This window comes from Coregonus lavaretus, assembly GCF_964263955.1.
Source record: "Coregonus lavaretus genome assembly, chromosome: 1".
Taxonomy (NCBI): Eukaryota; Metazoa; Chordata; class Actinopteri; order Salmoniformes; family Salmonidae; genus Coregonus; species Coregonus lavaretus.
In genome coordinates this window covers 58751773-58861589 of record NC_139988.1, presented here as the reverse complement: position 1 = coordinate 58861589, position 109817 = coordinate 58751773, and the positions used below count along the sequence as shown (strand labels likewise).

At 43.2% G+C, this 109817-nt stretch overlaps 2 protein-coding genes across 2 annotated transcripts; both read right to left on the bottom strand.

Annotated features, from left to right (window-relative positions):
* Positions 1-28756: 28756 nt before the first annotated feature.
* Positions 28757-83793, bottom strand: LOC311136904 (peroxisome proliferator-activated receptor gamma coactivator-related protein 1-like). The gene is made up of 14 exons (XM_084171218.1): positions 83691-83793; positions 72754-72891; positions 72410-72562; positions 67317-67397; positions 64899-67047; positions 64686-64739; positions 39662-39722; positions 39341-39408; positions 38151-38877; positions 37244-37435; positions 35577-35655; positions 35072-35193; positions 32489-32640; positions 28757-31057 (listed from the first exon to the last, which is right to left on the bottom strand). The coding sequence occupies exons 1-14, from the start codon at positions 83769-83771 to the stop codon at positions 30966-30968; spliced, it is 4149 nt and encodes a 1382-aa protein (XP_084027344.1). The 5' UTR covers positions 83772-83793; the 3' UTR covers positions 28757-30965.
* Positions 83794-84232: 439 nt separating this feature from the next.
* Positions 84233-87221, bottom strand: LOC311133610 (inhibitor of nuclear factor kappa-B kinase subunit alpha-like; the record flags this gene model as incomplete). Its single annotated transcript, XM_084167129.1, has 5 exons — positions 87130-87221; positions 85292-85407; positions 84588-84697; positions 84458-84483; positions 84233-84312 (listed from the first exon to the last, which is right to left on the bottom strand). The coding sequence occupies exons 1-5, from the start codon at positions 87203-87205 to the stop codon at positions 84233-84235; spliced, it is 408 nt and encodes a 135-aa protein (XP_084023255.1). The 5' UTR covers positions 87206-87221.
* Positions 87222-109817: the final 22596 nt, after the last annotated feature.

Here is a 109817-nt window from a genome sequence, read left to right as displayed (position 1 = left end):
AAACATTAATTTGTGTTCTAGGCTTCCACCCTTTGTATTGTTTTGGAACTGCACTGTGCGCACAGCATGACGAGCTCACATTAGTTAGCAGTAATGTGACCAACATCAACATGAGGCTTTTTTTTTTTATTGCCAATCAAATATTGGACATGGTTTATAAAAACATTGCAACAAAATATAGAAAAAATAATTTTCCCAACAATTTTTCTAAATGGAAAATTATGATATAGTTATGCACTTGTCATGGGCACCCCCACAGTTTCCACACACAACTTTCTCCACTAACACTACACATTCCTTCTTTTCATGCCCTCCTGCACACTTCTCACATCTAGGAATCTCTCTCCTACACACTGCTGCAACATGACCATAAGCTTGGCACCTAAAACACTGTAGTATTTTCGGAAAACAAAAGCTCTCACGGGATAACTAGCACATCTTAACTTGACCTTGTTGGGAAAAGACTGCATCAAAACTCAGCAGGACAGACAATGTCTTCTCCGTTTCACCACTCTCTCCACCGGGTCTGCGTCGCACCAAACGGTGGGCGTCACAGACACCAGGAATCTTCCATTTCAGCTGATCCTCCTCCACATTTAATGCCACCCCTGTTAACACTCCTTTCAACAGCGCCCTGCTCCAAAGAGGAAAGCAAGTCACATTTATTGTCCCTAGTCGTGTGGTCCGGAGCGCCCGCTTCCTCTGGATGGAAGAAACACAATGAATCATCACAAGTCCACTTCAAGTTACTTTCACCAACTCAACAGTCCCCAACCTCTTCTCCACCCAACATCACATATGGATCAGCCAGAATACAAGGATCCATTCTCTCCACAAATCTCACTCCCACTGGGCCAGAATAATCTCTGTCATCATCGGAACGAGGCTCGAACTCGGCAGTCATCCTCACTCTCGTCAGGTTCCATCTCTGAGTTACTGGAGCACTTATCCCTCTTTTTGCACTTGACGCCAACCTTCCTCACCACACCACTTCCCTCTACACTCCACATTTAATTAATCCTCACTCTCGTCAAGTTTAATTTCCTTCTGTAGCTCTTCCAAATATTCTGTCATTCTCTATTCCATATTCACTCAAAACATATTCCACTCTTTTTCTTGTTTGCTATATTCTCTTTCATCAGATCTTCCAGCAGGCTTGTGAAATCCACTCCATATTTACTCAAATGTTCCACTTTCCTTTTTTTCCTGTCCACCATGTTACAGGCCATGTGTCAAACCACATTTTTTATTCTCAACAGTTCAACTGATCAACTAGAAACTGAATCTATTGAACACTTATTTTGTAATTGTTTACATAGTCAGGTGTTCTGGACTGACGTTCAACTATATCTTTGCAACAAAATGCATACAACCATTGAAATATCTAAGTTTGACATATTACATTGCTCAAAAAAATAAAGGGAACACTAAAATAACACATCCTAGATCTGAATGAATGAAATAATCTTATTAAATACTTCTTTCTTTACATAGTTGAATGTGCTGACAACAAAATCACACAAAAATTATCAATGGAAATCAAATTTATCAACCCATGGAGGTCTGGATTTGGAGTCACCCTCAAAATTAAAGTGGAAAACCACACTACAGGCTGATCCAACTTTGATGTAATGTCCTTAAAACAAGTCAAAATGAGGCTCAGTAGTGTGTGTGGCCTCCACGTGCCTGTATGACCTCCCTACAATGCCTGGGCATGCTCCTGATGAGGTGGCGGATGGTCTCCTGAGGGATCTCCTCCCAGACCTGGACTAAAGCATCCGCCAACTCCTGGACAGTCTGTGGTGCAACGTGGCGTTGGTGGATGGAGCGAGACATGATTTCCCAGATGTGCTCAATTGGATTCAATTGGACCCATACCACCCTCATGGAGTCTGTTTCTGACCGTTTGAGCAGACATATGCACATTTGTGGCCTGCTGGAGGTCATTTTGCAGGGCTCTGGCAGTGCTCCTCCTGCTCCTCCTTGCACAAAGGCGGAGGTAGCAGTCCTGCTGCTGGGTTGTTGCCCTCCTACGGCCTCCTCCATGTCTCCTGATGTACTGGCCTGTCTCCTGGTAGCGCCTCCATGCTCTGGACACTACGCTGACAGACACAGCAAACCTTCTTGCCACAGCTCGCATTGATGTGCCATCCTGGATGAGCTGCACTACCTGAGTCACTTGTGTGGGTTGTAGACTCCGTCTCATGCTACCACTAGAGTGAAAGCACCGCCAGCATTCAAAAGTGACCAAAACATCAGCCAGGAAGCATAGGAACTGAGAAGTGGTCTGTGGTCACCACCTGCAAAACCAGTCCTTTATTGGGGGTGTCTTGCTATAATTGCCTATAATTTCCACCTGTTGTCTATTCCATTTGCACAACAGCATGTTCAATCAGTGTTGCTTCCTAAGTGGACAGTTTGATTTCACAGAAGTGTGATTGACTTGGAGTTACATTGTGTTGTTTAAGTGTTCCCTTTATTTCTTTGAGCAGTGTATTTTACTACACTGATTCCACAATTGAATGTCAGTATGTCATAAATCTCTTTATTTTATTAGGAAAATATTTCATACACAAATCAAAATTTATGAAGGAAAAAGCCAATTTTCTATTAAAAAAAAATCAGATTTGGAAAACTATTTAGCACTATTAAAACGTATACAAAACAAAATGTCAAAAAATGTATTCGTTACATGTCTGTATTTGATTTGATATAATGTGGATTTGTGTTATTTTTTTATATATATTTTTTTCTCTAATTTTTTTTGAGTAATCCCTCTGGCTGTTCTGTTTTTTGTGTTTTACATGTTACTGTTAAATAAAATTTAAAATTTAAAAAGTTCAACTGATCAACAGTTTCTTAACATGATTCAGGCCACACAATGTTTTTTATTAATGAAAGATCATTAATAAAAAACAGGTAGCTTAGTGGTTAAGAGCGTTGTGCCAGTAACCGAAAGGTCGCTGGTTCTAATCCCCGAGCCAACTAGGTGAAAAATCTGTCGATGTGCCCTTGAGCAAGGCACTTAACCCTAATTGCTCATGTAAGTCGCTCTGGATAAGAGCGTCTGCTAAATGACTAAAATGTAAATGATACAAAAAACTCAATTAACACAAAACAAATTTCAGCCCTCATTAAGTACCACAGTGTGAGTCATAATACCCATAAAATCTAGCGGTAAAACCAGGAAATGGTTCCAATCGTTTTTTCACCATTCATTTTTCCTTTGGGGATTTTAGAATTACTTCATATAAGGTCTGTGTTTCGTGAAGGCTTACCCTGGTGTAACGTTTTTATAACCGCGCAATTCTCTCTCGGACAAGGTAACTTTTATCAATATATTTGTCTTTAACTACCCACCTAAAAGTAAATGCTAATTAGCCACTAATGTGGCTATCATTCAGAACTACACATCCTGTCGCAAGCTTTGACGTCATCCCTCAACTCACATTTCTCCATGCAAACTCTCATCGACAAGTAGCAAGTAACCTAGCAAATAGATGTTATAGCATTTTTAGTTTCTCAAATAATTGTTAATACCCTCTGGCCTTTGTAGTGAACTAGCTAACCTTAGGGCTCTCCGTCGATCAGAAGCAACGATGGTTCTGTGCTATGTAACCACTACTCCGATAAGCACACGTGTATTTTATCGTTTTCCAACCTCTGTAATCGAGAGGCATCGCTGGAGCCGTGTGATAAGGTAAGCCCTGTTTGCTAGCTGCTAACAAGCTATTTTGGTTAGGTCAAAGATCTGTGGTTAGCTAGGTGCATTGAAAGTTAGCTAAACCACCAACTGTAGTTATGTGTACTACAACATGTTGCCTTCCTTACAAGTAAAAGGAAAACCAACATAGGCTAGCATAATGACTTGTGACTGTTTTATTGACAAGTCTTTAATGAGTTAGCCAGCTAGTTAACGTTAGCTCACGGTTTGTGTAGTCATACCTTTTCACGTGGTGACATGCTAGCTAGCGTTAGCCCATCAGGGAAGGGATATTTAGCTAGCTAGTTAACGTTAACTCACCGTTCGTGTAGTCAGACTTGCTAGCTAACGTTAGGCCGGCACCATTTACATTTACATTTTAGTCATTTAGCAGACGCTCTCATCCAGAGCGACTTACAGTTAAGTGAGTGCATACATTTTCATACTGGCCCCCTGTGGGAAACGGGAAATTCTCTAAAGCAAAGTTGGAGGCGACCTTATGGTAGATAAATGAACATTCAATTATCTGGCAACAGCTCTGGTGGACATTCCTGCAGTCAGCATGCCAATTGCACGCTCCCTCAAAACTTGAGACATCTGTGGCATTGTGTTGTGTGACGAAACATTTTTTGTGGCCTTTTATTGTCCCCAGCACAAGGTGCACCTGTGTAATGATCATGCTGTTTAATCAGCTTCTTGTTATGCCACACCTGTGAGGTGGATGGAGTACCTTGGCAAAGGACAAATGCTCATTAACAGGGACGTAAACACATTTGTGCACAACATTTGAGAGAAATAAGCTTTTTGTGTGTATGGAACATTTTGGGGATATTTTATTAGTAATCAACTTAGCTAGCTAGTAAAAGTAACTTTTTTGTCATTCAGATGGGTGGACCGGAAACCCAGTGACAACACTCTGGTCTTTAGCTGCCATTTTCCGGTGGGAAAGAGATGGCCCTGTATTTACCAGAAAAAGTAGCTCATCCACCATGGCAGAAGAGGAAGATCAATACTTGATTGGGAAACAAGAACAAACAATAAGGCATGAGGATTGGGTGTTGAGGGTCCACTTGTCACATTGCGCAAGCGTCCAGTTGTAGAGACTAAAGCAGATCGAGCCTGAGGACGGAAAGGTCAGTAACTCATCAAATGTGATACAACAATTAATTTGTAGATATATCTGCGCAGTATGTTTGTGTATGGTTCTCATTACTTAAGATTGGCTGTTGAGGGACCACTTCTCACATTGCCCAAGGTGTGTTTGTGTTGTCATAACACAATTTTGACTTTGTCCCCTTTTCCCCATGTTTTAGACGTGATATGCGGAACATCAGGCTCACCTCACGAGAAGCCGTGCACGGTCAATGCCACCCTCAGCAAGGAGATCTTCTGGATGTGATGAACTCTCTCACTCTGGAGGTAAGACATCATTTAAACATCAGATATAAATTCCCACTGTGCCCATGATAAAATGCAATGTGAATTGTTGTACTACTGAATGAAACTGAGGAGATGCACTCAAACCAGCCATTGTGATTGAACTTAAGTTAACTAAATTACTTTATTTGGCTGCTTTGAGCAAAACTTTAATGTAATATAACCTATTCTAGGAGCCTATTGTTTGTGTATGATCTTTATTCATTGTTCACTTGTTTTTCAACGATGTCAGGTACAGTCAGGAATGACTGGGGCCTTCAGTAAGTAAGACATGGGGTAAGAAATCATTTGAACATCACATATAAAAAATTCCCACTGTGCCCATTATAAAGTTAACTACATTACTTTATTTGGCTGCTTTGAGCAAAACTTGTATGTAATATAACCTATTCTGGGAGCCTAGTGTGTGTGTGTGTGTGTGTGTGTGTGAGAGAGAATACTTTTGGGACATTGGCTTCCCTGAACAGGTACTGACAGGAGGAGCAATATGAGTCTGTCAGAGGTCATCACGCTGGATGGGGATGGTGAGGCTTTGGTGGTCCACACAACAAAGATGCAGGTGTCCCTTCCAGTGATGTGGAGCTGACCTGGTGCCAGTAAGGACGGTCTTCACGGAGGCTGTAAGACCCTCCCTCCTTGATATAGAAATCCTTAGACTTCACTGCCTCTTTAATGGTAAGGTCCCTTGCACCATAGGGACTCTGCCACTGCCACCAGACCATCCGGTGAGGCACCCAGGGTCCCAGACCCAGTGACCCAAAGACTCCTGCACATCCATCCCTGTAGCCATTTTGAATGCCTTGATGCCCTCCTCTTCATTATCTGTGCCCCACTTTACAGACAACACCCCATCCAACGACTGATCTAAGGACCCTTTTTAGCAATGACGGAGTAACGCGCTTGGCCCTAACCACTGCTCCATAATTGCTGGCCGTCATCCTCCCTCTCCTCATCGTGTGCCAGTTGGGGTTGGTGTGCTGTCAAGCTGTTGCCTGCCGTATAGCCTCGTGCTGCTCCACCGACAGCGCCATGCCAGTCAGAATGCCTGCATGCCCCAGGTGCCCTTGTTTTTTCACAATGTCCGGTACAGACAGGGAGGGTAGCGTTGTTCTGTCTTCTGGTGGGCCGCCCACCAAAACTCACGGACCAGGCAAGGAGGGCATTAATCAGACAGGCAACAAAGAGACCAAAGATAACCCTGAAGGAGTTGCTTTTTGGCCATCAAGGAAAATGCTATGTCTGGCGCAAACCCAACACCTCTCATCACTCCGAGAACACCATCCCCACAGTTAAGCATGGTGGTGGCAGCATCATGCTGTGGGGATGTTCTTCATCGGCAGGGACTGGGAAACTGGTCAGAATTTAAGGAATGATGGATGGCGCTAAATACAGGGAAATTCTGGAGGGAAACCTTTCAATCTTCCAGAGATTTGAGACTGGGACGGAGGTTCACCTTCCAGCAGGACAATTACCCTAAGCATACTGCTAAAGCAACACTCGAGTGGTTTAAGGGGAAACATTTACATGTTTTGGAATGGCCTAGTCAAAGCCCAGACCTCAATCCAATTGAGAATCTGTGGAATGACTTAAAGATTGCTGTACACCAGCGGAACCCATCACACTTGAAGGAGCTGGAGCAGTTTTGCCTTGAAGAATGGGCAAAAATCCCAGTGACTAGATGTGCCAAGCTTATAGAGACATACCCCGAGAGACTTGCAGCTGTAATTGCTTCAAAAGGTGGCTCTACAAAGTATTGACTTTGGGGGGGTGAATAGTTATGCACGCTCAAGTTTTCTGTTTTTTTGTCTTATTTCTTGTTTGTTTCACAAAAAAAGTATTTTGCATCTTCAAAGTGGTAGGCATGTTATGTAAATCAAATGATACAACCCCCCCCAAAAGATCAAATTTTATTCCAGGTTGTAAGGCAACAAAATAGGAAAAATGCCAAGGGGGGTGAATACTTTCGCAAGGCACTGTATGTGTATGTATGTATATGTATATATATGTATGTATGTATGTATGTATGTATGTATATATATATGTGTATGTACACTGCTCAAAAAAATAAAGGGAACACTTAAACAACACATCCTAGATCTGAAAGAACGAAATAATCTTATTAAATACTTTTTTCTTTACATAGTTGAATGTGCTGACAACAAAATCACACAAAAATTATCAATGGAAATCAAATGTATCAACCCATGGAGGTCTGGATTTGGAGTCACACTCAAAATTAAAGTGGAAAACCACACTACAGGCTGATCCAACTTTTATGTAATGTCCTTAAAACAAGTCAAAATGAGGCTCAGTAGTGTGTGTGGCCTCCACGTGCCTGTATGACCTTCCTACAACGCCTGGGCATGCTCCTGATGAGGTGGCGGATGGTCTCCTGAGGGATCTCCTCCGAGACCTGGACTAAAGCATCCGCCAACTCCTGGACAGTCTGTGGTGCAACGTGGCGTTGGTGGATGGAGCGAGACATGATGTCCCAGATGTGCTCAATTGGATTCAGGTCTGGGGAACGGGCGGGCCAGTCCATAGCATCAATGCCTTCCTCTTGCAGGAACTGCTGACACACTCCAGCCACATGAGGTCTAGCATTGTCTTGCATTAGGAGGAACCCAGGGCCAACCGCACCAGCATATGGTCTCACAAGGGGTCTGAGGATCTCATCTCGGTACCTAATGGCAGTCAGGCTACCTCTGGCGAGCACATGGAGGGCTGTGCGGCCCCCCAAAGAAATGCCACCCCACACCATGACTGACCCACCGCCAAACCGGTCATGCTGGAGGATGTTGCAGGCAGCAGAACATTCTATCAGGATCCTATCAATCAAGACTGTGAATGCATGTACAAGACTGTGCCTTTGAAGATTTGTCTCAGGTCAATTCTGAATGTCATTAGATTTTTTAAAATTCATTCTCATCATTTGATCTACTGCTCTGCTAACTAGCTAGCTAAAGTGTAGTCAGGAGCTAGCTAAGACAGAGAAAGAGGATGGAAGAAGTTCAACACTTTCAATCCATTCATCATGGATTGGGCACAGGTCTCTGATCGCGCTGGTGAACGGTAGCTGACAGTGTCGGCTGGAGATGACGTTCAGAAGCTTCCTGCAGGAATGTGTAGTCTTGCTGAGGTCTTCTCTGTTGCTATTTAGCATTTTTTATATTTTTTAGAAAATTAAGGCGAACATATTGATAAAACTAACCTTGTCCGAGGGAGAATTACACGGTTATCAAAACGTCACGCCAAGGTAAGCCTACACTAAACACCCTTAATTGGAAGTGTTTGTAAAATCCATGATGTGAAAAATGAATGGCGGAAAAACTATTGGAACCATTTCTGTTTTAACGCTAGGTTTTATGGGTATTATGATGCGTCCACTGTGGTGGACTATTCTAAAAGCCATTCGAAGCCATCCTAGTCTTGAATAAATGTGTTTAACCGTTGGATGTTGAACATTTTGTTAAATGAAAACTTGCATAAACAAATTGATTTGATTCACAAAAATCATTAATTAAAATTTATTGTAAGATTGTATTTTATAACTAACAAAACATACACATAAAAACGAAAACCTCATACAAACATCAACTACATCACACCTGCCCAGACCTACTAGCACACACACCTATCTCGAACGCCTGCATCACGTTCCACCACATGGCCTCAAACTGCACCATTTTGCTTCTCTTCGTAGCCAACTCACTTAACATTTTTAGATTAAGCATTTGACCTTTCCATTGCGTTAACGACTGAGAATTGGTTGATTTCCAGTTAAGTATCCATTTTTTAAAGATGATTGATTTTAAAAGTATCTTCCAACCCATCGGGTATCTCACTGCACCCTCATATGCCATGTCTTGAAATATGCTGACAGACGGATTAAAAGTATATTCACATTGTAATACTTCTGACAGCTAACTTTTTTTCTCCGCCCATAACTTTTGGACTTTATAACATTCCCAGAAGGCATGGATAGGGCTGTGGCGGTCATGACATTTTGTCAGCCGGTGATTGTCAAGGAAATACTGTAACTGCCGGTCTCACGGTAATTGACCGTTAATTAACAAAAACACATTTAGCATCTCCTGGCTTCCACACAGCCTACAAGCCACTGATGCAGACCTTTATAACATCTACATTTTAAAAAGTCTAATAAATCCATTTAATATAGCCTACACCATCACAATAAATCCATTTATTTTACAGGTCTAAAGAAACATGATATGAAGAAAATGTAGACTATTTCAGAAGAACATAACAGCATACTATGAGTTGTCCTTATGTTAGTAAATTTAGCAGACAAGATTTGCTTAGAATTCAGTGGCATTATTTTATAGTATGAAGAATATAATTGAACATAGCTGAATAAAAAAAAAAAAAGATATTTCTCCAAACGATTTCTGAGGGAGTATGCACATGCGGCTATTCTGTGTTGAGCGGTTAACAAAGAAACAGGTCCTCCTATATGCTTAATTTAGAGTTATTTATGCAACTTTAATTATGATACAAATGTTAAACTATATGTTTTGATTTTTAATACATTCTGATGATGATTTGTTTTTAAAAGCATTAAAGGCATGAGCTCTGCTTTGTTTCTTGCGCAGGCTGCACACACTTCATCAGACTCTCATTTACAATTTCACAAGCACTTGATAATGCCCAAGTTTTCCGGCAGCATCCCCTTTGTGTGGCAGTAATGCACCCTAAAAGAATCCATGCCTTTTGTGGCCAGTGGCTATTGTGCCCTTGGGCTGAATATAATAATTGTAATTCCCTTCTCCTGGCTGTGTGCTCCGAAGCACCTCTCACTCACATGGCTCTCTCAGATATCTCAATTCTTATTAGCCAATGCTGTCACGTGATCGGGTTCTTCTCACAAGCATCTCAGCTCCAAAGTGAAGACCGACACATCGGGGACGCAACTGCGCGTGCCCTTCTTATCGAATTCTTAGGCTCATATTGAAGATGTTAGAACTGTCCACATTTACTTTTCATCAGCCAACAAGATGAGTAGGCCTAACGAACAGAAAAAGCACTAGCCTATGTCAATCTAGTATCTCCCATAGTACAAAAGTTGACTTATTCTATTGGTCAACTTGTCCTTCTGTGCAAAAAATAAATATTGCAAACATAGTCTGGGACAGTTGTGGGATGCGATAGATCCCAAATACAACCACTCGCATCAAAAAAACTTTTAAAAGCAATGAGGCTGATGAAAGAGATCAGAACGTTTAGCTTAAAATGGTGATAAACTATTAAGCTATTTCTTCACATTATAATGTTAGCGGGAAAACACCATTCTCAAAAGTGACCGCAAATGCGATTATGCATGTAATGCTTTATTATAAAGGTGCATTTCTATGGTGAAAATGATCTTCCCCAAACTTGAAACTCACGTGCCGCCTATGTATGCCAGTTAGGCTCTACACCGGTTGTAAAGCAGATGAATGTTCTTAATTTAACAAGTTATTTGGACACTTTAGTTGTGATACAAACCTTATCAAAACATATAGGCATATGGGCTAGGCTACATGAGGTGTGCGACTATGATTTGAAAAAGTCACAAAAAAAAGCATTTGTGTTTGCCTCATTCACAAGTGATAATATATCATTCACAAGTGATAGGCTAATATTGTCACCCATCACACTATTCTTGATTTAATCTTTACATATACTAAAAATGAATGGACCATTATCATGCACCTGTCTCGAAACAGGGGCAGGGGGAAAAAATAAATGTAATCTATGCACTTAAATACCGAATGGAGGATGCTTTTCCCGTGATTAATTTTCATGCCAGCCAGGTAGGCTATACTCCTGTTGTAAAGCGAAGCAATTTGCTTAATATTAGGAAAGTTGAGAAATAAATATACAGTGTAGAAAGTGGATAGGATCCTCCTCTTTTTAATAAAGGCCATCAAAACTTGTGTTTTCTCACACAATTGCATAGCCTATAGAAATGTTGCGCAACATGAGCTCATAGGCTCTCATGAAGTGTTTGATTAGATTTTCGATGACATTTGCATTGACGTCAGAGTGATTAGAGGGACAATAGAGTGCTGAGTACCAGGCATTTAGCAAGTTTGGTAGGCTACTAATGACCATCAGCAGCATCAGAGCTTGGAGAAGCCTAGTTACCATTTTCTAAATGGTCACGTTGGATTTGACTACGGTCATGACTCGTGACCACTGGTGGGGCGGTGACTGGAGTGGCGGTAATATGGTCACCATAACAGCCCTAGCCATGGATTATTTAGTCATTATTTGTTTTATACTTCAGACATGACTCTGCCATTGTGCTGTAGAATTTGTGAATTTTGTCTCTTGCATAATAAATTATATACATTAATTTATACTGGATTAAGTGTACATTTTCATTAACTGTAATCTCGTTAGTTACAGTATATTCAGACCCGTTCCCCTTTTCCACATTTTGTTACGTTACAGCCTTTTCCTCATCAATCTACACACAATACCCCATAATGACAAAGCAAAAACAGGTTTTTAGAAATTTTTGCAAATGTATAACAAAAACAATACTGAATAAAACATTTACATAAGCCTCGGTTCTTCTTGGGTATGATGCTACAAGCTTGGCATACCTGTATTTGGGGAGTTTCTCCCATTCTTCTCTACAGATCCTCTCAAGCTCTGTCAAGTTGGATGGGGAGCGTTGCTGCACAGCTATTTTCAGGTCTCTCCAGAGATGTTAGATCGGGTTCAAGTCCGGGCTCTGGCTGGGCCACTCAAGGACATTCAGAGACTTGTCCAGAAGCCACTCCTGCGTTGTCTTGGCTGTGTGCTTAGGGTCGTTGTCCTGTTGGAAGGTGAACCTTCGCCCCAGTCTGAGGTCCTGAGCGCTCTGGAGCAGGTTTTCATCAAGGATCTCTCTGTACTTTGCTCCTTTCATCTTTGCCTCGATGCTGACTAGTCTCCCAGTCCCTGCTGCTGAAAAACATCCCCACAGCATGATGCTGCCACCACCATGCTTCACCGTAGGGATGGTGCCAGGTTTCCTCCAGACATGACGCTTGGCATTCAGGCCAAAGAGTTCAAGCTTGGTTTCATCAGACCAGAGAATCTTGTTTCTCATGGTCAGAGAGTCTTTAGGTGCCTTTTGGCAAACTCCAAGCGGGCTGTCATGTGCCTTTTACTGAGGAATGGCTTCCGTCTGGCCACACTACCATAAAGGCCTGATTGGTAGAGTGCTGCAAAAATGGTTGTCCTTCTGGAAGGTTCTCCCATCTCCACAGATTAACTTTAGAGCTCTGTCAGAGTGACCATCGGGTTCTTGGTCACCTCCCTGACCAAGGCCCTTCTCCCCCGATTGCTCAGTTTGGCCGGGTGGCCAGCTTTAGGAAGAGTATTGCAGGTTCTAAACTTCTTCCGTTCAAGAATGATGGATGCCACTGTGTTCTTGGGGACCTTCAATGCTGCAGAAATGTTTTGGTACCCTTCCCCAGATCTGTGCCTCGACACAATCCTGTCTCGGAGCGCTACGGACAATTCCTTCGACCTCATGGCTTGGTTTTTGCTCTGACATGCACTGTCAACTGTGGGACCTTATTTAGACAGCTGTGTGCCTTCCCAAATCATGTCAAATCAATTGAACTTACCACAGGTGGACTCCAATCAAGTTGTAGAAATATCTCAAGGATGAGCAATGGAACAGGATGCACCGGAGCTCAATTTGGAGTCTCATAGCAAAGAGTCTGAATACTTACGTAAATACGGTATTTCTGTTGTATAATTTTCATAAATGTGCAAACATTTCTAAAAACCTGTTTTTGCTTTGTCATTATGGGGTATTATGTGTAGATTGCTGAATAATCATCAATTTTAGAATAAGGCTATAACGTAACAAAATGTGAAAAACGGGAAAAAAATGAAATTTTTACCATTACAAATGTAGACATAAAGGATAGAGAAAAACCGACCCCCGATATAATCTGGGATGCCTTTAAAGGGTACATTAGGGGAATGATAATCTCATACTCGGCAAAAGCTCAATCTGATTTAGAAATTAAAATGGAAAAATACAAATAAATCACCATCTTAGAAAAAGTCCATAAAAAATCTTTACACGGTAAAGAAGAAAATAAAATGTCTGATCGTAAACAGGAATACGATCTTTTACTTTTGAAGAGAGCCAACAATTACAGGTTAATCTCAAATAAAGCATATTCCTTAATGGCAAATAAACCTGGTAAATATCTTGCAGCTCTCACAAAACAATATCTCGCAGCTCTCTTTCAATACATACATTTTCATATGCTTTTAAAAAATTGTCATTAATCATGCTGTTATTTCGTATTATACCATGGCATTGTTGAATACTCCTTTCTGATTGGCTTGAAGGGCATTCTAGAGCGTGCATTATTTCCCTATAACACATGTTATATTTGCACGGTAGAATTCCACGGCTTTAGTACATTTTTACAAGTTTTGTTTGAGTTGCTTTTGAAAGCAAAAGTCGATTGAAAAAAGTATTGGTATTGTGTAATTAGATTTTTATAATAGCAAGCTAGGACTGGTGGTTTGGTTAGCTAAACTAGCAAGTCTGTTTGTTTTGGTTACCACAGTGTCACGCTCGTCGATAGAAGAAGTGGACCAATGCGCAGCGTGTTGATTGAACATACTTATTTATTTTAATACCACACGAACAAAACAACAAAACGATACGTGACGTCCTTGGTCACAGACACAAACCATACGGAACAAGATCCCACAAAACACTGTGGAAAACAGGCTGCCTAAGTATGGTTCCCAATCAGAGACAACAAGCAACAGCTGATTCACGTTGCCTCTGATTGAGAACTACACCGGCCAACATAGAAACAAATGAACTAGATACTCAACCTAGCACACAAAAACACATAGAAACAACACACCCTGGCTCAACATAACAGAGTCCCAGAGCCAGGGCGTGACACACAGCAACTACTGTAGCTAGCTATTTAATAAACTTGCTAGCAACTTCAGTGGATGTTGAGCACATTTCTACCGGCAAATGTGTTAAATTATAGCCATGGTATAAAAGGGATAATCAACTCAGGGCTCTATGCATTTTCTTGAAAATAATGCAACTCCATGTTCCACTCCGTTGTTCATTATTTTCCATAGAACGCATAGCCCCTCGTTGATTATCCCTTACTTAACGCATTTGTATCTTTATCTTTTAAAATGATAACTGGTTTAGCGTGTAATTGTTTTGTGAGAGCTGCGAGATATTTACCAGGTTTATTTGCCATTAAGGAATATGCTTTATTTGAGATTAACCTGTAATTGTTGGCTCTCTTCAAAAGTAAAAGATCGTATTCCTGTTTACGATCAGACATTTTATTTTCTTCTTTACCGTGTAAAGATTTTTTATGGACTTTTTCTAAGATGGTGATTTATTTGTATTTTTCCATTTTAATTTCTAAATCAGATTGAGCTTTTGCCGAGTATGAGATTATCATTCCCCTAATGTACCCTTTAAAGGCATCCCAGATTATATCGGGGGTCGGTTTTTCTCTATCCTTTATGTCTACATTTGTAATGGTAAAGTTTTCATTTTTTTCCCGTTTACGTATTTAGTACATTTCGGGTCCAGAAGATCCGCTCTTTCATTCTTCAAACTCTGTCTCTAAGTGTATTTTCTATTGGTGTAATTAATCATCATAGCGGAGAATGATCCGATATCACTACATCATGAATTTTTGAATCCAGTAAATTGTTCTGCATTTTTGGAAATAAAAATGTAGTAATTTCTTCAATAGCTTTCCTTACTTTGAGAATAAAAGGAATATACTTTTGTAGTTGGGCATAGTCATCTCCAAGTGTCCTGTAAATTATATGTAGAGATGACAATTTTCAGCCTCTTTGGAGGCTCTCTAAATTTGCCTTTTATATTACTACGAACATCTCTTGAACATCTCATTCCAAAACCATATGGAGTTGGTCCCTCCTTTGCTGCTATAACAGCCTCCACTCTTCTGGAAAGGCTTTCCACTAGATGTTGGAACATTGCTGCGGGAACTTGTTTCCATTCACCCACAAGAGCATTAGTGAGGTCAGGCACTGATGTTGGGCGATTAGTCTGCGTTCCAATTCATCCCAAAGGTGTTTGATGGGGTTGAGGTCAGGGCTCTGTGCAGGCCAGTCAAATTCTTCCACACCGATCTTGACAAACCATTTCTGTATGGACCTCGCTTTGTGCACGAGGGCATTGTCATGCTGAAACAGGAAAGGGCATTCCCCAAACTGTTGCCAGAAAGTTGGAAGCACAGTATTGTCTAGAATGTCATTGTATGCTGTAGAGTTAAGATTTCCCTTCACTGTAACTAAGGGGTCTAGCCCGAACCATGAAAGACAGCCTCAGACCATTATTCCTCCTCCACCAAACTTTACAGTTGGCACTATGCATTCGGGCAGGTAGCGTTCCCCTGGCATCTGCCAAACCCGTAAAGCTCCTGACGAACAGTTATTGTGCTGACATTGCTTCCAGAAGCAGTTTGGAACTCGGTATTGAGTGTTGCAGCCGAGGACAGACAAGTTTTACTTCAGCACTCGGCGGTCCCGTTCTGTGAGCTTGTGTGGCCTACCACTTCACAGCTGAGCCTTTGTTGCTCCTAGATGTTTCCACTTCACAATAACAGCACTTACAGTTGACTGGGGCAGCTCTAGCAGGGCAGAAATTTGACGAACTGACTTGTTGGAAAGGTGGCATCCTATTACGATGCCACGTTGAAAGTCACTGAGCTCTTCAGTATGGCCATTCTACTGCCAATGTTTGTCTATGGAGATTGCATGGCTGTGTGCTCGATTTTTATACACCTGTTAGCAACGGGTGGGGCTGAAATACCCGAATCATCTAATGTACGTAAGTATTCACACCCCTGAGTCAATACATGTTAAAATCACCTTTGACAGCGATTACAGCTGTGATTCTTTCTGGGTAAGTCTCTAAGAGCTTTGCACACCTGGATTATTATTTAAAAAATACTTTACTCTCTTGTCGAGTTGATTGTTGATCATTGCTAGACAGCCATTTTCAGGTCTTGCCATAGATTTTCAAGCCGATTTAAGTCAAAACTGTAATTAGGCCACTCAGGAACATTCAATGTCGTCTTACTAAGCAACTCCAGTGTATGTTTGGCCTTGTGTTTTAGGTTATTGTCCTGCTGAAAGGTGAATTTGTCTCTCAGAGTCTGTTGGAAAAGCAGACTGAACCAGGTTTTCCTCTAGGAATTTGCCTGTGCTTACCTCTATTCTGTTTCTTTTTAGCCTAAAAAACTCCCTAGTCCTTGCCGATAAGAACACCCATAACATGATGCAGCCACCACCACGCTTGAATATATGAAGAGTAGTATCCTAGTCAGTGTTGTGTTGGACTTGCCCCAAACATAACGCTTTGTATTCAGGACAAAGTTATTTTTTTTGCCACATTTTTTGCAGTTTTACTTTAGTGCCTTATTGCAAATAGGATGCATGTTTTGGAATATTTTGATTCTGTAAAGGCTTCCTTCTTTTCACTCTGTCATTTAGGTTAGTATTGTGGAGTAACTACAATGTTGTTAATACATCCTCAGTTTTCTCAGCGATTAAACTCTGTAACTGTTTTAAAGTCACCATTGGCTTCATGGTGAAATCCCTGAGCAGTTTCCTTCCTCTCCGTCAACTGAGTTAGGAAGGACTCTTTTATCTTTGCATTGACTGGCATTGACAAAGTGTAGTTAATAATCTCACCATGCCTGTCTGTTTAAAAAAAATTTTTTTTACCCATCTACCAATAGTTGTCCTTCTTTGCGAGGCATTGGAAAATCTCCCTGGTCGTTGTGGTTGAATCTGTGTTTGAAATTCACTGCTCGACTGACGGACCTTACAGATAATTGTACGAGTGGGATACAGAGATGAAGTAGTCATACAAAAATCATGTTAAACACTACTTATTATGTGACTTGTTAAGCACATTTTTACTCCTGAACTTATTTAGGCTTGCCATAACAAAGGGGTTAAATACTTATTGACTCAAGACATTTCAGCTTTTCATTCTTAATGAATTTTTTTAAATGTCTAAAAGCATAATTCCATTTTGACATTATGGGGTATTGTGTGTAGGCCAGTGACACATCTCAATTGAATCAATTTTAAATTCAGGCTTTAACAAAACAAAATGTGGATAAAGTCAAGGGGTGTGAATACCCTCTGAAGTCACTGTACATGGTTAGTGTATACATTACATATATAGAGTGTGTGGGCATGTGGACTTCGCAGACATAACAGAAAACACACACAATAATTAAGCAAAGTACATCTTTGTACTCGAGGCGCTATGCCTTTTTAGGGCTTTTAAGATCCAACTCCTCTCCTAATGTACCAGCTTTGTGGTTATGGGGTATTGTGTGTAGATTGATGAGAAAAAAAAACTAATTAATCCATTTTAGAATAAGGCTATAACCTAACAATATGTGGAAAAAGTGAAGGGGTCTAAATACTTCCTGATTGAGATGTACAAACTATGGCATAAGGCAGGGGTGTCAAACGTACGGCCCGCGGGCCGGATCAGGCCCGCAAACGGGTTTAATCCGGCCCGCGAGATGATTTTTAAAAAAAAAAAAGAAAAAAAAGAAAAAAAGAAATTTGTAAAGTATAAAAATGCGCTGCAATTTTTCAATAAAATAAACTGCTGTTCCAATTGCGTCCACTGGATGGCGCAATAGCAATTGTGTTAAGCAAGCAAACTGTTTATACCGGGGCAGAGCAAGTAGGTCAAGCACGTGCAGCCAATGAGCTACTTTGTTTTGCCCGCGATATTTATTACGGCCTCTACTTTTAACATTATGTGCTTTGGCACCCTCATTGCCCCTGTCAAAAAAGAGAAAAGTGGACGCAGAGTGCAGAATGTTCCAAGAAAAATGGTCATCCTATTTAATCACGGAATTGAATGGGAAAGCTGTATGTTTGGTGTGTTCAGAGCATGTTGCAGTGCTGAAAGAATATAACCTTCGTCGCCACTATGTGAGTCTTCATGCCGACAAATATGACAACTTTCAAGGACAGCGGAGATGAGAGAAGGTGAATGAACTGTTGGCGGGTCTGAAGAAACAGCAGTCTGTGTTTACTCACAGCCGAGACATCAGTGACGCTGCAGTGAAAGCTAGCTACCTCATTGCTAATGAAATCGCAGTGACTTCAAAACCATTTAGTGAGGGTGAATTTGTAAAAACATGCATGATGAAGGCAGCGGAGATTGTGTGCCCTGAAAAGCGGCAGGCTTTTGCAAATATCAGCCTGACAAGAAACACAGTTGCAGACAGGATTTCCGATCTTTCAGTGGATTTGGACAGCCAGTTGAAGCAAAAAGTAAAGTCATTTATTGCGTTTTCGGTTGCAATTGATGAAAGCACGGACATTACAGATGTTGCACAACTGGCCATTTTTTCATCCGCGGAGTTGATGACACATTGACCGTCACCGAGGAGTTCGTGGAGTTGGTGCCGATGACAGATACAACGACAGCAGCTGATATTTTTACCGCACTCGTCGGCGCGCTGGACAGGGTCGGAGTGGACTGGTCCCGCGCTGTCAGCCTGGCTACAGATGGTGCGCCCTCAATGATCGGGAAAAAAGCAGGCGTTGTTACAAAGTTCAGAGAGAAAGTGCAATCTGCAAATGGAGGACGTGATTTTTTGACTTTTCACTGTATTTTGCACCAGGAGGCTTTGTGTTGCAAGTCATTAAAGATGGATAACGTCATGAAGGTGGTCATCCAAACTGTTAATTTCATCCGATCCAGAAGCCTGAATCACCGTCAGTTTGACAGCCTTCTCAGAGAGAAAGACCACATCTATGGCCTGCCATACCACACTGAGGTAAGATGGTTAAGCCGAGGTGCTGTGCTGAGGCGTTTCTTTGATTTACGAGAAGAAATTGAACAGTTCATGGAAGAAAAGGGCAAACCAGTGTTAGAATTTCATTCCGCAGAATGGATGCCGGACCTTGCATTTATGGTGGATGTTACAGAGCACCTGAATAACTTGAACAAACAGCTGCAAGGGCGCAACAAAGTTGTCACGCAGTATTATGACAGCATACGTTCTTTCAAGTTGAAGCTGTCATTGTGGGAGACGCAACTTGCCGGTGGTGATGCAGCTCACTTCCCCTGTCTGAAAAATGTGTGCGCGACCCAACATGTGGCATACATGAAGCGGTTCAAAGATAAAATAACGGGACTGTTACGGGAGTTTGAGCAACACTTTCAGATTTATGTTTATATGTTTTTATGTTGATGTGCTATTGTTTTTAATTGATTTTATTTTATTTTTATATTTAACCTATTCTTGACTCTGTGGTTCTTGCACTTGTTTGGGGAACAGGATTTCATTATTTGTATCTACATTTCTGCCTGAGAAATGACACCCTGATATAGTTTTGTGATCTGTGAAACAGTTCTGTTAATCACTGAGGCATTGTCTGTTTGTGTGTTCTTTTTCTTTAGAATTTTCAAATAAACTTGACGTGTTTTATGATTAATAGTGATGTTGTGCTTGTACTATTTTGGACACACTGTCCTCAGGCTCCAGCTTTATGTTGTATGTTGATCGTATTAAAACAAAGAAAACAATCTGAAGTTGTTGTTTTTAAGTTATATATACCATGATTTTTCCGGTCCGGCCCACTTGGGAATAGATTTTCCTCCATGTGGTCCCTGAGCTAAAATGAGTTTGACACCCCTGGCATAAGGGAATGATAAGAGGCAATCCGTAATTTTGATTAAGACATGAATGAGCGAGTTAAGATGGACGTAGTCAATATAACTATTTGTTCAGCACTTTTGAAATGTACAGCGACAGAATTCAGAACATGGGCCATTCTTACAGTATTCTCCCTGTACACCAAGTCAGAACCGTAGGATAAATAAAGGGGGCATATAAGCAGACAAAGAAAGCTCTTACAATATTCTATGATTACATTTCTCTAAAACAGGCTATAGGCTACATGTGCACCTCCAAGTCAGAACAGTAGGCTAAGTTTTGAGGGGGAAAATAACCTCATTATTAGGGTGAGACACTACTACTACAAGCTACTAACAGCTTACTACACAACATACACTTGAATGAATACTGTAGCTAAGAAAGTAATGCTATCTCCCTGGCATATTACATAATTTAAGCAGCAGCATACAATACATACATTTTTGGACTCACCGTTGTTGTGCTGTGCTCACTTGAACAGGAAGGTGGCGTGGCGGTCCTTCTCGTGGGCAAATTTTTTCATCAAACTTTGTCATCAATGTGACATTCAGTGGATTTATGGTGCTTTCAAGACAACTAGGAACTCTGAAAAAACAAGGTTGAATCATGACGTCAGTGATCTTCAGGTCGGAGCTCTGGAAAGAGGCCCGAGTTCCCGACTTGGAATTCTGTGTTCGATGACCGTTCAAAACGTATTTTCCCAGTCGGAGCTCGTTTTTATCCAAGTTCCCAGTTGTCTTGAACTCACTGAAGTCTGAGATTTCCCAGTTCCGAGTTTCCAGTTGTTTTGAACGCGGCAGAAGTCATGCTGGATTGACAGCATGGCCAATGTACAGTGGGGAAAAAAAGTATTTAGTCAGCCACCAATTGTGCAAGTTCTCCCACTTAAAAAGATGAGAGAGGCCTGTAATTTTTATCATAGGTACACGTCAACTATGACAGACAAATTGAGAAAAGAAAATCCAGAAAATCACATTGTAGGATTTTTAATGAATTTATTTGCAAATTATGGTGGAAAATAAGTATTTGGTCACCTACAAACAAGCAAGATTTCTGGCTCTCACAGACCTGTAACTTCTTCTTTAAGAGGCTCCTCTGTCCTCCACTCGTTACCTGTATTAATGGCACCTGTTTGAACTTGTTATCAGTATAAAAGACACCTGTCCACAACCTCAAACAGTCACACTCCAAACTCCACTATGGCCAAGACCAAAGAGCTGTCAAAGGAAACAAAATTGTAGACCTGCACCAGGCTGGGAAGACTGAATCTGCAATAGGTAAGCAGCTTGGTTTGAAGAAATCAACTGTGGGAGCAATTATTAGGAAATGGAAGACATACAAGACCACTGATAATCTCCCTCGATCTGGGGCTCCACGCAAGATCTCACCCCGTGGGGTCAAAATGATCACAAGAACGATGAGCAAAAATCCCAGAACCACACGGGGGGACCTAGTGAATGACCTGCAGAGAGCTGGGACCAAAGTAACAAAGCCTACCATCAGTAACACACTACGCCACCAGGGACTCAAATCCTGCAGTGCCAGACGTGTCCCCCTGCTTAAGCCAGTACATGTCCAGGCCCGTCTGAAGTTTGCTAGAGTGCATTTGGATGATCCAGAAGAGGATTGGGAGAATGTCATATGGTCAGATGAAACCAAAATAGAACTTTTTGGTAAAAACTCAACTCGTCGTGTTTGGAGGACAAAGAATGCTGAGTTGCATCCAAAGAACACCATACCTACTGTGAAGCATGGGGGTGGAAACATCATGCTTTGGGGCAGTTTTTCTGCAAAGGGACCAGGATGACTGATCCGTGTAAAGCAGGGGTGTCAAACTCATTTTAGCTCAGGGGCCACATGGAGGAATATCTATTCCCAAGTGGGCCGGACCGGAAAAATCATGGTATATATAACTTAAAAACAACAACTTCAGATTGTTTTCTTTGTTTTAATACGATCAACATACAACATAAAGCTGGAACTGAGGACAGTGTGTCCAAAATAGTACAAGCACAACATCACTATTAATCATAAAACACGTCAAGTTTATTTGAAAATTCTAAAGAAAAAGAACACACAAACACACAATGCCTCAGTGATTAACAGAACTGTTTCACAGATCACAAAACAATATCAGGGTGTCATTTCTCAGGCAGAAATGTAGATACAAATAATGAAATCCTGTTCCCCAAACAAGTGCAAGAACCACAGAGTCAAGAATAGGTTAAATATACAAATAAAATAAAAACAATTAAAAACAATAGCACATCAACATAAAAACATATAAACATAAAGCTGGAGCCTGAGGACAGTGTCCAAAAGCACAACATCACTATTAATCATAAAACACCTCAAGTTATTTGAAAGTTCTGAGGACAAAGAACACACAAACACACAATGCCTCAGTGATTCACAGAAGTATATCACAGATCACAGAACTATATCAGGGTGTCATTTCTCAGGCAGAAATGTAGATAAAAATAATGAAATCCTGTTCCCCAAACAAGTGCAAGAACCACAGAGTCAAGAATAGGTTAAATATACAAATAAAATAAAAACAATTAAAAACAATAGCACATCAACATAAAAACATATAAACATAAAGCTGGAGCCTGAGGACAGTGTCCAAAAGCACAACATCACTATTAATCATAAAACACCTCAAGTTATTTGAAAGTTCTGAGGACAAAGAACACACAAACACACAATGCCTCAGTGATTCACAGAAGTATATCACAGATCACAGAACTATATCAGGGTGTCATTTCTCAGGCAGAAATGTAGATAAAAATAATGAAATCCTGTTCCCCAAACAAGTGCAAGAACCACAGAGTCAAGAATAGGTTAAATATACAAATAAAATAAAATCAATTAAAAACAATAGCACATCAACATAAAAACATATAAACATAAATCTGAAAGCGTTGCTCAAACTCCCGTAACAGTCCCGTTATTTTATCTTTGAACCGCTTCATGTCTGCCACATGTTGGGTCGCGCACACATTTTTCAGACAGGGGAAGTGAACTGCATCACCACCGGCAAGTTGCGTCTCCCACAATGACAGCTTCAACTTGAAAGAACGTATGCTGTCATAATACTGCGTGACAACTTTGTTGCGCCCTTGCAGCTGTTTGTTCAAGTTATTCAGGTGCTCTGTAACATCCACCATAAATGCAAGGTCCGGCATCCATTCTGCGGAATGAAATTCTAACACTGGTTTGCCCTTTTCTTCCATGAACTGTTCAATTTCTTCTCGTAAATCAAAGAAACGCCTCAGCACAGCACCTCGGCTTAACCATCTTACCTCAGTGTGGTATGGCAGGCCATAGATGTGGTCTTTCTCTCTGAGAAGGCTGTCAAACTGACAGTGATTCAGGCTTCTGGATCGGATGAAATTAACAGTTTGGATGACCACCTTCATGACGTTATCCATCTTTAATGACTTGCAACACAAAGCCTCCTGGTGCAAAATACAGTGAAAAGTCAAAAAATCACGTCCTCCATTTGCAGATTGCACTTTCTCTCTGAACTTTGTCACAACGCCTGCTTTTTTCCCGATCATTGAGGGCGCACCATCTGTAGCCAGGCTGACAGCGCGGGACCAGTCCACTCCGACCCTGTCCAGCGCGCCGACGAGTGCGGTAAAAATATCAGCTGCTGTCGTTGTATCTGTCATCGGCACCAACTCCACGAACTCCTCGGTGACGGTCAATGTGTCATCAACTCCGCGGATGAAAAAATGGCCAGTTGTGCAACATCTGTAATGTCCGTGCTTTCATCAATTGCAACCGAAAACGCAATAAATGACTTTACTTTTTGCTTCAACTGGCTGTCCAAATCCACTGAAAGATCGGAAATCCTGTCTGCAACTGTGTTTCTTGTCAGGCTGATATTTGCAAAAGCCTGCCGCTTTTCAGGGCACACAATCTCCGCTGCCTTCATCATGCATGTTTTTACAAATTCACCCTCACTAAATGGTTTTGAAGTCACTGCGATTTCATTAGCAATGAGGTAGCTAGCTTTCACTGCAGCGTCACTGATGTCTCGGCTGTGAGTAAACACAGACTGCTGTTTCTTCAGACCCGCCAACAGTTCATTCACCTTCTCTCATCTCCGCTGTCCTTGAAAGTTGTCATATTTGTCGGCATGAAGACTCACATAGTGGCGACGAAGGTTATATTCTTTCAGCACTGCAACATGCTCTGAACACACCAAACATACAGCTTTCCCATTCAATTCCGTGATTAAATAGGATGACCATTTTTCTTGGAACACTCTGCGTCCACTTTTCTCTTTTTTGACAGGGGCAATGAGGGTGCCAAAGCACATAATGTTAAAAGTAGAGGCTGTAATAAATATCGCGGGCAAAACAAAGTAGCTCATTGGCTGCACGTGCTTGACCTACTTGCTCTGCCCCGGTATAAACAGTTTGCTTGCTTAACACAATTGCTATTGCGCCATCCAGTGGACACAATTGGAACAGCAGTTTATTTTATTGAAAAATTGCAGCGCATTTTTATACTTTACAAATGTCTTTTTTTTTTTCTATTTTTTTTTTTTAAATCATCTCGCGGGCCGGATTAAACCCATTTGCGGGCCTGATCCGGCCCGTGGGCCGTACGTTTGACAACCCTGGTGTAAAGGAAAGAATGAATGGGGCCATGTATCGTGAGATTTTGAGTGAAAACCTCCTTCCATCAGCAAGGGCATTGAAGATGAAACGTGGCTGGGTCTTTCAGCATGACAATGATCCCAAACACACCGCCCGGGCAACGAAGGAGTGGCTTCGTAAGAAGCATTTCAAGGTCCTGGAGTGGCCTAGCCAGTCTCCAGATCTCAACCCCATAGAAAATCTTTGGAGGGAGTTGAAAGTCTGTGTTGCCCAGCGACAGCACCAAAACATCACTGCTCTAGAGGAGATCTGCATGGAGGATGCCCACTCAATCATGGAGTCCTTTACGGACCTCTGCTACCAGGAGTCTGTTATCACCAAACAGTTGAGAGACTCCTGTCCCTCCAGGTCAGTCCCAGTGTTGAGTGGTGCAAACTCTTTCATTTTTTCTTGGGTATAGTCAGTCCCTCCAGGATTCTGCGATCACATTAATTTTAGCAAAATCAACAATTGCCTGCATATTATGCGAGGGCTTGCAAATTTGACCAATCACTGCACTATTTCTGCATAAAACTAAAAACATTGTGACCCATCACCGCACTACAAAAAGAAGGCTCACGATTTCAACCAATCACCGCACATTTACTGCATAATATGATATAAATCAAGCCACATGTCAACAAACCTTTTCCCATGGGGCGGTGCACAATTGGCCCAGCGTCGTCCAGGGTAGGGGAGGGAATGGCCGGCAGGGATGTAGATCAGTTTGTAGAGCATGGCGTTTGCAACGCAAGGGTTGTGGGTTCGATGCCCATGGGGGGCCAGTATGAAAAAAAAAAAAAAAATGTATGCACTCACTAACTGTAAGTCGCTCTGGATAAGAGCGTCTGCTAAATGACTAAAATGTAAAATGTAAAATGTGAGGAATGGGCCAAAATACCAGCAACAGTGTGTGAAAACCTTGTGAAGACTTACAGAAAACGTTTGACCTGTGTCATTGCCAACAAAGGGTATATAACAAAGTATTGAGAAACTTTTGTTATTGACCAAATACTTATTTTCCACCCTTCTGATAACCAGGTGGCGAATCGCATCTCTGCATGTCTGGCAGACATATCAGTATGGATGACGGATCACCACCTCAAGCTGAACCTTGGCAAGACGGAGCTGCTCTTCCTCCCGGGGAAGGACTGCCCGTTCCATGATCTCGCCATCACGGTTGACAACTCCGTTGTGTCCTCCTCCCAGAGTGCGAAGAGCCTTGGCGTGACCCTGGACAACACCCTGTCGTTCTCCGCTAACATCAAGGCGGTGACCCGATCCTGCAGGTTCATGCTCTACAACATTCGGAGAGTACGACCCTGCCTTACACAGGAAGCCGCACAGGTCCTAATCCAGGCACTTGTCATCTCCCGTCTGGATTACTGCAACTCGCTGTTGGCTGGGCTCCCTGCCTGTGCCATTAAACCCCTACAACTCATCCAGAATGCCGCAGCCCGTCTGGTGTTCAACCTTCCCAAGTTCTCTCACGTCACCCCGCTCCTCCGCACACTCCACTGGCTTCCAGTTGAAGCTCGCATCTGTTACAAGACCATGGTGCTTGCCTATGGAGCTGTGAGGGGAACGGCACCTCTGTACCTTCAGGCTCTGATCAGTCCCTACACCCAAACGAGGGCATTGCGTTCATCCACCTCTGGCCTGCTGGCTCCCCTTCCTCTGCGGAAGCATAGTTCCCGCTCAGCCCAGTCAAAACTGTTCGCTGCTCTGGCACCCCAATGGTGGAACAAGCTCCCTCACGACGCCAGGACAGCGGAGTCACTCACCACCTTCCGGAGACATTTGAAACCCCACCTCTTTAAGGAATACCTGGGATAGGATAAAGTAATCCTTCTACCCCCCGCCCCCCCCCTAGAAAAAAACAGAAAAAAAAAACATTGTAAAGTGGTTATCCCACTAGCTATAGGGTGAATGCACCAATTTGCAAGTCGCTCTGGATAAGAGCGTCTGCTAAATGACGTAAATGTAATAATTTGCAAATAAATTCATAAAAAATCCTACAATGTGATTTTCTGGATTTTTTTTTCTCATTTTGTCTGTCATAGTTGACGTGTACCTATGATGAAAATTGCAGGCCTCTCTCATCTTTTTAAGTGGGAGAACTTGCACAATTGGTGGCTGACTAAATACTTTTTTCCCCACTGTATTTGACCTTTTCTGGCCCATTGTGTTGCGTGTGAATGTTTATCCTTTTAAGCTTGGAAAAGAGAACCTTTTAGACAGATGTTTTAAATCCTTAAACCAGACCACACACCCTTTCTACCGAATAGCAGGCAGGGGAAGCAAAATAGTAGTTAGTCACTGATTCCTTCCAAACCACTCATTGTTGAATTTGCGATTTCCCAACTTGTTGTGTAATGTTTATGTCTAATGGCCGATGAGCACCGATACGTTCTATCTATAATTTCTCTTCATATGACAAGGATTGAAAAGAATTTGCCAGTAGATTGTCGACATGATTCATGATGAGGACTACTTGTCTAGCTTGCTAGCTAAGCTTTTGAAAGTATGATGTTGACATGATCAGTCTAATTACAGCTACGGTAGATATAACATCATTTTATCTGTGGCCAATGACCTTGAGCCTTCTTGAATGGGCACTTCTAACGTAAATCTATGGCAGCACCAAAGGGGGCTTGAACTGCCTAGCTCTCCATGTAGATTCATAATGGGACCCATGTCATTTTACATTTTAGTAATTTAGCAGACGCTCTTATCCAGAGCGACTTACAGTTAGTGAGTGAATACATTATTTTTTATATTTTTTCATACTGGCTACCCGTGGGAATCGAACCAACAACCCTGGCGTTGCAAACGCCATGCTCTACCAACTGAGCTACATCCCTGCTGGCCATTCCCTCCCCTACCCTGGACGATGCTGGGCCAATTGTGTGCCGCCCCATGGGTCTCCCGGTCGCGGCCGGCTACGACAGAGCCTGGATTCGAACCAGGATCTCTAGTAGCACAGCTAGCACTGCAATGCAGTGCCTTAGACCACTGTGCCACTCGGGATCTATGTCATCCAAAAAGGTATACTTTTGAATCATCTGTCCATAGAACATTCTTCCAAGAATCTTGATGATCATCCAGGTGCTTTTTGGCAAACTTGAGTAAACTTCTTGGATGACATGGGTCCCATTATGCCTGCCGAAAACCAAACACTGCATTCCACAGTAAGAACCTCATACCAACGGTCAAGCATGGTGGTGGTAGTGTGATGGTTTGGGGACGCTTTGCTGCCTCAGGACCTGGATGACATGCCCTAATTTAAGGAACCAAGAATTCTGCTCTGTATCAGAACATTCAACAGGAGATACCGTGATGAGATCCTGAGGCCCAACTCGTATTTCAGCATGATAATGCACGGCCCCTTGTCGCAAGGATCTGTACACAATTCCTGGAAGCTAAAAAAATGTCCCAGTTCTTCCATGGCCTGCATACTCACCAAACATCACCCGTTGAGCACGTTTGGGATGCTCTGGATCGACGTGTATGACAGTGTTCCAGTTCCCACCAATATCCAGCCACTTCGCAAAGCCATTGAAGAGGAGTGGGACAACAATCGGCAGCCAGATCAACTCTATGCAAATGGTGGTTACACCAGATACTGACTGGTTTTCTGATCCACGCCCCTATTTATTTATTTCACGGTATCTGTGACCAACAGATTCATATCTGTATTCCCAGTCATGTGAAATTCATAGATTAGGGCCTAATGAATTGATTTCAATTGCCTGATTTCCTTATATGAACTGTAACTCTAATATCTTCTGAAATTGTTGCATTTATATTTTTGTTCAGTATAGATCCATTCTCTGATCCTTTGATTGGGTGGACATGTCAGATCATGCTGCAAAACCTCTGATAGGTTGGAGGATGTCCTCCGGAAGTTATAATTACTGTGTTAGTCTATGGAAGGGGGTGAGATCCATGAGCCTCCTATGTTTTGTATTTAAGTCAACGTACCTGTCCTCCGGCTCCACCATGGCGCTACCCTCCTGAGTGCTGTTGAGGCTACTGTAGGCATTTATTGAAAAACAGCATTTTAAATCAATTATTGTGTCGTGAATATATTTAGTATAGTTATCTAAAAAGGATAAATGTTTTAATATTTTTATGAAATTCACTGAGGATGGTCCTCCCCTACCTCTGAGGACCCTCCACTGATTCACAGGTCTCGTCAGTCAGTGATAAACTGGTTAATGTTTTGAGTATAAGGTTTATTTAGGTTTGCAGTACATTTCAGCAATGTAGTTCCACCGTCTCCCAGATATCAGGGAATATTCACTTCAACGTCTTTTCCATTTTTTAAACATACATTGTGGTAAATCCAATTATACATTTAAATAAGTTTGCTATTAAATCATAATTTCTCATTTCCTTTACATTTTTTTGTTGCTTTTAATCTTTTCATACAAATCTTCACTTCAATAGAAGGTGTAAGCTTGCAGAAACAAAAACAAAACTAAAATAAAGATGGGTAGCTACAGCGCATTCTGAAAGTATTCAGAACCCTTTACTTTTTCCACATTGTTACGTTAGTCTTATTCTAAAAATGGATTAAAATGTTAACCATCATCAAATCGACACACAATACCCAATAATGACAAAGCAAATGTATAAATAAATAACTGATACCTTATTTACATAAGTCTTCAGACCCTTTGCTATGAGACTCAAATTGAGCTCAAGTGCATCCTGTTTCTACAACTTGATTGGAGTCCACCTGTGGTAAATCCAATTGATTGGACATGATTTGGAAAGGCACACACCTATCTATATAAAGGTCCCACAGTTGACAGTGCATGTCAGAGCAAAAACCAAGCCATGAGGTCGAAGGAATTGTCTGTAGAGCTCAGAGACAGGATTGTGTTGAGGCACAGATCTGGAAAAGGGTACCAAAACATTTCTGCAGCATTGAAGGTCCCCAAGAACACAGTGGCCTCCATCATTCTTAAATGGAAGAAGTTTGGAACCACCAAGACTCTTCCTAGAGCTGGCCACCTGGCCAAACTGAGCAATCGGGGGAGAAGGGGTTGGTCAGGGAGGTGACCAAGAACCCGATGGTCACTCTGACAGAGTTCCTCTGTGGAGATAGGAGAACCTTCCAGATGGACAACCATCTCTGCAGCACTTCACCAATCAGGCCTTTATGGTAGAGTGGCCAGACGGAAGCCACTCCTTAGTAAAAGGCACGACAGCCCACTTGGCTTTTGCAAAAAGGCACCTAAAGGACTCTCAGACCATGAGAAACAAGATTCTTTGGCCTGATGAAACCAAGATTGAACTCTTTGGCCTGAAAGCCAAGCTTCACGTTTGGAGGAAACCTGGCACAATCCCTTCGGGGAACCATGGTGGTGGCAGCATCATGCTGTGGGGATGTCTTTCAGTGGTAGGTACTGGGAGACTAGTCAGGATTGAGGGAAAGATGAACGGAGCAAAGTACAGCGAGATCCTTGATGAAAACCTGCTCAGGACCGGGGCGAAGGTTCACCTTGCAACAGGACAACGACCCTAAGCACACAGCCAAGACAACGGAGGAGTGGCTTCGGGACAAGTCTCTGAATGTCCAGCCAGAGTCCGGATCTGCAGAGAAGAATGGGAGAAACTCCCCAAATAAAGGTGTGCCAAGCTTGTAGAGTCATACCCAAGAAGACTCGAGGCTGTAATCGCTGCCAATGGGCTTCAACAAAGTACTGAGTAAAGGGTCTGAATACTTATGTAAAGGTGATCCGTTTTTTAATTTTTAATACATTTTCAGAATTTTCAAAAACCTGTTTTTGCTTTGTGATTATGGGGTAGTGTGTGTAGATTGAGGGGAAAAAACAAATCGAATCACTTTTAGAATAAGGCTGTAATGTAACAAAATGTGGAAAAAGTCAAGGTGTCCGAATGCACTGTATATCACAAAGCAGGAAAATGTGTTAGCCAGCTAACATGTGGAAACATTCAGAAATAAAATTTCAGAGTTCATTAAGATACAGGCTTGAAATGAACATGGCATACATTATTTCACACTTAAACAACCCATATTAAAAACGGCAGACTTCCTCAATTCAACAGTTTGATTAATGATTCAGATATGATATTGCTTCAATCAATGACATCGATTACATTTGACTCTTGAATATAACTATGCCTTATTAGCTTCGTACAATGCCTTAACCCAAAATGTAAGGTTCTATTACTTCATAGTTTTTCTGATTGCAGCTTTAAAACTGTAGCTTTTCTATGAACCAGAAAATATCTATATCTGCATGTTTATTAAAAATGTTAGCTGGCTAACGTATGGACCGTTCGTTGTGATCCACCCCTCGGTCAAGGCGAAGCCAACGATGAAGGTGGGAGGAGCCTGCCGACGGCTCTGAGGTTAGTCTTAGCATGGTGCCCCCAGTGGGCTGACCTCTGTTACCTCTTCTGGGCCTGCTTCAGTAAAGTGTCAAAGTCAAGGGCATCAAACTTGCCAGTCACGGGCGATGGGTCATACTCGCGGTTAGAATCTGGAGGAGGGAAAAGAGAAAGAACATTAGTATTAGGCGGTATACTGTATACCGGGGTATTTTGAAATACCCACTATGAATTTCTATGCTCAAATGGATATTCAATGTCTGTTTTATTGGAAAACCTCCCTGGTCTTTGTGGATCAATCTGTGTTTGAAATTCACTGCTCGACTGAGAGACTTTACAGATAATTGTATGTGTGGGGTATAGAGTAATCATTCCAAAATCATGTTAAACACTATTATTGCACACAGTGAGTCCATAAAACTTAAGCACATTTTTACTCCTGAACTTATTTAGGCTTGCCATAACAAAGGGGTTGAATACTTGACTCAAGATATTTCAGCTTTAATTTAACTTGTAAAAATGTCTAAAAACATAATTCCACTTTGACTTTATGGGGTATTGTGTGTTGGCCAGTGACACAAAATCTAAATTGAATCTATATTAAATTTAGGCTGTACCAACAAAATATGGAAAAAGTCAAGTGGTTTGAATACTTTTTGAATGCACTGCATTTCGAATATCCGGATATGACAAAAATGAATGATACTATTCAAATAGTGAAATTATTTCAAACCCCCATCCCTCCTTGTTTGTAACAACTGCAAAGACATTGGCAACTTCGTATTTGTAGTCAACTTCATTGTGAAGTTATCAGCGGTAAAAGAGACAGATAAACATCTTGATTATATTTTTAGCGGAGATGTGTAGAAAAGTTATGAAAAAAACTGATCTATTGACGCACTTAGCTGTTCTATGAGTGGTCTGAGGTAGCTGGTAAATAAGTTTAAGTGCAACTTTATAAATGATGGTTTTGGGAAACAGCTCAGAGATTAAGCATGCTCCTACAAAGGTTCTAACGAACTTAGTCTTAAAAAGCTTTTGGGAAACCAGGCCCAGAGCTCCAGCTATGCATTTGGTTTGCTAACGTGCTAGCTAGCCACCTATAGCTTGCAAGATCAAGCTTCTTGGTTAGAGTAGAGAATCAAAGTGTGAGTACCCTTTTGAGATAGTTATACAACTTTGAGCTTGGTGGTCTGTCCTTGCAACTAGTTTGTTCGCATTTAGCTAGCATCCGCTATGGGAATTCGCTAGTACTTAGTTAGCATTTTTTGCTAAATAAGTAGCGGCCCTTGTTTGCACTGCCAGTAATACCGTATACCCTGGTATGGTACAGGAACGGTAAGTATGGAAATCTGGATACTGTCCAACCCTAATTAGCATCACCTGCGGGATTTTTTAGGGAACCATTGCTAGCTATCCTTGCATCACTGCAATCAGATGTAGAAGTATACCAAGAAAGTTGACAGTCCAATAATATAAAAATATGATAATTGTATCTTAATACTGACAACTAGTACCAGTGTTGACAACCAAAAAATGGCATTCATTATTTATACAAATTATTTCCATAAACCCTGTCTTACCTAGATCAGCGTAGCTCGTCTTGCAGAACTGTCTCCTTCCTCCAAAGCAGAGGTCAAAGGGGAGTTCGTCAGGCTTACGGAGCTTGCCGCCGTTCTCGATGGCCGTGAACGCATCCTTCGTATCGTAGTAGGTCACAAATCCATAGTTATCCCTGTCACAGAGATTGAATAGCAAATGTTAAACATGCAGGAGTCAAGAGGGTTGATTCATTATGGCACAAAATGGAAGACATTTTAAAATACAAAGGTAGTCCCTCCCTGTTGGTCGGTTTTATTCTGTTTGGTGACATGAACACTACTAGATGGTGTTGAGGTGTGAATTCTTAAAAGAGCCACCTGGTGGTTTAGCCAAGGGGCCCCACTTATAAACAAGCCTGGTTGTTGCTGTAGTAAATGTAAATGTAAAGCCCAGGTGTTAGCTCTGGGTATGGGAAGAAAATGTGTCTTCAAGTTGTTTTCAGTAAGCACAAAACCAGGTTACCGGCTAACAAAATGTTTAGCGATGGAGGTGGTAAGACTAGGGCTGTGGCGGACATTCAATTTCGTCAGCCGGTAACCGTCATGCAAATAACTGCTGGTCTTACGGTAATTTACCGTTAATTAACATAAACACGTTTAGCATATCCAGGCTTCCACGCATAGCCTACAAGCCACTAATGCGGACCGTTGGTACAAATACATTTTTTTTCCTCCAATAAAACCATTAAATATAGCCTACACCATCACAATAAATCCATTTTTCATTTTAGGCAGGTTTAAAGAAACATGAAGAAAATGTAGCCCATTTTATAAGAACAGAATAGCATATTCTGAGTCGTCCTTATGTTAGGCTCTACTCTTGCTATGTCATGTGGCTGTGGGCTACACTAGTTTATTTAGCTGACAAGATTTGCTTATAATTCCCGTGACATTATTTTATAGTAAGAAGAATACAACAAGGATATTTTTCCCCAAATGATTTCCATGGGAGTGCGCACATGCCGCTATTCTGTGTTTGAAACAGAATCTCCTATATGCTTAATTTATAATTATCTATGGTACTTTAGTTGTGATACAAACCTTAGGCTATGCGTTTTGATTTCTAATACATTCTAAGGCTGCATGACGCGACCAATGATGATTTGAAAAAAGTCTCATTAAAAACGCATGCGCTCTGCTCTGTTTCTTGTGCAGGCTGCACACGCTTCATCAGTCTCATTCGCAATTTGACAAGCACTTGATAATATTCTCACCCATCAGACTATTCTCAATTTAATCTTGTCTTTACTTATAACCTACTAATATGTGTGTGATTATTTCTTATTTAGAATGGCCCACAAAAAAAGTCATCTGTAGCCTGCACTCGAATAGCGAATATGTGCTGTTATGTTTTTAATATGCCAAGTAGGCTTCACCGGTCGTAAAGCGGATTAATGTGCTTAATTTTAAGAATTTAGCAATAAATATAGCAGGACGAGAAAGCTGGGATCCTCTTAAATAGTGAGCAGTCAAAACACTTTTCACACGCAATTGCGCAATGACTTATAAGAACACACTTCCCTGGGCTCTGTAAGCTATGGGCTCTCAAACCCTGTTCCAGAGGTCCTAGGCCTACAGGCCACGCTTAGAGTTATTTGGCCACTTTAGTTGTGATACAAACCTTATCAAAACATAGGCCTATGGGCTAGGCTACATGATGCAACTTTCGTTTTAAAAAGTCGTTTAAAAAAATGATTGAGCAGTTTGCCTTACTGGGCATAATTCACAAGTGATAATATTCTCACCCATCAGACTATTCAATTTAATCTTTACATATACTCAATATTATGTGTGAAATTACATTTGATTTAGAATGGGCCATTATGCACCTGTCGGAACAGGGGCAAAACAAAGACATGTCATCCGTATGCACTTGAATAGCGAATGGAGGACATTTTGCCGCGGTTAATTTTCATGCCAGCAAGGTAGGCTACTCTGGTTGTGCTTAATATTATCAACATTAGGAAAGTTGAGAAATAAATATAGTAGGCCTAGCCTATAGAAAGCTAATGGGATCCTCTATTTAATAGAGGCCATCAAAACTGTTCTCACGCAATTGCATACCCTATATAAATGTTGCACAACATGGGCTTATAGGACCACTTATTTAATTGCATGCATCAACCAGCTATGAGGAGCTGGCTCTCGCTACACAACAGGTGATCCTATTCCGCTCAAACTCAATGCCAGGGCTCTCATGAATATGTTTGATTTGATTTTCCATTGCATTTGCATTGATGTCAGCGTGATTAGAGGGACAATAAATATTAAGTACAAGGCCATTAGCGACTGGCAGTTAGCAAGTTTGGTAGGCTGCTAATTGCCAACAGCAGCATTAGAGCGCAGTTTTGGAGAAGCCTCATTACCGTGACTCAACGGTCACGTGGAATTTGACTGAATCATGACTCGTGACTGCCGGTGTGGAGGTAACAGCCCTAGGTAAGATTTACTTTTCAATACAATCGTTTTTGGTTTCAAAATGTTTTCCATATCGTGCCTACTGAACAGGTTTTAGGTATTACTCGTTATTTTAACAAAACATGACCGGTGTTTGAGAGTACTTACCCATGGCCTCTAAAATGTAGAGTGCACTCCTCAATCTCTCCGTACAGAGAGAAGCGTTCCTTCAGCTCTTTACGAGTCATTGTCTCTCGGATTCGCCCTACGTAAACAACCCTACGCTCCTCCTAAGGGGAGAGAGAGAACGGCATTAGTAAGCTGACACAATTTTCTGCACCACACACGCAAGAACACACGCAGTATCATTCAAGGAACTATTGGCTTCAATAAAACATACACTCTCCCCCCCCTTTATTTCAAGGGGGGCCCTTCTCAGACAAATGCATCGGTCATCAACTGAAAAGAACACACTGCTCTGGGGAACTGAACCCAGAGACACAGAACGTGACCTTGACCCAGTGACCCCCAGAGACAGACTGTGTCCTGTTCCAACTCATCATCACTGAAGAGCAGACGCCTCTTATAGAGGTTACTACTTGGCCCAGACGGCAGAAATCCCTGAAAAAGGCACAATCGCCAACTTCACTTTGATAGAAAAGTATGTACTCACGATAGCTTTCTCTTTGAGTCTCTTCACCACCTCAATGTTTTCTCTAGATTCAGGCCGGTAGACTGATCTGAAAGAGGGGCTGTGGGAAGAAACGGAATAAGAGACGTGGTCAATGTTAAATCATTAAAACATCTGTATCCATGAAGCTAAATTACAGTGCATTCGGAAAGTATTCAGACCACTTCACATTGTTACTTTACAGCCTTATTCTAAAATTAATTAAATAAAACATCTCAAATCTACACACAATACCCCATAACGACAAAGCAAAAACATGTCTGTAGAAATTTTTGCAAATATATTACAAATAGAAAACAGAAATAACTTATTTACATAAGTACTCAGACCCTTTGCTATGAGACTCAAATTGAGCTCCGGTGCATCCTGTTTCCATTGCTCATCCTTGAGATATTTCTACAACTTGATTGAAGTCCACCTGTGCTAAATTTGATTGATTGGACATGATTTGGAAAGGCACACACCTGTCTATATAAGGTCCCACAGTTGACAGTGCATGTCAGAGCAAAAACCAAGCCATGAGGTCGAAGGAATTGTCCGTAGAGCTCCAAGACAGGATTGTGTCGAGGCACAGATCTGGGGAAGGGTACTAAAAAATGTCTGCAGCATTGAAGGTCCCCAAGAACACCGTGGCCTCAATCATTCTTGAATGGAAGAAGTTTGGAACCACCAAGACTCTTCCTAGAGCTGGCCGCCTGGCCAAACTGAGCAATCAGGGGAGAAGGGCCTTGGTCAGGGAGGTGACCAAGAACCCGATGGTCACTGACAGAGCTCCAGAGTTCCTCTGTGGAGATGGGAGAACCTTCCAGAAGGACCACCATCTCTGCAGCACTCCACCAATCAGGCCTTTATGGTAGAGTGGCCAGGCGGAAGCCACTGCTCAGTAAAAGGCTTCATGACAGCCTGCTTGGAGTTTGCCAAAAGGCACCTAAAGGACTCTCAGACCATGAGAAACAAGAATCTCTAGTCTGACAAAACCAAGATTGAACTCATTGGCCTGAATGCCAAGCTTCACATCTGGAGGATACCTGGCACCATCCCTACGGTGAAGCATGGTGGTGGCAATGTTTTTCAGCGGCAGGGACTGGGACACTAGTCAGGATCAAGGGAAAGATTAACAGAGCCAAGTACAGAGAGATCCTTAATGTATATCTGCTCCAGAGCATTCAGGACCTCAGACTGGGGCAAAGGTTCACCTTCCAACATGATGACCCTAAGCACACAGCCAAGACAACGCAGGAGTGGCTTCAGGGACAAGTCTCTGAATGTCCTTGAGTGGCCCAGCCAGAGCCCAGATCTAACATCTCTGGAGAGACCTGAAAATAGCTGTGCAGTGACGCTCCCCATCCAACCTGACAGACCTTGAGGATCTGCAGAGAAGAATGGGAGAAACTCCCCAAATACAGGTGTGCCAAGCTTGTAGCGTCATACCAAGAAGACGTGAGGCTGTAATCGCTGCCAAAGGTGCTTCAACAAAATACTGAGTAAAGTGTCTGAATACTTATCCTGTGATGTTATCCTGTCCAAAGTAGTCAGAAGGACATGCACTGATCTGACTGCACTGCATGCATGCATTTGTGGTTAATTTCAAAAGTCAGAATTGACCAATACCATGGAAAAAATGTTTATGAGGAAAGTGCTTTAACTACCTGCGTTGTCTGCTGCCTCTGCTCCACGCCCGTCTGTGGGGAGAGCGGGAACGGGACCTACTCCAGGATCCTGATCGGGAAGAGGAGTAGGAATATCGCCAGCGCCTCGGAAAGTGGGCCAGGGAAGGAGAGGAGGAGCGGGAGGAGCAAGACGAGGCACTGGAGCTGCTCTCAGAGTGACGAGGCCTGTACCTGGAGGAGAGAGGGAAGGGATGGAAGAAGGGAATCTGTCAGTGATGTCAGATTAGGACAGACTGGATATCGCCATTAGTCATATTGGTTTAAGCCAATGACATCACCTTGATGATTGCTACATTGGTAGCAGATGGGGGAGGACAGAGATTATTCTCAACTGAGATACAAATACTATACATATTTTTACATTTTACATTTTAGTCATTTAGCAGACGCTCTTATCCAGAGCGACTTACAGTTAGTGAATACATATATATTTTTTTTTATACTGGCCCCCCGTGGGAATCGAACCCACAACCCTGGCGTTGCAAACGCCATGCTCTATCAACTGAGCTACATCCCTGCCGGCCATTCCCTCCCCTACCCTGGACGACGCTGGGCCAATTGTGCGCCGCCCATGAGTCTCCCGGTCGCGGCCGGCTGCGACAGAGCCTGGATTCGAACCAGGATCTCTAGTGGCACAGTTAGCACTGCGATGCAGTGCCTTAGACCACTGCGCCACTCAGGAGATTATACATCTGTGCCCATAGCATGAACCAGCCTTTTTCCTCACTGAATAGAGACGACTGGGATGAATATGGACATACGCTCTCCCCCTGCCAGATATAAGACTCAGTGCCATTAGAGGACACCGCCTTGCCCAGTGACAGGGGGGGGGGGGGGGGGGGGAATAGCTTTTAAGACAGAAATAAAGAGGGGATGAGCATCTCACCTCTTCCTGGGTGGAGAGCGAGATCTAGACGGAGAAGAGGAGTGAGAGTCTGACTCTGAGCCAGTAGAGCCAGGGCTGGAGGAACAGTGGATTCTCCTTTTACTCTTCCTTCCTCGCTTTGCTTCCCTGGGGCTGGGGCTAGGCCTGGGGGAGAAGGTAGTATTGTAGCCCCGGGAAGACCTCCCTTTCTTGAGACTCCTCTCCAGGGGACCAGCCTGGTCCTTCAGCCTGGTGGGAGAGGCATCAGGGGTCTCCAGCACAGAGCTAGTCCTGTCAGTCCTTACATCCAGGGGCTGGGGAACTAGTGGGGCCTGCTGGGTCTTCGTACCCAGGGCAGTTGTGAGGGTTTGGAGGGAGGGGGAAGGGATCCTCTGGGGTGCCCTGGTAGTGTTGCTGCTAAGTGGCTCGATGGTCTTGATGGTGATGGCTGCTTGCTGTTTGACATTCCAGCGCTTGCCTGGCTCTCCTGCAATAGCCATGGGCTCCTTCTCAGGGAGGGAGTAGTCGTGGTCTGAGAAGGCCAGGGTGAGAGATACTGGGTTGGGAGTTATAGCGGGGCTGGGGGGCTTGCTCCGGAACTTGTTGGAGGGTAGGGGCCGTGCGTCGATCTGGATGGCCTTGGAGGGCGATGGTTTGGGGGCCTCAGTGGCTCGGCTCTTCCCAAGGAGGGCAACGGGGACCAGGGGCTTCCACATCTGGTGAGGAGGGGTAGCTGGAGGGGTCAGACCTGGGAAGAGAACGGAACGGAGTAGTCAGCTACTGTTCAATCTGAAGCAGAATTCCTCTGTCCGCCATTTGAAGGTAGATTTCGTAAGGCAATAATGGATATCAAGCATTTTATCGAGAGAAACAGGCAAGTGTTCCAACTTTTCATTTACTCCATTGTGTGTCAGCGTGATTTTGGTTAGCGCTGTAAACCTCTGCCATGTTTTTAGTATGTTAGCAGTGTATTATTAGCATTAGCAATGTACAGGGTGATTGGTATGTGATTAGCATTAGCGGTGTGTGATTTGCATTTGCAGGGTACCGGGCAATTGGTGTATGACTAGTATTAGCAGTAAATTAGCAGTGTCCAATTAACATTTGATTGGTGTATGACTAGTAATAGTAGTGTGCGATTAGCATAAGCACTATAAAATGTACATTAGCAGCTAACAGGGTGACCGGTGTGTGTGTACAGTAGTTCGTACCTGCAGTGCTGGTCAGGTCATGTGCTCGGACTCTCTCCACAGTGGTCCTGTCAAATGGCTGCGCCACACTACGATAGAAACAAACACACCGCTTTATTGAACATGTACACACTTCTAAGAGGAGCCTATGGCTTAGTCTAGAAATCACACAGATGAGGACAGTAGAACATTTTGGAACTGCTGAAAAAAAACAACATTGAAAATGCCACACACAAATAAATGGTGGAGTGCTTGGCCGATTGTGGGGTCAGAAGTAAGGTCTTCGGTAGGTCTTGGCGAAGGCTCTCCATACACACAGAATGGGGCTGTTGGGTAACTCACCTAGAGTTTCCTACAGCGGCTGCTCTACCAGAGACCTCCGGAACACACTGCTCCTCTTTAGCTGGAGAGAGGGGGAAGAGAAAGAATGAGTAAAAGCAAGGGATGGAGGAAGGGGGTAGGGTAGCACGGTTACCATTGTCCAACAACACATTCATAGGGAAATAACAGCCAACAATAACATCTTCATGTTGCACAGCCCACCCTTCTGGGAGAGCTGTGCCATTTTGATTAAAGAAATCGTCTTTCAAAAGTAGGCAGTACAAATTACAAGTCAAACTACTAGTTGGCTAGCTGTGCTTTGTAAAAGTGAATTGGGTTTACTGTTCACTGTCAAACATACACAAGATATGGACCCAACATGATGTAATAGAAGAATCTGATTATAACATCACGTGTTCCAGAATGTTGTAACCTGCTCCTCATTGTATTCATTAATTCAGATAATTCATTAATTCATCTCTTTGGATACATTTGGCAATTAGTTTGACGTGCTGTCCCTGTCCCTAAACTGCTTTCTCCTACGACTTTGGCAAATGCCCCCGTGACCTACAGCTCCTCATATACTACCAGGTCATGGTAGTATCTACACTGGTGCTGGTGCTTGCGATGACCCAGCTAATTATGAGCTTTCTGACCCAGGGAGTGAGACACTTTTTGGCCTTCCTCATGGCCCGCACTGCCCCCCTGGAAACCAAATGTTTAAAGACATGGTACTTTGGTGACTAAGAAAGTATTTTTTAAACCTCTCACTTTGGGCTGGATGCTTCAATGTCTAGTTCATACATGCATAATCTGAGGGAAGAATTACTGTTCAGAGAGAGAGAGAGAGAGAGAGAGAGAGAGAGAGAGATGACTTGTTGCACATACAGTGCCTTCAGAAAGTATTCACACCCCTGACTTTTGCCACATTTTGTTGTGTTACAGCCTGAATTTAAAATTTATTAAATTGAGATTGTGTCACCTGGCCTACACACAATACCTCATAATGTCAAAGTGGAATTATGTTTTTCAAATTTTTTACAAATTAATAACAAATGAAAAGTTGAAATGTCTTGAGTCACTAAGTATTCAACCCCTTTGTTATGGCAAGCCTAAATAAGTTCAGGAGTAAACGTTTGCTTAACAAGCCACATAATAAGTTGCATGGACTCTGTGTGCAATAATAGTGTTTAACATGATTTTTGAATTACTACCTCATCTCTGTACCCAACACATACAATTATCAGTAAGGTACCTCAGTCGAGCAGTGAATTTCAAACACAGATTCAACCACAAAGACCAGGGAGGTTTTCCAATGCCTTGCAAAGAAGGGCACCTATTGGTAGATGGGTAAAAATTGAAAAAGCAGACATTGAATATCCTTTTGAGCGTGGTGAAGTTATCAATGACACTTTGGATGGTGTATCAATACACCCAGTCACTACAAAGATACAGGCATCCTTCCTAACTCAGTTGCTGGAGAGGAAGGAAACCGCTCAGCGATTTCACCATGAGGCCAATGGTGACTTAAAAACAGTTACAGAGTTTAATGGCTGTGATGGAGGATGGATCAACAACATTGTAGTTACTCCACAATACTAACCTAATTGACAGATTGAAAAGAAGGAAGCCTGTACAGAATAAAAAATATTCCAAAACATACATCCTGTTTGCAACAAGGCACTAAAGTAATACTGCAAAAAATGTGGCAAAGCAATTCACTTTTTGTCCTGAATACAAAGCGTTATATTTGGGGGAAATCCAATACAACAAATTACTGAGTACCACTCTTCATATTTTCAAGCATAGTGGTGGCTGCATCATGTTATGTGTATGCTTGTAATCGTTAAGGACTGGGGAGTTTTGCAGGATAAAAAAGAAAGGGAATGGAGCTAAGCACAGGCAAGATCCTAGACAAAAACCTGGTTCAGTCTGCTTTCCACCAGACACTGGGAGATTAATTCACCTTTCAGCAGGACAATAACCTACAACACAAAGCCAAATCTACACTGGAGTTTCTTACCAAGAAGACAGTGAATGTTCCTGAGTGGCCGAGTTACAGTTTTGACTTAAATCTGCTTGAAAATCTATGGCAAGGAACAGTGTTTCCTCCGACACATTGAGGCGGCTGGCTTCCGGGTTAAGTGGGCGGGTGTTAAGGAGCACGGTTTGGTGGGTCACGTTTCGGAGGACACATTACTCGACCGTCGCCTCTCCCGAGCCCGTTGGGGAGTTGCAGCAATGACACAAGATTGTAATTGGATCGCAATTGGATATCACGAAATTGGGGAGAAAAAGGGGGTAATTTTTTTTACAAATAAAATAAGAAATATGGCAAGACTTAAATGGTTGTCTAGCAATGATCAACAATCAATTTGACAGAGCTTGAAGATTTTTTAAAATAATAATGTGCAAATATCGTACAATCGAGGTGTGCAAAGCTCTTAGAGGCTTACCTAGAAAGACTCACACCTGTAATTGCTGCCAAAGGTGATTATAACATGTATTGACTCAGGGGTGTGAATACTTATGCAAATTAGATATTTCTGTATGTTGTGTAGATGGGTGAGAAAAAATCTATTTAATCCATTTTGAATTCAGGCTGTAACACAACAAAATGTGGATTAAGTCAAGGGGTATGAATACATTCTGAAGGCACTGTATCTGCACATATGTGACGTAGTACGCAATTCTCGGGGAACACTTTTGGCTCGTGAGTGCTACTTTCAGAACTACTGGCAAAAAAGTATAGAAAAGTACAGAAGAATCTCTTTAATGTTTAACTATTTTTTTTCTCTGAAAAATATATGATTTTATCAATTAAATAATGTTGCATATTGCATTTACAACACAACAGTACAACAACAAATCAAAATACCCCAAAAATAACTTGAAACATATGTTTTAAATGCATTATATTTTTATTACTATTCTAAAGACATTAAATTACAAACAGAAAATGGAAGTCTTCAAAGGTGGCAGTCTCCATGTGATCTCATTTGGAGATTTAATATCTGCAGCTTTTATTCAATATCACTTGGTTTAAGAAGTAGTCCTCAGTCTTAATTGACGCAAACCTCAGTGAGCCAAGACTGTGTGTAGCAGGGCTTCTCGGTTGCCTCGTAGTTGGATGCCTCAGCGGTGGCTGGTTCCCTTTTCTTCAACCTGGCAGTGGCAATAGCATCAGATCGCCTTCTAGCCTCCTTGGAGATTCTCACAGCCTCATAGAGAACCACTATTACGATGAAGCCAGAGAAAACGGGCCCCAAAATCAGGTTCACCTTCACAAGTGGCTCGGAGTAAGAAGGGTCAGTCAATATGTTGACTCTGGGTTTGATCTTCAGGGTGCTCTTCAGCAATGACTTAAAATTGGTCTCTTTTGTAGCATCAGGGTTGTTCTGAACAGAGTGGTCCTTCACTGGCATCAACGGCTTGTGCTCTGGAACATAATTCAGGGGCAGGGACTCTACAAAGTCCGGGGGGTCTTTGACATTTTGAGGAATATCCTTTTGTCAACTGGCCCACGTTACCTGGAGAAGAATCGTCTTTCACCCGTAAACTCTCAAGTTGTTCCAGCAATGACTTAAAATTGGTCTCTTGTAGCATCAGGGTTGTTCTGAACAGAGTGGTCCTTCACTGGCATCAACGGCTTGTGCTCTGGAACAGAAATCAGGGGCTCTACAAAGTTCGGGGGGTCTTTGACATTTTTTGAGGAATATCCTTTTGTCAACTGGCCCACGTTACCTGGAGAAGAATAGTATTTCACCCGTAAACTATCAACTTGTCCTTTTGTAGCATCAGGGTTGTTCAGAATAGGGTGGTCCTTCACTGGCATCAAAGTCTTGTGCTCTGAAGACACCAACACATTTACAACAAACGATAGGAGACAGAAAATAACAGCCAACAATAACATCTTCATGTTGCACAGCCCACCCTTCTGGGAGAGCTGTGCCATTTTGATTAAAGAAATCGTCTTTCAAAAGTAGGCAGTACAAATTACAAGTCAAACTACTAGTTGGCTAGCTGTGCTTTGTAAAAGTGAATTGGGTTTACTGTTCACTGTCAAACATACACAAGATATGGACCCAACATGATGTAATAGAAGAATCGATTATGACATCACAACTACCAGAATGTTGATAGTGGGACTGTCATGAAACATAATATTATATGGACCCAAGAGTCAAGAGTTCTAGAATGTTGACAGTGGACAATCAACAACTCTGTAACCTGCTCTTCATTGTATTCATTATAATTAATTAATTCATTTATTTCTATGGATACATTTGGCAATATGTTTGATGCGCAGTCCCTGTCCCTTAACTGGGGCGGGTCTCACGTCCGACATGCTTTTTCAGACAACTTTGGCAAACGCCCCCGTGACCTACAGCTCCTCATATACTACCAGGTCATGGTAGTATCTACACTGGTGCTGGTGCTTGCGATGACCTAGCTCATTATGAGCTTTCTGACCCGGGGAGTGAGACACTTTTGGGCCTTGCTCGTGGCCCGCACCGCCCCCCTCAGGGAGAGGTTCTGCAGGCTTCTCTACCGCCTCACCGGCCGAAAGAGGAGAGGGAAAATGATGTGGGCTCCACAACTGTTTAGCAAAAAAATAAAATAATAATAATTGAGTTAATAAAGCCGCATACAAACATGGTCTCTTTTTTGCTTTCTTGAGTAAGGCAGCTCCAAAATGCAGGTGTTTCAGCCTAGCTCAGTGCTTTCTGTGGTGGTGGGGCAGCCAACGGAAAATATGGAGCGTAGGGGTTGGTAATGTTTTCTAGTTGCGCCTTGATTGGCTCAGTGTTCTGTCACTCATGGGGACACTACGTCACCGCAAACTCTACGGAGAGAGCTCGAAAATTCAAGCCCCTTGGGTGCTGCCATAGAGTTACATTAGAAGTGCCCATCCAGGCCTCCCGAGTAGCGCAGTGGTCTAAGGCACTGCATCGCAGTGCTAGCTGTGCCACTAGAGATCCTGGTTTGAGTCCAGGCTCTGTCGCAGCCGGCCGCGACCGGGAGACCCATGGGGCGGCGCACAATTGGCCCAGCGTCGTCCAGGTTAGGGGAGGGTTTGGCCGGCAGGGGTATTCTTGTCCCATCGCACACTAGCGACTCCTGTGGCGGGCCGGGCGCAGTGCATGCTGACACGGTCGCCAGGTGTACGGTGTTCCCTCCGACACATTGGTGCGACTGGCTTCCAGCTTCCTGAGGACGCACGGCTCTCGAACTTCGCCTCTCCCGAGTGCGTACGGGAGAGGTGAAGGGACAATTGGATACCACAAAAAAGGGGTAAAATAATAAAATAAAAAGAAGATAAATTGGACAGATAAAATCACGTTATATCTACCGTAGCTTTGATTGGACTGATCATGTCAACAACATACTTTCAAAATCTTAGCTAGCAGTCATCATCATGAATCTACTGGCAAATCCTTTTCGATCCTTGTAATTTGAAGATCAATTATGAACAGAAATGATAGACAAAACATTATTGGACATAAACAGTACACAACAAGTTGGAAATCACAAATTCAACAATGAGTGGTTTGGAAGGAATCAGCAGCTAACTGCATGCATTGCAAAGCAATCACTAGCCTGCTATTCAGTGGAGTGGGTGTGTGGTCCATGTGTCTCTTTTCCAAGCTTAAAAGGATAAACATTCAACATTGGCCATGCTGTCAATCAAGCATGACTGCTGCAGCACTCAAAACAACTGGAAACTCCGAACTGGGAAATCTCAGACTTCAGTGAGGTCAAGACAACTGGGAACTCTGGAAAAAAAACTAGCTCTGACCGGGAAAATACATTTTGAACAGTCATCCAACACAGAATTTCTAGAGCTCCGACCAGAAGATCACTGACGTCAACTTGATTCAACCTTGTTTTTTTTCAGAGTTCCCAGTTGTCTTGAAAGCACCATAAATCCTGAGAATGCCACTTTGATGACAAAGTTTGATGACAAAATTTGCCCACGAAGGACCGCCGCACCACCTTCCTGTTCAAATGAGCACAGCACAACAAGGTGAGTCCAAAAATGTATTGTACTGTATGCTGCTCCATAAATGATGTAATATGCCAGGGTGATATGTATACTGTAGCTAAGAAAGTAATACTAAGTGTATGTTGTGTAGTAAGCTGTTAGTAGCCCATGTGCCTCACCCTAATAATTCGGTCCCTTTTCCCCTCATAATTTAACCTACTGTTCTGACTTGGTGGTGCACATGTAGCCTATAGCCTGTTTTAGAGAAATGTCATCATTGAATATTGTAAGAGCTTTCATTGTCTGCTTATATGTCCCCTTTATTTAGCCTACGGTTCTGACTTGGTGTACAGGGAGAATACTGTAAGAACAGCCCATGATCTGAATTCTGTCGCTGTACATTTCAAAAGTGCTGAACAAATAGTTATATTGACTACGTCCGTCCTAGCTCGCTCATTAATGTCTTAAATCAAAATTACGGATTGCCTCTTATCCGCTCGTCATCCCCTTATGCCATAGTTTGTACATCTCAATTGTCAGTAGAAACCACATTTGTTTAAGCAAGTCAACCATATCAGTTGTGTTTTTTTTAAAGGCAGTAAATGAGGCTGAATTAACTGTTTCGCTGCCAGACAAGGCTCCGCTGATAGCCAGGTGTAGCAGTGGTAAGGTGTTGGGACTCTGCTGTTGGGACTCTGCTGTTGGGACTCTGCTGTTGGGACTCTGCTGTTGGGACTCTGCTGTTGGGACTCTGCTGTTGGGACTCTGCTGTTGGGACTCTGCTGTTGGGACAGCTTTTTGTAGGCCCTAACAGTTTGTGGGCACCGTTTATCACCGTTATAATGCAATTAATGTATAGTTTAGTGTTGTGTTGTGTAGTGGCTTTGCTGGAATGCATATTTTTGTTTTAGATTTACATGCTAAAATCGCCACTGATTATGGTTCATTGTTTAGCTAGCTAGCTAGCTAGCTAGCTACATGTCTAAACACAAGACTCCACTATGCAAGTAACCATTTCACTGTACCGTTTACACCTTCTGTATCCTGTGTATGTGACAAATAAACTTAGATTTTATTTGATATAGTGTGTGTTTACCACAGACGGTAATGTGAAGAACAACATGACCTGCACCAAAGTCAAATTAGGATATAACGTTAGGCCAACAAGACAGTGTCAAAGTTCTCAAATTCTCCGGTAGAGTGTCCTGCTTTTATTTCGTCACACTCACAACCGTAAGCTTTTTTCTGTAATTAGCTCGCCATTAACTTGTAAATAATTATCTTGTGAGTATTTTCCTGTAATAACGAATACAAATTAGCTCAAGTTAAGACGTTGTCAGCTATTTGATATGGTCATTAGCTTGCTAACAAGCTAGAAACTAACCAAAACATTGTTTAGAAAGTTAATTTTAGTTGCCTGGTTTGCTAGATTGACATATACTAAATTCATTTTTAAACGGATGGGTTTATTGGTGTTAAAATACACCAGTAATGCTATTTTGGACCACCAGGCTGCAGCCTGTCATTTTTTTGTTTATACTTTTTCATAACGACAATGACAATTTGATGTCGGACGACAATAGAATGTTCATGATGTCACCGCGATAACTGTCTACAGACATGTCGATAGACGTAGTATAAACCAGCCTTTAGTCTTGAAATCTTTGGTTGTTTAGTACACTGCCATACCCACTCTGTATTGCACATTGCCTCCATGTGAATCCTTAAAGAGATGGGTGGGGCTAAGGCTTAAGCAGGGATGTAGCTCAGTTGGTAGAGCATGGTGTTTGCAACACCAGGGTTGTGGGTTCGATTCCCACCGGGGGCCAGTATGAAAAAAAAAAAAAATTACAAAAAATAATAATGTATGCACTCACTAACTGTAAGTCGCTCTGGATAAGAGCGTCTGCTAAATGACTAAAATGTAAATGTAAATGTGTACCAAAACATACAAGGGCTATTTTCTCAAAAGTGGGGTTACAAGTTTATCAACTTTCGAAGCAGAATTACTTTCCCATTGTTCCTCAACTGTAGTGTATGATATACCATTTTCTAGCTCAGAGTCTCTATTTTTATCCAATGTAAAAAACACAATTTCAAATGTTGCTACATAAGACTGAATCGAGCCGGTCGGTCACATACAGTGGGGGAAAAAAGTATTTAGTCAGCCACCAATTGTGCAAGTTCTCCCACTTAAAAAGATGAGAGAGGCCTGTAATTTTCATCATAGGTACACGTCAACTTTGACAGACAAAATGAGAAAGAAATATCCAGAAAATCACATTGTAGGATTTTTAATGAATTTATTTGCAAATTATGGTGTAAAATAAGTATTTGGTCAATAACAAAAGTTTCTCAATACTTTGTTATATACCCTTTGTTGGCAATGACACAGGTCAAACGTTTTCTGTAAGTCTTCACAAGGTTTTCACACACTGTTGCTGGTATTTTGGCCCATTCCTCCATGCAGATCTCCTCTAGAGCAGTGATGTTTTGGGGCTGTCGCTGGGCAACACGGACTTTCAACTCCCTCCAAAGATTTTCTATGGGGTTGAGATCTGGAGACTGGCTAGGCCACTCCAGGACATTGAAATGCTTCTTACGAAGCCACTCCTTCGTTGCCCGGGCGGTGTGTTTGGGATCATTGTCATGCTGAAAGACCCAGCCACGTTTCATCTTCAATGCCCTTGCTGATGGAAGGAGGTTTTCACTCAAAATCTCACGATACATGGCCCCATTCATTCTTTCTTTACACGGATCAGTCGTCCTGGTCCCTTTGCAGAAAAACAGCCCCAAAGCATGATGTTTCTACCCCAATGCTTCAAAGTAGGTATGGTGTTCTTTGGATGCAACTCAACATTCTTTGTCCTCCAAACACGACGAGTTGAGTTTTAACCAAAAAGTTATATTTTGGTTTCATCTGACCATATGACATTCTCCCAATCCTCTTCTGGATCATCCAAATGCACTCTAGCAAACTTCAGACGGGCCTGGACATGTACTGGCTTAAGCAGGGGGACACGTCTGGCACTGCAGGATTTGAGTCCCTGGCGGCGTAGTGTGTTACTGATGGTAGGCTTTGTTACTTTGGTCCCAGCTCTCTGCAGGTCATTCACTAGATCCCCCCGTGTGGTTCTGGGATTTTTGCTCACCGTTCTTGTGATCATTTTGACCCCACGGGGTGAGATCTTGCGTGGAGACCCAGATCGAGGGAGATTATCAGTGGTCTTGTATGTCTTCCATTTTCTAATAATTGCTCCCACAGTTGATTTCTTCAAACCAAGCTGCTTACCTATTGCAGATTCAGTCTTCCCAGCCTGGTGCAGGTCTACAATTTTGTTTCTGGTGTCCTTTGACAGCTCTTTGGTCTTGGCCATAGTGGAGTTTGGAGTGTGACTGTTTGAGGTTGTGGACAGGTGTCTTTTATACTGATAACAAGTTCAAACAGGTGCCATTAATACAGGTAACGAGTGGAGGACAGAGGAGCCTCTTAAAGAAGAAGTTACAGGTCTGTGAGAGCCAGAAATCTTGCTTGTTTGTAGGTGACCAAATACTTATTTTCCACCATAATTTGCAAATAAATTCATTAAAAATCCTACAATGTGATTTTCTGGATTTTTTTCCTCAATTTGTCTGTCATAGTTGACGTGTACCTATGAATGAAATTACAGGCCTCTCATCTTTTTTATGGGAGAACTTGCACAATTGGTGGCTGACTAAATACTTTTTCCCCCCCACTGTACTACCAGTGATGAGCTTTCTGACCCAGGGACTGAGACACTTTTTGGGCTTCCTCATGGCCCGCACTGCCCCCCTGGAAACCAAATGTTTAAAGACATGGTACTTTGGTGACTAAGAAAGTATTTTTTAAACCTCTCACTTTGGGCTGGATGCTTCAATGTCTAGTTCATACATGCATAATCTGAGGGAAGAATTACTGTTGAGAGCGAGCGAGCGAGCGAGCGAGCGAGAGAGAGATGACTTGTTGCACATACAGTGCCTTCAGAAAGTATTCACACCCCTGACTTTTGCCACATTTTGTTGTGTTACAGCCTGAATTTAAAATTTATTAAATTGAGATTTTGTGTCACTTGCCTAATCGTTTGTAATCGTTAAGGACTGGGGAGTTTTGCAGGATAAAAAAGAAAGGGAATGGAGCTAAGCACAGGCAAGATCCTAGACAAAAACCTGGTTCAGTCTGCTTTCCACCAGACACTGGGAGATTAATTCACCTTTCAGCAGGACAATAACCTACAACACAAAGCCAAATCTACACTGGAGTTTCTTACCAAGGAGACAGTAAATGTTCCTGAGTGGCCGAGTTACAATTTTGACTTAAATCTGCTTGAAAACCTATGACAAGGAACGGTGTTTCTTCCGACACATTGGTGCGGCTGGCTTCCGGGTTAAGTGGGCGGGTGTTAAGGAGCGCGGTTTGGTGGGTCACGTTTCGGAGGACACATTACTCGACCGTCGCCTCTCCCGAGCCCGTTGGGGAGTTGCAGCAATGAGACAAGATTGTAATTGGATCGTAATTGGATATCACGAAATTGGGGAGATAAAAGGGGTTAATTTTTATTACAAATAAAATAAGAAATATGGCAAGACTTAAATGGTTGTCTAGCAATGATCAACAATCAATTTGACAGAGCTTGAAGATTTTTTAAAATAATAATGTGCAAATATCGTACAATCGAGGTGTACTCACACCTGTAATTGCTGCCAAAGGTGATTATAACATGTATTGACTCAGGGGTGTGAATACTTATGCAAATTAGATATTTCTGTATGTTGTGTAGATGGGTGAGAAAAAATCTATTTAATCCATTTTGAATTCAGGCTGTAACACAACAAAATGTGGATTAAGTCAAGGGGTATGAATACATTCTGAAGGCACTGTATCTGCACATATGTGACGTAGTACGCAATTCTCGGGGAACACTTTTGGCTCGTGAGTGCTACTTTCAGAACTACTGGCAAAAAAGTATACAAAAGTACAGAAGAATCTCTTTAATGTTTAACAATTTTTTTTCTCTGAAAAAATATATTATTTTATCAATTAAATAATGTTGCCTATTGCATTTACAACACAACAGTACAACAACAAATCAAAATACCCCAAAAATAACTTGAAACATATGTTTTAAATGCAATATATTTTTATTACTATTCTAAAGAAATTAAATTACAAACAGAAAATGGAAGTCTTCAAAGGTGGCAGTCTCCATGTGATCTCATTTGGAGATGTAATATCTGCAGCTTTTATTCAATATCACTTGGTTTAAGAAGTAGTCCTCAGTCTTAATTGACGCAAACCTCAGTGAGCCCAGACTGTGTGTAGCAGGGCTTCTCGGTTGCCTCGTAGTTGGATGCCTCAGCATTGTCAGATACAACTTTGGCTAGCTTGGTGTCGAATGGGTTCAATGCCACCTGGATGGCAGGCTCAGAGTCAGGCACAAGGAAGTTATCTGAGATGCTAGGCAGAGGCGGCTCACACTCTCTCAGGCTGACAGCACTCTTTCCAGGTCTCTTTTCCGACTCAGATTTGTCCTTAGTGGAGATGAACTCCTTTGACTTCTGCAACTCTTTTGCAGAATCGTCAGAAATGGGGGCACACTGTGGTGTGGATGATGCTTGTTTCAAACCAAACCGTGAAGAGATGCTCTCCCGAACTCTGGATGCCAGTGTCTGTGGTTCAGCGGTGGCTGGTTCCCTTTTCTTCAACCTGGCAGTGGCAATAGCATCAGATCGCCTTCTAGCCTCCTTGGAGATTCTCACAGCATCATAGAGAACCACTATTACGATGAAGCCATAGAAAACGAGCCCCAAAATCAGGTTCACCTTCACAAGTGGCTCGGAGTAAGAAGGGTCAGTCAATATGTTGACTCTGGGTTTGATCTTCAGGGTGCTCTTCTGAGCTTTTGGAGCTGGAGCCTGAAGATTTTCTTTGAAGACGTTGTTGTCACCTTGCAATGCTTTTTGCTTGTAAGCCTGTAGATAAGGAATAAGTTTCTCCACAATCATCTGTGGGACTTTAGCTTTACCTGGGAAAGTATCATCTTTCATCCTCTGAAGTTGTTCCAGCATCTGGTCCACTTGCACCATTTTGGTCCATTTTGCAACATTGGGGATGTCCTGAACAGGGTGGTCCTTCACTGGCATCAAAGGCTTGTGCTCTGGAACAGAAATCAGGGGCTCTACAAGCTCCGAGGGCTCTTTAGAATTTTTTGAGGAATATCCTTTTGTCAACTGGCCCACGTTACCTGGAGAAGAATCGTCTTTCACCCGTAAACTCTCAAGTTGTTCCAGCAATGACTTAAAATTGGTCTCTTTTGTAGCATCAGGGTTGTTCTGAACAGAGTGGTCCTTCACTGGCATCAAAGTCTTGTGCTCTGAAGACACCAACACATTTGCAGCAACAGGCGAAAGGAGACAGAAAATAACAGCCAACAATAACATCTTCATGTTGCACAGCCCACCCTTCTGGGAGAGCTGTGTCATTTTGATTAAAGAAATTGTCTTTCAAAAGTAGGCAGTACAAATTACAAGTCAAACTACTAGTTGGCTAGCTGTGCTTTGTAAAAGTGAATTGGGTTTACTGTTCACTGTCAAACATACACAAGATATGGACCCAACATGATGTAATAGAAGAATTTGATTATTCCAGAATGTTGTAACCTGCTCCTCATTGTATTCATTAATTCAGATAATTCATTAATTCATCTCTTTGGATACATTTGGCAATTAGTTTGACGTGCAGTCCCTGTCCCTAAACTGCTTTATCCTACGACTTTGGCAAATGCCCCCGTGACCTACAGCTCCTCATATATTACCAGGTCATGGTAGTATCTACACTGGTGCTTGCGATGACCCAGCTAATTATGAGCTTTCTGACCCAGGGAGTGAGACACTTTTTGGCCTTCCTCATGGCCCGCACTGCCCCCCTGGAAACCAAATGTTTAAAGACATGGTACTTTGGTGAATAAGAAAGTATTTTTTAAACCTCTCACTTTGGGCTGGATGCTTCAATGTCTAGTTCATACATGCATAATCTGAGGGAAGAATTACTGTTCAGAGAGAGAGAGAGAGAGAGAGAGAGATGACTTGTTGTACATACAGTGCCTTCAGAAAGTATTCACACCCCTGACTTTTGCCACATTTTGTTGTGTTACAGCCTGAATTTAAAATATATTAAATTGAGATTTTGTGTCACTGGCCTACACACAATACCTCATGATGTCAAAGTGGAATTATGTTTTTCAAATGTTTTACAAATTAATAACAAATGAAAAGTTGAAATGTCTTGAGTCACTAAGTATTCAACCCCTTTGTTATGGCAAGCCTAAATAAGTTCAGGAGTAAACGTTTGCTTAACAAGCCACATAATAAGTTGCATGGACTCTGTGTGCAATAATAGTGTTTAACATGATTTTTGAATTACTACCTCATCTCTTTACCCAACACATACAATTATTCAGGGAAGTTAGGAACCAATATACACAAGCAGTCAGGAAAGCAAAGGCTAACTTTTTCAAAGAGAAATTTGCATCCTGTAGCACTAACTCCAAAAGGTTTTGGGACACTGTAAAGTCCATGGAGAATAAGAGCACTTCCTCCCAGCTGCCCACTGCACTGAGGCTAGGAAACACTATCACCACCGATAAATCTACAATAATCGAGAATTTCAACAAGCATTTTGCTACAGCTGGCCATGCTTTCCATCTGGCTACCACTACCCCGGCCACCAACTCTGCACCCTCTGCTGCAACTTGCCCATGCCCCCCCCGCTTCTCCTTCACACAAATTCAGACAGCTGATGTTTTGAAAGCGCTGCAAAATCGGGACCCCTACAAATCAGCTGGGCTAGACAATCTGGACCCTTTCTTTCTAAAACTAGCCGCCGAAATTGTCGCAACCCCTATTACTAGTCTGTTCAACCTCTCTTTCATAACGTCTGAGATCCCCAGAGATTGGAAAGCTGCCGCGGTCATCCCCCTCTTCAAAGGGGGTGACACTCTAGATCCAAACTGCTACAGACCTATATCCATCCTGCCCTGCCTTTCGAAAGTATTTGAAAGCCAAGTTAACAAACAGATCACCGACCATTTCGAATACCACCGTACCTTCTCCGCTATTCAATCCGGTTTCCGAGCTGGTCATGGGTGCACTTCAGCCACGCTCAAGGTCCTAAACGATATTATAACCGCGATTGATAATAGACAGTACTGTGCAGCCGTCTTCATCGACCTGGCCAAGGCTTTCGACTCTGTCAACCACCGCATTCTTATTGGCAGACTAAATAGCCTTGGTTTCTCAAATGACTGCCTCGCCTGGTTCACCAACTACTTCTCAGATAGAGTTCAGTGTGTCAAATCGGAGGGCCTGTTGTCTGGACCTATGGCAGTCTCTATGGGGGTGCCACAGGGTTCAATTCTTGGGCCGACACTTTTCTCCGTGTATATCAATGATGTCGCTCTTGCTGCTGGTGACTCTCAGATCCACCTCTACGCAGACGACACCATTTTGTATACATCTGGCCCTTCATTGGACACTGTGTTAACAAACCTCCAAACGAGCTTCAATGCCATACAACACTCCTTCAGTAGCCTCCAACTGCTCTTAAACACTAGTAAAACTAAATGCATGCTTTTCAATCGAACGCTGCTGGCACCCGCCCACCCGACTAGAATCACCACTCTCGACGGGTCTGACCTAGAGTATGTGGACAACTACAAATACCTAGGTGTCTGGTTAGACTGTAAACTCAACTTCCAGACTCACATAAAGAATCTCCAATCCAAAGTTAAATCTAGAATCGGCTTCCTATTTCGCAACAAAGCCTCCTTCACTCATGCTGCCAAACATGCCCTCGTAAAACTGACTATCCTACCGATCCTTGACTTCGGCGATGTCATTTACAAAATAGCCTCCAACACTCTACTCAGCAAATTGGATGTAGTCTATCACAGTGCCATCCGTTTTGTCTCCAAAGCCCCATACACTACCCACCACTGTGACCTGTACGCTCTTGTTGGCTGGTCCTCACTACATGTTCGTCGTCAAACCCACTGGCTCCAGGCCATCTATAAATCACTGCTAGGCAAATCCCCGCCTTATCTTAGCTCATTGGTCACCATAGCAGCACCCACCCGTAGTCTGCGCTCCAGCAGGTATATCTCACTGGTCATTCCCAAAGCCAACACCTCCTTTGGCCGCCATTCCTTCCAGTTCTCTGCTGCCAATGAATGGAACGAATTGCAAAAATCTCTGAAGCTGGAGACTCTTATCTCCCTCAATAACTTTAAGCATCAGTTGTCAGAGCACCTTACCGATCACTGCACCTGTACACAGCCCATCTGAAATTAGCCCACCCAACTACCTCATCCCTATATTGTTATTTATTTTGCTCTTTTGCACCCCAGTATCTCTATTTGCACATAATCTCTTGCACATCTAGCATTCCAGTGTTAATACTATTGTAATTATTTTGCACTATAGCCTATTTATTGCCTTACCTCCATAACTTGCTACATTTGCACACACTGTATATATATTTTCTGTTGTATTTTTGACTATGTTTTTTACCCCATATGTAACTGTGTTGTTTTTATTGCACTGCTTTGCTTTATCTTGGCCAGGTCGCAGTTGTAAATGAGAACCTGTTCTCAACTGGCTTACCTGGTTAAATAAAGGTGAAATAAATAAAAAAATCAGTAAGGTACCTCAGTCGAGCAGTGAATTTCAAACACAGATTCAACCACAAAGACCAGGGAGGTTTTCCAATGCCTCGCAAAGAAGGGCACCTATTGGTAGATGGGTAAAAATTGAAAAAGCAGACATTGAATATCCTTTTGAGCGTGGTGAAGTTATCAATGACACTTTGGATGGTGTATCAATACACCCAGCCACTACAAAGATACAGGCGTCCTTCCTAACTCAGTTGCTGGAGAGGAAGGAAACCGCTCAGGGATTTCACCATGAGGCCAATGGTGACTTAAAAACAGTTACAGAGTTTAATGGCTGTGATGGAGGATGGATCAACAACATTGTAGTTACTCCACAATACTAACCTAATTGACAGATTGAAAAGGAAGCCTGTACAGAATAAAAAATATTCCAAAACATACATCCTGTTTGCAACAAGGCACTAAAGTAATACTGCAAAAAATGTGGCAAAGCAATTCACTTTTTGTCCTGAATACAAAGCGTTATATTTGGGGGAAATCCAATACAACAAATTACTGAGTACCACTCTTCATATTTTCAAGCATAGTGGTGGCTGCATCATGTTATGTGTATGCTTGTAATCGTTAAGGACTGGGGAGTTTTGCAGGATAAAAAAGAAAGGGAATGGAGCTAAGCACAGGCAAGATCCTAGACAAAAACCTGGTTCAGTCTGCTTTCCACCAGACACTGGGAGATTAATTCACCTTTCAGCAGGACAATAACCTACAACACAAAGCCAAATCTACACTGGAGTTTCTTACCAAGAAGTCAGTGAATGTTCCTGAGTGGCCGAGTTACAGTTTTGACTTAAATCTGCTTGAAAACCTATGGCAAGGAACGGTGTTTCCTCCGACACATTGGTGCGGCTGGCTTCCGGGTTAAGTGGGCGGATGTTAAGGAGCGCGGTTTGGTGGGTCACGTTTCGGAGGACACATTACTCGACCGTCGCCTCTCCCGAGCCCGTTGGGGAGTTGCAGCAATGAGACAAGATTGTAATTGGATCGCAATTGGATATCACGTAATTGGGGAGAAAAAGGGGGTATTTTTTTTTACAAATAAAATAAGAAATATGGCAAGACTTAAATGGTTGTCTAGCAATGATCAACAATCAATTTGACAGAGCTTGAAGATTTTTTTAAATAATAATGTGCAAATATCGTACAATCGAGGTGTGCAAAGCTCTTAGAGGCTTACCTAGAAAGACTCACACCTGTAATTGCTGCCATAGGTGATTATAACATGTATTGACTCAGGGGTGTGAATACTTATGCAAATTAGATATTTCTGTATGTTGTGTAGATGGGTGAGAAAAAATCTATTTAACCCATTTTGAATTCAGGCTGTAACACAACAAAATGTGGATTAAGTCAAGGGGTATGAATACATTCTGAAGGCACTGTATCTGCACATATGTGACGTAGTACGCAATTCTCGGGGAACACTTTTGGCTCGTGAGTGCTACTTTCAGAACTACTGGCAAAAAAGTACAGAAGAATCTCTTTAATGTTTAACTATTTTTTTTCTCTGAAAAATATATTATTTTATCAATTAAATAATGTGGCATATTGCATTTACAACACAACAGTACAACAACAAATCAAAATACCCCAAAAATAACTTGAAACATATGTTTTAAATGCAATATATTTTTATTACTATTCTAAAGACATTAAATTAAACAGAAAATGGAAGTCTTCAAAGGTGGCAGTCTCCATGTGATCTCATTTGGAGATTTAATATCTGCAGCTTTTATTCAATATCACTTGGTTTAAGAAGTAGTCCTCAGTCTTAATTGACGCAAACCTCAGTGAGCCCAGACTGTGTGTAGCAGGGCTTCTCGGTTGCCTCGTAGTTGGATGCCTCAGCATTGTCAGATACAACTTTGGCTAGCTTGGTGTCGAATGGGTTCAATGCCACCTGGATGGCAGGCTCAGAGTCAGGCACAAGGAAGTTATCTGGGATGCTAGGCAGAGGCGGCTCACACTCTCTCAGGCTGACAGCACTCTTTCCAGGTCTCTTTTCCGACTCAGATTTGTCCTTAGTGGAGATGAACTTTGACTTCTGCAACTCTTTTGCAGAATCGTCAATAATGGGGGCACACTGTGGTGTGGATGATGCTTGTTTCAAACCAAACCGTGAAGAGATGCTCTCCCGAACTCTGGATGCCAGTGTCTGTGGTTCAGCGGTGGCTGGTTCCCTTTTCTTCAACCTGGCAGTGGCAATAGCATCAGATCGCCTTCTAGCCTCCTTGGAGATTCTCACAGCATCATAGAGAACCACTATTACGATGAAGCCATAGAAAACGAGCCCCAAAATCAGGTTCACCTTCACAAGTGGCTCGGAGTAAGAAGGGTCAGTCAATATGTTGACTCTGGGTTTGATCTTCAGGGTGCTCTTCTGAGCTTTTGGAGCTGGAGCCTGAAGATTTTCTTTGAAGACGTTGTTGTCACCTTGCAATGCTTTTCGCTTGTAAGCCTGTAGATAAGGAATACGTTTCTCCACAATCATCTGTGGGACTTTAGCTTTACCTGGGAAAGTATCATCTTTCATCCTCTGAAGTTGTTCCAGCATCTGGTCCACTTGCACCATTTTGGTCCATTTTGCAACATTGGGGATGTCCTGAACAGGGTGGTCCTTCACTGGCATCAAAGGCTTGTGCTCTGGAACAGAAATCAGGGGCTCTACAAGCTCCGAGGGCTCTTTAGAATTTTTTGAGGAATATCCTTTTGTCAACTGGCCCACGTTACCTGGAGAAGAATCGTCTTTCACCCGTAAACTCTCAAGTTGTTCCAGCAATGACTTAAAATTGGTCTCTTTTGTAGCATCAGGGTTGTTCTGAACAGAGTGGTCCTTCACTGGCATCAAAGTCTTGTGCTCTGAAGACACCAACACATTTGCAGCAACAGGCGAAAGGAGACAGAAAATAACAGCCAACAATAACATCTTCATGTTGCACAGCCCACCCTTCTGGGAGAGCTGTGTCATTTTGATTAAAGAAATTGTCTTTCAAAAGTAGGCAGTACAAATTACAAGTCAAACTACTAGTTGGCTAGCTGTGCTTTGTAAAAGTGAATTGGGTTTACTGTTCACTGTCAAACATACACAAGATATGGACCCAACATGATGTAATAGAAGAATTTGATTATAACATCACGAGTTCCAGAATGTTGTAACCTGCTCCTCATTGTATTCATTAATTCAGATAATTCATTAATTCATCTCTTTGGATACATTTGGCAATTAGTTTGACGTGCAGTCCCTGTCCCTAAACTGCTTTATCCTACGACTTTGGCAAATGCCCCCGTGACCTACAGCTCCTCATATTTTACCAGGTCATGGTAGTATCTACACTGGTTCTTGCGATGACCCAGCTAATTATGAGCTTTCTGACCCAGGGAGTGAGACACTTTTTGGCCTTCCTCATGGCCCGCACTGCCCCCCTGGAAACCAAATGTTTAAAGACATGGTACTTTGGTGACTAAGAAAGTATTTTTTAAACCTCTCACTTTGGGCTGGATGCTTCAATGTCTAGTTCATACATGCATAATCTGAGGGAAGAATTACTGTTCAGAGAGAGAGAGAGAGAGAGAGAGAGAGAGAGAGAGAGAGAGAGAGAGAGAGAGAGAGAGAGAGAGAGAGAGAGAGAGAGAGAGAGAGAGAGAGATGACTTGTTGCACATACAGTGCCTTCAGAAAGTATTCACACCCCTGACTTTTGCCACATTTTGTTGTGTTACAGCCTGAATTTAAAATTTATTAAATTGAGATTTTGTGTCACTGGCCTACACACAATACCTCATAATGTCAAAGTGGAATTATGTTTTTCAAATGTTTTACAAATTAATAACAAATGAAAAGTTGAAATGTCTTGAGTCACTAAGTATTCAACCCCTTTGTTATGGCAAGCCTAAATAAGTTCAGGATTAAACGTTTGCTTAACAAGCCACATAATAAGTTGCATGGACTCTGTGTGCAATAATAGTGTTTAACATGATTTTTGAATTACTACCTCATCTCTGTACCCAACACATACAATTATCAGTAAGGTACCTCAGTCGAGCAGTGAATTTCAAACACAGATTCAACCACAAAGACCAGGGAGGTTTTCCAATGCCTCGCAAAGAAGGGCACCTATTGGTAGATGGGTAAAAATTGAAAAAGCAGACATTGAATATCCTTTTGAGCGTGGTGAAGTTATCAATGACACTTTGGATGGTGTATCAATACACCCAGTCACTACAAAGATACAGGCGTCCTTCCTAACTCAGTTGCTGGAGAGGAAGGAAACCGCTCAGCGATTTCACCATGAGGCCAATGGTGACTTAAAAACAGTTACAGAGTTTAATGGCTGTGATGGAGGATGGATCATCAACATTGTAGTTACTCCACAATACTAACCTAATTGACAGATTGAAAAGAAGGAAGCCTGTACAGAACACAAAATATTCCAAAACATACAGTGGGGAAAAAAAGTATTTAGTCAGCCACCAATTGTGCAAGTTCTCCCACTTAAAAAGATGAGAGGCCTGTAATTTTCATTATAGGTACACGTCAACTATGACAGACAAAATGAGAAAACAAATTCCAGAAAATCACATTGAAGGATTTTTAATGAATTTATTTGCAAATTATGGTGGAAAATAAGTATTTGGTCAATAACAAAAGTTTCTCAATACTTTGTTATATACCCTTTGTTGGCAATGACACAGGTCAAACGTTTTCTGTAAGTCTTCACAAGGTTTTCACACACTGTTGCTGGTATTTTGGCCCATTCCTCCATGCAGATCTCCTCTAGAGCAGTGATGTTTTGGGGCTGTCGCTGGGCAACACGGACTTTCAACTCCCTCCAAATATTTTCTATGGGGTTGAGATCTGGAGACAGGCTAGGCCACTCCAGGACCTTGAAATGCTTCTTACGAAGCCACTCCTTCGTTGCCCGGGCGGTGTGTTTGGGATCATTGTCATGCTGAAAGACCCAGCCACGTTTCATCTTCAATGCCCTTGCTGATGGAAGGAGGTTTTCACTCAAAATCTCACGATACATGGCCCCATTCATTCTTTCTTTACACGGATCAGTCGTCCTGGTCCCTTTGCAGAAAAACAGCCCCAAAGCATGATGTTTCCACCCCCATGCTTCACAGTAGGTATGGTGTTCTTTGGATGCAACTCAGCATTCTTTGTCCTCCAAACACGACGAGTTGAGTTTTTACCAAAAAGTTATATTTTGGTTTCATCTGACCATATGACATTCTCCCAATCCTCTTCTGGATCATCCAAATGCACTCTAGCAAACTTCAGACGGGCCTGGACATGTACTGGCTTAAGCAGGGGGACACGTCTGGCACTGCAGGATTTGAGTCCCTGGCGGCGTAGTGTGTTACTGATGGTAGGCTTTGTTACTTTGGTCCCAGCTCTCTGCAGGTCATTCACTAGGTCCCCCCATGTGGTTCTGGGATTTTTGCTCACCGTTCTTGTGATCATTTTGACCCCACGGGGTGAGATCTTGTGTGGAGCTCCAGATCGAGGGAGATTATCAGTGGTCTTGTATGTCTTCCATTTCCTAATAATTGCTCCCACAGTTGATTTCTTCAAACCAAGCTGCTTACCTATTGCAGATTCAGTCTTCCCAGCCTGGTGCAGGTCTACAATTTTGTTTCTGGTGTCCTTTGAAAGCTCTTTGGTCTTGGCCCTAGTGGAGTTTGGAGTGTGACTGTTTGAGGTTGTGGACAGGTGTCTTTTATACTGATAACAAGTTCAAACAGGTGCCATTAATACAGGTAACGAGTAGAGGACAGAGGAGCCTCTTAAAGAAGAAGTTACAGGTCTGTTAGAGCCAGATATCTTGCTTGTTTGTAGGTGACCAAATACTTATTTTCCACCATAATTTGCAAATAAATTCATAAAAAATCCTACAATGTGATTTTCTGGAGAGAAAAAATCTCAATTTGTCCGTCATAGTTGACGTGTACCTATGATGAAAATTACAGGCCTCTCATCTTTTTAAGTGGGAGAACTTGCACAATTGGTGGCTGACTAAATACTTTTTTTCCCCACTGTACATCCTGTTTGCAACAAGGCACTAAAGTAATACTGCAAAAAATGTGGCAAAGCAATTCACTTTTTGTCCTGAATACAAAGCGTTATATTTGGGGGAAATCCAATACAACAAATTACTGAGTACCACTCTTCATATTTTCAAGCATAGTGGTGGCTGCATCATGTTATGTGTATGCTTGTAATCGTTAAGGACTGGGGAGTTTTGCAGGATAAAAAAGAAAGGGAATGGAGCTAAGCACAGGCAAGATCCTAGACAAAAACCTGGTTCAGTCTGCTTTCCACCAGACACTGGGAGATTAATTCACCTTTCAGCAGGACAATAACCTACAACACAAAGCCAAATCGACACTGGAGTTTCTTACCAAGAAGTCAGTGAATGTTCCTGAGTGGCCGAGTTACAGTTTTGACTTAAATCTGCTTGAAAACCTATGGCAAGGAACGGTTTTTCCTCCATACGAGAGCACCAGCTGTTCCGGACAACTGTGTGATCACGCTCGCTGTAGCCTATGCGAGTAAGACCTTTAAACAGGTTAACATTCAAAAGGCTGCAGGGCCAGATGGATTACCAGGACGCGTACTCTGAGCATGTACTGACCAGCTTGCAATTGTCTTCACTGAAATTTTTTAACTCTCCCTGACCCTGTCCGTAATACCTACATGTTTCAAGCAGACCACCATTGTCCCTGTGCCCAAGAACGCCAAGGTAACCTGTCTAAATAACTAATCATTAATCTGTCGCCATAAAATGGCTCACATCAACACCATCATCCCAGACACCCTGGACCCACTCCAATTCGTATACTGCCCCAACAGATCCACAGATGACGAAATCTCTATTGTACTCCCCACTGCCCTTTCCCACCTGGACAAAAGGAACACCTATGTGAGAATGCTGTTCATTGACTACAGCTCAGCGTTCAACACCATAGTGCCCTCAAAGCTCATCATTAAGCTAAGGACCCTGGGACACCTCCCTCTGCAACTGGATCCTGGACTTCCTGACGGGCCACCCTCAGGTGGTGAGGGTAGGCAACAACACATCTGCTAGGCTGACCCGCAACACAGGGGCCCCTCAGGGGTGCGTGCTTAGTCCCCCTCCTATACTCCCAGTTCACCCACGACTGCGTGGCAGTGCACGCTTCCAACACCATCATTACGTTTGCTGATGTCACGACGGTGGTAGGCCTGATCACTGACGACAATGATAGCCTATAGGGAGGAGGTCAGCGACCTGGCAGTGTGGTGCCAGGACAACAACCTCCCCCTTAATGTCAGCAAGACAAAAAGGAACTGATCGTGGACTACAAGAAACGAGGGCCGAGCACGCCACCATTCACATTGACGGGTCTGTAGTGGAGCAGGTCGAGAGCTTAAAGTTCCTCGGTGTCCACATCACTAAGGGTCAATCATGGCAATGACAATGCCTCTTCCCCCTCGGGAGGCTAAAAATACTTGGCATGGGCCCTCAGATCCTCAAAAAGTTCTACAGCTGCACCATTGAGAGCATCTTGACTGGCTGCATCAACACTTGGTATGGCAACTGCTTGGCATCCGATCGCAAGGCGCTACAGAGGGTAGTGTGTATGGCCCAGTACATCACTGGGGCTGAGCTCCCTGCCATCCAGGACCTCTATACCAGGCAGTGTCAGAGGAAGGCCCTAAAGAATTGTCAGACTCTAGCCACCCTACTCATAGACTGTTCTCTGCTACTGCATGGCAAGCAGTACCGATGCACCAAGTCTGGAACAAACAGGACCCTGAACAACTTCTACCCACAAGACGTAAGACTGCCAAATAGCTACCCGGACTATCTGCATTGACCCTTTTTGCACAAACTTTTTTGACTCATCACATACACTGCTGCTACTTATTATCTATCCTGTTGCCTAGTGACTCTATTCCTAGTTATATGTGCACATCTACCTAAATTACCTTGTACCCCTGAACATCGACTCGGTACTGGTACCCCTTGTATATAGCCACCAAGTTATCGTTACTCATTGTGTATTTATTATTACACGTTATAACTTTTATATTATTTCTCTATTGTTTTCTTTCTCTGCATTGTTGGGAAGGGCCTGTAAATAAGCATTTCACTGTTAGTCTACACCCTGTGTTTACGAAACATGTGACGAATACAATTTGATTTCACACACATTAAAGTAGTAATGGTAGAAAATGTTAACCCAATTTCCCACTTGGGGCTAATACATGACAACAGGTCACTAAAAAGCGAAGACTGTTCTCAAAATCCACCTCCTGAAACAGCCATATCCCATGTTCCCAACTTCCACCTCAATGTTTGGATCTGAAAACCAATGCTTTCTAACGCAAGAGGTGGGCACGTAGCTAGATTAGATAATGTCACCACCATGTTCACGTGCAGAATATACACTGTATCATAAAACAGTATCTGATGTAACCAACAAGGAACAATGAACTCTGAATTGCCTTAAAGTGTGTTGGAATGGAAAACTAGGCTAAAAACACAGAAAGTCCTCCAGGAATGACAGACTGACAACCTGCTGAGACTGCTCCTTACATGTGAACAGTTGATAATGGGATGTTTCTACATGCCAAGACTTAACCAGCATCCTCACTGAACCAAAGAAATTGTGTCTCTCCAGTATGAAGACCCCTCTTTAGATAACCCATGAATAAAAAATCCAACACGTCAAACTCTGCTTCGCCAAGCTACTAACGTGCACCAAAACACACAAGACAACGAGCACGTTCCAGACCGACCTGCAAAAGCCAAACGCTTGGGTCAGCCGTCGACTTCGTAAGGAGCTTAGGAGTCTTGGCACTAAATTCCTCCAACCATCTCATCAGTCAATTATGGCCAGACGTAGCCCTGCTCTGCAACCCTACACCCCACTTCTCCATCACACAATCCAGTGAAAGTGATCCTGGGGCCAGATTTAGTCTAGTACTACTGAACAAGCTGATCCACTGAGCTGTTAGCTAATACCAAGTCACACAGATGTTAGCCAACACCAAGACCATTAGGCCACTAGCATGCCATAGGAGTAAGGGTTACATTGATTATATTTCAGCGGGAAACAGTCAGCCATTTTATGCAGAATTCCTGGTTGTTTTCTAACAGAAATGCTATGTTTCGGTACTTCGTCATAGATGAAATAACAGCAATGTCAAAGAAACATGGATATGTGAAATAAATGGCGACCCCTGAAGAAATTTCACAGAAAAAAAAAGAACTATCCCCTACAGCCAGAGAGAACTCCAGTGTCAATACCTCAGAGTCCATATCACTCACCTTGCGTCTCTTCAAACTGCTCCAGCAGGCTGGTGAGGTCTGCAGCTTCAATACCTGTGAGAGAGAACAACCACTCACTACTATACCAATACACCACAACAACTACAGCCAGGAGAAAACACTTTACATGCTTCAAATAGCTCTAAGGATAAGTGGCAAATCTAACATCCAAGCAACCAGAGGCTCAGTAGTATGTCCAGTATGTCCCCTCACCGATTTCACTGGTGAAGGCCTCCATCAGCTCCGGAGTAGGACTCGCTTTGGGGTCCTCCTGGGCTGGAGAACACCTCACTGGAGGTTTGAAGGACTGGGCGTTGGAGGGCTTGGCTGGGGTAGACACAGGAGTAACTGTAGGCAGCTCAGGCACCCTAGGCTGGGGCAGAGAAACTACTCCCTTCTGGAGAGTAGTAGCCACCTTCAGAGGAGCAGCAGGGGTAGGTTTCTGGACAGAAACAGCAGCAGCGGTGGTGGGGTTTAAAGTTTTCTCGGGTACAGTAACAGCGACGGGGGTGGGTTCTTGGGGTATAGCAGCAATTAAGATGGGCCTGTGGGCATCTGTAGTGGTTTTAGAAGAGGCTCCACTGGAGCTCAGAGATTTGATAAGGGCCACAGGCTTCAAGGAGGGTAGCTGAGACTGGAGCAGGGGGTTAGAGAGTGCAGGCTGGGAGGCCTGGGGTATACAACACTTCACAGAAGGGGTCTGGGCCTTGGTGGAGGGGGTCTGGGGTGGTACCACCTTCACAGTACTGGATGCAGGCACAGCAGAGATTGGGGGCTGGAGTTGGCTAGCTTTAGATGGCTGTGGAGTAGGAACAGCCGCTTGCTGGGGAGGGGTGGTAAGGGCTGCATTTGGACTAGCAACCTTGCTAGGGGAATATGATTTGGAGGCCTGCATGTAAGCAGGAGGCACCAGCAGGGCTTCAGGTGTAGGAGGTGCTCCTGGTCCCATGGGCTGCCAGGCTGATTTCACTTCCTCCACTTCATTCTTCCCTGGGAAGGGGTGGGGGCGATGGGGGTCTCTGTAGGAGGGGGTGGGGAGGCAGGGGATGGGGGGCAGCTCTGTAGGGGCCTCAAGGAGGATGGGCCACTTGGTGCTCGGGTCCTCCAGTCTCTCTAGGGAGGCCGGTTTCTTCTGCTGGCGCAGCAGCCGGTACTGCTGGAGGGACAGGGGCTTGGGTTTGGGTTCAATAGCCTGGGGGGTCTCAGTGAGCTGGGGGATCACCTGGGGGGCGACTAGAGGGGCAACGTTGGGCTGCATCGTTGCCTGAGGGGCCACTGATACAGGGTTGGCACTGGGAGGGTTGATTGTCATTGCCTGGGGGGCGTCCATCATCTGGTAGGCTGTTGGGTTAGCTGCAGAAGCTGGGGGGACCTTTTTGGGGGTCATAGTCATTGGCAACAGGTCAGAGGACATTACTTTTAACACAGGGTCAGAGGCAGGGATGACCTTAATGCTGGGTTGTGTGGGTAGTGTTTTGGTGGTGACTTCCACATGGCTCTGCCGCTGTGCGCGTTGTGTTTCGGCAGCGTTTGTCACTCTCATCTTGTGTTTTGGGGCCTCGGGGGCGGCCGTTAATGAGATGGCGGAAGTTAATGACTCGTTCTTGTCCTTTTTCTTCTTCTCTGGTTTGGTTGTCTCCTTGACAGGCTTCCAGGGCGAGGATTCCTGGGCTGCTCTCCCATTAGTCCCGCTCCTCAGGACTCTCCCCTCTGCCTGGTCAGGTTCAGGTATGACCTCAGCAGGTGAATTCTCCATTTTGTTTTTCCGTTTCCTTTTCCTTCGAAATGGACATCTCTCTGCAGTCTCCTCCTTTGGTCTTCTGTTGATGACCTTCTCACCCCTTGCCTCTGACCTCAGGGTCGTGGCGGGATCAGAAGGGCCGGCCACCTCTTCTGGGGCATCGTCAACTACGACGTCATCATCATTCGCAGACTCTGGCGTCTCCAAAATGGCAGCCTCCAAAACTTCATCAGGAACCCTCTGCTCCGCTTCGGACAAGTCTTCTACTCCAGGCAGGGAGAAAGAGGGATGACAGAGGGAGAGGCCCATATCTGGGAGGGCAAATATAGTTTCTCCATGCTCTCCCTGGTCCACCACCTCCAGCAGTACCCTATTCTCTGCCAGCATCTGTTCTTCCTCTTCTCCATTCTCCACGCAAACGGCCATGCAGTAGGGGTGCATGTGTCTGACCAGCTCTCCTAAACTCATTGACATGCTCTCTCCATCCTCGCCCTCTTCCTCCATGTGCTGCTCCAGAGGGAGAGGCAGATTCAGGCCATCCCAGTTCAGGAGCTTTTGCTCTGCGTCCTCTTCCTCCTCTCCGTCACTCCTCTGGACAGACTTCTGTGTCCTGGGGAGACTCTAGATAGAGAGGGGAAACCTCTGGTCAACGTCTGGGGCTTTCTCCGTTCAGCTTGGAGGTTTAAAATGTAGCTGTACCACCTGTATATGCAGACTTTCTCACCAGCTACACTATTTGTTGTGTCTGCACTTTAAAGCAATACGTCTTATGAAATCTTCAAGTCTTGATTCAAATCATATGTACGTGTCAATATGAAAATACCGAAATAACTAGAGTGATACAGTTGAATGCATTTACAACAGGGTGGTAGTGAAAGCAGGTGAGCTACCTTTCCAGTGGAGAACTGTCGTGTGTTGCAGAGTGTCTCCCTCTCTGGAGGCGAGCGGGACAAGCACAGCAGTCTCCTCAGCTACAATATGAGAAGAAACAAACATTACAATCACACATAGGACAACAGTGAATCAACACAATACAGTTTAGGCATAAAAAGTTGTCATTAGTTCCAGTTGCCTATTCATTTTGACAGCCCTGCTTCCTAAAGTTGGGTCCATCAGCCTCCAATAGATTATACTCAGTGTCCAACCTTCTGCCACCAAGTGACTAACTAAGACATATACACTACTACATGGCATATATAAAAATATAAAGCCTAAAGAAATGCTAGTCCTCAGTGAGCTAAAAAACTGCAACAAAGATGCCAGGAGAAAAAAACACAATGAAATCAAATGATAGCAGTGGCAGCTGTACAGATAACTTATCCAAACTGCTTTGACTTCTCAAACATGGCAGAAAGCCAACACAATATGATGCCCCGTCACCTTATTAATTCAGCCACTTAGATAACTAGCAAGTTAAACTTATGGGTCGCGTTAACACAGAATTCTTCATTTTTCACACAGGATTAAGAGACCACTGCAAAATGATCAGTTTCTCTGGTTTTACTATTTATAGGTATGTGTTTGGGTAAGAATAGCATTTTTATTTCTCCCAAATATTGTCATTTAGAGCATTAATTTGCAGAAAATGACAACTGGTCAAAATAACAAAAAATATGCAGTGTTGTCAGACCTTGAATAATGCAAAGGAAATATGTTCATGTTCATTTTTAAACAACACAATACTAATGTTTTAACTTAGGAAGAGTTCAGAAATCAATATTTGGTGGAATAACCCTGATTTTCAATCACAGCTTTCATGTGTCTTGGCATGCTCTCCACCAGTCTTTCACATTGATGTTGGGTGACTTTATGCCACTCCTGGTGCAAAAAGTCAAGCAGCTCGGCTTTGTTTGATGGCTTGTGACCATCCATCTTCCTCTTGATCACATTCCAGAAGTTTTCAATGGGGTTCAGGTCTGGAGATTGGGCTGGCCATGACAGGGTCTTGATCTGGTGGTCCTCCATCCACACCTTGATTGACCTGGCTGTGTGGCATGGTGTATTGTCCTGCTGGAAAAACCAATCCTCAGAGTTGGGGAACAATGTCAGTGCAAAAGGAAGCACGTTTTCTTCCAGGACAACCTTGTACGTGGCTTGATTCATGCGTCCTTCAAAGACAAATCTGCCCAATTCCAGCCTTGCTGAAGCACCCCCAGATCATCACAGATCCTCCACCAAATTTCACAGTGGGTGCGAGACACTGTGGCTTGTAGGCCTCTCCAGGTCTCCATCTAACCATTAGACAACCAGGTGTTGGGCAAAGCTGAAAATTGGACTCATCAGAGAAGATGACCTTACTCCAGTCCTCTACGGTCCAATCCTTATGGTCTTTTGCAAACCTCAGCCTGGCTCTTCTTTGCTTCTCATTGATGAAGGGCTTTTTTCTAGCTTTGTACGACTTCAGCCCTGCCCATAGGAGGTTGTTTCGAACCGTCCTCGCCGTGCACTTCACCACAGCTGCCGTTTGCCATTCTTTTTGTAGGTCACTTGATGTCATCCTATGGTTGTTGAGTGACATTCGTATCCCTCTGCCAGTAAAGCCAGAATTGAACCCTTCTTTTCCTCACTCAGAACTTTCCTTTTCAACTCTTTTGGCATGGTCAATAGTTATTTTTTGATCAATATTACTTTTGGCACTGATTTTGACATCCAACTGGTATTATTGCAAGAGGATAGTGATGACCACAGCAGTGATTTTTATACTTTTACTCGTTAAATAAGATTTGGTTCAGGTGATCACCTAATCAGTACCTAATTCAGTAGAATGAGGTGTGCCTGTGTTGGAATTCAACAGACACTGGAATGGAATGGCTGTAATACATGTAGAGATGCTGATTTAAGAATAATTTGCAGTGGTCTCTTAACTTTTTCCAGAACTCGCTCTGTGTGTGTGTGTGTGTATATATATATATATACATACATACATACATACACACACACACATATACACACACACACGCATATACAGTGAGGGAAAAAAGTATTTGATCCCCTGCTGATTTGTACGTTTGCCCACTGACAAAGACATGATCAGTCTATAATTTTAATGGTAGGTTTATTTGAACAGTGAGAGACAGAATAACAAAAAAATCCAGAAAAACGTATGTCAAAAATGTTATAAATTGATTTGCATTTTCATGAGGGAAATAAGTATTTGACCCCTCTGCAAAACATGACTTAGTACTTGGTGGCAAAACCCTTGTTGGCAATCACAGAGGTCATACGTTTCTTGTAGTTGGCCACCAGGTTTGCACACATCTCAGGAGGGATTTTGTCCCACTCCTCTTTGCAGATCTTCTCCAAGTCATTAAGGTTTCGAGCCTGACGTTTGGCAACTCGAACCTTCAGCTCCCTCCACAGCTTTTCTATGGGATTAAGGTCTGGAGACTGGCTAGGCCACTCCAGGACCTTAATGTGCTCTTCTTGAGCCACTCCTTTGTTGCCTTGGTCATGTGTTTTGGGTCATTGTCATGCTGGAATAACCATCCACGACCCATTTTTCAATGCCCTGGCTGAGGGAAGGAGGATCTCACCCAAGATTTGACGGTACATGGCGCCGTCCATCGTCCCTTTGATGCGGTGAAGTTGTCCTATCCCCTTAGCAGAAAAACACCCCCAAAGCATAATGTTTCCACCTCCATGTTTGACGGTGGGGATGGTGTTCTTGGGGTCATAGGCAGCATTCCTCCTCCAAACACGGCGAGTTGAGTTGAAGCCAAAGAGCTAGATTTTGGTCTCATCTGACCACAACACTTTCACCCAGTTCTCCTCTGAATCATTCAGATGTTCATTGACAAACTTCAGACGGCCCTGTATATGTGCTTTCTTGAGCAGGAGGGCCTTGCGGGCGCTGCAGGATTTCAGTTCTTCACGGCATAGTGTATTACCAATTGTTTTCTTGGTGACTATGGTCCCAGCTGCCTTGAGATCATTGACAAGATCCTCCTGTGTAATTCTGGGCTGATTCCTCACCGTTCTCATGATCATTGCAACTTCACGAGGTGAGATCTTGCATGGAGCCCCAGGCCGAGGGAGATTGACAGTTCTTTTGTGTTTCTTCCATTTGCGAATAATCGCACCATCTGTTGTCACCTTCTCACCAAGCTGCTTGGCGATGGTCTTGTAGCCCATTCCAGCCTTGTGTAGGTCTACAATCTTGTCCATGACATCCTTTGAGAGCTCTTTGGTCTTGGCCATGGTGGAGAGTTTGGAATCTGATTGATTGATTGCTTCTGTGGACAGGTGTATTTTATACAGGTAACAAACTGAGATTAGGAGCACTCCCTTTAAGAGTGTGCTCCTAATCTCAGCTCGTTACCTGTATAAAAGACACCTGGGAGCCAGAAATCTTTCTGATTGAGAGGGGGTCAAATACTTATTTCCCTCATTAAAATGCAAATCAATTTATAACATTTTTGACATGCGTTTTTCTGGATTTTGTTGTTGTTATTCTGTCTGTCACTGTTCAAATAAACCTACCATTAAAATTATAGACTGATCATTTCTTTGTCAGTGGGCAAACGTACAAAATCAGCAGGGGATCAAATACTTTTTTCCCTCACTGTATGTATGCATGCATGCATGCATGCATGCATGCATGCATGCATATACACACAAAACAGTATGTGGACACCCCTTCAAATTAGTGGATTCGGCTATTTCAGCCACACCCGTTGCCGACAGGTGTATAAAATCGAGCACAGCCATGCAATCTCCATAGACAAACACTGGCAGTAGAACGTCCGTACCGTCATAGGATGCCACCTTTCCAACAAGTCAGTTCATCATATTTCTGCCCTGCTAGAGCTGCCCCGGTCAACTGTAAGAGTTATTGTGAAGTGGAAACGACTAGGAGCAACAACAGCTCTGCTGCGAAGTGGTAGGCCACACAAGCTCACAGAACTGGACCGCCTAGTGCTGAAGCGCGTAAAAGTAATCTGTCATCGGTTGCAACACTCACTACAGAGTTCCAAACTGCCTCTGCAAGTAACGTCAGCACAATAACTGTTTCGTCTGTTGCTTCATGAAAATGGGTTTCCATGGCCGAGCAGCCGCACACAAGCCTAAGATCACCATGCGCAATGGCAAGCGCCGGCTGGTGTAAACCTTGCCGCCATTGGAAACACGTTCTCTGGAGTGATGAATAACGCTTCATCATCTGGCAGTTTGACGGACAAATCTGGGTTTGGCGGATGCCAGGAGAACGCTAACTGCCCCAATGCATAGTGCCAACTGTAAAGTTTGGTGGAGGAGGAATAATGGTCTTGGGCTGTTTTTCATGGTTCGCGCTAGGCCCCTTAGTTCCAGTGAAGGGAAATCTTAACGCTACAGCATACGACATTCTACACGATTCTGTGCTTCCAACTTTGTGGCAACATGTGGCAACAGGTTGGGGAAGGCCCTTCCCTGTTTCAGCATGACAATACCTCCATGCACAAAGCAAGGTCGAGATCGGTGTGGAAGAACTTGACTGGCCTGCACAGAGCCCTGACCTTAACTCCATTGAACACATTTGGGATTAATTGTAACACCGACTGCGAGCCAGGCCAAATCACCCAACATCAGTGCCCGACCTCACTATTGCTCGTGGCTGAATGGAAGCAAGTCCCCACAGCAATGTTCCAACATCTAGTGGAAAGATGGTAAGCTTCACAATGTAAATTAATGTGACAGGTGAAATTAAGAACGCAGTCTGTTTTATCTTCTAACATATTGCAGAAGTTGACTGCAGGTATTTACTTAAGTAGCTACAAATATTAAAAAGTTTCAACTGTATTGAAAAACCATTCTGTGACTATTTCCATATACCCTGGTATACGGTATACTGCCCAAGCCTAGTGCAAGCTGTGTGTTTGCACGTTGGCCAGGACCAGCTGGGAACTCACGCCTCACCTTCTGACCTGATAATAGTTCAGAGTCGGGCAGTATGTCAAACAGGGATAAGGTCACAGTTTGTATGTGTATGGTGTGTGTTGGGACTCACCGGCGAGTGTTCCCGGTCTTTCTGGCCAGACAGTAGGTCCGAGTCTGGCAGTGTGTCAAAGTGGGATAGGTTCTCATCGTCCACGTTATCCAGGATCTCCGTCAAAGCTGTGAGCAGCGTAGCCTGGTTCTCCTCATCAAGTCCAACTTTATTCTGAGAGACGTTTTTTGGGGGTGTTAAAATTCACATAATTCAGCTAAGTAGCAGACAAGTCCGTTAAAAGCTGGAACTATTGTACAGTTAGCAAAAAGTAAAATTACTCCAAATGTGCCTCTGGTCCAAAGTAAAGTAGTGTACTATATAGGAAACGGGGTGTGATTTGACCTTTATCCTTGGCTCCTTACCTCTCCTGTGGGTGTGTCCTCAAAGATAGACAGTATGGAGGGGTCCAAACAGCAGTGGAGGGCCTCCAGAGCCTCTCCTGTATCCAGCTCCAGTCTGGCCACGCTATCAATGGACAGGCCCCCATGGAGATTCACCACCTGATGGGGGGGGGGGAATTGGGTCAGTAAGCCTGGAGAACCAGAGTCAAAACAGTCAGAGGGAGCCGAAATCAACCTCTAGCACCTAGGCAAGTCACATTTGAAGTACTGTTTAATCAATATACCCAGTAGTGATTGATAGCTTCATCTTGCTATTTGATAAGCTGGGTGGTATTTATTTTCCGCTGTATTACTTTAACCTTAGCTCCATTCCTCTCAAACCTACACACTAGCACCACAAGGTGATATCATTACACAACAGGACGATGAAGTCCGTTAGGGCTGAAATAGGGATGTTAACGGTTAACCTTTCAAATCGGTTAGTTGCTAAAAAATACATTTGACCGGTCATGCTTATCGGTCTATAGGTTAATTTGCATACATTGTGGAATTGACGCGTGTATTTTTGGTAGTTGTCATGCATCTTATTTATCACACACGCACAGCATACAGAGCCTAGTTTGCGGAACGGAATGGCCCATCACCTGTCAGACCATGCGAGAGCAGCTCCTCAAACAGCTGGTACTGCAGTGAAATGAGCTTTTTTAAGCCCAGTCATTGCGCAACAAATAACAATTCTAAATGCAATGTTGTGTTAAAAACGTTATGGCCACGATTAAAAAGCTATATTTTTATTTCTCAATCTCAACTCAAAATTAAAGCACGCCATTCGAGAGCATATGTTATAGTCAACGGTAGGCAGGCTATCAGCGTGTCACCCAACACTTTACAATGTGAGCTTGAGGAACTATAATTGTTTGAAATCTGAACATTTTACTTCAAATAATGAGAATGTCTTACCTTGCTTCAAAGTAGCCAAACTTGGAGGCAATGCTTTTATGAAAACTTCCTCATGCCATTAACTCTAAAGTCTAAGCTAACATATATAATTTTTTTAAGATGGTCATATCAAGGACCATTTATACAGTTGAGGTCAGAAGTTTACATACTTTTAGGTTGGAGTCATTAAAACTTGTTTTTCAACCACTACACAAATGTCTTGTTAACAAACTATAGTTTTGGCAAGTCGGTTAGGACATCTACTTTGTGCATGACACAAGTAATTTTTCCAACAATTGTTTACAGACAGATTTCACTTATAATTCACTGTATCACAATTCCAGTGGGTCAGAAGTTTACATACACTATGTTGACTGTGCCTTTAAACAGCTTGGAAAATTCCAGAAAATGATGTCATGGCTTTAGAAGCTTCTGATAGGCTAATTGACATCATTTGATTCAATTGGAGGTGTACCTGTGGATGTATTTCAAGGCCTACCTTCAAACTCAGTGCCTCTTTGCTTGACATCATGGGAAAATCAAAAGAAATCAGCCAAGACCTCAGAAAAAATATTGTAGACCTCCACAAGTCTGGTTCATCCTTGGGAGCAATTTCCAACGCCTGAAGGTACCACGTTCATCTGTACAAACAATAGTACGCAAGTATAAACACCATGGGACCACGCAGCCTTCATACCGCTCAGGAAGGAGACGCGTTCTGTCTCCTAGAGATGAACGTACTTTGGTGCGAAAAGTGCAAATCAATCCCAGAACAGCAAAGGACCTTGTGAAGATGCTGGAGGAAACAGGTACAAAAGTATCTATATCCACAGTAAAACGAGTCCTATCTCGACATAACCTGAAAGGCCGCTCAGCAAGGAAGAACTACGGTTTGCAACTGCACATGGGGACAAAGATCGTACTTTTTTGAGAAATGTCCTCTGGTCTGATGAAACAGAAATTGAACTGTTTGGCCATAATAACCATCGTTATGTTTGGAGGAAAAAGGGGGTTCTTGCAAGCAGACGAACACCATCCCAACCGTGAAGCACGGGGTGGCAGCATCATGCTGTGGGGGTGCTTTGCTGCAGGAGGGACTGGTGCACTTCACAAAATAGATGGCATCATGAGGAAGGAAAGTTATGTGGATATATTGAAGCAACATCTCAAGACATCAGTCAGGAAGTTAAAGCTTGGTCGCAAATGGGTCTTCCAAATGGACATTGACCCCAAGCATACTTCCAAAGTTGTGGAAAAATGGCTTAAAGACAATAAAGTCAATGTATTGGAGTGGCCATCACAAAGCCCTGACCTCAATCCTATATAACATTTGTAGGCAGAACTGAAAAAGCGTGTGCGAGCAAGGAGGCCTACAAACCTGACTCAGTTACACCAGCTCTGTCAGGAGGAATGGGCCAAAATTCACCCAACTTATTGTGGGAAGCTTGTGGAAGGCTACCCGAAACGTTTGAGGAGGAGATCTGCATGGAGGAATGGGCCAAAATACCAGCAACAGTGTGTGAAAACCTTGTGAAGACTTACAGAAAACGTTTGACCTGTGTCATTGCCAAAAAAGGGTATATAACAAAAGTATTGAGTAACTTTTGTTATTGACCAAATACTTATTTTCCACCATAATTTGCAAATAAATTCATAAAAAATCCTACAATGTGATTTTCTGGATTTTTCTTCTCTCAATTTGTCTGTCATAGTTGACGTGTACCTATGATGAAAATTACAGGCCTCTCATCTTTTTAAGTGGGAGAACTTGCACATTTGGTGGCTGACTAAATACTTTTTCCCCCCACTTTATATAAGTATTGAAATATAGGAATAAACAGGATGCGCTCTTAGACCTACAGCTTGATGGTGGTTATGCAAGGCTGCTATACTAAGCCTACTAATGATAATGACATTAATTATTATAACGATGATTAATAATAGTATTAATAACAATAAGGAGAGCAAGGAAAAAATTTGGTTATTTTTATAAATATAATTTCTGACAATTTGGAAGTGTAAACACTTAATAAATAGTAAATAATACCAGAGAGGCTGGTCTGACTAAAAAAAGTGTAAAGCCTTTATTACAGCATAGCAAAGATTAAAAACAGCCACATTTGTGAAATTGTTTCTGACATGTTGTGGTTGCCTGAGGCTTGGTGCTCACGGAATCACTAGGCTATTAAACAAACACTCAAACAGGCAACAGAAGCAGGATCTGTCTTATTTCTGTAGATATGATTTATAAAGCCAGGCACATTTAACAGTTTGGCTATTGATTATAGACCTAATTAAGATGGGGTTTCCTCGCTCCTCACTTTTCTTAGCCCCTTAAGGCAAGGGCTGTTTTCTTGCCTCCTAACTCTGCTGCTGCCTCCACCACATTGTTGTCAACACCAATAAGCTGGTTAACTTCACTATTATGCAAAACATGGTCTAGAAAAGGCGCCAATTCAACAGCGCACTGATGTGTTTCAGAAACGCAGACAACGACCACTATGCCACGCGGGAGGAAGCACGTTATAAAATAATACTTGTATTAGTGTTGCACCATTGTTCTTAAGTAATATAACTATATACAATTTCAGTAGCACGTCTTAGACTGATGGACTGTGCCATCCCCACGGCCTCCACAATGGATCAGTGCACTCAGACAGGCACGAATCAGACAGGTGTTTAGCACACCATGATTATAAAAAATAAAAAAAATGTTGCTACTGCGCGACTAAAGAAATCTCGGTTGACCAACAGCCTATCGACCAAATGGGGTGAGCCCTAATCGGTTGCCATTGTAGGGTCACGCACTACTCAAAGCAAATTTAGAACTTGTATTATTCAAATACCGTCATACTGTCAAATTTGAACAATAGTGATATTTTGGCCATATCGCCCAGCCCTAGTAAATGCTCACCTTCGATGGCCACAGGCACGCTGGATAAGTGTGCTCTTCGCGAATTAATCGTGTCGTGTGGCATATGGTGTTGTGTGGGCGAGCGGTTTGCTGATATCAACGTTGTGAACAGAGTGCCCCATGGTGGCAGTGGGGTTATGGTATGGGCAGGCATAAGCTACGAACACAGTTGCATTTGATCAAAATTGCAATTTGAATACACAGGGATACCATGACGAGATCCTGAGGCCCACTGTTGTGCCATTAATCCGCCACCATTACCATCTTTCAGCATGATAATGCACGGCCCCATGTCGCAAGGATCTGTACACAATTCCTGGAAGCTGAAAATATCCTAGTTCTTCCATGGCCTGCATACTCAAACATGTCACCCATTGAGCATGTTTGGGATGCTCTGTATCGACATGTACGACAGCGTGTTTCAGTTCCCGCCAACATCCAGCATCCATTGAAGAGTGGGACAACATTCCACAATCAACAGCCTGATCAACTCCATGCCAAGGAGATGTGTTGCGCTGCATGAGGCAAATGGTGGTCACACCAGATAATGACTGGTTCTGATCCATGCCCCTACTTACAAAAAAAAAAAAAAAAAAGAAGGTATCTGTGAGCAACGGATGCATATCTGTATTACCAGTCATGTGAAATCCATAGATTAGGGCCTAATGAATTGATTTCAATTGACTGATTTCCTTATATGAATTAATTCCGTAAGATATGAAATTGTTGGATGTTGCGTTTACTTTTATTCAGTGTATATACAGTGCATTCGGAAAGTATTCAGACCTTGACTTTTCCCACATTTTGTTACGTTATAGCCCTATTCTAAAATGGATTAAAAAATATTTAAAAATCCTCAGCAATCTACACACAATACCCCATAATGAAAGAGCAAAAACAGGTTTCGAATTTTTTTTAAATGTATTAAAAATAAAACAGAAATACCTTATTTACATAAGTATTCAGACCCTTTACTCAGCACTTTGTTGAAGCACATTTGGCAGCGATTACAGACTCAAGTCTTCTTTGGTATGACGCTACAAGCTTGGCACACCTGTATTTGGGGAGTTTCTGCACAGCTACTTTCAGGTCTCTCCAGAGATGTTCGACTGGCTGGGCCACTCAAGGACATTCAGAGACTTGTCCAGAAGCCACTCCTGCGTTGTCTTGGCTGTGTGCTTAGGGTCTTTGTCCGGTTGGAAGGTGAACCTTCGCCCCAGTCTGAGGTCCTGAGCGCTCTGGAGCAGGTTTTCATCAAGGATCTCTCTGTACTTTGCTCCTTTCATCTTTGCCTCGATGCAGACTAGTCTCACAGTACCTGCCGCTGAAAAACATCCCCACAGCATGATGCTGCCACCACCATGCTTCACCGTAGGGATGGTGCCAGGTTTCCTCCAGACATGACGCTTGTCATTCAGGCCAATGAGTTCAATCTTGGGTTCATCAGACCAGAGAATCTTGTTTCTCATGGTCAGAGTCCTTTAGGTGCCTTTTGGCAAACTTCAAAGCAGGCTGTCATGTGCCTTTTATTGAGGAGTGGCTTCCGTCTGGCCACTCTACAATAAAGGCCTGATTGGTGGAGTGCTGCAGAGATGGTTGTCCTTCTGGTAGGTTCTCCCATCGCCACAGAGGAACTCTGGAGCCCTGTCAGTGACCATCGGGTTCTTGGTCACCTCCCTGACCAAGGCCCTTCTCCCTCGATTGCTCAGTTTGGCCGGGCAGCCAGCTCTAGGAAGAGTCTTGGTGGTTCTAAACTTCTTCCGTTCAAGAATGATGGACGCCACTGTGTTCTTGGGGACCTTCGATGATGCAGAAATTTTTTTGTACCCTTCCCCAGATCTATGCCTTGACGCAATCCTGTCTCGGAGCTCTACGGACAATTCCTTCGACCTCACGGCTTGGTTTTTGCTCTGACATGCACTGTCAACTATGGGACCTTATATAGACAGGTGTGTGCTTTTCCAAATCATGTCCAATCAATCAAATTTACCACAGGTGGACTTCAATCAAGTTGTAGAAATATCTCAAGGATGAGCGATGGAAACAGGATGCACCGGAGCTCAATTTTTGAGTCTCATAGCAAAGAGTCTGAATACTTGTGATTATAGGGTATTGTGTATAGATTGATAATGAAAAAAAAATATTTTATCATTTTTAGAATAAGGCTTTAACGTAACAAAATGTGGAAAAATCAAGGGGTCTGAATACTTTCCGAATGCACTGTATAGACTGCCAGACAATGTTAATATCATGGCTATCAATGATGTCAAGAAGGCTGTATGAATCTTCCGTTTGGCATGTCTCTTGATATAATGACCACTGCGTCAGAGTTTTGGACAGCCCTTCCCCCACTTTTGTTACATGCTGGCTGAAGACCTAAACTCAGCAAAAAAAGAATCATCCCTTTGTCAGGACCCTGTCTTTCAAAGATAATTGGTAAAAATCCAAATAAACTTCACAGATCTTCATTGTAAAGGGTTTAAACACTGTTTCCCATGCTTGTTCAATGAACAATAAACTATTAATGAAGATGCACCTGTGGAACGGTCTTTAAGACACTAACAGCTTACAGACGGTAGGCAATTAAGGTCACAGTTATGAAAACTTAGGACACTAAAGAGGCCTTTCTACTGACTCTGAAAAACAACAAAAGAAAGATGCCCAGGGTCCCTGCTCATCTGTGTGAACGTGCCTTAGTAAAATAAATAATGCCTAAATGAGGCTGAAGCAACAGATCAGACCGTTTAGCTTTAAAATGTTGCTAAAGTTGTATTTCGTCATATTATAAGCTCAACAATGCACACATTGCTATAGTCTATGTGCGAATGTTCCAAAATGCAGTAAGCAGGAAAACACCGGTCTGCACGAGCAGTTTCATTTGACAGATGAAAATATCTGCTAGAAATTAAGGGAAGATCTAAAAGAGTTGTTATGGATGAAGACTGTCATGAAAATAAAATAACCTGCAAAACAGTACATTAATTGAAAATGTTTTATCAACTTGATGTTCATGTAAAAGTGGGGACCGGGGGTACCTATAGTACCTATTACATTCTAGTCATTTAGCAGACGCTCTTATCCAGAGTGACTTACAGGAGCGATTAGGGTTAAGTGCCTTGCTCAAGGGCACAATGACAGATTTTTCACCTAGCCGGACTTCCTCAGTCTTTCGGGTTGGAACGTTAAACAGGTGTCCTGACTCTCTGGTAACTAAAGATCCCCTAGCATTTATAGTAAGAGTAGGGGTGTTAACCCCGGTGTCCTGGCTAAATTCCCAACCTGGCCCTCATACCATCATGGTCACCTAATCATCCACAGCTTCCAATTGGCTCATTCATCCCCCCTCCTCTCCCTTGTAACTATTCCCCAGGTCGGTGCTGTATAAAAAATGTATGCACTCACTAACTGTAAGTCGCTCTGGATAAGAGCGTCTGCTAAATGACTAAGATGTAAATGTAAATGTTGCTGTAAATGAGAATGTTCTCATTCAACTTGCCTGGTAAATTTTTTTATTAGAAACAGCAACTTTTCGGTTACTGGCCCAGCGCTCTTACCCGTTAGGATACTACAGCCTATAGTAGGGATCATCAACTAGATTCAGCCGCTGACCGACTTTTTTTCCTTGAGCTGAATGGATGGGGGGCCAAAAAAAAAGAAGAAAAAATATCTGTAGACTGCAAATTGACTCCAAGAAGGCCAAACAGATGTTTAATTAAAACATAATCGCCAGTTGAGGAACCCTGGCCTAAAGGGTGGATAGCCTCTGCCCTTCACCTATGGCCTCATTGTTACAGTAGATCAGAGGAGTGAGGTGAAAAATATGGATCTTGTCACACAAAACATTTTTATCGTCACCTATTTGGGGACATTTCAGTTTTAAACAAGATGATGGAAAACCAAATAACATTGGACGAGCCTGTGTGCAGAATACACAAAAAAAAAACCTGTACCAGTTACGAATTCCAGCAACTATCTTCGTAACCACCTGAGAATGAACCAGCCTGTGGCCTATGCCCAATTTGGGATAAGCACTACAACCGCTGCTGTTCCATCATCCACCTCTGGCCAGCATCAGCTAAAATGTGGCCCAAGGGACAAAATACAGACGGACAGCGACAAATGGTGAGTACTAACAGACAGCGTAACTCACTGTTTTGTTTTGGGAATGGTGCCCTTCCGACCGGTGGAAAATGCCCATTCAAAGGAATGTCGACAAACAGTACGAGTTACCAGGGAGAAAGTATTTATCTCAAACAGTGGTTCCAGCCTTTAGCAAAGTAGATATTTGGCAGGTTTCTTCGACAAAAGCAATGTTGCAACAACAAAAAATGGTGACGTGTGTAATGGAAGTGGCAGATAAGATATGTTTATCCGTTCGACATGGGGTGGAATTCTCTTTTGGCAAATGTCTGAAGATTAGGTTTTATTAGCTGCTTCATTACAAGGGTTGTACGTTCAATAATAGGCTATAGCTATATGACGATAGGCTTACGATTGTTGCAGGTTTCTATTAAGCTCTTAATTAAAAATGTATGTTCCTTGCATGCATAGTATTTTGTTGGTCAGGTGATGTTACTGTTTGGGAAAAAATTTGCCTTTGTTGGCTGGTTAATTAGTCTGCAGTAAAAATGACTAAAATGTGCATCCCTACAATAAATCGTAATAAAATCCAAACCATAAACCAAATACCATCACGGCTGGGAATGACCAGGGACCTCACGATACTTAGGCGCCGATAGGATACGTATTGCGCTAGTCACAATTCTATATGTATTACAATTCAATACTGCGATTTTATTGCGATCTGATGTTCCAAACATATTGCTCACTATATGTCTGCTGCAGAGAGACAAGAGCATGAGATTTTTGTTGTTGTTGATCAGTCATGGAAATAAGTGCTGAAAACATGTAGGCTCACTATTTAAAAAGAGGGAGAACAAGCTATAGGATTACAAATACCAGAGTTTTGGATTTTTCTAACACCATCACTAACAGATACTCTGGAGTCCTTTATAATAAGAAGCCAGTGAGTCACTTACAATGATCAGGCTCTGTCTGAAATTTAACAAAGGCCCTAATGAGGAGAAATTACCTAACTGTCTGGACGTTTACCAACACATACAAAATGGCCAAGAAGTCAGTGTAGTATTTTTACCATTGGCAGCTGCTAACTGTGTGTAGTAATGTTACATTGGGCCAGATGATCATAGCATTGTACAGATAACCAGTCTAGTAAACAGAAGATTTCACAATGAAAACAAAAGACCAGACACATTTCTCATGGTGTACAGTAGTTGTTCATGCTGGGAGGTCAGTGTGAATTGTGAAGTCTCTTCAGCAGCAAAAAAATATTGATTGTCTTGATTTTTACAAGTATTCTTACATCTATCCCAAAGACACCACAGTTCCATGTTAAGTTATGGTAATAGACCTAAATAGTACTGAACAAACAAGACACACCATCCTGTAATGGATACATGGAACAGGCCTGGGCACTTCCCATTCCATTTGTGGGGAGAACAATTTAATGCATGTCTAAAATCATTAGACAGCACATATAGCTAATCTATATAGTAGTTCATTAATTAGGCCGAATCAAATAAAATAAAAAATACCAGCAAACATCCATCATCTTTGTAACCCACGTGTCATTAGGTCCACCACTGAACTGGACCCTGTCCAGAAGGACATGTTGCTACCACGCACCTTACTCAACGAGATCTCCTTCCTAATTACCACTGCAACAAACGGGGCTCCGCTGTGGCAGAAGCGAGGTACCTCGTGGAATCCAGACAGGAAGTATTGTAAACACACTTGGGCTAATAATACCTCAAATAGATTTTCGTGCTCTGAAATGTACACAACAATGACTGGTATGCTGCTTTCTGAGTTGAATGAGCAAATGTAGAGCTGTTTGAATCCGTCAACATGTGATGCATTCAACACCACGTATTGCTCATATCAATAAGCATGGCAGAGGAAATAATCTTACACACTATTATAATCATATACAATTTCATGCAAGAAGAGATGTGTTGCCAATCACCCAAGGTGGTGCCAACATTACATTTTTACATTTCAGTCATACTGCCTGCCCCCCCCCCCCCCGTGGGAAACGAACCCACAACCCTGGCGTTGCAAGCGCCATGCTCTACCAACTGAGCTACAGGGGACTTTAACAAATGCTGCATGTTTTCAACTCAGTGTAGCCAGGGGTTCACTCATTTCAACACATGAAGCTCGAGTTACCCGCAGCCAACTGTAAAATAACATTACCGGTAGTGGCAATTTTGTATATGACACATTATTACTAGCTAGTAATAATACTGGCAATAACGATAATGCAGTTTAATTTAAAGGTTTACGACGTCATGCATTTAGAACCACGTGTGAATGACTCCGACTCGAGACTGAATTTGAAGAGGCACAGGCCCAAACATCCGTCAACATGACGCATTAGATGAATATTAAACGTTCATTAAAAATCAACACATTTGGTTATATGATGTGATAACTGACAATGACTTTTCACAATGTTTCACAGACATCCAACCAGCTGTCATCTCGGCCAAACAAACTGGACAACTCCCTACTTATTGCTACAGTAGCTAGTTACTTACTCGTCCAAGTGGTTTTACGTGTGCTATATTTGTACATTCAAGAATGGCCATTGGAATACTACACTATACAATCATTCACTTTCGTTTGACCGAAGTAGTTAGTAAATAATGAAATCCAAAAGACTCAGTTCAACACATTTAAAAGCCAAGAAACACGTTGTCTACCTTGCTAGTTACACATCCGGGCTAGCAATACGTTAGTTAGCCAGCCGGCTACTTCACATTCTGTTTGGATGCTACCTAGTTACTACAGCGGTTATAACATAAACACCCATGAAAACACAAATATCAAGGGATTAGGTGTAATAGCTATTCGCCAACCGGCTGCTAATAATCAGTCATGCCATGATTGTTCTGTGCTGTATGGCTGTATCCACGTGTCACTTTTCCAGCGCATCATTCCCAGCACACGAGACATTCACATACAGCACAAATACACGCATGATACCAAATATACAACACAGTATCAAATCACTGTACTTTACCTCGTCTAGTGTATTTGTAGAGAAAAATTCCATGTTGCAGGCAGCTAAAATCTCCTCGCCTGCTCCCCACCGCGCCGCCATTTTGGCTACAACTCTCGCTCTGTGAAAATTATTCCTGTTGAACAAGACCAGCGATGGGACACTTGGTATTTGCATTCTCCGGGACATTATGTGAACGGTCAGAGTTTAACTCCGCCCTCACCGTAGTTTGGACAGGGCTTGAGCGGGAGATGGCGGAAGCAGAAGTGTCGTTTGAAGCTGAAAGCACGTCGAGTACAGTTAGCGAGAAAGATGAATGGACAACAGTGAAGTCAAAGAATTGAACAAAAATGGCTACAATTGTTGTGGAAAATGAGTCTGATGAATCGTTGCTTGAACAACGCTACAATACAACGCGTACACTCCAAGATCTTACTAGAAAGATGGAGAGAGAGAAAGAGAGAAGGGTGTTGGCTTACTAGAGGGAGGGAGAGGGAGAAAGTGAGGAGGGTATACAGGTGTGTGCATGTGTACTTGAGGTGTGTGTACAGCTCTCTGAGGATTCAGTCCTGGTTCTGGACCGTCTGGACGATGGTCTTCACCATCTCTGAACTGTCACTGTAGCCATGAGGGGTGTCTGGACCTGTGCACACACACAAAACTAGTATATCCAATGAGAATCCACCCTTTCACACAGACACACATACACACACCTCTCTACCAGCCTATACTAGATCAGGATTGTGCTGAAGTGGTTCTACTCACTCTTGCATTTGGCCTTCAGCTGCTTGTAAGTTCAATGGCCTTCTCCTCCCTGAAACCACACACAAAGATTTAGAGGGTACACTTTACAAAACGATACTTTGTCCATTTTCATGGAAATAGTTTAAAAGCTGGAGAATTATGTGAGACACCTACAGTTGTTCCATGATGTCAGCTTGTCTCCTGGCGAACGGACTCCTCTGCAGCTCCACGATCTCAGAGTGGAGACACACTATCTCCTCATCCAGATAGTCCACCTCTGATACCTAACACACACACGGATGCACACACAGAGACACTGAAGATATGCCATCAAACGCTTCACACAGTCCAATACATGCTAGCAGAAGCTGTAGTAGAGTAGACAGCTGTCATACAATACTATAGTATAGTACAGTACCTGTGTAAAAGCAGCAGCTTTCTGTTCATTGTCCTGCCAGGCTTTCAGCATCTTCTCAGAGGCTACAGGTTTGGTCAGAGTTCAGAAAACAGTCAGTACCACACACACACACAGCTTACAGATGCCAGTGTCTCTCTGCTGGTCGTAGTGCTGTAGGTCTTGCTGTATGCTGGTGGTGAAGAAGGCCAGTTTGGCTCTGAGCTGTTGAGACTGGCTAAACAACATGTTCTTATACCGCGTCAGGTTGGTGTTGTAGCGCAGCAGACTTAACCGACACACACAAGGTTGAGAGTGAGGGCAGAAAGGCAAGAGCGTGTGTGTCTGTTCCGCGCCTGTGTTTTTGTGTGTATGTGTGTGTACGTGTGTCTGTGCCGTGCCTGTGTTTTTGTCTGTGTGTGTTTGTGTTTGTCTGTGCCATGCCTGTGTGTGTGTGTGAGACAGTGTGCATCTACATGCCAGCTCTCTGTCCCTGGTACAGTCTGCTGTAGTCCTCTCTCAGACCACAGATGTAGCTAACCGCCTCTCCCCACACCTTCCTTAGAGCAGTAAGAGGTAGCTGGGTCTTCGTCTCCCTCACTGACAGACACACACACACAGTGAGGAACAGTTCACATTTAGACACAGCAGCAATATGACATCATCATACATAGCAGGGCGACTTCCTGCTTACAGACATAAACTTCAATAGAATTGTAATCTCGTTCCCAGACACTTATCTGCGCTTTGTCAATAGCCTGGGGATGAGGTTAACATAATTGAATTCTGTCCAGACTTGCTATTATCTTTTCCCAATTTTAACCCTGCATCAAGGAATACTCACATTGAGAAGAGCATGTCGTGATAGTCATGGCAGATTTTTAAGCCTACAGTACCTATGGAGTTGTGATGCCTACCTATGGGATTGTGTAGTTGTGATACCTACCAATGGGGTTGTGTAGTTGTGATGCCTACCAATGGGGTTGTATAGTTGTGATGCCTACCTATGGGGTTGTGTAGTTGTGATGCCTACCTATGGGATTGTGTAGTTGTGATGCCTACCTATGGGATTGTGTAGTTGTGAGGCCTACCTATGGGTTTGTGTAGTTGGGAAGCCTAACTAGAGGTAGCGCTGGGCGGTATACCGTATTTTACGATATACAGGTATTGATGCACGGACCCGTTTGGGTTTTTACGTGTGTAACGTTCATTTTTATAATTTACTCCGCTACTTGAGTCATCTCTCTCCACGCCGCTTTCTACACAGATCAAGCCCCGCCCTCTGTCACTCAAGGAGTGCATTTGTTGTTGCTCGAACAGGCGACATGGTCAATGCAGCACATGCAACAATGTTGATGGCAACTATGCTGCTTCCACTTTGCGTCTTAATATAAATCCACAAGTGTTCTATAATTACACTATTAGTTTGTGTTTCTTACATCTGCAAACAGCTAGTTTGTCTTTTCTAAGTAAGTTGTGCCTAAATCATGTTAGCCGCTAAAGCTAATAGCTAGTTAGCTGGCTAGCTAATAAATGTACTGAGTCAGAGCAAACGTAGCTAGCTAATACAGCCTGATACCAGTGATGGAGTAGGCCTAAAACAGCATGTTGTTTGTGCCATAGTATCTTCTAAACCAAAGAGGATTAGGCGAAGCAGGAATATGTTAGCTACATGAAGTAAGTCGCTCTGGATAAGAGCGTCTGCTAAATGATTAAAATGTAAATGTAATGAAGTAGCTAAGAAAAAAACATTTAATGTAGCCAAAGTTTATAGGGTCCCCTAGGAAATATTGACCAACAATTTGGATCCTACCGTGTCACAATAACCCCTCCCTGTCATTTTCATTCGTTGTCATGTCAAACACTGTATTCAAAGTGCCCACTATTATATTCTAACTATATAATTAAAATAATCATTCTATTTCCATTATTTTCAACAGTTAAAAAAAAATCTCAATCGCAAGACAAATCTCAACTGCAACATTTGGTAAATAAATGAGGCCTAGATTTTTTGCCAATATTGTGCAGCCCAACATGGCAGTGTGGAAATGATCTCAAATGAGTGCAGGAAAAAAAATTATGAAAATGTGTTTAATTGACCAGTATAAAACAATCAGAATGGAGAAAGACCCATTAAAACCACTTAGAATGTATATGTTGCCACCCTAGGGTCACGCACTACTCATAAAGCAAATTTAGAAATTGTATTATTCAAAAACATAAAATACAGTCACCGTCAAAAATTAGAAAAATACAGTGATATGATATTTTGCCCATAATCGCCCAGCCCTACCTAGAGGGTTGTGTAGTTGTGATGCCTACCTATGAAGTTGACGCTGTCAGGCAGGGGTCGGGCAGTGAAAGGTCCAGAGTATTTAGTCAGACTCTTATCATACATGTAGACTATGGCGCTGTCCCAGCCTTGCTAGAGAGAAATGAAAACATGTCAGTGTGTGTGTGTATGTGTGAGTGAGTGAGTGAGTGAGTGAGTGAGAGAGAGAGATTTGATGTGTGTGTATATGTGTGTTATGGTTGGGCGATGTCAACCTTTCTCCTGATTTATATACCCATAAAACATTGTGATATACGATGCTATTGCCTGCCTAAATGACTACCGCCCGTAGCACTCACGTCGGTAGCCATGAAGTGCTTTGAAAGGCTGGTCATGGCTCACATCAACACCATCATCCCAGAAACTCTAGACCCACTCCAATTCGCATACCGCCCCAACAGATCCACAGATGACGCAATCTCAATTGTACTCCACACTGCCCTTTCCCACCTGGACAAACGGAACACCTATGTGAGAATGCTGTTCATTGACTACAGCTCAGCGATCAACACCATAGTGCCTACAAAGCTCATCACTAAGCTAAGGACCCTGGGACTAAACACCTCCCTTTGCAACTGGATCCTGGACTTCCTGACGGGCTGCCCCCAGGTGGTAAGGGTAGGCAACAACACATCTGCCACACTTATCCTCAACACGGGGGCCCCTCAGGGGTGCGTGCTTAGACCCCTCCTGTACTCCCTGTTCACCCACGACTGCGTGGCCAAGCACAAATCCAACACCATCATTAAGTTTGCAGACGACACAACAATGGTAGGCCTGATCACAGACAATGATGAGACAGCCCATAGGGAGGTGGTCAGAGACCTGGCAGTGTGGTGCCAGGACAACAACCTCTCCCTCAATGTGAGCAAGACAAAGGAGCTGATCATGGACTACTGGAAAAGGAGGGCCGAACACACCCCCATTCACATCGATGGGGCTGTAGGGGAGCGTGTCGAGAGATTCAAGTTCCACATCACCAACAAACTGTCATGGTCCAAACACACCAAGACAGTCATGAAGAGGGCACGACAACAACACCAACAAACTGTCATGGTCCAAACACACCAAGACAGTCGTGAAGAGGGCACGACAACAACACCAACAAACTGTCATGGTCCAAACACACCAAGACAGTCGTGAAGAGGGCACGACAACACCTTTTCCCCCTCAGGGGACTGAAAAGATTTGGCATGGGTCCCCAGATCCTCAAAAAGTTCTACAGCTGCACCATCGAGAGAATCCTGACTGGTTGCATCACCGCCTGGAATGGCAACTGCTCGGCATCCGACCGTAAGGCGCTACAAAGGGTAGTGCGTACGGCCCAGTACATCACTGGGGCCAAGCTTCCTTCCATCCAGGACCTATATACTAGGGGGTGTCAGAGGAAGGCCCAAAATATTGTCAAAGACTCCAGTCACCCAAGTCATAGACTGTTCTCTCTGCTACCGCACGGCAAGCGGTACCGGAGCGCCAAGTCTAGGTCCAAAAGGCTCCTTAACAGCTTCTACCCCCAAGCCATAAGACTGCTGAACAATTAATGAAATGGCCACCCAGACTATTTACATTGATCCCCCCTGCTCAAATCAACGCAATATTAGCCACTTTCAATATAACATACCAAAACAAACTATGGAAGACTTAGTATGCAAAACTGTGCAAGAGATTTTCTTGTAGGCAGAGGGAATTGGAGTATGATTCTATTGCATTGACAGGCCCGTACTCTACACAGACCGGTGCGCCATAACCAATCAGAGCTGCAGTAGGCCTATATGCAAATTGCCATTGCCATATAGATCTGTACCATTCACTTTGAACTGGACTGTGTTTATTGCATGAGCGGTCACAAGTAGATGCGCTTGTTTTGAGATCAAAGCAAGAGCTGCATGTAGCCACCAGTGCACATTGGTTCATATTATTAGCTAGTTAGTGAGTTATTAGCCCAGTTAAAGCTAATTTATAGTCAACAATGGGGGGGGGGGGGGGGGGAGTGGTTGCTTCCTACAAGAGCACAAAATGTGGCATTTCTATCTTTGAACATCAAGTCAGGTAAAGAGCTTTTTTAATGTCTTAAAGGGGCAGTGTTGTATTTTGAGACAGTCTGGAATAAGCTAAGTAGCCAATAGGCAGAGTGTAGCATAATGTGTCTGATTCTCTGTAATAATGGTATGGGAATAATAATACATTTTATTTTGTAGTGGTTTCTTGCATCAAACAACATTTTCAGTCACCTCCTTGTCTGAAGGACAATGTCAAGCCCTGCAAGTCGGAAGTTTACATACACCTTAGCCAAATACATTTAAACTCAGTTTTTCACAATTCCTGACATTTAATCCAAGTAAAAATTCCCTGTCTTAGGTCAGTTAGGATCACCACTTTATTTTAAGAATGTGAAATGTCTGAATAATAGTAGAGAGAATTATTTATTTCAGCTTGCATTTATTTCATCACATTCCCAGTGGGTCAGAAGTTTACATACACTCAATTAGTATTTGGTAGCATTGCCTTTAAATTGTTTAACTTGGGTCAAACGTTAAACTCCAATACCTTGACTTTGTTGTCCTTAAGCCATTTTGCAAGTATGCTTGGGGTCATTGTGTCAAGGGCTGAGGTATAAGGTGTGTGGAAGTCAGGCGCAGGACACCGAAGCTAGTCCAACAAAGTTTACTAAGTTTACCAAAAGGCGAAAATACAGAGAACGGCCTCAACAATAAACAGAGGCGAGCAAAATACGCAAACAGTGCGTAAAACAAATAAACACGAAAACAGGTACAAAACACGCAGCACAACGGACAGGCGAAAAACAACACACAATCTAGCCTAAGCAAAACAAGGAACTTATAGGACAAGTAATCAACACACAAATGGACACAGGTGTAAAAGACAGACGAAAGCAATCACACCAAGAAACATAGAGCGGTGGCAGCTAGTACTCCGGGGACGGTGAACGCCGAAGCCTGCCCGAACCAGGAGGAGGAGCAGTCTCGGCAGAATCCGTGACACATTGTCCATTTGGAAGACCCATTTGCGACCAAGCTTTAACTTCCTGACTGATGTCTTGAGATGTTGCTTCAATATATCCACATCATTTTCCTTCCTCATGATACCATCTATTTTGTGAAGTGCACCAGTCCCTCCTGCAGCGAAGCACCCACACAGCATGATGCTGCCACCCCCGTGCTTCACGGTTGGGATGGTGTTCTTCGGCTTGCAAGGCACCCCCTTTTTCCTCCAAACATAACGATGGTCATTATGGCCAAACAGTTCTATTTTTCTTTCATCAGAACAGAGGACATTTCTCCAAAAAGTAAGATATTTGTCCCCATGTGCAGTTGCAAACCGTAGTCTGGCTTTTTTATGGCGGTTTTGGAGCAGTAGCTTCTTCCTTGCTGAGCGGCCTTTCAGGTTATGTCGATATAGGACTCGTTTTACTGTGGATATAGATACTTTTGTACCTGTTTCCTCCAGCATCTTCACAAGGTCCTTTGCAGTTGTTCTGGGATTGATTTGCACTTTTCACACCATAGTACATTCATCTCTAGGAGACAGAACGCGCGTCCTTCCTGAGCGGTATGACGGCTGCGTAGTCCCATGGTGTTTATACTTGCGTACTATTGTTTGTACAGATGAACGTGGTACCTTCAGGCGTTTGGAAATTGCTCCCAAGGATGAACCAGACTTGTGGATGTCTACAATTTCTTTTTCTGAGGTCTTGGCTGATTTCTGTTGATTTTCCCATGATGTCAAGCAAAGAGGCACTGAGTTTGAAGGTAGGCCTTGAAATACATCCACAGGTACACCTCCAATTGACTCAAATGGTGTCAATTAGCCTATCAGAAGCTTCTAAAGCCATGACATCATTTTCTGCAATTTTCCAAGCTGTTTAAAGGCACAGTCAACTTAGTGTATGTAAACTTCTGACCCACTGGAATTGTGATACAGTTAATTATAAGTGAAATAATCTGTCTGTAAACAATTGTTGGAAAAATTACTTGTGTCATGCACAAAGTAGATGTCCTAACCGACTTGCCAAAATGATAGTTTGTTAACAAGAAATTTGTGGAGTGGTTGAAAAACTAGTTTTAATGACTCCAACCTAAGTGTATGTAAACTTCCAACATAATGTAGGCCTACATTAGACACCACACATTTGCTGCTACTGTAGGTTGAATGATAGAACAGCTATTTCCATGTCAAAATGTAATGGAATACATTGTTCTCCATTGTTGTTGATGGTAGGCCACTCTGGTAGGCCTACATTATGATCAAATAGCCACAGTATACTACTTGGCCACTGTTAAAACTAACTTAAAGCAGCTACAGCCTCAATGTTCAAAGTAAACGCGCCGTAAGTTGCACAGAACTTTCACAACATTCAAGTTTGTGCTCAGCAGACTTGAAATTCACTCAGTGCCAATAAAAATAATAATAATAATAATAGAGAAAATAAATTTTTTTGGGAACATTGGTCAGTAAAGACATTGCCATGATGAACCATGTTAAGTTTGGCATTGATATCTTAAAAAAATAAACTGTTAATTATTCACTTTTTTGACAATGTAACATTAATGCTAATCCTACAAAATAGCTAATGCTAAAAACAATTTAAAAATCTTCTCATGAGCCATAAGACAGATTCACTCCAGATTTGGTACCTAGACTCAATTAATTACATTTTAGTCATTTAGCAGACACTCTTATTCAGAGCGACTTACAATTAGTGCATTAATCTTAAAATAGCTAGGTGGGACAACCATACATCTCAGTCATAGTAAGTTAAAAAAATAACGAATTTGGAAGTAAGTGGTTGAGTATCGGAATGTATTTTGAAATACTCAAATGCACAGTATTTATACAAATATTTAATTACTCCCATGCATTTGAAACAGGTCTGTTTGGTATTTTAAATAATGTATTTGGAAATAAGTATTTGAAAATGTCAAATAGTAGGCTATTTATACTTCCAATAGAAGTAGTTAATTCGGGCCACATTATTTAAAAATACTAAAATACACAGAAAAAAGTATTTAAAATATATCTGCGAGCAGCAATGAATGGACTTCACAGGATAACAGAAAGGACACAAGATCAGTTAGATAACAAAGCAAGCGCTCATGTAGAACGATCTTCCTTTATGTGCAATCAGTGAAAGCATTACCATGTTTATCTCTCAATACCACAAGGATGACGCAAGTGAAGTTTAGTCTGTTGCTGTAGGTTGAATGCAGCATGTAAAGTATTGAGTTTATATACTGTACCAATTCTGCGGTCACTTTGACTAATGGTTTATTTTAAGATTTGTGAAAGAGCGAGAAAGACAAAGTTGAACAGTTTTGAACAAATTAATTAATTTAAAAATGGAAAAGCGAGAGCTAGCTATATTAAATATATTTTTTCACTTTCACTTACATTCACATCTCTCTCTTTGAGTCAACTACTCACCACAGTTTATGTACTGCAGTGCTAACTAGCTGTAGCTTATGCTTTCAGTACTAGATTCATTCTCTGATCCTTTGATTGGGTGGACAACGTGTCAATTCATGCGGCAAGAGCTCTGATAGGTTGAAGGACATCCTCCGGGAAGTTGTCATAATTATTGTTTAAGTCTATGGAAGAGGGTGAGAATCATGAGCCTCCTGGGTTTTGTATTGAAGTCAATTAACCCAGAGGAGGACGGAAACTAGCTGTCCTCCGGCTACACCATGGTGCTACCCTACAGAGTGCTGTTGAGGCTACTGTAGACCTTCATTGCAAAACAGTGTTTTAATCAATTATTTGGTGACATGTGAATAAAGATCTTTATTATCCACCTGTACAGTAGGTGGCGAAATGCATATATAATTGTTGCGAACGCCATTATACTAAAGAAGAGAAGTCTGGACAGGGTCGTCACCATGTGTCTTTAGTGTAGCTACCTAAATTCTTCGTAGATGTTTTATTGCTGTCTAACATGAACGTTGCTATAATCTACCAAGCTAATGTTAGCTAACCTAGCCTGTTAAAGTAGTTATCATTACTGAGAGTGCTGTTAGCTGTGAGCGACTGTTAGATAACGTTATCAACTCATCTAACTAGCTAGCTAGTTTACTAAACGATTTGTCATTTATGTTTGTTTTTGACAGCATATTACAGTTTTTAAAGCTGTTGATGGCCGCATGGTTTTATCCCAGTGACAGAAGTGCCAATTGTATAATATCCCCTTCTGCCAGCCCTTAATTATCAAGCCCCTAGACCAGGGATGGGCAACTCCAGTCCTCGGGGGATGGAGTGGTGTCACACTTTTTCCCCATCCCTTTCAAACAAAGCTGATTAAACCAATTGTGTTCTAAACTGACGATCATGATTTGTTGATTATTGGAGTCAGGTGTGTTAGCTGGGGCAAAAGTGTGACACCAATCAGGCCCCCAAGGACTGGAGTTGCCCATCCCTGCCCTAGACTATGCCAGTTTGTGTGCACACATTGAGTCTCACATATTGAAGGCTGTGCCGCATAAAGGTAAGCACATGTAGCTACAGTAATTGTGCCAACATATTAAAACAAATATGACAATTATGATTTCCCAGGGGGGTTTAATGGTGTTTGTAGGCCGTCATTGTAAATAAGAATTTGTTCTTAACTGACTTGCCTAGTTAAATAAAGGTTAAATAAAATAAATAAATGTTACAGATAGCTACACAGGCCTACTACCCACATAAAGCCTACCATTAATTAGACTAGGTCAGCACCTGTCATCACATGATACCATGATTAATATAGGCTAGCCAGTCTATTTGCATCCCCTTCCATGAATACTTACTTAGTGTTTTGTTGTTTTCCATTTCAGAGGGATCTGTGGATGCTGGTGGAGTTTCTGCGTCTGAAGCCGTTCGACGTGAGAGAGTGGTGGAACAGAGTCATACAGAGACCTGTCACACAGGGGACAGGCCCGGCCTTCAGAATCTGCAGGCTCTGGTGAAGTGTATCACGCTGCGTCATCCAGAAGGACAACCATCTCTGCAGCATTCCACCAATCAGGCCTTTATGGTAGAGTGGCCAGACGGAAGCCACTCCTCAGAAAAAGGCACTTTTCCCGCTTGGAATTTGCCAAAAGGCACCTAAAGGACTCTCAGACCATGAGAAACAAGATTCTCTGGTCTAATGAAACCAATATTGAACTCTTTGGCCTGAATGCCAAGCGTCACGTCTGGAGGAAACCTGGCACCATCCCTACGGTGAAGCATGGTGGTGGCAGCATGCTGTGGGGATGTTTTTCAGCGGCAGGGACTAGGAGACTAGTCAGGATCGAGGGAAAGATGAGAGATCCTTGATGAAAACCTGCTCCAGAGCGCTGTAGATGATATCATGGATCTCTAGACGTTTGGCTGTTTAAAGACCGTTCGAAGGAGACTTCTCACTGTTCTTTTGTTCTTTAATATGCTTTACGTTTAGAGGCAATGTTTCCCCATTTGTGGAACCAAACATATATACACACAATCAACAATGGGCATCTTTTAGAGCAGTTGTTTCTAAAAATGTGTACGTGGGAATAAAGTTTGTGACAAACCAGAAAAAATGAAATTCTTCTGGAAATTGACAGGGACCTTACAATATGATATCACAATACTTACTGTACGTGCCGTGCCGATACGATATGTATTATGATTCTATCGATATGTATTGCGATTTCGATACTGTTATTCGATGTTCCAAACATTTTGCTCATATGTCTGCTGCAGAGGGACAAGAGAGACCCATGAGAAAACAAGTTTTGATCATTCATGGAAATGCAAGAAATATCGCACAGTAAAAAGGCCTCTTTCATTATTTGTTTCTGGCTTTCAAGTCAACACCAGTACCTCCTTGTGTATACTATACTCCAAATACCATTCTGTTTGAGCTGTACTTTGTTAGATGAATAGCTCACATTAAAATGCCCTCTTTCATTCTGTCTTTCATTATTGCCCTCTATGATAAGTTTGGATGCTGTTTAAATTTTAGTCATTTAGCAGACGCTCTTATCCAGATCGACTTACAGTTAGTGAGTGCATACATAATTTTTTATACTGGCCCCCCGTGGGAATCAAACCCACAACCCTGGCGTTGCAAACACCATGCTCTACCAACTGAGCTACATCCCTGCCAGCCATTCCCTCCCCTACCCTGGACCAATTGTGCGGCGCCCCATGGGTCTCCCGGTCGGCTACAACAGAGCCTGGATTCAAACCAGGATCTCTAGTGGCACTGCAATGCAGTGCCTTAGACCACTGCGCCACTCAGGAAACGATCAGACCAGGCTAAACATTTGTGTGTTTTTGAGAGTCCATCTATCATTACTTGTCCTGCATGTAAAATCTGTGGTTCAGGATTGTTTAGCTTAAATGTCCATAATGTTAATGTATGTAAGAGAAACAGCTTTACCTGGCATACTTTGGGGTCTAATATGATGAGATAAGGGGTGTTGAAAAGTCTGACATGGAATATGTATGCTAACCTGTGATCTGTGTAAGAGGTGATATCTAGTGAGAAATTGTCAGTTCTAACCCATTCGGCAGAGGCTTTCAGCCCTCTATCAAAATATTACAAGTCATATGAGCTTGAAAATGGTTCATTAACAACCGTTGGGTTCCAAGATGTTGAGAAAAGTGGCTTTGAAGAGTCTGACATGGAATATCACGCCTAACCATAACATGTGATCTGTGTAAGAGGCAACATTTAGTGAGAAATTGTCAGTTGTAACCCATTCGGCTGAGGTTTTCAGCTCTCTATTAAAATATTACAAGTCATATGAGCTTGAAAAGGGTTAATTAAAAGCCTTTGGGGTCTAAGCTGTTGAGAAAAGTAGCTTTAAAGAGTCTGACATGGAATATCATGCCTAACCTGTGAAAAATGTATGTACTACCACAATATCCTACCTACCCTCAATTCAGTAGTGGTCTTCAGTGAGGTGCACAGCTGCATGTTTCTGTCCTCCATGACTGGGAAAGGCCTAGAAGACCTTACATCCATCTCATTAGATCAGAACAGTATGGATCAACAGTGATTCATATTTCTGGTTTACATCCCAAAATATTGTGTTCTTTGTTTTCACAGCCCTTTATGTAAAGAGAATAAGGACAGGTGTCACATGATGGATGAAACATGTTTGGAGAATTTGACATAGTGGTTCCCAACTTGACTTCTCAGAGACATGAGAAAAATGCAGTTTACAGCCATTCACCTTTGGATGAAAGTGTCCTATATCAGTGTACAAGGTTTTCATTGTAATCCATTAGGGAGTCACATGATGACTGTGACCCTATGAATAAACCTGCTATTCAACATGTTTGGCATGCAGTATGTTTGGCTTTGTCTTGCATCGTCAGTTATCTAGCTGCTGTGGTGATGGCAGTAATACTGGAGGAGGTTGTTGGTAAACCCGAGGATGTAGACCACAGAGTTAGTATTTTGTCAGGCCTTATCTATTCAGATTCACCAATGTCCCCCTTTCTGAGAATATGGAGACACCAACAAAAGATTGGTTGAAACTCACAAAGTAATCGGTCTATGTAGGAACAATATATTTTTCTCATGCTATTTTGACTATCAGGGATTCAACAGTCATAGTCAAGGGTTTCATAAAATGTGTTTTATTTAATGAGGTACTTTTTCATACAGTATATGAACTGTTCTTGCACACACACACATAACACATGCATGCATGCACACATACTTGTTTATATGGTTTGAGGGTAATCATTTTACAACATGGTTTATGGGGACTCACCTTTCCCATGGTCCTATCAATTAAATGTAATTTTTTATGTAGAAGACACATCTGACTAGATTTGTTCATAGTCCCGTGTAGCTCAGTTGGTAGAGCATGGCGCTTGCAATGCCAGGGTTGTGGGTTTGATTCCCACGGGGGGCCAGTATGAAAATGTATGCACTCCCTAACTGTAAGTCGCTCTGGATAAGAGCATCTGCTAAATGACTAAAATGTTCATATTAAAATAACATACCTGTAAATACACACAATTTGATATAATTCCTACTCTTGAGGAGGGCTGGATGGAGGGCAACTTCAACCTGAAAAACAAACACACATTTTCCAAATACATGCTCAGGTTGTACAACGCATTTAACACATTTATTTGGCACAAAATATTTACACAACCGTTGCTTTGTATATCAGTGGTACAACCTGAGTGTGTACAGGGGCCATTAAGCTTGAGATTTGTAAAGTCATATTGGTTGATAGTGACATATGACTTACTTTTCTTTTAGCTCCTAGTGGAGCATAGGGCCTCAACAGCATTGAGGGTCCAGCCCACAGGGTCATGGAGACATGTGATGCATACTGCCCCACCATGAGTCAGGTCCAAAATTATTGGCACCCATGATAAAGATGTGCTTAACGGCATCATGAACTTTACCCAGCACCAGCACATTTTAGCCAAAAACCTGGTTGCCTCTGCCAGGAGGCTGACACTTGGCCGCAAGTGGATCTTCCAGCAAGAAAATAACCCCAAGCACACATCAAAATCCACAAATAAATTGTTAATTTACCACCAAACATTTTTATTTTTTCCGGACTTGAACCCCACTGAAAACCTGTGGTTTGAAGTGAAGAGGGCAGTCCATAAGCACAGACGAAAAATATCAAGGATCTGGAAAGATTATGTATGGATGAATGGTCTAAGATCCCTCCCAATGTGTTCTCCAATCTCATAAAACATTTTAGGAAAAGGCTCAGTTCCGTTATCCTCGCAAGGTGAGGTATTGGAAGGTATTGAAAACGGGTGCCTTTTAAAAATTGTTTTTCTTTCTAAGCAATTATACTAATCTAAAATAATATAATTTCCCCATATTTTTTCCCATATTTTTGAGCATACAATATATCTCAGTATTTGTATTATTTATTTTATACAGTCTTTTTTTGCTCATCTTTATCAAGGGTGACAATAATTCTGGACCTGACTAACTCCAGCTCCAGTAGGCTTAAAACATTTGTTGTGCCCGGGGTGTTGATAAACCTTATAGAGATTGTTGAGCTTGGATGAGGCAATCTTAGCAGATGAGCACAGTCTTTTTTGGTTGCGGAACACCATTATCAGGTCGCTCTTCCTCTCGCAAGTTCAGAAAGATTGCAGGCATTCTGCACCTAGCAGAGGAGGTTGTGGAAGGAGAACAACTCAACAAGTCCAGGGGCTTGAAAGAGAGGTAGCTGAAATGAAGGCTAAATGCAATGCAAATGTTGTAGGATATTTTCCATTATTACACCCTAAACCCTCACCCGAACAATGACCATGCCTTAATTTTGAGAATTTGTAGAAATGTGTGAATGCTATTCCGTTCTACATTACCAAAAAGGGTAACATTTTGACTTAAAAGACCCTGTTTACCACAAGATATCTTATCTTTTATCAATGTGATCAAAATACACTATACAGGCTATATTCTATTTGAACATGTTCTTAGATAAGGTTAAATTATCTGTTAGCCTTTTTTTTATTTAAAGACCTATATTGTCACTATATCTGTCAAATAACAACATAATATTGTACTTGACAGGCTACTGTGGAATTCTAATTGTCATAATGACATTTACCTTTTTTTCAATAGACTGCCAGTGTGAAAAATGGAACCTCCACTGTTTCTGGCTCTCATTTCTTGGCCGGAACTTAATTAAGAAACATGATTTAAGAAACACAGTGAACACAGTCTGAATGGTTCTACAGGCATTACAGCTGTAGAACACTGGAACAATGCTGGAATACTGGAGCTAAGGTGGCTGACAGTTTGCCACCGATTGGATGCTGAAAGACATCGGCCACAAGCCTTACCCAAGAAAGCTTGGATGCGAAAAGGGCAGGTCGACAACAGATGTCTTGGTCAGCCTCCTAGAAACGATGTAAAATCCACTGATGCAAGTAAGACCATTATATATGCACTATAATAACAGCAGAGCCTTCAACAAAGTTGACCTTACAGTTCCTTATCCCCTGGGTCTGTAGCTTCATCTCCAAAAGGAAACAGAGGGTGAGGTACTAAGGCACCCTTTCACCATGGCAACATCTGACCTGTGTAGTGACTCAAGGTACACTTATTGGACCCCTTATCTTCCTTGCCCTGATTGACAGCGCACTTCAGAAGTTTGATCACAGGTGGAAATATATTGATGGCATGAACATTGCAGAGTGCATTAGGGTGGGGCAGCTCTCCAGCCTTCAACAAAATGTGCTCCTAGGTGGATGAGCACTCCATGCAACTCAACCCAAACAAGTGCAAAGTCCTGCATGTTTGCTTTACAAACAACCCACCCCCTTTGGAAGCCCTGTACCTAAATGGACACACTCTGCAAACAACATCTGATATTAAACTGCTGAGGTCCAGGATGACCTGAGGTGGACCAGCAGGTTGAAAAGGGGAACCAGAAACTTTGTGGTTCTCTGTGGCTCAGTTGGTAGAACATGCCCATGAGGCATGCAATGCCAGGATGGTGGGTTCCATTCCCAAACCCGACCTAGTCATCTACACCACCAACTTTTGGTACTAAAATACAGTGCCCCTGAATGGCGCTACTATCTCACCTCAACCATGACTGGACATTTGGAGTGAATACAGAAGCGAGCATGCTGTATTTTACAGCAGCTACACATCAGCACACTCAACCTCTGCCCACTGATTGAGAGAAGAACGCAACTGTCTGCCTCAAGTTTGCCCATCATCTCCTCCAGTCTGACAACAGGAACTTCCTAGCACAACCAATCATCACAACCTCTGAAAGAAAAACACACCACTCACACAAACTCAGACCAGTCAGAGCAAGAACTGAATGATCTCAAAGATAATCCATCCCCTATCCCCTACATGACTCAATTATTGAATGCCAACTCATAACATCCACAACAATAGTTCCCTAAACGTGTTGCATGTATGTTCCATTTTATTGTATTTTTTTATTATGCAATTCAGAGTTCAATTGTATTCTGCTGAAAGAGAGCGACCCGGCTCTACGTATTTTACTGGTTTGTGACTCACTGACACCGCCCCCGGTTAGAGGGAATAGAGCAGCCCAAGACTTAATATGAAGACCAGTACTTAAAGCCTTTAGCCGTATCCTTATTCTACTCCTCCTCTGTTCCTCTGGTGATGTAGAGGTTAACCCAGGCCCTGTAGCCCCCAGTATCACTCCTACTCCCCAGGCGTGATCATTTGTTGACTTCTGTAACCCGTAAAAGCCTTGGTTTCTTGCACGTTAACATCCGAAGCCTCCTCCCTAAGTTTGAGTTATTCACTGCGTTAGCACACTCCGCCAACCCTGATGTTCTAGCAGTGTCTGAATCCTGGCTTAGGAAGGCCACCAAAAATTCAGAAATGTTAATCCCCAACTACAACATTTTCCGTCTCGATAGAACTGCCAAAGGGGGTGGGGTTGCAATCTACTGTAGAGAGAGCCTGCAGAGCTCTATCGTACTATCCAGGTCAGTGCCCAAACTGTTTGAGCTTCTACTTCTAAAAATCCACCTTTCTAGAAATAAGTCTCTCACTGTTGCCGCTTGCTACAGACCCCCCTCAGCCCCGAGCTGTGCCCTGGACACCATATGTGAACTGATTGCCCCCCATCTATCCTCAGAGTTCGTACTGCTTGGTGACCTAAACTGGGATATGCTTAACACCCCGGCCAACCTACAATCTAAACTAGATGCCCTCAATCTCACACAAATTATCAACGAACCTACCAGGTACAACCCTAAATCTGTAAACATGGGCACCCTCATAGATATCATCCTGACAAATTTACCCTCTAAATACACCTCCGCTGTCTTCAACCAGGATCTCAGCGATCACTGCCTTATTGCCTGCGTCCGTAATGGGTCCGCAGTCAAACGACCACCCCTCATCACTGTCAAACGCTCCCTAAAACACTTTAGCAAGCAGGCTTTTTTAATTGACCTGGCCTGGGTATCCTGGATGGATATTGACCTCCTTCCGTCAGTAGTGGATGCCTGGTTGCTCTTTAAAAGTGCTTTCCTCTCAATCTTAAATAAGCATGCCCCATTCAAAAAATTCAGAACTAAGAACATATATAGCCCCTGGTTTTCCTCAGACTTGACTGCCCTTGACCAGCACAAAAACATCCTGTGGCATACTGCATTAGCATCGAACAGCCCCCGCGATATGCAACTTTTCAGGGAAGTCAGGAACCAATATACACAATCAGTTAAGAAAGCAAAGGCTAGCTTTTTCAAACAGAAATTTGCATCCTGTAGCACTAACTCCAAAAGGTTTTGGGACACTGTAAAGTCCATGGAAAATATGAGCACCTCCTCCCAACTGCCCACTGCACTGAGGCTAGGAAACACTGTCACCACCGATAAATCTACAATAATCGAGAATTTCAACAAGCATTTTGCTACGGCTGGCCATTATTTCCACCTGGCTACCACTACCCCGGCAACCAGCTCTGCACCCTCCGCTGCAACTTGCCCATGCTCCCCCACTTCTCCTTCACACAAATTCAGACAGCTGATGTTCTGAAAGAGCTGAAAAATCTGGACCCCTACAAATCAGCTGGGCTAGACAATCTGGACCCTTTCTTTCTAAAATTAGCCGCCGAAATTGTTGCAACCCCTATTACTAGCCTGTTCAACCTCTCTTTCGTAACATCTGAGATCCCCAGAGATTGGAAAGCTGCCATGGTCATCCCCCTCTTCAAAGGGGGTGACACTCTAGATCCAAACTGTTACAGACCTATATCCATCCTGCCCTGCCTTTCGAAAGTATTTGAAAGCCAAGTTAACAAACAGATCACCGACCATTTCGAATCCGACCGTACCTTCTCCTCTATGCAATCCGGTTTCCGAGCTGGTCATGGGTGCACCTCAGCCACGCTCAAGGTCCTAAACGATATTATAACCGCGATCGATAAAAGACAGTACTGCACAGCCGTCTTCATCGACCTGGCCAAGGCTTTCGACTCTGTCAACCACCGCATTCTTATTGGCAGACTAAATAGCCTTGGTTTCTCAAATGACTGCGTCGCCTGGTTCACCAACTACTTCTCAGATAGAGTTCAATGTGTCAAATCGGAGGGCCTGTTGTCTGGACCTATGGCTGTCTCTATGGGGGTGCCACAGGGTTCAATTCTCGGGCCGACTCTATTCTCTGTGTATATCAATGATGTCACTCTTGCTGCTGGTGACACTCGGATCCACCTCTATGCGGACGACACCATTTTGTATACATCTGGCCCTTCATTGGACACTGTGTTAACAAACCTCCAAACGAGCTTCAACGCCATACAACACTCCTTCCGTAGCCTCCAACTGCTCTTAAACACTAGTAAAACTAAATGCATGCTCTTCAACCGAACGCTGCTTGCACCCACCCACCTGACTAGAATCACTACTCTCGGCGGGTCTGACCTAGAGTATGTGGACAACTACAAATACCTAGGTATCTGGTTAGACTGTAAACTCTCCTTCCAGACTCACATTAAGCATCTCCAATCAAAGTTAGATCTAGAATCGGCTTCCTATTTCGCAACAAAGCCTCCTTCACTCATGCTGCCAAACATGCCCTCGTAAAACTGACTATCCTACTGATCCTTGACTTCGGCGATGTCATTTACAAAATAGCCTCCAACACTCTACTTAGCAAATTGGATGTAGTCTATCACAGTGCCATCCGTTTTGTCACCAAAGCCCCATACACTACCCACCACTGTGACCTGTACGCTCTTGTTGGCTGGTCCTCACTACATATTCGTCGCCAAACCCACTGGCTCCAGGTCATCTATAAATCACTGCTAGGCAAATCCCCGTCTTATCTTAGCTCACTGGTCACCATAGCAACACCCACCTGTAGTCTGCGCTCCAGCAGGTATATCTCACTGGTCATCCCCAAAGCCAACACCTCCTTTGGCCGCCATTCCTTCCAGTTCTCTGCTGCCAATGACTGGAACGAACTGCAAAAATCTCTGAAGCTGGAGACTCTTATCTCCCTCACTAACTTTAAGCATCAGTTGTCAGAGCACCTTACCGATCACTGCACCTGTACACATCCATTCTGAAATTAGCCCACCCAACTAAATCATCCCCATATTGTTATTTATTTTGCTAATTTGCTACCCAGTATCTCTATTTGCACATCATCTTTCGTTTCAGTGTTAATTACGAAATTGTAACTATTTTTGCACTATGGCCTATTTATTTATTGCCTTACCTCCATAACTTACTACATTTGCACACACTGTATATATATTTTCTGTTGTATTTTTGACTTTATGTTTTCTTTACCCCATATGTAACTCTGTGTTGTTGTTTTTATCGCACTGATTTGCTTTATCTTGGCCAGGTCGCAGTTGTAAATGAGAACTTGTTCTCAACTGGCTTACCTGTGGTCCTCTGTAGCTCAATTGGTAGAGCATGGCACTTGTAACGCCAGGGTAGTGGGTTCGATCCCCGGGACCACCCATACGTAAAAATGTATGTGCACATGACTGTAAGTCGCTTTGGATAAAAGCGTCTGCTAAATGACATATACAGTAGGGAGAATAAGTATTTGATACACTGCCGATTTTGCAGGTTTTCCTACTTACAAAGCATGTAGAGGTCTGTAATTTCTATCATAGGTACACTTCAACTGTGAGAGACGGAATCTAAAACAAAAATCCAGAAAATCACATTGTATGATTTTAAAGTAATTAATTTGCATTTTATTGCATGACATAAGTATTTGATCACCTACCAACCAGTAAGAATTCCGTCTCTCACAGACCTGTTAGTTTTTCTTTAAGAAGCCCTCCTGTTCTCCACTCATTACCTGTATTAACTGCACCTGTTTGAACTTGTTACCTGTATAAAAGACACCTGTCCACACACTCAATCAAACAGACTCCAACCTCTCCACAATGGCCAAGACCAGAGAGCTGTGTAAGGACATCAGGGATAAAATTGTAGACCTGCACAAGGCTGGGATGGGCTACAGGACAATAGGCAAGCAGCTTGGTGAGAAGGCAACAACTGTTGGCACAATTATTAGAAAATGGAAGAAGTTCAAGATGACGGTCAATCACCCTCGGTCTGGGGCTCCATGCATGATCTCACCTCGTGGGGCATCAATGATCATGAGGAAGGTGAGGGATCAGCCCAGAACTACACGGCAGGACCTGGTCAATGACCTGAAGAGAGCTGGGACCACAGTCTCAAAGAAAACCATTAGTAACACACTACGCCGTCATGGATTAAAATCCTGCAGCGCACGCAAGGTCCCCCTGCTCAAGCCAGCGCATGTCCAGGCCCGTCTGAAGTTTGCCAATGACCATCTGGATGATCCAGAGGAGGAATGGGAGAAGGTCATGTGGTCTGATGAGACAAAAATAGAGCTTTTTGGTCTAAACTCCACTCGCCGTGTTTGGAGGAAGAAGAAGGATGAGTACAACCCCAAGAACACCATCCCAACCGTGAAGCATGGAGGTGGAAACATCATTCTTTGGGGATGCTTTTCTGCAAAGGGGACAGGACGACTGCACCTTATTGAGGGGAGGATGGATGGGGCCATGTATCGCGAGATCTTGGCCAACAACCTCCTTCCCTCAGTAAGAGCATTGAAGATGGGTCGTGGCTGGGTGTCCAGCATGACAACGACCAAAAACACACAGCCAGGGCAACTAAGGAGTGGCTCCGTAAGAAGCATCTCAAGGTCCTGGAGTGACCTAGCCAGTCTCCAGACCTGAACCCAATAGAACATCTTTGGAGGGAGCTGAAAGTCTGTATTGCCCAGCGACAGCCCCGAAACCTGAACGATCTGGAGAAGGTCTATATGGAGGAGTGGGCCAAAATCCCTGCTGCAGTGTGTGCAAACCTGGTCAAGACCTACAGGAAACGTATGATCTCTATAATTGCAAACAAATGTTTCTGTACCAAATATTAAGTTCTGCTTTTCTGATGTATCAAATACTTATGTCATGCAATAAAATGCAAATTAATTACTTAAAAATCATACAATGTGATTTTCTGGATTTTTGTTTTAGATTCCGTCTCTCTGTCACACCCTGGCTCTGGGACTCTATTTGTTGAGCCAGGGTGTGTTTATTCTATGTGTTTATTTCTATGTTGGGGGTTCTAGTTTGTTTATTTCTATGTTGGCCTGAGTGACTCCCAATCAGAGGCAACGAGTGTCAGCTGTTGGCTGGTTGTCTCTGATTGGGAGCCATATTTAAACTGTCTGTTTTCCCTTTGTGTTTGTGGGTTTTTGTTCCGTGTTCGGTCATTGATATCGTTGGACGTCACGAGTCGTTTCTTGTTTTGTATTGTGTTTAAACTTTAACTAATTAAAGTATGTTTGTTCATCACGCTGCGCCTTGGTCTGTTCCATATGACGATCGTGACAGAAAAACCCACCATGCAACGACCAAGCAGCGTGTCCAGGGGCAGCTCTTGGGCTGGACATGGGAGGAAGCGCCGGGAGAAGAGACGGTGGAGGCGCGCCGTAGAGAGGAGCAACGGCGTGATCAGGGTCGTCGTCGGGCGGTCGAGAGGCAACCCCAGAAAATTTTTAGGGGGGGGCACACGGCATGGACGACGGGGCTGACGGAGGCAAAAAAGGGGCGGATTCTGGAGGCCACCAGGTTACGGATACACTGCCCTGTACGTCCTGTGCGGATGCCTCACACAGAGTGTGTGAGGGTAGGCATTCAGCCAGGACGGGTTGTGGCCGCTCTTCACTCCAGGGCTCCTATCCGTCTCCACAGCCCGGTTCGGCCTGTCCCTGCTCCACGCGCCAAGCCTACAGTGTGCGTCGCCAGCCCAGTCCGGCCAGTCCCTGCTCCACGCACCAAGCCTACGGTGTGCGTCGCCAGCCCGGTCCGGCCTGTCCCTGCTCCACGCACCAAGCCTACGGTGTGCGTCGCCAGCCCAGTCCGGCCAGTCCCTGCTCCACGCACCAAGCCTACGGTGTGCGTCGACAGCCCAGCCCGGCCTGTCCCTGCTCCACGCACCAAGTATACGATGCGCGTCGCCAGCCCGGCCCGGCCTGTTCCTGCCACTCGCACCAAGTATACGGTGCGCGTCGCCAGCCCGGCCCGGTCTGTTCCTGCCACTCGCACCAAGTATACGGTGCGCGTCGCCAGCCCGGCCCGGCCTGTTCCTGCCACTCGCACCAAGTATACGGTGCGCGTTACCAGCCCGGCCCGGCCTGTTCCTGCCACTCGCACCACGTATACGGTGCGCGTCGCCAGCCCGGCCCGGCCTGTTCCTGCCACTCGCACCAAGCCAGGGGTGCGAGTCGTCAGCCTGGTAAGGCCCGTCCCTCCTCCACGCACCAAGCCAGGGGTGCGAGTCGTCAGCCTGGTAAGGCCCGTCCCTCCTCCACGCACCAAGCCAGGGGTGCGCGTCGTCAGCCTGGTAAGGCCCGTTCCTCCTCCACGCACCAAGCCAGGGGTGCGCGTCGTCAGTCCAGCACAACCCGTGCCTGGGTCACCGGTGCCTGGTAAGGTACCGGTCAACTGCTCCACGATGGAGCTGAAGCTAACCGCTCCTGCTAAGTCCAGTTCGGCTCCGGCCGGCGGGGCCAGACTGGACCAGGGGCGCTATGGGGGGTGTATTGGAGGGTGGTGGTCAAGGCCGGAGCCAGAACCGCCGCCGAGGAGGTATGCCCGCCCAGCCCTCCTCTGTTTTGTTTAGTTGAGGCGCGGTCGCAGTCCGCGCCTTTAGGGGGGGGTACTGTCACACCCTGGCTCTGGGACTCTATTTGTTGAGCCAGGGTGTGTTTATTCTATGTGTTTATTTCTATGTTGGGGGTTCTAGTTTGTTGATTTCTATGTTTGCCTGAGTGACTCCCAATCAGAGGCAACGAGTGTCAGCTGTTGGCTGGTTGTCTCTGATTGGGAGCCATATTTAAACTGTCTGTTTTCCCTTTGTGTTTGTGGGTTTTTGTTCCGTGTTCGGTCATTGATACCGTTGGACGTCACGAGTCGTTTCTTGTTTTGTATTGTGTTTAAACTTTAACTAATTAAAGTATGTTTGTTCATCACGCTGCGCCTTGGTCTGTTCCATATGACGATCGTGACACTCTCACAGTTGAAGTGTACCTATGATAAAAATTACAGACCTCTACATGCTTTGTAAGTAGGAAAACCTGCAAAATCGGCAGTGTATCAAATACTTGTTCTCCCCACTGTATATATAATTACCTGGTAAAATAAATAAAAATAATATACACAGGAACTTTAATCACACACAGGAGAAGATGTACGTGGAATGGTAGTGTTTTTTTTCACGCACTCTATCCCACAAGTCCAGAGATATGAGTGAGTCCAGTTGTTGATGAGCAGAGACAGATATGTTGCTCTCTGCCACTGATTAAGGGAGACTGCAAGTATTGTGTGACCTGCAGAGTCAAGAGGATGGGCGGATGTCCAGCCCCCTAGTAACCTCCCTAGCAAGGGCACATGTCATTCAGGTCAGAGAGAGTTTGAGAGGCAGGTTCATGGTACCCTCTAGACTCTCTGGCTCCGGTCTTAGGGGATGGGGAGTGGAGTGTGCAGCTCAAGGTTGTGAGATGCTGTTAACAGTCACCGGCAGGGAATTTGTAACAGCCACCTCTAAATATGAGCAGCATATTTACAAAAGAAGGAATTCCCTACCGGAATGTCAGTCTAGAGCAGGGTTCTTCAATTCCGGTCCTGGAGGGCCGAAACACCTCTGTTTTTCATCCTCTCCTTTTAATCAGGGGCTAATTCAGACCTGGGACACCAGGTGAGTGCAATTAACTACCAGGTAGAAATAAAAAACAGAAGTGTTTCGGCCCTCCAGGACCGGAATTGAAGAACCCTGGTCTAGAGCATGCTGGGCAAAAGGCAGGTCCGGCCACCCCATCAGAGGCAGGCAAGGAGCAGCCAGGGGACAGTGCTGAGGGTGTCCATACGGATGGCACATCAGAGTAGGGCCAGCCCCCTGCAACAAGTCAGGTGCTTGGGTAGACTCCCCCACAGAGGCGGGCCAGGCCCCAAGGCAGCCTAGGAGGGCTCCTGTGGCCAGGGTTAGGGAGGAGAGTAGGCCCAGCGGCAGCTGCTCCCCAACTAAACCAGACATGACATGTCCCTGCCTGGTCTCAATCGTGTTCTGAGTAGTATCGCACATGTGGAGGAGAGGGAATATAGGGTCTATGCTGCACCGTCGGCAGCCATAGGCTCCAGAGTGGGGGTATAATCCACATGGTAGTAGTCCACTGGATACCCTGGAACCATACTCCACTGGACCGCAGGTGGGCAGTGTGGAAAGTATCCTGTGTGGTCTCTGTAGGCCGCCATATTGTAGTGGTGTCAGCAAAGTCACAAATCTGGCTCAAAGGACCAGGAAAGTGACCGACCCGGCTCTACATATTTTACTGGTTTGTGACTCACTGACACTGCCCCCGGTTAGAGGGGAAAAAGCAGCCCAAGAGTTAACACACACAGGAACTTTATTCACATACAGGATAAGATGAACTTGGGGATGTACATGGGTGTGTAGTAGAATGGTAGTGTTTTTTGGGCACGCCCTCCAGCCCACAAGTCCAGAGATATGTGTGAGTCTAGTTGTTGATAGGCAGAGACAGAGATGTTGATCTCTGGCACTGCTTGAGGGAGACTGCAAGTATTGTGTGACCTGCAGAGTCATGTGAATTGGCTCCCGAGTGGCGCAGCGGTCTAAGGCACTGCATCTCAGTGCTAGAGGCGTCGCTACAGACCCTGCAGACCCAGGCTGTATCAAAATCCGGCTGTGATTGGGAGTCCCATAGGGACAATTGGCCCAGCATCGTCCGGGTTTGGCCGGGGTAGGCCGTCATTGTAAATAAGAATTTGTTCTTAACTGACTTGCCTAGAAAAATAAATTAAAAAAGATGATGGGCAGATGGCCAGCCCCCTAGCAACCTCCCTAGCAACCTATCAGGGCATGTCATTCAGGTGAGAGAGAGTTTGAGAGGCAGGTTTATGGTACCCTGTAGACTCTCAGGCTCTGGTCATGGGGGATGGGGAGTTGAGTGTGCAGCTCAAGGTTGTGAGGTGCTGATAACAGTCACCGGCAGTGAATTTGTAACATCTGCCATATGCATGAATTAAATTAATTTGAACTTGTAATATCTCATGAAAAATAAGGACAAAGCACTAGTCATGTCTAATAGATATGTCACTATAATTTTAGCCATGAATTTGCCACAAGCCACAGCATCCCGATAAGTTTTCTAGATTGCTTGTCATCCGCATGCCGTATGCAGCAGACAATGCTCCCTTGCTATCACAAGGTCAGCAACGTTAGGAGAGTGGCCTTTATCTTCTCCCAATGCATTTACAGCTATCGTACACACAGACGGAAGGGATAGAGGAAGGAAGAGGCTCCAATGGAAACAATCGGCTTGTGAAATCTCCCAGTGTGAAGGCTACTATCAGGCCATGTTGTGCAGTGTGCTTTGAATTTGAAGTGGAGATCTAACTGCATTGTGTGAGATGCTGCCACCATTTCATATTGGTGAAATTGACTCAGTTTCAACTTACGATGACGTTGCAAGTGCAGATATTGGCCTCCCCTTAAAGCCAATGGAACTTATGACCTGCACTGCGGGTACTACGTGGTCATCATCCAACCCTGCCTATAATAAGTAAGCCTAGTCTACTTACCATACCTGCTCTTACACCTATAGCTATGTTGTAGAGTAATTATATAGCATGCCTAC

Excerpts from the sequence above, each read along its gene's own strand:
- LOC311136904 (XM_084171218.1), bottom strand. The coding sequence starts at position 83,771 with ATGGCGGCGCGGTGGGGAGCAGGCGAGGAGATTTTAGCTGCCTGCAAC. Across the intron at positions 67,398-72,409 it reads AAGACCGGGAACACTCGCCG|CTGAGGAGACTGCTGTGCTT; the intron begins GTGAGTCCCAAC and ends CTCATATTGTAG. Across the intron at positions 35,194-35,576 it reads GACTCAAAGAGAAAGCTATC|GAGGAGCGTAGGGTTGTTTA; the intron begins GTGAGTACATAC and ends CTCTCCCCTTAG.